The 118,283-nt window shown below is 39.3% G+C and overlaps 4 protein-coding genes across 6 annotated transcripts; all 4 read right to left on the minus strand.

Moving 5' to 3' along the window:
* Positions 1–9,545: 9,545 nt before the first annotated feature.
* LOC125145742 (butyrophilin subfamily 3 member A2-like) lies at positions 9,546–16,740 on the minus strand. The gene is made up of 4 exons (XM_047819873.1): positions 16,406–16,740; positions 16,140–16,224; positions 10,080–10,430; positions 9,546–9,865 (listed from the first exon to the last, which is right to left on the minus strand). Exons 2-4 carry the CDS (start codon positions 16,189–16,191, stop codon positions 9,573–9,575), a joined length of 696 nt encoding a protein of 231 aa, XP_047675829.1. The 5' UTR covers positions 16,192–16,224; positions 16,406–16,740; the 3' UTR covers positions 9,546–9,572.
* A 4,740-nt stretch (positions 16,741–21,480) lies between these two features.
* Positions 21,481–47,763, minus strand: LOC125138453 (butyrophilin subfamily 2 member A2-like). Its single transcript, XM_047819769.1, has 13 exons — positions 47,482–47,763; positions 46,888–47,238; positions 46,376–46,654; positions 46,077–46,178; positions 35,756–35,788; positions 35,400–35,426; positions 26,139–26,489; positions 25,415–25,693; positions 25,117–25,218; positions 24,492–24,524; positions 24,064–24,096; positions 23,714–23,740; positions 21,481–23,222 (listed from the first exon to the last, which is right to left on the minus strand). The coding sequence occupies exons 1-13, from the start codon at positions 47,555–47,557 to the stop codon at positions 22,681–22,683; spliced, it is 2,235 nt and encodes a 744-aa protein (XP_047675725.1). The 5' UTR covers positions 47,558–47,763; the 3' UTR covers positions 21,481–22,680.
* Positions 47,764–68,848: 21,085 nt separating this feature from the next.
* Positions 68,849–69,787, minus strand: LOC125141066 (GMP reductase 2-like). The gene is made up of 4 exons (XM_047812673.1): positions 69,545–69,787; positions 69,352–69,433; positions 69,072–69,178; positions 68,849–68,976 (listed from the first exon to the last, which is right to left on the minus strand). Exons 1-4 carry the CDS (start codon positions 69,785–69,787, stop codon positions 68,890–68,892), a joined length of 519 nt encoding a protein of 172 aa, XP_047668629.1. The 3' UTR covers positions 68,849–68,889.
* Positions 69,788–78,376: 8,589 nt separating this feature from the next.
* On the minus strand, positions 78,377–115,185 carry LOC113663126 (butyrophilin subfamily 1 member A1-like). Of its 3 annotated transcripts, XM_047819829.1 has the most exons (10): positions 92,724–92,986; positions 92,459–92,543; positions 86,368–86,718; positions 85,880–86,158; positions 85,567–85,668; positions 83,844–83,870; positions 83,397–83,423; positions 81,528–81,554; positions 80,172–80,198; positions 78,377–79,710 (listed from the first exon to the last, which is right to left on the minus strand). In XM_047819829.1, exons 2-10 carry the CDS (start codon positions 92,508–92,510, stop codon positions 79,121–79,123), a joined length of 1,482 nt encoding a protein of 493 aa, XP_047675785.1. In that variant the 5' UTR covers positions 92,511–92,543; positions 92,724–92,986; the 3' UTR covers positions 78,377–79,120. The 3 variants fall into 3 exon arrangements, with proteins under 3 accessions (XP_047675785.1, XP_047675792.1, XP_027034095.2); XM_047819836.1 differs by lacking the exons at positions 85,880–86,158; positions 86,368–86,718; positions 92,459–92,543; positions 92,724–92,986 and adding exons at positions 111,521–111,799; positions 112,315–112,665; positions 114,985–115,185; XM_027178294.2 differs by lacking the exons at positions 78,377–79,710; positions 80,172–80,198; positions 81,528–81,554; ... (5 more) ...; positions 92,459–92,543; positions 92,724–92,986 and adding exons at positions 93,891–94,940; positions 100,825–100,851; positions 101,192–101,224; ... (2 more) ...; positions 112,315–112,665; positions 114,985–115,185.
* Between the last annotated feature and the right edge of the window lie 3,098 nt (positions 115,186–118,283).

The raw sequence follows: 118,283 nt of genomic DNA on the forward strand, positions 1-118,283 counted from the left end.
CATACAAATTCAAAACACATTAACAAACACATTGTAATACATGTAAAAGCCTATGTTCTCTACAGCATTTATGGTTTTTAGACCTGTACAAAAAGTGTATGAGACAAACCTAAAAATTCAGCTTATTTCCACCTTCTCAACTAAAGTTGCTCTCAGAACGAAAATTAAACCAGTAATTCACTGAAAGGAATTCATTAGAATATATATTATATATATATATCTCAAATGCAAGTGAATGTTAATTTGAACTTTTTGGTAAGAATGTACTGTGAATTATTGTTGTGAATCACTGCAACGTGCTCTGTAATACAACCTGTCTAAAAGGCAGAAAAGTATAAACAGGAAGAACTGACAACATCATTAGTGACAATTAGATGGTTAAGCATCATAAATTATCAGTAACTGGCTATTATTGTAGGAGTTCAGGTGTTTTTAGTGTACGGTTGACTACACACACAAACACACACATGCTATTTATATTATTATATACTGTAAGTATATAAAGTATAATAAGAACCATACAAATGCTCCAAAACCAAGCTGCTTTTCTCCAATTTTCTCTGTGGAATCAGAAGGCTGCAGAATCGTGTTTCTCCTTCTGTAGAGGCAGAAGGGCTGAAGAGCTGAAGCTGCTCCAGGAGATAACAGAATGTGACCTGCACAGACTGCGGCATGAAAACATCAGTATTTATTAAATCTTTATTTTATATTTTTATGACATATTTATTGTTTTTTATTTATTTTTTTTGTTTTATGTCTTTTGCTGCCTTCTTGTACAGTTTACCTTTAATAAATAGATTTATTCTCTCTGAGAATCTGATTGCAGCATGAAAATATCCAAGTTTATCAAAACAACAAATCTGGAATACTTTTATAGCCTTCAATTTGGCCTCAGACCTAAATTGAAGAATGGGTTCCCTTTTGATCCTGGTTCCTCTCAAGGTTTCTTTTTCACATAAAGGGACTTGCAACAGTCACCCAATGGCTTGCTCAAAAGGGATCTAAATTTAGGGCCACACTGACAAAAAAAAATAGACACATAGCTATATATATAGTTAAGTAGTTAAAAAATCTGTACCAACTGAGATAAGGCAAGCAAAATCTCTCTGCATTTTTAAATCTCAGCTCAAAACTTATTTTTTAGGGTAGCGTTTAATTTGACTAAATGTAATTTTACATTGTGCTTTTTTATAGTCTATTTTTGTTGCTTTAATTTTAATCTTTATATTATGTGTGTATTTTTGTTGTTCTATTTGCTTTTTAAAACACTTTGAGATGTACAGTACTTTTAAAGGTGCTATAGAAATTAAAGGTTTTATACAGTATATATAAAGTAGATAGCTAGATTTAAAGATCAATCAGAAATCAATCTCTGGAGTCTGGCATCTTATTTCATTCCGTTTGGCCATTGAGGCCAAACCCCCTACAGGTACTTGCATTCTTCCATAACATGCACAGTAACACTTTATTTTAGGGTCATTTAGTTGCTTATTAGCATGAATATTAATAGAATATTATCTATTTATTAGTACTTATTAAGCACATATTAATTCCTTATTCTGCATTCTTAATTGTACCCAATACCTAAACTTAGTACCTACCTTATTAACTCTTAATAAGCAGTAAATTAGGAGTGTTATGACCAAACAAAATGTTTATTTATGTTTGTATATGATATAGTTAATATGAATTTTCCTATATTTCCAAATAATTCCTATAAATTCTTGTAAATTCCAAAATTCTTCAGATTAAGTTCCTGTGAAAAGTCCCTTTGCAACCCTAGTTTCAATACTTCCTAGAATTCACCTTTGACCATACACTCACCATTGGCTTTTGTTTCAGAATCTCGATTTCCAGATCTTCCTTTCGGGATAGATAAGAATGACCATTTATAGATATAAACTTAGATTCTATAGGCTACTCCACATAAAAATGTGAAGAAATGTGAATGTGTAGATTGTTTGCTGTGTAGACATCATTGATTGATACATCATAGATTGTTTGATATTAACATTACCTCTGTAGGCCTCTCTGTGGCAGCAGAAATGGTTTCTTCATCCCCATCATCCTGTGAAGATAAGCATTTCATAGAGTTTTATAATACAACACTTTATAATACAATTTGTCATAATTTATGGTGTATTGAGTAGGCTACTTACAACTGCCTGGGGTTCTGTTGGGACAGGAGGCTCCAAGAGACAGATATTACCATGCAAATCTGTTGGGACCAATGAAAAACCCGTCCCACAGTAATATAAACTGAAATATCACAAAAAGTCTATATAAAAAATAACAGGTAGACTTCTTACATTTTACGAAGGCACTTAAATCTTCTGGAGTGATTGACTCTGATGACGTTCCTCCAGAAATTCCCTCAGCAATTGGCCTTCCAGCATTCAGGCTCAGGGCCATCTCCTCTGCATTTGTCAGAGGTAGTGGTGCAGGTACTTCCCCCATTTTGCGAGCCTCTGCCTTCTATCTGTTGGCTGAGTAGTCAAATGAGAATGAACATTTAGACTTGTGATAAAAATGCTGCTGTGCTGCTAGACTGCTGAATGCTATTTAGTTATTTAATATGTCAAATGTTTGTAAAGCCAGGTACAATACACCTATGATATGCTGAAGGCTTACCTGATTGAATTATGTTTTCATATTTCATTTTAAGTTGCTGCCACATTATTTTAATGCCTGCAGGATTTCACCTATAAATGAAAATTAAATTAATAGGTTTATTTAAATACTGTTCTTCCAGTTTCACCTCTGATATTATAACAGTTGGGAATTTACTCTAAAATAATTATTAGTTACTAACTACAAATTACATCTTCAACAAGTCTAATTAGATGAATGTAATAATTACTAGAAATTATTGGTCTACTTACTAATTTGGTCTACATACTTATTAATTACTTCCTAAATCCCAAATCAACCTCAACCAGAAAAGAAACTGCACTTCTAATGCTTTTAAATAAACAATATACAATTGCATGAATTATCCTTGAATTGAACAAAGTGTGTAACTAGAGAGAGAAGGTTACATTAAAAATTATACCTTTTAAAATTTAATGTTAAATCCACTATTGTTTTATAAGAATTGTTTTATAGTCTTTAATTAAATAACAGTATTTAGATTACTTACACCATTAATTAATTAATTACACCAAACACTGTATAAAAGTAATTAAAATGTAAACTTACGCATTTCCATAAACAGTTCTGCTTGTGGGAAATATGCAGGCCTCTTTTTGTCTGATGCTGTTGCCATGGTGACTCGTTATATCTGCGCTCCATTGATAATGGCTTTTTATAGTTGTGGTGCAGGCACTTAACTCAGTCAGTCAATTTAGAGTTGATAAAACTAACTCATTTCAGCTGTTCTGTAACCGAAAAGTCAGTGTTTCTCAACTTTGTCAACTCGGTTATTGAAACAGGCCCCAGAAGCTCTGTTTTCATATTGCCTCGAAAAAAGAAAGAAAGAAAGCCAACAAAGCTAACAGTGAATGTGTCTAACATCTAAACACCCCAGTTCACCAAAACCCTCTATACCCATTAACACCTTAGATCTGTTCCTTTACCTAGAAAAAAAAATTCACAAATGTGTTTTCAGCCTAAACTTAAATAAAGAGACTGTGTCTGAATCCTGAACAATAATTGGAAGGAATTCCGGAACTGCAGGGTTTTGGAAGAGAAGCTCTGTTCCCTCATGTAGCCTTCAGTATTGTGGCGGATCATAAAATAACAACAACAACAAACATAACAGAGGTCTGACACAAGGTCATTTAGTACTTTACAGGTCAATAGTAGTGCGTTATAATGAATTAAAAGTGCGTCTGGGAGCTGTTGATAAGATTCTGAAGATAAGATTCTGGACTAACTGTAGCTTTCTTCTGCACCTACTGGGACATCCAGACAGTTCAATGATAATTATCTTTATATTATTTAAAAAATATATATTTCCACATTATATTTATTAATCCAGTGCAATAAGAGTAGACAAATGACTTCTTCATGACCTGATGCATGTGGTGGAGAGTCTGCCCCAGGTGGAGGAGGTTGATTATTGGCTGGGTTCAGCATCTGCAGTGATTTGGACACTGTACCAGACTGTGGAAGTGGTAAAAGGTCATAAGCCATAAGACAAAGATACTAATTGATCAGTCAGTCTATGTTCCCACCCTGACCTAGTGTCATGAAATTTGGGTAATCAACAAAATGTGGGAAAGAACTAGATTGAAAACACAAGACACATGGTGACAAGTGCAATAATAGAAAATAGCACACAAAACTCAGTTAAACAATAAAATAATCAAACACACACACACACACACACACACACACACACACACACACACACACACACACACACACACACACACACACACAAACACACACACACACACACAAATTTAACGTTTGCATCAATTTGACAGTACTTTTTGCTGATTTTTAGGCCATGAATGATCTTCATGCTATTTTTATTTCTTGCTACATCTTTACACAACAGCGCCACCTGGTGGACAAACACAAACTGAATAATCGGCTGTATTTAGTTATATTGCGTTAAATGCTACTTTATTTGTGTCTGTGAGATTATAATTTTCTTTATTTTGTTTATTATTCCTGGAGCACAGAATAATAAACAAAATCAAAATCAAACCTACAGACTGTTTCATTTGTCTGTCCTTGACTGCTGATATTTGCATACTGCATTATAAAATAGTGCAGACTAAGAATATATCTATAATGACTCAGAACACATCAAAACAAAAAGGACACAACATGGAAAGGACACAACATGGAACAAAACTGAGGGCTAGAATAACAGTGGTCAGGTGTATAGCTAGGTAATTAGCACAGAACTGCTCTGGTCATAGAGTTTATTTTTCTATTAGGACAAAGTGAAAAATACTATACACTTGAAGATTGCAACATAGCAGTGCACCCAGTAAAGCAGGTTAGTATGAATCATGCATCTTTCACATTATTAAGTTGTACCACAAAGTGAGATAATGAATCACAGAACTCTCTAGAAAAACTTAACAGTGCTCAGGAAAGCTGTGAGGTTTGTCACTGTGTGAAAAATTTGTCAGGTTATTACTATATAAAATGTTCAATAGCGATTAGTCATTGTTCCCAAACACAGTGTTAAGTTGTTAAGTCACTCTAATGAAGGTTGTACAGTGACCCATTACCTTCAGCTTAGCAGCTCCGACACAGATGCAAGTGGAGTGAACTACAGCCAGTATGTCAGTCACAGTGACCTCCACTGGCCTGTTATAGGGCATCTCCATTATCTTCTAGGGCACCTCTTAGACAGCCTGCATTCACATGAGAGAGACCAGGGCGACTTTAAAATCACAGAGTTTTGTGAACTGTTGAAGCACTGAAGAATTTCAGAGGTTTTATTGCATATATATACATGCATACAAATATAATAATATATTTTTAATCTTTATTGTACAATATGAGTATACAATATGAATACATTAAATTACACTTTATATTCTTTCATTGTAGTGATTTTACATTTTTTCTTTATTTCTCCATTACAATCTTTCTTGCTTTTATGATTCATTTCTAAGTGACAGTTCTCCCAAACAATGCATAATGTACAGAATGAGCTTTGTGCTAGTCAGTGGCAGTGGGACAGTACTGATCCCCAGTACTAATTTGTAAAGAGAACTTTAGGGAAGTGAGTCATTTCATTCCTTTATTCAGCTTCAGTAAGTATATTTTTCCTGTCAGGGTCATGACAGATCCAGAGACAATAAATTACTCTCTGCTGAAGACCTCCAAATTGTCTATATTCATATTTACAAATGCAATAAAAAGAAAGGGAATAAACGTTAAATTTACAAAACAAACAAACAATAAAAAAAAAAATCCTGTATCTTCTTCATACAAAAATCTTTAAATGACACATTAGTCACAGTTACTGACTAATGATGTTATTGATGTTAGTGAATCCTCCAAAACCTCCAGGTTAAAACTGCAGGTCTGTGGAGAGATGCAGCTCTAATTCAAATACATCCACACATCCAATCACAAAAAACTTTACTAAACATTTATCAAATATTAAGAACATTCACTAAAAACTGACATCATGTTCAGGAGAAAATAATACTGAACAGTATCTTAACCTGAAAACTAACCTGAATCTTAACCTGAACACACCACTTGTTAATGGTTAATATGTTTAATCAACTCAAGTAAAAGAGCTAGAAAGTAAACAAAGGAAATTTTCCGAGATGGCAGCTTCACTGATGAGTCTGATACAGCTTCAAGATGTATCTAAATCCTTTCATTATTTCTGAGTTTCTAAAAGGAATCAGACTGACAGCATATAAACTCTAAATAAACCACTAACATCCTTGTGTCTTCATAGAATATCTATAATTCTAATAAAGGCATTAATCTTTGATTCTAATAAATACTTTGATTCTAAACACAATTACTAATTTAAAATAAATAAATGGATGATTATATCAAGATGAAAAAAGTTTAAAATGTTATAGAATTTAAAGATGATAGCTAGCTAGCTAGCTAGCTAGCTAGCTAGCTAGCTAGATAGAACTTTATTGTCATTGCATTGTACAGTTTCACGGCAACGAAATGCAGTTTGCTATCTACCAGAAGTGCAAAATGTAACAGTCGTGCAAAAGTGCAGATAAATATCTAGCATATTTAAAGCAAGTGGTTTATATGAAAGCATATACAGTGAATAAATATAAAGGCTATAACAGTGCAGAGATGTGTGGACATACAGGAGTACAGTGAATGATTATAAAGGTGTACAGTGAATAAATATAAAGGCTATAACAATGCAGAGATGTGTGGACATCATTACAGAATTACAGAAATGTTTCTAAGGCTATGGCATTGAAGAGGAATGTGCATAGTGAAAGGTTACAAGATTACAAGATTAGGGCAAGATACTCAGTGGTGCTGAATTTTTACCTCCTTCATTTAAACCTGGATAGAAGTATGGATAGAGTTTCTCACTGAAAGACTGACCAGTGAAAGAGTAGATACGAAATATGGACTTCACATCATAAAAGGAGACCAGACCCTCATCATAATACACAAACACGCCCATAACCTCCACCTTCTCTCTCAGTGTGATGGGGACAGGGGGAATCAAACTTCTGTGGTGTATCAGAGAGATTCTGTTCTTCATCTCCATGTGTCATTTGTTTTCCATCAGCAGACAGGATGAGATCAGTATGAGCTGTATCAGGATCCAGAGTCACATCCATTGAGAGAAACTGTGTGATATGAGTAAACAGGTAAAAATATTAAATCATCATCTGAACTCAATCCAATCATAAAGCTGTACAATGAAGAGGAAAGAACAGTGATTTACTCCATGTCTGTTATTTTGGACTAAAACCTTTGTGTGTTTATTTCAGGACACAAAACTGTACAACAAGCTACAGGCTCGATTGTCTTTACCTAACACTGAGTAACACAGACGATAAACTTGACTTTTCTATGTTGAAACACTGAAATATTGAATGTGAATTAGTGAACACTGAAAAAATAGATGTGAATATTGACTTGATGTCAGCGGATTCCTCCGGAGTTCCAGTTTGCGACGGTCATTGGTGACGTCAATGTGGTGGGTTTTTTTGTTGTTGTTGTTGTTGTTGTTGTTGTTTTTTTTTGGGGGGGGGGGGGGTTGTTTGGTATTTCTGCTCTCCCATTTTCCCCGTGGAATTTTTCCCGTGTGTGGATTATTTCCTGTTTATGGATAGTGACCATGGTGGATTAAAGGTGACTTTGACCTGCTTATGTCTCTGTCTCTATGTTTGTTTTGCATCCTGTGTGGATTCACACCTGAAAGCAGAGGAGCATGTGGAAGCAATGTGGGGCAACAAGCCCTAAAAGGGGGTAGTTCTGTGCTGTATTATTACAGTTAGGATGGTTTTAATCTGTGGCCTTTAACTGTAAAGAATTATTCTAACCTGCATACTTCTTCTTCTCTGTGAAAACATGTAGTTTAATGACAATATAGTCCAAATAAAGTAACATTAAACACAACATCATAATATATACACCAATGTACATAAATTACTGAAATTTTCATTTTTTATTCATTTGTTGCATTTTTCTTTTGTGATGCTTTCAATACTTGTATTGCAGCTTCTTTCAGTTATTGTTATGTCATTGTCTTGCTGAACGTTTAAGTTCCTCCCAATGGGCGAATTTCTCTGTAAATTGGCAGACAGAATGTAAACATCTGAATTCATTCTGCTGTTACCTTCCTGAGTTACATCATTAATAAAGATTAGTGAGACTGTTGCAGAAGCAGCCATGAAAGCCCAAGCCATGACACCACCTCCATTATTTTTCACAGATGAAATATGTTTTGGATCATGAGCAGATCCTTTCTTCCATTCCATCACTTTTGTAGCTCATCTCTGTGCTTCATTGTGAATCACTCTAACAGGGCACTTTTGGGCAACAAAGAACATGCATCAGGCACATTTCAATCATTTCTATCAGTTGCAAAAACACAGTTTCAGACAAAAGGTGCCATTTTCTAAGTTGTTTAACACATCTATCTGTAACTGTCAGTAAATGGAGGCTGAAAATCTGATCTATTGTTGCATGTTTACATGTTGCTCTCAAACTAGTTTTCAGTGTAGAGCAAAATACAATTGACTTTACAACCCACTCAGAAAATCTAAAATTTTCACAAAATCAGGCATAATTAAAATATTTCACATTCATTCCCTGCATTTCTATATAAGAGAAAAATATTAATATTAGAGATCTACTTAGATACTTGATTGATACTGCACACACCCTATCTGTAAAATTTCAGTAAACAGTTAACATTGTCTTAAACACTTTTTGTGTGAAACCAACATCACTACAGCAGCATAAAAAACCTCACAAACTTCCCAGATACCTTTGTGATTATTTCAGTGTGAACTGAAGACACCTCTCACTATTTAACAAATTTTAATTGTCTGTGTGTCTGTTGGAGTCTGCTTCAAAGATGTTCTATCTAGAAATTGTTAAATCAATATCTTCTTAAAAGCACAAAAAAACTCTCACCTGTGTACTCCTCAGATTTGAATAAACATTTAAAACAAACATTTAAACAAATATTTTTGAAATATTTTAAACCACAAACAAATGTATAAAATGCTAGCTCACATAGTTCATCATTTTAATCAAAGTCAAAATAGCAAATAAAATAAGGTATCAACTAAAATTATACTAGTAAACTGCAGTCAAAACTTTTAAGTTAATTAAATTTTACCTTTCTTGTGACAAACAACTGCAGTTATGATCAATCCAACAGCAATAACACATGCTGAAACTGAAATCCCAACATTCCACTTCCAAGCATCAAAGATTTTACCTAAAACAAAACCACATTTAACACATCACATATTTTAAACCATTCAATTAATTTATAGGTACAAGGTGTATTATTACACACAACAGTGTTGCTGTTATTGTTAATAGCTAAAATAAAAATAACATGTAAGTTCAGATGAGTAAATGGTGTTCATCAAGCTCATGTGTCATTATTAATTACCTTAATCTGTAATGATTATTCACAGACACTTACTATTGATGATAATCTCTGTCTCCAGCATGTGACGATGTTGCTGAAGTCTGCAGTAAAACCTGTTAGAGTCACTATAATCATAAACAGTGATGCGACTTTTCACATTGAAGCCGTTGGTGTCTCTGTGTATCTGTGTATCTTCAGCAGTCAGATTGTCTCCGTTTCTGTCCAGCCACAGAACATGAGGTTCAGTGTTCCAGCCTCTGGACTCACACACTAGATTAATCCCTCCTGAGTTATCATAACTCTCCATCATTATCACTGGTTGGCTTCCCTGAACTACAGTCAATAAAGTAAAATTATAATATTAGCATTTAATGATACAAACAGACAGTAATAAACATCAATTAGAAAAGAAAACATCAGTAACAATAAAACATCAGTAATGAAATCTTCCCAACTGAGGTTCAACACTAAATACTAAATCCAAGACAAAGCCAAATTCAGTTTTTCTGAAATTTTGTGAAACCTTCATCACAGAGATTGATCTTACCCTCTACAATGACCTTCACAATGATGTCATCGTACCAGGATTTGTCCTCAACAAGACACTTATATTCTCCTTCATCAGAGACTCTGAGATCTGAGAGTTTGAGTGAAGCGTTGCCTTTCTGTAGCTCCTCTTTATACAGTGATGTTCTTCCTGTATAGGACTGAGCCTGACCTTCATTTCTGTCTTTATGATCCCTATAGAGATGCACTAATGAGTCCTTTACATCGAGTTTGAACCACTCCACTGTCATGCCCACTGCACTGGTGTTGGGTTTGATAAAACAGGGCAGAACCAGATCTTCACCAGGTACAGCAACGAGAGGAGCTTTTGGACCAACCACCTGTAAACTCTCTGTATTGTGGTGAAATAAAAGAGCAAATAAAATATATCACTATATTCTCTCCATGTAACATGACTGAATTTTTACATATTTTTTTTTTACAGAAAAACACTTGTTTTTGTCACAAAAATAATCTATAGTATTTTTTTCATTACAAAAAAACAATTTAAGGTCACATTAAAGGAATACAGGCCATTCATGGCAAAAATTAAAGTTAAATACATGTTAGTAGTTTCCAACAGTCACACTGTTCTGGTGGATGAATGATGTTCTGATGTAAAATAGATATAAATAAACAAATGAATTAAACAGGTTTTAATGACTAAAACAAAACACAGAACAGGAAAACAGACTCAAGACAAGACGACAGCAAAAGACAACACAGGATTGGCCAAAGTCCGGGCTGAGTCCTGACAGTTAGAACTGAAGTAAAATAAATAAAATGCTCTGCCAAGTTTTTGCTGTCTTCAAGAGCTAAAGGAATTATTGTAAATAAAAATTTCTACACTAGGAAGTGTATTGTATTGTCTGTTTGCAGTGTCTCATATCTTGCTCTATTGTTGTCTTGCACCGTTTGAACAAGGCTGGACACATGCACTTTAAAATCAAAGCATTTACAAATGATGCTTGCATTATCACTTCAGAAATGGGATGTAGAATAATTATAAACTACTTGAAGGCAACTTGATAGCACGTGTTTTTTTAAAACATTTCCATTTCCTTATCAACAATGTATTCTGTGTTTTCAGCTTATTGCAGGGGTTCTGATGTTTTCTCAGATTGCAGCGTGTCTCTACATGCAGTCGTTGTGGCTTCAAGTTTGTTAATGTGTGCAGTATGTGGAAGAATTTGCAGATGCTGTTTCTGAGCCTCTCTGAGCGTACTGCCAGTTTAATGCATTCGTTTTATACATTTCTATGTGCTTTGTGCATCTGAAGCATGTTGGCATGTGGTGTCCTATGCAATTTTTTTCCCAAAGAAGAATTTCTATTTAAAGATTTTTAAGTGCCATGTGTCACTCCAGAAATCAGTTTTCTCAAAAACAAATGTTCTAACTACTGTAAATGTATGTATGACTCAGAGTTTGGTAGTTGAGCCTGGAGTCATATCAATATATCAATTGGACTTCTTTCTAACTTACCTCAGGCTAAAGAAGTTACTCAGATGAGCAGTGAAATGTTGTGATCTTTTTAAAAAAGAAGTCCACTTAACATGATTCAACTTCCAAATTGAATGACTGGGAATCTTCACATACGACTCAATACAAATATACAGTAAGCACAAAATATCAGATTTGATAAAAAGAGCTTAAAATTCTAATTAAAACAGCCACACACACATAAGCAGTGATTTTGCGAACAATATTAAAAAGGAATGGCAAATAACATTTGCAATCATGTTTCCTACTTGTCGTTGTAAAAACAGGCACATAATTCCAACCTGTTACGGTTCAGCCTGGACTTGTGGCCATGTACGTTTGTGTATGTTCCGTGTCACATGTCTGCCCTGCTCTTGTTTACTCCTCCCCATCTTTACACACCTGTTCCCCATGTGTTAATTGTTATGTTTGTTTAACTGTGCCACGTTGCCGACGGCAGCACGGAATAATCATCAGAGTATCGTCAGAGTACCCTCGTCCTTTGTCCTGTATAGTTTCATCTATGGTCCTGTTCTATGTACTTACATTATTAAACACTATATATTTGAAGCTATCCTGTATCTGGGTCTGTCTTCCTCCTCCCCGTGTGACAAAACCTTTACGTGAAGTTATAGTGTATATCAAATTTCAAATGGAAAAGCAAAGTCCATCTGTAATTGAATTTTCTGTATTTTGAAATACAAGCCTGCTATATTTTAATCCCAATAGCAATTCCCCATTTGCTATTTCACTTCCGCCTGCCAAAACTTAAATGTGATCACAATTCCCTTTATATTATGGGTTTGTATCCGCAGTGACGTCATTCACAGTCGACCTTTGGCCGAACAGAATATGTGCAGTTTTTATTTACTCTTTAAATCGGTGTGTTCTATTAATTTCATAAAGAAATATGTTAATGACGGTGCAGGTCATGGCCTAATTTATTAGAGAGTCTGACACGTAATCCTAAGGTTGTGAGTTCGAGTCTCGGGCCGGCCACCACTGAGGTGCCCTTGAGCAAGGCACTGAACCCCACAACTGCTCCCCGGGCGCTGCAGCATAAATGGCTGCCCACTGCTCCGGGTGTGTGTTCACTGCTGTGTGTGCGCACTTTGGATGGGTCAAATGCAGAGAATAAATTCTGAGTATGGCTTACCATACTTAGCCGTATGTCACGTCACTATTGCATCTCTATAGGGATCATGAAGACAGAAATATTGGTCAGGCTCAGTCCTATACAGGATGAACATCACTGTTTAAAGAGGAGCTACAGAAAGGCAACACTTCACTCAAACTCTCAGAAAAGTTATATAATGATATCAATAGCTCTGTAGCTCTGGGTCATTGAACCTCTCTAAGATTTCTAATTAAAAGTGGAATTTGTAAAGATTGCGGTAGCTCATCACTATTATTTATAGAATAATAGAATGTGGAATGCAGAATGTGTTATATAGTCAAATAATTATGCAGTTTTTTTTCTAAAAAATGAACATCAAATACCATTAGCTCTGCATTCTGTTAAACAATTTTCTAAAGATTCAGGTTTAATGTTGAATCTAGTCATATGTGAGATGTGAAACTCTACATAACTGCCCACTAAAGTCTTTATACAACATTTAAATTCAGAAGGAAGTAAAGTATTTGGGAATCATTATTTATAAAGATAGAGAAATAACAGATACAAATTTAGATAAATATAAATTAATTTTAAACAGATGGATGCAGAAACATCTTACAATTTTTGGCAGGATCCTTCTGTCTAAGATGCATAGTTTATCCAGGATCATTTACCCAGCCTTCTCCTTACCAATCAACATGTATGATAAAATGAATGTGTCAATACATTACAAAAGAGGATCTGATTAAAAAATATAGAGATGGGGAATAAATGCAATTGATTTCAACATTATAAATGGTGTTTAAAATTAAAATGGTTAAAGTCCTTCATCCAAAATTGTCATTCTTTTTAGTATTGTGATGGAAACTTTTACTAAGAAGCTGTTTGTGAAGTTCTGGCCTTCTGTGTGCAGGACCAGAAGTTGGTTGTGACTAGAAATTGTTATTACCAGAGATTGTTTGTATAAAATATTAGAGGGTCAAAATGACCTGGAGACGAGTTGGCTCATAAACAACTTTATGCAGACCTCGGTAAGGGTAAGATTCTCCTGATCAGGAGATGCTCAGATGTTGTACATCTAGCCAACGATTGAGGATGTTTTCCTTCCTTCAGTCTCTGTGTGTGAAAGATGTCTATAAAATCACAGTATTATGAATTATGACTTCCTCTCTCATGCTACATGAGGAGCGTTGGGTCATGTTGTGCAACACTATTTTTTAAAAACAGTATATTGTTTGTCAGTAACTAATGGTTAAAGATAGCGTTCTACAAGGCCTTCTCAGTACTTAGAAAACTCTCCATAGAAGGTATTGATTTTTGAGATAGAAAATGTACAAATAGATTTGTAAGAAATCTTTCACAAGCATTTTACCCAAATCCTATTAAAAGAGGATATGTGTTGAAATATTTTGATACGTTAGACATAAAATAAAGGAAAATGTATCTATTTACTCCTCTTCCTCCAAAGGCTAAGAAAATTAACTTAAAAAAAATTAAGATTAAAATTCACTGGAAGTGAATAATTGTGTATTTTGTGAAACTAATATTGAAAGTTTAGACCTTTCTTTCTGTGTGTATTGGTACAACCCTTTTGGAGAGATGTACAGAACTGGTTACAATCCAGAAAGAAATTAAGCTTTTCATTCATGTATGTAGGTGATTTAAATCAAATCCCAACTTCAGTCAGTGGAAACAGAATAAAACAGATGTATAAAACATTAAAATAGGTTAATAATACAAAAGCCTTTACTCTGAATTCACTTTTTGATGAAGTTAATTTAAATAAGTCTCTCTTTGTTACTTTTTCCTCTTGATTTGTCTTTCTGATGGTTAATTATCGGTATGTCCATCAAAGATGTTAATTTGTTTATATTTAGAAATAAGATTGTGTGTTTATTTTGTTTGCACATCTGATACAGAAAAATTGAACAGTATAATGACAAAGTCAATCTCCCAGCTGGTGCAGCTCTGGAACAGACACAAACTCACTTAACCTGTCTAAAATTATGTCTTTACAATAAGAGGCATGGCCGCAAATTTCATTTAACAGTAGGGGGGACAATAAATATAAAATTTCTCATGCACAATTTTTGAAGGGGGGGACACAAATAATACAGTCAAATTGTACTTATAAAGACATGTCCCCACAGTGAAAAACTTTGCTTTTATCATTATAATTTTTGCATGGCGACTGTGTCATTAAGGTTATTTTCAAAGTTTTTCTCAGGTTCAAATTTTCCTTTTCTCCGTTATTTTATCTAGTCTATGACACTGCATGGCAAGGCAAGTTTATTTATACTGTAGGACATTTCATACACAATGGCAATTCAAATGCTTTACATAAAGTAAAACTATCATAAAAAACCACAACAATAAAAACAAGGAATTAAAAAAGGTTTAAAAATTTTATTTAAAATTAATTAAGACACTTGAGAACAGAATAGAAATTGATTATACAAAAAAAAATACAGTGAGGTCAGTTCAAACGTAGCACAGTGATCATTTAGTAAACGCATAGCTAAACAATATGCTAATTGTAGCCGTTAAATGTTAAGTTAACATTATGCCAAGTCGTCCCAAATATAACAATGCATGGGAAACAGCTTTGGCGTGTTAGTTACAGTGCACTATGTAACAAGCGAGTAAACAAGTCAACAAGCTAACGTTAACTAGATAAGTAATATTTTAATCGCTAATGTAGCAGATTCATGGAAAATTACATCGGTAATCAACATTTTTGCTACAACTAATTTATGAATGAGTCTGCATCAACTACATTAAAGAGAATCGCTTTATTTAAAGTGAATAAAATCCCCTACTTAATGGAGTTTAATATTAATTGAGCCGCAGCCACACACCTGACTCGTGTGTGCAGAGTAGGTGAGATGTACTGGGGAAGGAGGCAGTGGGTCAAACCACTGTGAGGAAGGGGAGGGGGGAACTCAACTGTTTCTAAATGCATTTTTTGCGGGGTTTTTTTTTTTCTACTTACACAATTATTTAGGTATACATACATATATTTTTCACAACAGAGAGTGCGATATTTTTTTAAATAATTTTTTGGGGGGGACAATCCTCGGTTGGGGGGACATGCCCCCCCCCATCCCCCCGGGATTTACGCCCATGTCTTAATAAGAGGTAATCAGTGTTCTGTCCTGTTCACTGACCACAAGGCACGTGACTGAGATCGACGTCACTTCCAGATATAAAAACGCCCCATAATATAATCCCGGCCCCAAAACAATGATTGACAATTCATTGTCAATTATGTCACAGTTTTTACAACAAATAATTTGCCATTCCTTTTTAATATTGTCCGCAAAATCACTTCATACATACACACATACACACACACACACACACACACACACACACACACACACACACACACACACACACACACACACACACACACACATTCACACACACACACACACACACAGACAGACGCAGTGGGTGTGTTACCTGATTGAGATGCCATGAAGTAAACAGTCAGGAGCATTAAATGAATAAACATCTCTGAATGACAGATTATTATTACTCCTTCAGTCTGTTTAATAAGATAAATAATATTATACTAATTACACATTTATCTCATCTGAACACTTAAAATAATAAAATAATATTATAGTAAATAAAGATTTATAAAATAATTATTTGTTTTTTTTCTCAGTAAAACGTTTAAATACGCTAAAAGAGCGCCTCTGTATAGCAGGTCAGCTCGTACAAACCGGGAAGTTTATATCCAGGAGATTTTCAGGAGATTTTCAGCAGAATGAAAGTGCAAATTCACTCCCTGATATTAGACGGTGCAATGAATAACAGAAATACTCTGAGACACAAGGTGGCGCTTGTGTACATTTATGCTTCTGACACACAGAAGAAGAAGAAATATATGATCGACATTTTTGTAGTCGCTGTCGCGTTTGTAATAAAGCTCTTTGTCTTTTATAAACCAATGACACCTGGGGCCTGTTTCAGAAAGGAGGTTAAGTGAAAACTCTGAGTATGTTAACCCTGAAATGAGGGTTTGTTAAACCCGAGAAAGCAGGTTAAGTTAAGCCCGTTACTGAAAGAGAGATAACTTATACTCAGAGTCAGTTACCATAGTAACAGTGTTTCGTTCGGTCTCCTCCCCTTTTTTAAAGAGGAAGCGATGTTTAAACACCTCATTCATTGCACACATTTCAGTTACACAGAGAGCAGCAAAGGGAATGAAATGTCCTTTTACAGACGATCCTGTAGATGAAGAGGCTGTATTAATTTCTAGGGAGTTACATTTATATCGGGAGAGGATTTTGAGGCCCAGAGTGGATTTTGTCACATCCCCATGCATTTTTATTTTAGCGGTACCGTTTTTCTTTACAGTCAATAAGATACATCCATAAACTCATCCAGCCTTACATCAGGTACTTCAGTAATCTTCAGTGATCGCGGCCGTGCCCTTACATCCGAGCAGATGCTTTGCGTTGCCTTACGTTACATCGGGTATGCAGAACATATTTGTAAGGCTAATTAATGATGATATCCACCACTACAAAACAAAAAAGAAAAAAAAAAGAAAGAAAATGAATAAACACAAAATCACAGCAATTTATATGGTGTTCTTTATTTAAAAAAAAAAAAGTTAGATTTTAATATAGTTTCAATTAGGGTTGCAAAATTACGGGAATTTTCAAGGCTGGAAACTTTCCATGGGAATTAACGGGAATATATGGAAATAAACTGGAAATTAAAAAAAAAATGCAGAGTTGCCTATAACAAGGAACTTAAATGTAGTTAAAAAAAATCTTGCAGCGTAATTTTGTTTAAAATAACAAGATTTAATGCAATTTAAGTTGAATCTGTACCCTGCGTTCCTCACTTGCACACAGCACACTGCTTACTGGAGGGCCATTGAGGCCAAACCCCCTACAGGTACTTGCATTCTTCCATAACATGCACAGTAACACTTTATTTTAGGGTCATTTAACTAGTTGCTTATTAGCATGAATATTAATAGAATATTGGCTATTTATTAGTACTTATTAAGCACATATTAATGCCTTATTCTGCATTACCTTATTCTACATTCTTAATTGTACCCAATACCTAAACTTAGTACCTTACTACCTTATTAACTCTTAATAAGCAGTAAATTAGGAGTGTTATGGCCAAACAAAATGTTTATTTATATTTGTATATGATATAGTTCATATAAATTTCACTATATTTTCAAGTAATTTCCATAAATTCCTGTTAATTCCCATAAATTCCTGTAAATTCCCATAAATTCCCGTAAATTTCCATAAATTTCCGTAAAGTTTCCAATTTGAAATATTTCCAAAATTCCCCAGATTAAGTTCCTGTGGAAAGTTTCAGAAACTTTCCGTCCTTTTGCTACCCTAGTTTCAATACTTTCTAGAATTCACCTTTGACCATACAATCACCATTAGCTTTTGTTTCGGAATCTCGATTTTCAGATCTTCCTTTTGGGATAGATAAGAATGACCATTTATAGATATAAACTTAGATTCTATAGGCTACTCCATATAAAAATGTGAAGAAATGCGAATGTGTAGATTGTTTGATTTGCAGACATCATAGATTGTTTGATTTGCAGACATCATAGATTGTTTGATACATCATAGATTGTTTGATATTAACATTACCTCTGTAGGCCTCTCTGTGGCAGCAGAAACGGTTTCTTCATCTCCATCATCCTGTGAAGATAAGCATTTCATAGAGTTTTATAATACAACACTTTATAATACAATTTGTCATAATTTATGGTGTATTGAGTAGTCTACTTACAACTGCCTGGGGTTGTCTTTTGGGACCGACAAAAACACAACCCAAAGTAATATAAATGGAAAATCACAAAAAGTCTATATAAAATATAACACATACAGTAGGTAGACCTCTTACATTTTATGAAGGCACTTAAATCTTCTGGAGTGACTGGCTCTGATGAAGTCCCTCCAGGAATTCCCTCAGCAATTGGCCTTCTAGCATTCAGGCTCAGGGCCATCTCCTCTGCATTTGTCAGAGGTAGTGGTGCAGGTACTTCCCCCATTTTGTGAGCCTCTGCCTTCTTTCTGTTGGCTGAGTAGTCAAATGAGAATGAACATTTAGACTTGTGATAAAAATGCTGCAGCGCTGCTAGACTGCTGAATGCTATTTAGTTATTTAATATGTCAAATATCTGTAAAGCCAGGTACCCTACATCTATGATGTGCTGAAGGCTTACCTGATTGAATTATGTTTTTCGTATTTCATTTTAAGCTGCTGCCATGTTCTTTTAATGCCTGCAGGATTGCACCTATAAATGAAAATTAAATTAATAGGTTTATTTAAATACTGTTCTTCCACTCTGATATTATAACAGTTGGGAATTTACTCTAAAATAGTTCTTAATTACTAACTACAAATTACATCTTCAACAAGTCTAATTAGATTAATATAATAATAATCACTATCTCTAGAAAGTATTGGTCTACCTATTAATTTAGTCTAGTTACTTATTAATTACTTTCTGAATCCCAAATCAACCTCAACCACTTGAACCATAAGGAGAGACATGAAACTGCACTTCTAATGCTTTCAAATAAACAATATACAATTGAATGAATTATCCTTGAATTGACCAAAGTGTGTAACTAGAGAGAGAGAAGGTTACATTAAAAATATACCTTTTAAAATTTAATGTTAAATCCACTATTGTTTTTTACAGAATTGTTTTATAGTCTTTAATTAAATAACAGTATTTAGATTACTTAGTAATTAATTACACCAAACACTGTATAAAAGTAATTAAAATGTAAACACACATTTCCATAAACAGTTCTGCTTGTGAGAAATATGCAGGCCTCTTTTTGTCTGACACTGTTTCCATGGTGACTTGTTATATCCGTGCTCCATTGATAATGGCTTTTTATAGTTGTGGTGCAGGCGCTTAACTCAGAGTCAGTCAATTTAGAGTTGATAAAACGAACTCATTTCAGCTGTTCTGTATCCGAAAAGTCAGTGTTTCCCATCTCAGGGTTTGTCAACTCAGAGTTCAAGTTTAAACTCAAAGTTGGTTGAACCTCATTATTGAAACAGGCCCCAGAAGCTCTGCTTTCATCTTGCCTCAAAAAAGAAAGAAAGAAAGAAAGCCAACAAAGCTAACAGTGAATGTGTCTAACATCTAAACACCCCAGTTCACCAAAACACTCTATACCCATTTACACCTCAGATCTGTTCCTTTACCTAAAAAAAAAATTCTGAAAAACTTCACTAAACAAATGTGTTTTCAGCCTAAATTTAAAAGAGACTGAAGCTCTGTTCCCTCATGTAGCCTTCAGTATTGTGGCGGATCATAAAACAACAACAACAACAAAAATAACAGAGGTCTGACACAAGGTCATTTAGTACTTTACAGGTCAATAGTAGTGTGTTATAATGAATTAAAAGTGTGTCTGGGAGCTGTTGATAAGATTCTGAAGATAAGATTCTGGACTAACTGTAGCTTTCTTCTGCACCTACTGGGACATCCAGACAGTTCAGTATTACAATTACCTTTATATTAAAAAATATATATTTCCACATTATATTTATTAATCCAGTGTAATAAGAGTAGACAGATGACTTCTTCATGACCTGATGCATGTGGTGGAGAGTCTGCCCCAGGTGAAGGAGATTAAGTATCTCTGGGTGAGACTGACCATTGCTGGGTTCAGCATCTGCAGTGATTTGGACACTGTACCAGACTGTGGTAGTGGTAAAAGGTCATAAGCCATAAGACAAAGATACCAATTGATCAGTCAATCAGAATCTATGTTCCCACCCTGACCTAGGGTCATGAAATTTGGGTAATCAACAAAATTTGGGAAAGAACAAGATTGAAAACACAAGGCACATGGTGTCAAGTGCAATAATAGAAACAGTTAAACAATAAAATAATCAAACACACACACACACACACACACACACACACACACACACACACACACACACACACACACACACACACACACACACACACACACACCCTTATTTTACGTTTGCGTCAATGTGACAATACTATTTGCTGACTTTTAGGCCATGGATGATCTTCATGCTATTTCTTCAGTACTCAGCATCAGTTCTGAGATACATAGTGTCCAGGGTGTATCCTGCCTTGATGCCCGATGACGCCTGAGACCCGAGGTAGTTCAGATAAAAGAATAAAATAATGAATGAATGAATGAATGAATGAATGAATGAAAGAAAGAAAGAAAGAAAGAAAGAAAGAAAGAAAGAAAGAAAGAAAGAAAGAAAGAAAGAAAGAAAGAAAGAAAGAAAGAAAGAAAGAAAGAAATTGCACATTATGTTATGTTACTAAATCAGTGCCGGAAAAGTACATGAATGAATTCCTCATGACCAGATGCATACGGGACACAATGCTTTTGATGTAAAATGGGGTTTACACTCATGATACTATTATATGAGCAGCTATAAATGAACCTAAAAAAAGAGCACAACTGTTGCATTTCCTGTAATTTTAAGACCATAAACAAGGCCCTTAAATGAAATATTTGATGAATTGATCAGTACTGATAGTATAAAACACACACACACACACACACACACACACACACACACACACACACACACACACACACACCCTTATTTTACGTTTGCGTCAATGTGACAATACTATTTGCTGACTTTTAGGCCATGGATGATCTTCATGCTATTTCTTCAGTACTCAGCATCAGTTCTGAGATACATAGTGATTTGGGACTATAGAAATTTTTATACAACATCGCCACCTGGTGGACAAACACAAACTGAATTATCGGCTTTTATTTATTTATACTGTGTTAAATGGACACAACATTGAAAGGACACAACATGGAACAAAATCAAGGGCTAGAATTACAGTGTTCAGGTGTGTAGCTAGGTAATTAGCACAGAACAGCTCTGGTCATAGGAAAACTTAGATAAGTACTCAGTGCTGCAGGAAAGCTGTGAGGTTTGTCATTATGTAATTTTTGTCAGTTTATTACTTATAAAATGATCAATAGCGATTTCTTAGTCATTTTCCCAAACACAGTGTTTAGTTGTTAAGCCACTCTAATGAAGGTTGTACAGTGACTCAGATGCAAGTGGAGTGAACTACAGCCAGTATGTCAGTCACAGTGACCTCCACTGGCCTGTTATAAGGTCATAATGGATCTAGAGACAATCCTCCATATTATTGTTTATGTTCACTGGTGCAACGAAAAAGAAAGAGAATAAAACTTTAATTAAAAAAAAAAACAATAAAAAAAAACCTGTATCTTCTCCATAAAAAAACATTCAGCAATATAACAAATCTTTAAATGACAAATGTAGTCACAGTTACTGACTACAGGTATGTTAGTGAATCCCCCAAATCCTCCAGGTTAAAACTGCAGGTCTGTGGAGAGATTCAGCTCTAATTCAAAGACATCCACACATCCAATCACAAAACAAACTTTACTAAACATTTATCAAATATTAAGTACATTCACTAAAAACTGACATCATGTTGAGGAGAAAATAATCACTGAACAGTATCTTAACCTGAAAACTAACCCGAATCTTAACCTGAAAACACCACTTGTTTGTGGTGGAAATAATATTATTTAACATCAACTCAAGTGAAAGAGCTAGAAAGTGAACAAATAAAGTAGCATTTTCCGAGATGGAAGCTTCACTGGTGTGTCTAATTTAGCTTCAAGATGTATCTAAATCCTTTCATTATTTCTGAGTTTCTAAAAGGAATCAGATTAACAGCACATAAACTCTAAATAAGCCACTAACATCCTTGTGTATTCACAGGATTTCAAGAAATCTAATAAAGGCTTTAATCTGATTTTATTTGCTGATTTCACACAAGTATATTATTAGTGTTCACTTAAACACAATTCTTAAAAAACTCTATGTTTAATTTTACATTTATCTAAAATTAAAATAAATAAACAGATAATTATATCAAGATGAAAAAGGTTTAAAATGTTATAGAATTTAAAGCAGATATTTATTCAGTAACATCAGAGATGATCAGTGGTGCTGAATTTCTATCATCTTCTTTGTATCGAGGACTGAAGTATGGATAGAGTTTCTCTAAGCAGAAAGACTGAGCAGTGAAAGAGTAGATTTGAGATCTAGGCTTCACATCATAAAAGGAGACCAGACCCTCCTCATAATCCACAAACACCCCCACAATCTCCACCTTCTCTCTCAGTGTGAAGGGAACAGGGGGAATATCATAAGCACTGCACTGATACTCATTCCTTAGTCCTATAGTCCAGAATCCATTCTGAGGATTTCGTGCAATCCACTCGTTCCTGTTAATGTTCTCTTTCACGACTCCTAATGTCCACTCAGTTTTCCCACTGACCTGCACCTCATAATAAAATCTCCCTGTAGAGAAACTCTGCTGTCCCACAACAGAGGGATATTTAAACCTTTGTGGTGAATCAGGGAGATTCTGCCGTGTGTCTCCATGTGTCACTTGTTTTCGATCAGCAGACACGGTAAGTTGAGGATGAGCTGTATCAGGATCCAGAGTCACATCCACTGAGAGAAACACAGACAATTTTCACAAAACAAAAATAATTATTAATTCACAGAAACAGTGACTGTTAGAGACAAAGATTTTTTTAGTTGCTTAGTCTCTCTCTCTCTCTCTCTCTCTCTCTCTCTCTCTCTCTCTCTCTCTCTCTCTCTCTCTCTCTCTCTCTCTCTCTATATATATATATATATATATATATATATATATATATATATATATATATATATATCGCTATCTCATAGTTAGTCTAATCTGTAATAAAATGTAACTTTTTCAAAAGGTGTGTGTATTTGTGTAGGTTGTTGGGGGTAAATGATGATTATTCAACACATTTCTGACAGATTTTCCTCACACACACACACACACACACACACACACACACACACACACACACACACACACACACACACACACACACACACACACACACACACACACACACACACACACACACACACGAAAGGTTTGACCACATTGAAGTTAAACTATTTCTTACCTCTACACGTCTTCTTCTTTAAAAGTTCTTATGAACACAATAATAAAATAATTAACATATAAATCTACTGCAGACCAAAAATATAACCAATAAAATAGAACTATATTTAAATGACAAAATACACATTCCTTAATTAGTTTTCAGTAGATTTTTTTTTTGCTTCAACTAAAATATACATGAGAATGTTTCTGCCTTCTGCCCCAAACTGCATCTTCCTGTGAACCTTCACCATGTTAAACTGCGTCTCTGTCAAAAAGGCCCATACAGTGTAACAGCCTCCCAGTTACCTTTATGATTTAATTCAATTAAATAATCATTACATAATTTAAAAGCACAGAGTCCATTCTTACCTACATATTGCTTCTCCTGTTGAAGGTCTGAGGCTAAAACAGAATGTTTTGAGTATTTTGTGTAAATTTTACACAAATAAAACTATAAAATAAATTCAGCAGTGCAATGTAGTGATAAGGTAAATTGACAACACAATCAGATTGCAGTTATAAAATGTAACTGTCCTCTGTTATGTTATATATATTTATGTATGTTATATATATTTATTAAATAATTACGTTCACCTAACAAAGATGAATATGATGTCACAGGTCTCTTATAAGTAATATATAAAACAAGTCATGTAATGTACAGTGACTGTGTTTGTATCTCTACTCTTCTAACAGAACTCTCTATGGAGTGAACTCAGAGTCAGCAGAACCTGAACCTGAAACTGATTCAATTATATAATCATTACATAATATAAAAGCACAGAGTCCATTCTTACCTAGATGGTGATTCTCCTGCTGAAGGTCTGATGCTAAAATAGATAAAAGCGATGAGTATTTTGTCTAAATTTTACACAAATAAAACTAAAAAATAGATTCAGCAGTATAATGTAGTGATAAGGTAAATAGACAACTCAATCAGTCTGCAGTTATAAAATGTAACTGTCCTCTGATGTTATATATATTTATTAAATAATTATGTTCACCTCACAAAGATAAATATGATGTCACAGGTCTGTTTTAAGTCATATAGAAAACAAGTTATATAATGTACAGTAACTGTGTTTGTATCTCTACTTTTCTTACAGAACTCTCTATGGAGTGAACTCAGAGTCAGCAGAACCTGAACCTGAATGTGCAAAAAGTAAAGTGTAAATGTGTGTAATGAAAATAATAATGTTAAATCATGTTATAAAAGTGTTGGGAATTCTGCTTAAAAAAAAGGTAGCTTTGTTTACTTGTTTTATTATTTATTTGAATTATATAGTATACTATTAGGTTTTGGACCTTAGTGTTTAGGACAAATCTGGACACATGACCTGAGCTGCTTAGACATTGACAATGAATGCACTCTTTTCTGTTCTAATAGAATCTGTGGACTTATGAAAAAGATAGAAATATTACATTTCTTGTAGCCAAAAAGCAGAGTTAGTATCAATCCAACAAGAAAAACACATGCTACAGCTGTAATGCTGACAGCCCACTTCCAAACACCAAAGACTCCACCTGAAATTAAAAAAATGTCTCTAGGTTATTTTTAAGAAACTGTACAATAGTTATTTAATAACTAAAAACACACTCTTACAGAAAGAAGTGCAGCCAAATCACCAACAGATGTCATAAAATGCAAAAAAAAAAAACAACTGCAGTAATAATTATAGTAGAAGGTTACAATCTAAATGTTTTATTTGATGTCACTTACTATTGATGATAATTTCTGTCTCAATCATGTGATGTTGTTGCTGAAGTCTGCAGTAAAACCTGTTAGAGTCACTATAATCATAAATAGTGATGCGGCTTATCACACTGAAGCCCTCAGTGTCTCTGTGTATCTGTGTATCTTCAGCAGTCAGAGTGACTCCTTCTCTGTCCAGCCACAGAACATCAGGTTCAGGTTTCCAGCCTCTGGACTCACACACTAGATTAATCCCTCCTGAGTTATCAAAACTCTCCATCATTATCACTGGGTGGCTTCCCTGAGCTACAGTCAATAAAGAAAAATAATTGTGTGTAAACATGTTAAACTGTTAATTAGAAGATTCAATAATGTAATGAATATTTTGTTAATTTGGAGAATATTTTCTTCACATGTTTTCTGTCCAAAGTGAAATAAATAAATGCTGATCTTAATACCATTGTCAGATAATAAAATGGAAAGAATAGAGAAATTGACAAAGATAACTGCAGAAGATTTCTATCCTGATCTTTCCTGCATCTTTCCTCTTTTCCCAATACATCTAATCAGCTAATTAACAGCCCTTCCTGTAGGGCAGGGGGTCTCTAGGATCATGGATGGAAACCTTGGATTAGACAGTCAGTGAGTGAACACCTACAGATTTTAAAACTGGTAGATGAATGCACTAAAAATTAATTATGTTAAGTATAACATTCAGTATTTAAAGCTTCATTGCAGAAGTGGATCTTACCCTCAACAATAACATGAAGAGTGATGTCATCATACCAGGATTTTTCCTCAATGAGGCACTTATATTCTCCTTCATCAGCAAGTCGGAGAGCTGAGAGTTTGAGTGAAGCATTGCCTTTCTGTAGCTCCTCTTTAAACAGTGATGTTCTATCTCTGTAGGACTGCACCTGATCTTCATTTCTGTCTTCATGATCCCTATAGAGATGCACTAATGAAGCCACTTCCTCTATTCTCATCCACTCCACTGTCATGTCCACAGCACTGGTGTTAGGTTTGATAAAACAGGGTAGAACCAAATCTTCACCAGCTACAGCAACAAGATGCTCTTCTGGACCAACCACCTGTAATTGTTCTGTATTTTCAGAACAATAACAAATACTTAATATTAATATCTATCTATCTAACAGGACAGAGCTTACTGACCCATGTGAGCTAAATTTAATTGTTTTAATTCCATTTAATTTGTTGCAAAAGTGTTTGATGAAAGCAAGGTTTATTCGCACGCACACACACACGCCCGCGCGCACGCACGCAATCACGCTCACGCACGCACAAGCGCACACACACATCTATGTTACCTGATTGAGGTTCCATAAAGTAGAGCGTCAAGAGAGTCACACAAATAAACATCTCTGAATGATTCACTATTCCTTCAGTTTCACAAGCTTAAAAACATCAATCTCAAAAACGCAAACAATTGTTAATAATTGTAAATAATTGTTATTTACAATTGTGTTATTTTCTTAATAAATAAAAGTAAATTACGCTAAAAGGCTTTCTTTGTCTGACAGGTGTGTAATTTTTTGTCGCTTTCGTTTTGTTGAGCCACACCTTTGTGTTGGACCTTTTTTCCTGCATTTTGAGGAAACTCATTTACATTTACATTTACATTTACATTTGGCAGACGCCCTTATCCAGAGCGACGTACATAAGTGCTTAAGTCTCTATCATTGGATATATTAATGCTGGTTCACTAGGTTACATAGTTAAGATACAATGAGTCTAAAACATTGTTCAAAGTTACAATGAAAAAGTTTCAAATTTTTTTATATATTTTTATTTTTTTAAAATAAATGCAAAAAATAGGGAAAGAAGTGCTACTGTTTCCTGAATAAGTATTAAATCGCCATTTGAAAATAGCCAGTGACTCAGCTGTGGGGACCTCTTGGGGAAGTTTATTCCACCACCTTGGTGCCAGAATAGAAAAGAGTCCTGTAGTGTACTTGCCTCTTACCCTGAGAGATTGTGGAACCAGTCGAGCAGTGCTGGGAGACAGAGTGAAGGTTGCAGCGGGTAAGATCAAGGGGGTGAGAGGTAGTTTTAGGTAGTAAAGTGACGTGACATATGGCTAAGTAAGGTGACCCATACTCAGAATTTGTTCTCTGCATTTAACCCATCCAAAGTGCACACACACAGCAGTGAACACACACCGTGAACACACACCTGGTGCAGTGGGCAGCCCTTTATGCTGCGGCGCCCGGGGAGCAGTTGGGGGGTTAGGTGCCTTGCTCAAGGGCACCTCAGTCGTCGCCGGCCCGAGACTCAAACCCACAACCTTCGGGTTACAAGTCAGACTCTCTAACAATTAGGCCACGACTTCCCCGGAAAGGATAGGGAGAGTGATGGTGAAGGATACCAGGTGATGATCGGAGACGTGTAGTGGGGTAACAGTCATGTCTAGCTGGAGAAGGACAGGTGAAAACCAGGTCCAGGACATTGGCTCGTTTGTGTGTGGGGATGTAGCTGTTGAGTGCCAGGGCGAATGAGTTGTGAAGAGTCAGGAGGGAAGAAGACTGAAGCACTGTCAGAGAGGAGCTATCGGAAGGGAAAGCACCAAGCAGTGTGTCCATTTCTTCTAGGAAGCCTCATGGGGGACCAAGAGGGCGGTAGACAACAATGATAACAAGGTTGACTGGAGAAATGGCATGGGATTCAAAAGAGGAAATGGTTAAATGAGACAAGATGAGATGTGTAAAGCACCATCTGACAACAATAAACCTGTACCACCACCCCTACCTGTTTCTCGTGTTGAGTGAGAGAAAGCATAGGCAGAGGATAAAGCAGCTGGTGTAGCAGTGTTCTGTGGGGATATCCAGGTTTCTGTTAGTGCAAGAAAATCAATGGAGTAATGGGAAGTTAAAGCAGAGATAAAATCAGCTTTCTTTACAGCAGACTGACAATTCCAGAGCCCACCTACCACCACTGTTTGAGACTTACACAACAGAAGAGGGTAGCTGAGGTTACTGGAATTGTGACCTCTGCTCTGTAGACGAGAGTGTCTGTGACAGTAGGAATTGAGTACAGAGATGGGTTTGAGGCACATATCTGGAGTCAACCAAGAATGAGATTTAAGGTGTAGTATTTTCGTTTGAAATTATATATATGACGTGCATCGAGGTGAAGGGAGGAAACAGGTATGTAGACTGTTTACTCTTTATTTAACAACAGCCGTGCTGGCCACAGCCTTCATCAGTCAAACACACAGAAGAAGAACCCACCACCCCAGGAAAATCCCTCCTCCTCTAAGCAGGCACTATTAAACATTTGTATAAGCGCACTGCACGATATAATACATAAGGTATGGTTGAATATATCAAACAGTACTAGACACTTAGAGAGATACTTACAAACCACTTTCTGAGAAAGCCCTGCCCACCTTAAGGGAGACTGAAACTACTCCTGATTAATAAGCTGAGAGAACAGCTAAGCAAAGACCAACACTATAAGATCAAAAATGGTATAGAATATAACAAAATTCGAATCACACTACTCTAGAACAAAGTGAGTTAAGCAGATAGTACACAACTTTCCCGGAAAACAATATATTCTTTTCTCATATGTAGGCAGGGCTAGCCCATCAAACAAGCAATACAGGCGATTGCCTGGAGAGCAACGAAAAGACGAGGGCCCATAAATCATAAAAATAATCTAGAAATTTCACAATCCTCAAAAACGCGATCAACAAGTAATACGCGCTGCGTGCGCAAGGACCCTATTGATTAACATAAGGATCACAAAAAAGGTAGATTAAAAACCCCACAGGGATTTAACAACAGACTTAACAAACTCTATAAACTCCCAACACAACAATCGACAGTAAAATGACAATAAATACGAAACAACAGTATAAATCTCCCCTTCAGATCTCCCCTTCAGCCACAGCTCGCAAACTTGGGGTAACCATGGACAATCAACTGTCCTTTTCCGCTCATGTTGCTAATGTGACTCGCTCATGTCGGTTTCTTCTCTACAACATTAGAAAGATTCAGCCATTTTTGTCCAAACAGGCTGCTCAGGTACTTGTTCAATCATTTCTAGACTGGATCACTGCAATGCACTGCTGGCAGGTCTACCTATGAACGAAAATTCATCCTCTGCAAATGATCCAAAATGCAGCTGCACGGCTTGTTTTCAACCTGCCAAAGTTCTCGCATACCACCCCGCTGCTGCGATTCCTCCACTGGCTTCCGGTAGCTGCACACCTCCGATTCAAAACACTGATGCTGGCCTACAAAGCCAAAAATGAACCAGCTCCCTCTTACCTCAAAGCCCTCATCACTCCTCACACTGCACCCCGCAACCTCCGATCTACCAGCACTGCTTGACTGGTTCCACCATCTCTCAGGGTAAGAGGCAAGTATACTACAAGACTCTTCTCTGTTCTGGCACCAAGGTGGTGGAATGAACTTCCCCTAGAGGTCCGGACAGCTGAGTCACTGGCTATTTTCAAGCGGCGGTTGAAGACCTACTTATTCAGGAAACACTTCAACTAGCACTTCTTTCCTTATCTTTTGCATTTAAAATAAATAAATAAATAAATAAATACAACCTTTGACACTTTTTCATTGTAACTTTGAACAAATGTTTTAAACTCATGGTATCTTAAGTATGTAACCTAGTGAACCAGCATTAATGTATTCAATGTTAGAGATTTACGCAATTATGTATGTCGTTCTGGATAAGGGCGTCTGCCAAATGCTGCTGTAAATGTAAATGTTAATGTATAAATAAATACAGAAAACATTACAAAATAGGAGCAGAGTGGGCTAATTTGCATAATGTTAATGACGCAATTGCAGAGGTATCAAAATACGTCTCATTGCCCATGCTTGGAAATAAAACATTTAGGATTATCGGTAAGGTAGTATCAGGTAACAAAGTAATGATCATGTTACATCTTTCAGATAAAAAATAAGACTTATTTTAGTGAGGTTGCCATGGTAGGCAATCTATGGCATCAAAACGGTATCTTTCAGGTGCTGAAAAGAGAAAAGGTGAAAAGTAGAGGAAGAAAAGCAAGCTAAAAGTAAAGGTATGTGCTACTTTACATTGTTTAAATGTGTATGCTAATTTAATGTAGAACCCTGACGAAATCTTTGGATTTCTGAATCTTTAACTGTTTTATTTTGTGTGTGTGTTTTGGGTCTGACATAAGGCACACATACGCTGACAAATGTTTTTATTTATTTTATTTATTTATTTATTTTTCTAAGTCATATTTCTAAAGGAATTTTCAAATGTGTGTGTATGTAAGATATTGAAAAAAAACTGGATTATTGCGTTTTCTGAAAACATCATTTCTTTTCTGTCCTATGAGAGATGTGGATTTTGACCTCTCAAGTTCAAGGGGGGGGGTTAGAGAAAAAAACGGACACGGGGGTGTGCAGTTTTTGGTTAACACGGGAAGTGAGGATATTGCGCGGGAAAAAAAGTTGAGTTTGACATGGAAAATTGGTCGGTTTGGAGAAAAACTGATATTAGTCAAGGCTCACGGACATTCTGAGTGACAGTTTATCTGTGAAGAGTTGTGGGTGTAACTTTTGGAGTTTGAGAGATTTCAGCGACAGTCTGCGTGCATTTCAACTCGTGAGTCAGAGCTACGGAAGAAAGCTAGCACGAGGATCTGCACGTGAGATACTCTCATATATTTATTTGTTTTGTTAGATTCAGATCTACAAATTGTCCGGAAGAATATTCCCGCGTTTGTTTTTTTTCAGTTCAGTGTTACAGTTTCTAGCTATATTTCGTTCGTAAACCGGAAGATTATACCCGTGTTTAATTTAATAATTCAGTTCAAAGGTACTACAGTGGTGTGTGGAGTTTGTCAAATGCGTGCTTAGTGTGCTTAAGAAATTGAATTCGACGAGTCAAAATCGGGAGTTCTGTGTTGAATCTCGCGGATGCATCAAACCCGTTCAAGGAGGGAGGAGTTCATCGCGGTTCCTTTCATCGTTGTCATGGAAAATGTCCCGGATGCTGTTTATCATCTCGTCTGAATGTGAGAATTGGAGGTGGTCATCCTGAAATTGGAATTTCAATTTTCCTCTGTTTCGTGAGTACATCGGCCTTGCATAAAAAGAGCTCCAACTAGCGCGGCATCTGTGTATTGAAAATCCCAGCTGGGTAAAATTTGAGAGTACAGTGACAATTGTTTTTTTCTTTCTTCATTTCTTTTGGGGTTACGTTTTTGAGATCTACTGTTGTGGTGAGTGACTGTGCAAATTTAATTATTTGATTATTTAAAGGAACACACAAAAAGGAAAAAAATACACAGAGACAAAATAGTTCTGAGGAAAACAAATAAATACATTTGTTGAGTTAATTTTTCTTTCTTTGAATATTTGTCAATTTGGAGGTAAACACAAACATCAAGTGAATATCTGAGATCTGGGTGTCGTGATTAATAGGAATAGTATAATTTAGAAATGTGTCTCTCTCCAGGTTATTGTTGATTTGTAAATTTCCCTAGACTTAATTCTCACATTTGAGCCACATTTATTGGAGAGAGGGCTACATTAAAAACATAAAAACTGTCCATCACACTAAAAATGAACCCACATGAAAAAAAAAAAAACAACAGTATTATACAATATCATTTCTATAGTATACTGTGGTAAAATTCTTAGATACTAAAAAAATGTACTATAGTCATTTGTAAATGTACTGAAGTCATGCAAGCTTCACTACTTGATCCAGCTGACTGGCCCTCTGTCTTATCAGATGCAGTTAGAATGGATTATGTAAACATCTGTTGGACTACAGTTGTTGCACTAATATGTTGCACTTAACAAAAAATTCTACACATGAATATATAAATTGTCATTTTTGTGTTTTAATTTCACTTGTCAAATTGCAGTGTTATGACTATTTTTACACCAATGGGACCCATTTACATGGTCTTGCCTGGGGATCAATAACCCCTTGGGCCGGTCCTGCATGTAGGAAACTCATTTTCCTACATGGTGCAATATTTGTAGTATTAAAGTAAACCGTTCACTCCACCCTGAAGGATTTATATAGTACTTCAAATTCCACATAGTTCATAGCATTTTCTAAATTCATTTTGTAGTGACATTTTTTTAATTGAAACATTTTAATGTAATGTTGATAATTTACTTGGTTTACCTACAAAGCCATTCAACACGAGTGAGATTTTACTATTGACAGACAGCTCTCCTTTTTAATCAAACTTTGTGTCATCATATTCAGTTGTATTGTATGTTTCATTCGGATTCAATTACATTTTAATTCTATACCACTTTTAACAATGGACCTTTACAGGATTTTTATTTATTTATTACAATTTATATTTATCCTTGATGAACAAGTAAAAGGAAAGGAAAAGGAAAGGAAAAACGATCTGATACGATCTGAAGAAGAAGAATTGAGAGGAAACAGATTCAAAAGGAAAGCCATCCTCTGGAGCACTGTGAAGTGTATATGATTTTCTTTACTGTACATTATATTGTCTTGTGTCTTTATATATAATATAATTCTGGACCCTTCAATCCTACTACTTCATTTCTTACTCCTCTTCCCTCCACCGCAGTTTAACTAAATTTCCAGGTATTCCATTAAAACTGTTTGTGTTTAAAATGGTGATAAAGTTTGAATAGACAGAATTAAGCCAAATAAAACTTAAAAGTGTTTTTAAAGAATGTAAATGTTTCCTATCAGAAAGGGAGTCTCTAACAACCAAATATTAGTATTTTACTTCATCTTACTATTGAAAAAATATTAATAATATTGACATTTCAAATGTGAACACCAATCACATCAGATCACAATGACCTGCACTAATCAATTAATTTTACTATAGAATTTTTACTTAATTGCTCTCTGTAATCACTGGATCTGGCCAAATAATTGAACCTTGAAGCATTTTTAAGTCATTACAAATGCACAATTAAAATGGGTAGATGATCTGTATGCTTTATTTGAAAGCCATTATTTTGTTAATTGATTGATCGATTTATTGATTTGATTGGTATCGACTGAACTTTTATTATAGGACACTCGATCCTGTCCTATTGCCTCTAACAGAAAAAACCTTCATGGTCTCGGTACGCGTTTGGTCCGGACCAAATGAACCGAACTATAGATGTGAAAGCACCTTTAATTCTTCACTCCCTAAAGTCTATGTGCATCAATGTTAACCTGCTTTCTGAAAGATCTGGTTTAACTGCGAACTCACATACACACACACAAACACACACACACACACACACACACACACACACACACACACACACACACACACACACACACACACACACTCCATAAAGTTGCAGAGAGTCAGGAGAGTCACACACAAAAACATTCCTGAAGTATCATTATCAAAAACAACATTATTCAGTTTACACTAGGTGCATCTCATCAATTGATCTCGTCTCAAAAACTCATTTGGTGTTATTTTCTCAGTAAATGTTAAAATATGTTAAAAACAAAACAAAATAACAGGTCTGTATCATATTTTTGCTCTCATTTGTGCACCACACATTTTCCCTGCTGGCAATCAGGTCTTTGAGTCCCGAACACTAATTGGAAGACTGTATGCTATGTAAAAGAAAGCTCTGCTATAGCATTTATCTTTACTTTTACAGATACCCATATCCAGGGCAACATACAAAAGTCTCTATTGATGAATACAGACTTAATAAATATTATAACTTTATAATATTTAAATTATATTTGGAATTGCACATTTACATTTAAAGCAGCATTTGGCAGACGCCTTTATCCAGAGCGACGTACAAAAGTGCTTAAATCTCTAACATTGAATACATTAATGCTGGTTCACTAGGTTAACACTTATCACTTAAGATACCATTTGTTCAAAGTTACATGAAAAAGGTTTTTTTTTTTTTTTAAATGCAAAAGATTTGGAAAGAAGTGCTAGTTGAAGTGTTTCCTGAATAAGCAGGTCTTCAACCGCCGCTTGAAAATAGTCAGTGACTCAGCTGTCCGGACCTCTAGGGGAAGTTCATTCCACCACCTTGGTGCCAGAACAGAGAAGAGTCTTGTGGTATACTTGCCTCTTACTCTGCGAGATGGTGGAACCAGTCACCAGACAGACTAGATAATTTATTGTAGTTATGTAGTCTATAATCATGCTGTACATTTGAATGTACCATTTTAGCCATTTGTGGAAAAAAGCTAAAAACATTACAAAAAAATGACTGAATACAAAACAAAAAAGATATTTATTCATTGACAGCAGTGATGATCAGTGGTGCTGAATTTCGAGCTCCTCTATGATTACAAGGACTGAAGTATGGATAGAGTTTCTCAGTGAAAGACTGACCAGTAAAAGAGTAGATATGAGATCTGGACTTCACATCATAAAAGGAGACCAGACCCTCCTCATAATCCACAAACACCCCCACAATCTCCACCTTCTCTCTCAGTGTGAGGGAGACAGGGGGATCAGCACGAGCCTGATACTGATTCTCATTCCACAGCCACACAGTCCAGAATCCATTCTGAGGACACCGTGTAATCCACTCCTTCCTTTCAATGTTCTCTCTCACGATTCCTAATATCCAGTCAGTTTTCCCACTGACCTGCACCTCATAATAAAATCTCCCTGAGGAGAAACTCTGATTTCCCAGAACAGAGGGATAATTAAACCTCTGTGGTGAATCAGGGAGATCCTGTGGTGTGTCTGCGCGTGTCACTTGTTTTCCATCATCAGACAGGATGAGTTGAGGATGAGCTGAATTAGGATCCAGAGTCACATCCACTGAGAGAAACACACACCATGTTCACACAACAAAACTAATTATTCATTCAGAGAAACAACGTGCCTGGTATTCTGAATGTGAAAAGCTGTTAAAGAGAAAGATTATATTATGTGTGTGGGTGTGTGTTTGTATGGGAGAGTTGGGGGTAAGTAAATAATGCTTTTTGATCACATTTCTGATAAATCACACACACGGGAAAGACTCTGATTTTACAACATTGAAGTTAAAATAGTTCTTACCTCTAAACATCTTCTTCTTTAGAAGTACTTATGACACAACAATAACATAATTAAGATTTAAATATGTCTACTGCAGACCAAAAATACAAACTGATAAAATAGAACTATATTTAAATTACCACAATATTTAACACATTCCTTCAGTAGATATTTTCAGAAAGTGTTTGCTTTAACTTAAATATACATGAGAATGTTTCTGCTTTCCGCCCCAAACTGCATCTTCCTATGAACCTTCACCATGTTAAACTGTCTCTGTCAAAAAGGCCCATACAGTGTAAGAGCCTCCCAGTTACCTTTATGATTTAATTCAATTATATAATCATTACATAATATAAAAGCACAGAGTTCATTCTTACCTGCATGTTGCTTCTCCTGTTGACGTTCTGAGGCTGAAACAGATAAAACAGTGGAGTATTTTGTGTAAGTTTTACACAAATAAAACTATAAAATAGATTCAGGAGTGTAATGTAGTAAAAAGGTGAATAGACAACACAATCAGATTGCAGTTATAAAATGTAACTGTCCTCTGATGTTATATATTTATTAAATAATTATCTTCACCTTATCATGAAGATTAAATCCAACAGTGTTATTTGTGCCGATTGTTTTAGGCTATATACATCTATTAAAATGTAATTCAAAATGTATTAAAAATAAAATAATACTAATAATAATCAGCTCTACTCCGTCCAGGGTGTATCCTGCCTTGATGCCCAATGACGCCTGAGATAGGCACAGGCTCCCCGTGACCCGAGTAGTTCGGATAAGCGGTAGAAGATGAATGAATGAATGAATAAATATTCAGCGCTGCCTTACAGTCACATTGTCCACAACGGGAACGCAGGAGGAGATGGCACGACTACATGTGATACAGAATAGCATGAAATACCCTTTTATTAGAGAACTGCAGAGCACAGTGCAAAAACGAAACATTTTCCTTCATGTACATCATAAAATGTCAAAGTCTGCAAATACAGTCATGAGGCACAATCGCTACTCATCATCGGTCCTAAATATTACGGTGTTCATTACAAAACCATGATGAAGAAGCATGTGCTCACTATAACAATTTCATCTTAAATTTTCACCCACAAATTAATTTTGTGATTTTGTCAGGGTGTTAACGATCAGTCTAATTGCTAGAAACATAAATCCTCCGGTGACCCGGGTATGTGATGCTTCATGATGACACTGCTGGCACTGTTGGAGGACTACGCCAATGGCAGAATAAGGAGAGAACGAGTTTTCAAGGACCATGGTGATTTCCTGGCCCATTATGATGACTGGCTGTTGAAATGTATTTCTGTGTTATATGTCATCTTAACCTCTTCTGATTTAATGTTCTTGGTTTGAGTCTGTCCTGTTCTTTTAGTGCTCTATCTTGACAGTATGAAGAAGACAAGATAGGCTGATCTGCTGCCCTTACTCGCAGGACATTCAGTTCCTCTTTGCTCATGTACAGGCTTCCTGACCTTCAATGCCTGGATAAGAGTTGTGAGGAAGCAGCATTCTTGCATACCCCTATCTATGTTGGAACCCCACCCCCCCACCTTATCTCATACACCACAGCTTGTTCCATTGCATATATATTCTGTTCTGAAGCTCAGTTCGCTGAGCAGCTGTTTGGACTAAACTAGATTTGATTTCACTCGTGTCGTTTGTTCTCTCAGTGCTCCGGAGCGCTCCTAAAATCCTCAACAGACAGACACAGATGAGCTTCTGGAGAAACTTTCTTACACTGGCTAATAAGCCGATTTAGATTCCCTAGAGCTGAGCTCTTAGATCTATGTGTTGAATTGGGTCCAGTATTAGAGAGAGCAACACATCGGAACCATGCAATCCCAGTCCAAATACAAGTCCTCACCACTCTGGGGTTCTTGGCAACCGGCTGATTCCAGCAGGAATTGGCAGACAGGTAAATTATTTATATAAAAAAACTAAAACTAAATAACATTGTTATAATTATATTAAAAACCAAATTGTTACATTTTCTACTTTTTACTATTGTTAAACTCACCAAGAAGGCAGTACATGATGGCTGGCTTCTTGGTGAGTTTAACAATATTAAAAAGTAGAAAATGTAACAATTTTGTTTTTAATATAATTATAACAATGTTGCTTTTATATATATAATTATATAATAAATAAAATATAATTATAACCTGCAGGTGACAGTGCCTACCCCTGAGACTCTGGCTCCTCACCCCATTTTTAAACACGCAGACCACAGAGGAAACTCATTATAACGAAGTCCACTCTCGTGCCCGCGCAGTGATTTGCATTGACTATTCATGGTTAAAAATGGGCGTGTACAGGGCGGGATTTGAGGCTGGTTCACGTACGCACATCTGCGGGTGATATGTGATTTATAAAGGGAACATTGCGTACAGGTGTGCGTACGCACGGTTTTATAAAGCGGATTTTTTTTTACATACACCATTTTTGGCTTTTGGGCGTACGCAGTGGTGTAGTCTAGTTTTTTTGTAGTGAGTATACTGTGATTTTTCCCCCCTCCCAGCCTCATACGCACCCATCCTAGAATGACCCCCCATAGGCACCACCACACTCACTAATGCATAAAATATGCATCTACATGTAATTTAGAGTATTATTAAAGACTGCTTATGTGTTATCAACATTCCAATTTATTATAAGCAACAAAAGACAGTCAGCTGATAAAACCTGTGCTCCAGGTCCCATATTCATATAACATTTAAAGCTAAATATAGCTCTTAAAGGTATAGTTCACCCAAAAATGAAAATTGTGTTATTTCCTCACCCTCAATTTGTTCCAAAACTGTATGAGTTTCTTTCTTCTGTTTAACACCAAAGATGATATTTTGAAAAATGACAATTTTCATTTTTGGGTGAACTATACCTTTAAGAGCTACATTTATGAATATGGGACCTGGAGCACAGGTTTTATCAGCTGTCAATTTTCAATGTACATTTAAGAGTGAACAATAAACTGTCAGGGTGCAGGGGGGTATGGACCCAAAAATGCAGAACACATACGACTTCCACAAAAAATAGATTTAATAAGGGAATGTTAATAATGTCAGGGAATAATCCAACACAGAAACAAATAGTCACAGAAAAAACAGGCCAAGCAAAATGTTCCAACAAGAGACTAAGAGAAGTATCCACAAACAAAATCAAGAAGAGCGAGTCCAGGAAAAAATCTTGAAGAAAACAAATGAATAATCCAACAAGGCCCTTAAGTCCACAGAAGGAAAAACCAAAAAATAAATCCCACCAAAATGTCAGAAAAATAGGACTGATCCACAAATGAAATAAGCAAAAATACAAAAAAGGGTCTCTGGCTGACAAAGGCAAAAATGAGTAATCCAAAAAATAACAAAAGGGAAAATCCACGGTTTGACACACACCCGGCTGAAATCCAACACGGAAAAATGAAAGTGAAACTTACAGGCCGGAAAGGCATACACGATCGGTAACGCGATGAGACAATCTGGCAAGGAGTGTTTGCAGACCGCGTGCTTATATAGTGAGGTGGATTATAAATTAGTGTAACCCGGAAGTGCCACAGCCAAGATGGCTGCCGCCCGGAAGTGGGCGTATAACATCTGACAGGGTAGGAAAAATATGACAGTACCCTCCCTCCTATGGGCGTCTCACGACGACCGACCAGGCTGGTCGGGATGCAATCTGTGGAACTCGGTGATGAGGTCAGGATCAAGGATGTGACGAGCTGGTACCCAAGAATGCTCCTCAGGGCCATAGCCTTCCCAATCGACCAGGTACTGTATACCCCTCCCACGATGCCTGGAGCGTAGGAGGCGCCGGACAGTGAATGCAGGGCCCCCATCAATGAACCGGGCGGGTGGAGGGGGTCTGGAGGAGGGAACCAAAAAGCAGGCCTGAACGGGCTTGAGGCGAGACACATGGAAAGTGGGATGTATACGTAAGCTGCTAGGAAGCTTGAGACGTACGGCTACTGGGTTGAGTATCTTGGCGATGGGGAATGGTCCGACAAAGCGAGGAGTGAGCTTGTGACAAGACCCCTTGATAGGAAGGTCCTTGGTGCATAGCCATACCCTTTGGCCGACACGGTACTTAGGTGCCGGACGCCGGTTGCTGTTAGCCCACCGGGCATAGTTCTGTGAGGACTTAAGAAGCACCTCACGAGCTCTTCTCCAGGTGTGACGGCAACGTTTGGCTAGGGCGAGAGCAGAGGGGACAGAAGCCTCGAATTCTTGGGATGAAAAAAGAGGTGGTTGGTATCCATAAGCAGCTTGGAACGGAGACATGCCTGTGGCTGAGGAGGGCAAAGAGTTGTGGGCGTACTCCACCCATACCAACTTGGTGGACCAGGACTCAGGTTGCTCAGCACATAAGATGCGAAGACCTGCCTCCAAATCTTGATTACAAGCTCAACCTGACCATTGGTCTGGGGGTGGAATCCAGATGACAGGCTGACTGAGGCCCCCAGTAGTCGACAGAACTCTCGCCAGAATCCTGATGTGAACTGAGGTCCTCGATCAGAAACAATGTCCCTAGGCAAGCCATGCAGTCGAAAGACGTGCTGGAGGAGGAGCAGAGCAGTCTCCTTGGCAGAAGGGAGCTTGGGTAATGATACAAAGTGCACCATCTTCGAGAACCGATCCATGACAGAGAGGATGGTGGTCTGGCCAGCCGAGGGAGGTAATCCAGTAATAAAATCCACGGCAATGTGAGACCACGGTCGACGAGGGACAGGAAGAGGACGAAGGAACCCAGCAGGTGGAGTATGAGAGCTCTTATGTTGAGCACAGGTGGTACATGCCCCCACAAACTGGCGAACGTCCCGGCGGAGGGTGGGCCACCAGAACGGTTGCCAAGGTGCGGGACACACCGGGGTGACAGAACAAAGGCGAGCAATGACATCCCTGGAGAACCTGGGAGCGTAGACTATTGGGGACAAAAAGTCTGTTTGCAGGACAATTGCTGGGAGTGCCTTGCCCAGAGGTGGCCTGACGGACCTTTCTCTCGATATCCAGTTGAAGAATCCGGACGGTCACTGAAGTGGGAAGGACACTTTCGGTGCTACAATCCTCCTCTTCTGGGGAGTATAAGCGTGACAGGGCATCAGGTTTACCATTCTTGGATCCTGGACGATAAGACAGGGTGAAGTTAAACCGGCCAAAGAAGAGACCCCAGCGAGCTTGCCGTGCGTTCAGACGTTTGGCCGTTCTGAGATATTCCAAGTTGCGGTGGTCGGTCCAAACAATAAAAGGTTGATTCACCCCCTCCAACCAGTGACGCCACTCCTCAAGGGCGAGTTTAACAGCCAGAAGCTCCCGGTCCCCAATGGCATAGTTCCGTTCTGCTGGGGTGAGACGGCGAGAGAAGAAGGCACAGGGGTGGACCCGATTGTCCTTGGATGACCTCTGAGAGAGAACGGCTCCTACCCCCTGATTAGATGCATCGACTTCAACGATAAACTGGAGGGCTGGATCAGGTAGAGTCAATATGGGGGCAGAGGTGAAGAGCTCCTTAAGCCTATTAAAGGCCAGCTCAGCCTCCGAGTTCCAGGTGAAGGTCTGAAGAGTGGAGGTGAGCCGATGGAGAGGGGCGGCAAACGCACTGAAGCCCCGTATAAATCGCCGATAAAAGTTGGCAAATCCTAAGAACCTTTGAAGCTCCTTGCGTGACCTAGGGCGTGGCCAATCCTTGACTGCCGTAATACGAACTGGATCCATCTGGATGCTTCCTACTGAGAGAACAAACCCCAGGAAGGTGGTCTGTTTAACATTAAACTCGCATTTCTCAGCCTTTACAAACAAATGATTCTCCTGCAAGCGTTGCAACACGGTCCAGACATGCACTTGATGTTCCTCCAGGGAACGGGAAAAGATGAGTATATCGTCGAGATAGACAAAGACGTACTGGTTAAGCATCTCCCGTAGCACGTCGTTTACCAGCGCCTGAAACACCGCCGGGGCATTGGTGAGGCCGAACGGCATGACAAGATATTCATAATGACCAGTGGGAGTGTTAAAAGCAGTCTTCCACTCATCACCCTCCCTGATGCGCACCAGATGATAGGCGTTCCGGAGATCGAGTTTGGAAAAGATAGTGGCCCCCTGGAGCAGTTCAAAAGCAGAAGACATAAGAGGCAGTGGGTATCGGTTCTTAATTGTTATGGCATTAAGTGCCCGATAGTCAATGCAGGGTCGCAGTGAACCATCCTTCTTACCGACAAAGAAGAACCCGGCTCCAGCCGGGGAGGAGGACGGACGAATAAGACCAGCAGCCAGTGATTCCTGAATGTATGTAGTCATGGCCTCCCTTTCTGGCCCTGTGAGGCTGAATAGACGACCACGAGGAGGAGAAGTCCCAGAAAGGAGATCAATGGCGCAATCGAATGGTCGGTGGGGGGGTAAGGAGGAGGCCTGTGCTTTACTGAAAACCCTCTTGAAGTCATGGTAAAACAGGCGGCACTGAACTGAGGTCCGGAGAATCATTGGGGTCAGAGGAGGGACTGGGTGCAGGGGGCTGGAGACAGTGAGATTGACAATGGGTACCTCACTTAAGGACACACCCACTGCTCCAGTCCAGATGAGGATTGTGTTGGCAAAGCCATGGGAAGCCCAACATGACAGGTGTCTGAGGGGAAGCAATGACCAGAAATGACAGCCTCTCATGATGATGTTCTGCTATGGTGACTTGGAGCAGCTTGGTGCGATGAGTGGCCTGATGGAGGATATGACCATCCAGGGCACGAACGATGAGTGAACAAGGCAAACGTTCAGTCTCAATACCCAGTTGATGTACCAGTTCACGGTCCATGAATTGTGAATCAGCTCCTGAATCTAAAAAGGCCGCCAAGTCGTGAGTCTGGCTGTCAAGCGTGATCCGAAGCTTTAGAAGAGGCTTAGAAGGGACTGAGTGCTGTTGGCTCACCACTGCCCCCTTGCTCAATGGCAAGCCTGACCTTTTGCCGGGCAAGAGAAGGCCATATGCCCAGCCTGTCCACAGTATAGGCATAGTCCGTTGACCATGCGCCTCTCCTTCTCACTGGCTGGAATGTGCCACCGACCAATTTCCATGGGTGTGGCAGAGGATGAGGGTTGTGGGGAATTTGGCAGAGGAGAAAAGCTGGGGCGAGGGGTAGTTCTCCAGACATGCTGAGGAGTTCTCTCAGCCCTTCGCTCCCGGATCCTTCGGTCGACTCGAGTGGCTAGAGAAATGAGATCATCCAATCCACGGGGTAGCTCCCGGCCAGCAAGTTCGTCCTTAAGCTCAGGAGAGAGTCCTCGATAGAAGGCGTCATAGAGAGCCGTGGGATTCCATCCACTATCAGCCGCGGCTGTGCGGAACCCGACTGCATACTCTGCCACCGAACAGCTTCCCTGTGCAGTCTCGAACAGTGTCCGGGCCGCATCTTGCTGCGGGAGCGTGGTGTCAAAAACCCTCCGTAATTCAGAGGAGAAAGCTTCGACTGAGGAGCAGATGGGTGACTGCCGTTCCCATTCTGCAGTGGCCCACAACTTTGCCTTGCCAGACAGGAGGGAGATAATGTAGGCCACTCTGGAGCGCTCTGAGGGAAAAGAGGAGGGTTGGAGCTCAAAGACGACCGCACATTGCATGAGGAAGGCTCGGCACAATCCTGGTTCACCATTGAAGCGTTCAGGAGGTAGCAGATGTGGCTCTCGGACCGGGGGCATGACTGGAGGAGTTTCGGGTAGTGTGGGGGCTGAGGCAGCAGGACTGGAAAGAGAGCCAACACGTCGTATGAGTTCATGAGTGACTTTGGTGAGATCCTGTAACTGCTTCTCATGGGCTGCAGAAGATTGTGATAGGTTCGAGAGAATAGTGGGCAAGTCTGGTGCTTCTGCTGAGTCCATGGTTGGCCAGATTGTACTGTCAGGGTGCAGGGGGGTATGGACCCAAAAATGCAGAACACATACGACTTCCACAAAAAATAGATTTAATAAGGGAATGTTAATAATGTCAGGGAATAATCCAACACAGAAACAAATAGTCACAGAAAAAACAGGCCAAGCAAAATGTTCCAACAAGAGACTAAGAGAAGTATCCACAAACAAAATCAAGAAGAGCGAGTCCAGGAAAAAATCTTGAAGAAAACAAATGAATAATCCAACAAGGCCCTTAAGTCCACAGAAGGAAAAACCAAAAAATAAATCCCACCAAAATGTCAGAAAAATAGGACTGATCCACAAATGAAATAAGCAAAAATACAAAAAAGGGTCTCTGGCTGACAAAGGCAAAAATGAGTAATCCATTATAATAATAATAAAAATAAAATGTACAAATGTCCTATCTACAATTTATTTCATTATTTATTAATTAAATAAAAATAGTGACGATGTTTATTTAAACCATAGACTGTATTTATATAGAGGCTCCAGCCAGTTAAGTCCGAGGAGATGTCAGCGGCGGTCAGACGTCAGAGCGGGGCAACAAATATAGCAGGCAGGTGTGTTTTGAGTAGTAGGCTGACTTTGAAGATGCTTTCGGGTGCGGCAAAACGTAAAAAGAAAAAAAAAATGGAGAAGAACAAAAGAAGAGACAGCGGGGGGCTTTGCAAAAGTTTCTGTCAGGCAGCTGTCTGACAGCTGTAAACGCGGTGGAAGATGTGGCGGGAAATGTGGCGGAAGACGCGGAGGCAGATGCGGCAGAAGACACTGTGGCGCCCGTGTAATGACGTATAAATAATGAATATCAAAAAATAGTCTGATAGATCAGGGGAGTCAAACTCAAATTCACAGTGGGCCAAAATATAAAACTGAGATAAAGTCACGGGCCAAACTGAATATTTATTGAAAAAATTAACTGCAACTGATATGTAATGTTCAACCTTTTTCATATGATAACAACTTTAGTTTTGCTTAAACACAGGATTTGGAACAACCAGAACTTGATATTACAATCACATAAGAAATTAAATTCTAAATAAAAGACACATCACTGGTGTTCATTTCGCAAACTTTGACTATACACTTTTTGACAAACTCTCCCTCATTTAAGGGCCGGGCAGATTTTGCAATCTCTGCTGCCACAATAAAGCTTTACAGCCTTTACAGCAGCTTCACTTTTTGATTTTGCTTTCATGAACATAGACTGCCGGGAAACCAGACTTTTTTTCATCTTCTCCGCCTTCTGGAGCTTCTGCTTTACGTCCAGGTCCTTATACTTCTCATAATGTTTCGTGTCATAGTGTCTTCTTATGTTATATTCTTTCCTTACAGACACGTTAGCTCCGTTAGCACACAAGACAAACTGGTCTGTCCTTTATATTGGTGAACAGATAATCTGCCTCCCTCCTGTCTTGAAAGCTCCTATTGTCCATCTTTCGTTTGGCCATTTTTGCGGAGGGTGGAATTAACTTGCCCGAAGTGACTGTAACATGGTTGTTAACGACTGTCAACAGAGAATGAGGGGCGCTTGCTGTTCGTGATTACGCGTCAATACAGTGGCAAGGCATTCTGGGATTTGTAGTATTAGCGGAGCATGCGGCTAGCCAGCTGTAATGCACATTTGATATGATCTTGCAGGCCAAATATAATTACACCAGGCCAGGGTTTGACACCAATGTGATAGATTGTTTAATATACAACATAACCAATTTGTAACTAAAGACTGGGCTATGTAAAATGTGAATTAACTTTTATTAGTAACTTTGGTAAGTTTCAGATTTCAATTCATAAATAACATCGATGGAGGGGGGCCCAAAAAATGCAGCCTGCCTAGTGTAGTCCATTTATTTAATCCGGCTCTGTATGTATCCTCACACTTTTTAAGTGGGTATACGGAAATCCTTGGTCTTTCCTAATGGGTATACGGCGTATACCTGCGTATCACGTAGACTACACCACTTGGCGTACGTAAACATTTAGTAGGGATCCTACGCACAGTTTTATAAATGAGACCCCAGGTCTAAATGCCCTCCAAAACGGTTTCTATGTCAGATGAACCTGGACAGGTGTAAATGCATGTGGTTGTTCAAGCCACATACGTCAGCGCTATACTCCTCCCAAACGGAAGTACGTCACTCGCAGGTGACTCGCGAATCGTACATTGTGCCATAAACAAATATTTCCCACCAGTGCTGGCTCCGATCTTTCACCCAGGTGTCTCGTTTGGTCTTAAAATGCACTGCTGCTGCCAGCGAAAATGCAGCAAACAGTAAATGCTGTTTTTTGTAGCAAACGCATATACCAAAGCGTGTTCCATTTCAATTACCCCGGAAATGAGGTAAAATGCAATTTGCAGCAATGTCTGGTATCCCAAATGTAATCGGCGCAATTGACTGCTCTCATGTTGCTATAAGGGCACCATCTGAAAATGAATTTGCTTATGTTAATAGAAAGTTATGTGCATTCTATTAATGCGCATACACCAAAGCGTGTTCCATTTCAATTACCCCGGAAATGAGGTAAAATATATTTGCATCCAGGCGGAAGTAAAAAGAACAGATTGATATCCGATTCACCAAGACACATTTATGTGGCATAATGTAAATGGAAAATAAGGTAGTTTTGTTTATTTATTTTATTATTTATTTGAATTACATAGTATACTATTAAGTTTTGGTGACTCTTATTTTCACCACATCCTTATTGTTTAGGACAAATCTGGACACATGACCTGAGCTGCCCAGAAATTGTTCTAATAGAATCTGAGGATTTTGGAAAATGATAGAAATATTACCTTTCTTGTAGCCAAAAAGCAGAGTTAGTATCAATCCAACAAGAAAAAGACATGTTACAACTGAAATGCTGACAGCCCACTTCCAAACACCAAAGACTTCACCTGAAATTACAATAATGTCTCTAAGTTATTTTTACAATCGTTATTTAATAACTAAAAATACACTCTTACAGAAAGAACTGCAGTCAAATCACCAACAGATGTCATTAAAAGCAAAAAAAAAAAAAAAAAAAAAATACAGTAATGATTACAGTAGAATGTTACAATCTAAATCTAAATGTTTTATTTGAGTCACTTACTATTGATGATAATCTCTGTCTCCATCATGTGATGTTGTTGCTGAAGTCTGCAGTAAAACCTGTTAGAGTTGCTATAATCATAAATAGCGATGCGGCTTTTCACACTGAAGCCCTCAGTGTCTCTGTGTATCTGTGTATCTTCAGCAGTCAGAGTGACTCCTTCTCTGTCCAGCCACAGAACATCAGGTTCAGGGTTCCAGCCTCTGGACTCACACACTAGATTAATCCCTCCTGAGTTATCAAAACTCTCCATCATTATCACCGGGTGGCTTCCCTGAGCTACAGACAATAATGAAAAAATAATAATATTAGCATTTAATGATACAAACAGACAGTAATAAACATCAATTAGAAAAGAAAACATCAATAATAATAATAATAATAATAATAATAGAACAACAGTAATTAAATCTTCCCAACAGAGGTTCAACACTAAATACTAAAACCAAGACAAGGCAAAATTTAATTTTTCTGTAATTTTGTTAAACTTTCATCATACAACATGTTCTTACCCTCTACAATGACCTTCACAGTGATGTCATCGTACCAGGATTTGTCCTCAACAAAACACTTATATTCTCCTTCATCAGAGACTCTGAGATCTGAGAGTTTGAGTGAAGCGTTGCCTTTCTGTAGCTCCTCTTTAAACAGTGATGTTCTTCCTCTATAGGACTGAGCCTGAGCTTCATTTTTGTCTTCATGATCCCTAAAGAGATGCACTAATGAGTCTTCTACATAGAGTTTGAACCACTCCACTGTCATGTCCACAGCACTGGTGATGGGTTTGATAAAACAGGGCAGAACCAGATCTTCACCAGCTACAGCTACGAGAGGCTCTTTTGGACCAACCACCTGTAATTGTTCTGTTTTTTCAGAAAAGAAACAGAAACTTAATATCAATATCAATCTCTCTCTCTCTCTCTCTCTCTCTCTCTCTCTCTCTCTCTCTCTCTATACTGTGTATGTGTGTGTGTGCATGTATATATATATATATATATATATATATATATATATATATATATATATATATATATATATATATATATATACACACGCACACACACACACACACAGACACACAGACAAACACACACAAAATGTGTTACCGGATTGAGATTCCATAAAGTTGTAGACAGTCAGGAGAGTCACACAAATACACGTCGCTGAATGAATGTTGATCATTATTCCTCAGGTCTGTTTCACAAGCTACCAATTACATCTCAAAACCTGAAAATAATGAATAATTATTTGTTATTTACTTAATAAAATGCTAAATTACACCGACAGGTCTGTACAGTATGTTGCTGTTGCTTTCGTTTTCTTGCACCAAACCTTTGTACCCTAAACGTGTTTTCCTGTTTTGAGTGTGGACATTAAGGTAACTACTTTTCCTACAGTACACGTTGCAACAACCAGACGCTGTAATATTTAAAGTAAACTGCTCACTCATTTATTATCGCTATAATCCACCCAGAAGGATTTATAGAACACTTAATATTACATAAAGTGTACAGAATTATTTCTACATTTATTTTGTAATTGCATTGCAAGTTGTCTGTTTTTATTTAAACCTTTTTAATGGACATGTCGATTATTTATTTGGTGTACCTACAATGGTGTTCAATATGAGTGAGATTTAGGCCACTTTCTCTATTCTCATCCACTCCACTGTCATGTCCACAGCACTAGTGTTGGGTTTGATAAAACAGGGCAGAACCAGATCTTCACCAGCTACAGCAACAAGAGGCTCTTCTGGACCGACCACCTGTAATGGTTCTGTGTTTTCAGAAAAGAAACAGAAACTATCTATCTATCTATCTATCTATCTATCTATCTATCTATCTATCTATCTATCTATCTATCTATCTATCTATCTGTCTATCTATCTAGACAAAATTACTTATATTCATAAGTGATAACATAAGTAATTTTATTTATTATTTTAAGGTCCCATGTACTGCTAAAACTAAACTAAAAACACGTTTCCTAAATCATCAAGAAAGAGGAAAAGTAAAAAAAAAAAAGTAAAAAAAAAAATGACTGTTCTAAAGCAAATCTAACAACAACATTTATAATGAACTTAAAAACATTACAATTTATACACTTTTAAATATTATGATTTCTTGTAATATTGTAGCATACAGTTTTATTTTATATTACTCTTATGATATCTGAAGTTCTGAAGTGATGTTAATTTTTGATTAAATCAACACCTCCAGTGTGAACATTTGCAGATCGCCCCTCTGAAAAAATAGTCTTTTTACTCAGTTTTCAATTTTACACCACTGACAGTTGTGCAGAGAAGATGTTTTTCTTTAAAAAAGGTATTCACTTGCCTGCACTACAGGGAAATGTTAATATCCCATGATAAACATGTGTATTAGAATCACTATTATTGACAAGTATAGGGATTTTTATATTTAGAAGAAATTTGTTTTGGTGACCTGATGCATAGCAATATCAAGTTATATATAAATATGAAGAGCCTATAAAAAACAATAAGAAAAATAAGAAAACCCCCCTGTAATAGTACAGGATGTTCAAACGGGAAGGGTGCAAAGGCTAAACTGTAAATGCTGAGATAAGATAAGATATACCTTCAACAGTGTTGCATGTGTTTGTAAAATACTTTGTTATTGTTACTGTACATGCAGCTCTGACGAAACATTAACTGTACTTTAGTGTAGGATGTGAAGAAGGTGTTCAATTCAAGTTTATTTGTATAGTGCTTTTTACAATTGACATTGTCTCAAAGCAGCTTTACAGAACATAAACACAGAACAAAAGGTTACTATAAAGAATAATATAAAGATTAATATAATACAAAATATTAACCAAGATTAATATTAGATATATTTAAATGTGTATGTATTTATCCCCAATTAGCAAGTCTGAGGTGACTTAGGTGACTGTGGTGAGGAAAAACTCCCTTGAATAGAAGGAAAAAACCTTGTGACATAAGGTCTTTGGTTGTTTTGTGCATACAGACATACTGCAGTATTAAATAATGCACTTCCTTAAATCATATCTAAATCTGAATCTACAGTTCCCTATGCTACATTTTAACTACAGCTTTTTCACCACCAAAATGTATTAAGGTCGGGACACAAAACATTCAGAGTTTTCACACAAAAAGTTTCTTTTAAACCGAGTCTCACTCATTTGTTTTCAACAGGATTTTTTAATCTTTATCCACACACACACACACACACACACACACACACACACACACACACACACACACACACACACACACACACACACACACCCTACGAGGCATTAGATGCGTTAGATTTGCCTTCAGTCAGGAAACACCCAGTGATAATATCCCTGACGTAAGAGTGAGTAAACATGAAGACATCTTAAGATTACAAAATTAAAAACACACACTCACACACACTCACTCACACTCACACACATGCACACATACACACACACACGCACTCACATGCACACACGCGCGCGCACACACACACACACACACACACACACACACACACACACACACACACACACACACACACACACACACGTATTTTACGTTTCCATCAATTTGAAAATCCTTTTTGCGTGTTGGACATTATTCCTCAGCTCTGTTTCACAAGCTACGTAATATTATACCAATTACACATTTATCTCATCTTAAAACCTAAAAATAATGAATGGGTATTTGTTATTTACTTGATAAAACACTAAATTACGACGAGAAAGCCAACAGGTGACAGGTCTGTATGTTGCTGTCGCTTTTGTTTTCTCGCGCCACACATTTGTGCCCTAAACTTGTTTTCCTGTTTTCAGTGTGGGGATTAAAGCAATTTGGTTTAATTTTATTTGGATTACCCACAATGCTATTGAATGTGAGTAAGATTTAGGTCTTTTATTTTTTCCTAAAGAGAGAGAGACAGAGAGCACAGTTTTAGTCCATCAGTCTGTCCAGCTCTCTGACCTCCTCATCAGACAGAGAGGGTGCATCAGGAGAACAAATGCAGGCTTACACTTGGAAAGTGTTTCTTGGTTTGTTTTATCTTTGCATTTTACTTATTTCTACTTACGCTAGAATTGTTTGACTATTTGAAGGAGATTTTTGTTTGTAATTTTCTTTTCTTTTACCTTACATATATTACACACATCTATTTGTATTACACTGCTTTTAATAAAAACAAGGCCTCCCATTGTGAGGATCCTAAAAAGACAAAAAGGTCTAAGTCTGACTCCTTCATCTAAAGATTCACTCAATAGAATAGGTAGAAGAACTTGGAGCAGAACCTTTGTTAGAAGACCGAGGGACTTCGAAGGACATTCGAAGGTAGGGGAAGCATGCGTCCTGGTAAGAGCAACTCTAATAGTTGATCTTGTGTTTTCAATACTAACCCGAGGCAAACTAGGACACACCCTTTAGTGGGATTGTGGAAGGGTTTCCTACACAATCCGAAAACAAGTGTCACTAAAGGACACGTATGTCAGTATAAATTACTTCACCTGACAATCCTTCAGCCAATCAGGGACTAGCAGTGGATTTAGCATTCAGTAGATTTTATATGCATTGTTGCTAGGCTATGCTACGTCATGCTAGGCTATGCTATGTCATGCTAGGCTATGCTATGCCTTGTGATATTAAGCTACGTTATGCTATGTTATGCTATGCCATGTTATGCTATGCTATTCTATGCATGTAAAAAAAAAACACCAAAATGTTTGGTGAATTCAATACACATAATAATAATTTTGATGCCTCCTATGACCTCAAGCCAATCCTGTGGCCTCTCATCAGAGCTACATGTCTCACTCATTTCGTATCGGAGCAGCTACATTAACAGCCTCGGTTACAACGATTCCCACATCGAAAAGTCTGGGACGATGGCATACGAACGTTGCGTTCGTCCAGGGATCAATGACATTTTAGATGCGCAAAAGTCATGGATTTAGCGTATATACTACATGCTCATTGTATTGCGGCTGCAGGGGTGTATGAAGCTTCCCCCTTTATGATTCACATTTAGCTTTAACCGACTTCAGCAACATGCTTGTTGCAAACATGCCGCCATTTGCTCAGCCCAGGGTGACGCTTCCCCTGATCACCAATTAGCCCGTATGTACTAGCTTTCATACTGCAACATCGTTTTCTTTCCCCTGTATGTCGAATATTAAGTTTCATGAGCAACCAGAGTCTCCACAGGACGCATGCTTCCCCTACCTGTTCTCACTATAATTTAGTGGATATACAACATGATTGTTGTTATATTGCTTCTGCAGGGGTGTATTATGCTTCTCCCTTTACGCTTCACGCTTAGCTTTAACTGACTTCAGTAACATGCTCATTGCAAATATGCCGACATTTGCTCAGCCCAGGGTGACGCTTCCCCTGATTGTTGATTAGCCGCGATGTACTAGCTTTCATACTGCAACATCATTTTTCTTTCCTCTGTATGTCAAATATCAAGCTTTATGAGCAACCAGAGTTTCTAGAGGGCGCATGCTTCCCCTATCTGCTTTCACTATAATTTAGTGGATATCCAACATGCTTACGTGGTGGCATGTGGCAGATTTCAGGAGACAGAGCAGACAACACAAACCCATCACCATCGACAAGACACCTGTGGAGCGGGTGAGCAGCTTTAAGTTTCTCGGTGTTAACATCAGTGAGGACCTCACCTGGACCTAAGAAGGCACATCAAGGCCTCTTCTTCCGGATAATTCTGAAGAAGTTTGGAATGAGCCCCAGCATCCTCAGAACATTCTACACCTGCACTACAGAGAGCATCCTGACGGGCTGCACCACTGCCCGGTTTGGAAGCAGCACCGCTGGCAACTGTAAAGCTCTGAAAAGGGTTGTTTGAACTGCCAGCCACATCGTTGGAGGTGAGCTTCCCTCCCTCCAGGACATCTGTTCCAGGCGGTGTATAAGGAAAGCCCGGACTATCATCAATGACTCCAGCCACCTATTCCACAGACTGCTTTCTGCTTCCATCAGGAAGATGTCTCCGCATCATCCGATCCCACATTAGCCGACCGAGAGATAGCTTTTTCCTTCATGCTATAAGACTAATTAACAGTCAAAACTAATACTCCCTACAGCAGGGGTGGCCACAAAGTCAGAGACCAAGAGCCACATTTTTTACTGTGTTACTGCAAAGAGCCACTTCATACACATGGGCATGCTTAAACATCACCTTTTTTCCCTGCCATTTTGAGAGCGAACTTAACACAAATTGTTTACTCAAATGATCTTGCTCCTACTGGGAAACTTTGAGATATTTTCATCCCACTCACATGTGCGTTTGATGAAAATACCGTATTGAACTCAAGCGAAGTAAACACGCACATTAAAAAGACACAAATACAAACTTTGATATGAACGTACGAATGAAAGTGGGCAAAGAGCCACAAAAATACCACAATATGGTATGCCACACACTTCAACAATTCTATCTTATCATGATCTGTCATTCCTCGATGTGTGGAAGATCAAGCTTCACAAGCAACCAGAGTCTTCTACAGGGCGCATGCTTCCACTACAGTACCTGTCATCACTATAGTTTAGTGTATATACAACATGCTTGTTGCTATATAGCTGCTGAAGGGGTGTATTAAGCTTCCACCCTTTACGATTCACACTTGGGTTTAACTGACTACAGCATAGGTCACTAACAGGCGGACCGCGGCCCGGGTCCGGACCCAGAAGCTGCCCAATACGGACCCGGACCTACAGCCAAAACAAAAGGTTATGATTTAAAACTTGACGCTTCTATTTTAACTTTTGCAATCATTACGGTAGTGGTAGTGGAAACGCACAGACCAATTGCATGCGAGTTAAGCCATCCCACGTGATATCACTCAGTCAATCAAGTCTGTGAATTCCTGAAGTAAACACTACGACTCAAAAGTGATAGTGATATATGTAGAAAACAAAGGGAGAGAAACAGACGAGTGAGACGGAAAAAATGGAGAGAAACAGATGAGTGAGACAGAGACTGAAATCTGTTCACACTTCCCACTTCCCACTAAACCAGTGTGTCTCATATGTACAGAAACCAGGGCACTTATTAAAAGAGAAATGTGAAACGTCATTATGAGACAAAACATAAAGGTTTTGAACAAACATATCCACTCAAATCTGAAGACAGTAGACAGCTTTCCCAGGTCTGAGGAAAGTAGCCCTATACATCCTGACCATGTTTGGCTCTACATACTGTACATAGCTTTCTCTACAATGAACATAATCGAAACTAAATATGGTTCCAGGGTCACTAATGAGCACCTCCGCATGTGTATGAGAGCGGCGCTGACTCCATTCAAGCCCAGGTTTAACATCCTGCCAAGCCAAGCTAGAGCCCAGTTCTCTCACAGATATAAAAGGGAAAGTTAAGCACTTTATTTAAACATACCCATTTTTCACATTTTATTTATTTTGTCTTATTTTGAAATGTAGCCCTACTTTTATTTATTTAATGAGAGAACATTATACATATCTACAATCATACATATGTTCATTTCTATGTTATGTGACAATAAATATTGTAAAAAAGTTTTTGAATTGAATTCTGAACTGATGCACCTGGACAGGACATTCCCTTTACAGGATGGATGGAAGTAACTTTTGTTTTGGCATCAAATGAATTGAAAACAAAAGAACTTGTCACACCTGTGTTGCTAATGGGGGCAGACAGCTTGGTCATCCTATTATCGGATACAGCGTGATTGAGCAAATGATGAACAACAAGGAATTAACTCAGCCAATCACCACTGAATCTCTAAAATCTGTTCTTCCTAGTATGGAAAAAAAAAAGTCCAATCTTTTATTGAGCGAGTTCATGCAGAAACGCCATGTGAATATTTTGTCAAAACAACAAAAGAAAATGTTCATGTGACTAAACACACATCTGTTCAAATTGAATGCAGAGTGCAGTCGCACCGACCAAAGGAAGAGGAGACATTGCTTATGTTTGAGACTGATGTTAATACACCGTGGGCAGAGGGGTTGGAGTTCTGTGAGACGATCGTGACCCTGCGGCAACATACTTCTCCACACATAATTCTCAGTGTTCAGAACCCCACTGATCATGACTTACTGTTAGCAGGCAAGATGGTCATAGGCACAGTGCAACCAGTACAGGCCGTTTATCCAACTGCTGCTTTTGAGGGACCTTGCTTAACTTCTGCGAGTGTCAAACAAGTAAAAAATGAAACCAGCCATACCTCCATCACGTGGGTTCTGCCAGTTGACTTGAGAAATCTCAGCAAGCCTGAAAAACAAATTGTTCAACAAATGTTAAAAGAGGAAGCAGCCTCATTCTCCAAATCTAAGAGTGAAATAAGTTGCATCGAAAAGCTGCAACTAGCCATTTCACTAGATACTTTCCCTGTTGCACGCACTTACCAGTCAGTGCCTAAACCCCTCTACCAAGTAATGAAAAACTACCTGCATCATCTCATTGCACAAGGATGGGTACAGAAATCAAACTCGCCATATGCCTCACCTGTTGTATGCATCAGAAAAAAAGATGGCAGCTTACGTTTGTGTATTGATTACAGGCAGTTAAATTGTAAAACTCATCCTGATGGACAACCCATCCCTCGTGTACAAGACATTATGGACAGTTTGGGAGGGAACTCCTGGTTTTCACTTCTTGACCAAGAAAAAGTGCATCATCAGGGCTTCATGGCCAAGGAAAGTCGACCATTAACAGCCTTTGTGACACCATGGGGCTTGTTTGTGTGGATCCGGACACCTTTCGGCCTGATGAATGCTCCTTCGGCTTTTCAGCGCTGCATGGAGGAGTGCCTGGATGAGCTAAGAGATAATATCTGCGTTCCCTATCTGGATGATACTGGATTTAGTTTTCAGCAACACCTTTGAAAATCATCTAGAGGATGTGAGAAAAGTCTTGCAAAGATTGAGACAGTATGTAATAAAGTTAAAGCCTAGTAAATGTGAACTATTTAAGTGTGAAGTACGGTACCTTTGGAGGATTGTGTTTGCAGAAGGGAGTATGATGGATCCAGCTGATACAGCTGCTGTGACAAATCTGAAACAGAAGAGACCTTGTACAGTCGGGCAACTGCGAGCAGTCATGGGCCCGGTGAGCTACTATCGACAGTATATAAAAGATTTCTCCAGAATTGCAGGACCCTTGTATGACCTGCTGAAACACACAGACAAACAAAGAGGAGTGCAAAGAGGCAAATAATCGACAGTGGAAAGGAAAGAAAAGGGGAGTGCCCTTTCAAATGCCAATAGTTTGGACGGACAGGCACCAAGAGATACTGGATGGACTGATAAACTGTCTGGTTGAGCCTCCTGTTCTCGCATTTCCTGACTTCTCACAGCCGTTCGTACTCCAGACTGAGGCAACAAATCAGTTACTTGGAGCGGTTTTGTATCAAAAACAAGATGGAAAGCTTAGAGTCATCGCATACGTGTCCCGAACATTGACAACTGTGGAAAAGAAATACCACCACTCAGGCAAACTGGAGTCTTTGGCCCTAAAGTGGGCTGTCACCAAAAAATTTAAAGATTATTTGTACAATCCACCCACATTCACTGTGTTTAGTGATAATAATCCGCTCACCTATGTTTTGACCAGTGCAAAGTTAAATGCAAATGCAGGATGTAGATGGATGGCAGATTTTCATTTTAACATCAAATAAAGGCCAGGCAAAGAAAATGTGGACACAGACAGCCTATCCAGAATGCCCTTGAACATTGAGACAATAATGAAAATGTCTACAGAGGAATTACCATCTGACTGTGTTGAAGCAACCATCCAAGCAGTAGAGGCGCCGCATTCCAACTTCTCCTGGACTGCCATGATTTCATTTGATGACACCCAGACATCGGAGCACATATGTGAGCCATTGCCTGTGGATGAGATCAGACAAGCACAGCGAAATGATGAGCACATTGGACCCGTTTTACAGTTTAAGTTGTTTGACAAAAAGCCAATGGGACATCTATTTAAGACCTTGAGTGCAAAGTAAATGTTCAATGCGCGGCTGGGAAAAACCTTTCTTGGGAGATGATGGCATCTTCCGTAGAAAGACAAACACCCAAACACAGCTGATTTTACCTGCGAAGTATAAGCAACATGGACTGAGGGAATTACATGACAACATGGGTCATCAAGGCCTAGACCGGACAATGTCATTAATCAGAGAAAGGTTCTATTGGTCACGAATTAACTATAATGTTGATCATTATGTGACCAAAAGTTGTGCTTGCCTGAAACAAAAGAAACCATGCAAAGAGACCAGAGCACCTCTCCAAAATATTGTCACTACTCACCCATTCAAGCTTGTTTCCATTGATTTTTTTTTACATCTGGATCGATGCCATGTTTACATCTGATGTAAAGGAGGGTATGAGTACATCTTGATCGTAGTTGACCACTTCACAGGATTCGTACAAGCTTTTGCAACTACCTCAAAAGGAGCAGAGTTTGTAAACCAACTGGTTTCTCAGTTGAAGAAGAGTTGTGGAGTTGCTGGATCGAGGACCACACCATATCACCCCCAAGGAAATGGGCAGGTTGAAAGTTTCAACCGAACGTTACTCCAGATGTTGAAAATGTTGACTGAAAATCATAAAACCAACTGGAAAGAGTCCCAAAACAAACTCACCTTTGCATACAACAGCACACGATGTGAAGTAACAGGATTTTCACCATTTTACTTACTGTTCGGAAGGTCCCCAAGGTTGCCTGTGGAAAAGCACTATTCGGACGGGACTAGTTTTACGTGGGGATGTGGAGTGATGCGATTTTACCTCAGGACGTCTGTAAAATTAATTGGCCAATTCGCACGGGACAAGACATGTCAGGAAAACTAGCAGAAGTGGGAGGGGTAACTCGCTTTACGCACCACAGTAACCTCCTTGTCGTCATGTGCGTATGACGTTGCTTCCTGTTATCACGTGCGCAAACAGACAACATGGCGCCTCCATGCTTGCAAAATGCGCCAAAAACTACTTTTAAACAGGAAATGACGGAATTTTACCGTACATATTTACAGCGGGTCTTTTCAGACGGGATTAGTATTACCTGAGGTAATTTTTCCGGACCTTTTTACAGAAGGTAAAAGTCGCCGTAATCTTTACTGACATTGTCCGTAATGATTACCGAGATGGCACATTCGGACGGGACTAAAATCACAAAGAAGTTCTGGTAATAATTACTTTACCCCCACGTCCCCGTGTAAAACCAGTCCCGTCCGAATAGTGCTAAAGACAAAGAAAATAGTGAACAAACAAACGTTAGCCAACGAAAATGAGTCTAGTCCAGAAGAATGGGAGGATGAAGACTATTACTACTAATTACCTGCTGTGCAACATCAGCAACCTGTGGAAGAAAACAGAGAATTAGATAACACATACTTATCTGTTGTCCAGCACAGTGAACCTGAAGAGGAAACAAGAGAAATTAACCCAGAGATAACGAATGCTGATGAAACAGCTCAAACAATGAACGAATGCTCACCTCAACAGGAAGGTGATGCAATGGATGAGGAACAACCTGTAGGACAACCTGATGATGTAGCAGATGCTCATGCAGCCTCAGACAAAAGTAACGGTGAAGGAGAACAGGGGTACAGATGGCCAAGGAGAGAGAGGAGACCACCGAAAACATTCACTTACGATTACCTGGGAACCCCTGCATGCTATAGTAAAGGTAAGGTAAGGTAAGGTAAACGTTTATTGTCCCCAGTAGGGAAATTTGTCTTGGGCCATCACCCATTCTGCAGTCATACAGTACACACATTAGACAAACACAATTCACAAAATACACAAAATATTGAATACATAAAATAAAATTCTCTATTTAACAAGTTCACAGACATTGGGATAAAATCTAAATTTAAATCTATTTAACCTGCAGCGAGGAACTCTGAACCTCCTGCCAGAAGGCAACAACTCATACTCCATATTCAAAACATGGGAAAAATCACAAACAATCCTTTCAGCGTGTCTTATAGTGGCATCTTCATACATAGTTTGCAATGGTGTCAATTATTTCACTCCTATAATTTTCCAAGCAGAATGTATTATTCGTATCAGCTTTGATCTCGATTGCACAGATAGATTCTCAAACCGTACTGTGATACAGTATCTGATCAAACTCTCAATTACTGCCTAGTAAAAGATTACCATCAATTTTTTATCAACCTCATGAACTCTTAGATGACGTAAAAAATTCAATCTTTGTTGTATCTTACTACAGAGATTATCCACATGTATTTGCAGAGGTACAAATACTTAGTTACCTTACTTAAGTAGAAATTTTGAGTATCTATACTTTAATGGAGTAATTCTTTTTTAGCAGACTTTTTACTTCTACTCCTTACTTTCACGCAATTATCTCTACTTTCTACTCCTTACATTTTAAAAATAGCCTATAGTTACTCCTATTTCATTCCGGCTTGTCCTCATTAAAAAAAAAAACCTATCAAGATAAATCACGCCATCCGGATAGAGTGAATTTATTGTGGTTGGATGAGGAGTATAACATATACTATTCCGACACCCTGTTGGTTTGCACGTGACCCATCGCACTTGCACATGACACAAATCACCTCACACTTCAGTTACCGCAACGCTGGACATAGCAGACGGAGCCAAGTCCATGGCAGAGGCTCAAAACTCAGAGGCTCAAAAACCAAGCACCAGCACCAGCAAGGAAGTTGGTAGCCAGGAAGACTAGCCCACCCCAACCCTTTTGAATGTCTTAAATGGTTGGATGGAAAAATAAGTCATTGTGCATGCGCTGTAAGCTATGTGCACCCAAATACCACAAGCTAATGGCTTTCAAAAACTCGTTGTCTAATTTGAAAAAGCATACTGAGGTAAGTTGAAAATTTTTTATTATCAGTCAATTATTACCAAATTTGAAATTTGACTTTAGCCAAATTTTATCTGAGCTTTGCTATATTTGGAAGTTAATTGTGCAAAGCTATAGTTTTTGTTATTATCAGTCGATTATTGACAATATTGTAGTGACCTAGTAATGTACTAATAACTAGATTTGAAAAGTTTGTCGCGACAAACTTTGATGTTGGCATTGACGAAGCAAGTATTCGCAAAAGGCCGGTGCTTTTTGGAGGCGAGTGGGCATAAAGGTCTGTGTTAGTTTTGGAAGTAGACAGAAAGCTAGGGTGACAAAACATTTGTAGGTAAGTGGAAATGAGCATGTGATGTCATCCGAATACTCTTGAGGAAGTTCTCCTCATTGCGTTGAGTGTTTTGATATGTCACAAGTCCATGTTTGCTAATTTTTTATTTTTACGTGACATCACATGACGTCATCAGAATACCCGTGAGGAAGTTCCCCTCATTGTTCTGAGTGTTTTGATATGTCACATGTCCATGTTGTAAAAACTTTTTTGATTTTGAATATATTGGGGGCGGGGCTGTAGTACAACCAAAAGGCCAGTCGGTACACATAAAACTTTGTTCAGAGTATCACCCTAAAGCAGCTGGCCGAGTTTGGTGTAGGTAGTTCGAAACTTGCCAAGTTATAAACCTCCAAAGTTTATAATGGGGGTCTATGGGAAAAAATGCCATTTTGTGACCCAGTACCGGAACTTGGATCGCTTAGAAAATTAATAGCAACAAACCAGACCAGGGTCTACGACAGATCTGAATTTGGTGCATGTGGCTCAAAAGCTCTAGGAGGAGTTACTCTTTATAAATGTTTGTCTAATCTTAAATAGGAAAACAGAATGTTGGCTTCTACAAAGCCAACTTCTACAAAGCCAACATGATACATTTGCAATGTTTGCTGTGGCAAACTTGGGTACATGACAATGGTTTGCTTGCTACCAGTAGGCTATGATTCAATGTTGCAAGCTAGTTTGGTGGCTCGGTGTGAGATTTGAAATTCAACTTTATCCAAATGTTATCCGAGCTTATATTGTTACTCTATGCAATATTTGTAAGTTAATTGTGCAAAGCTATAATCTACAGCTGGTTGATAAGGTATGTACTAAGGATAGTCATGATCCTGCCTGTGCCTCATTGTAGAGAGGTTTTACTGCTAATTTTCATTCATGCCAGCAGCTGCTTGTGGTCCTAAAACAGCTTTAAAGAGATAGTTTACCTAAAAAGAAAAATTCTGTCATCATTTTATCATCCTCATGTTGTTTTATATCTGCATGAATTTCTTTATTCTGATGAACTTATTTTCCTCCTTGAAGAAGACCAGCCCTCTTGAAATGACCCAGCAGTTGGATGCGTACCTGGGGTGCCCAGGAGACACAGTAAAGGTACTGAAGTCCTTCCCAGCTTTGTGCCAGCTATCACTAAAGCTTAATATGGCATTCCCTGCCTCAACAGCCTGTGAAAGACTGTTTAGTGTTGCAGGGCTGATCTTCAGACCAAGAAGAGAATGCATTGGCTTTGAGAACCAGCTGCCTTCGTGGATGAACAAAGCCTATTGGTAAATCTTTGTCGCATGTTAATTACCCTGTTGTTGTTTAAGTTTAATGTGTTTGTTTCAATAAAGGTTATTGTTGACATGCCTCTGAAGTTTGACTTTTTGCACCATTACAATACTTATAGCATTGTACTAAAATGTGTGGCCGGGGGGCCGGTGGCCGGGTCTTGCCCCACGGGGCCCGGCCGGGCTCACCCCGAAAGAGCGACCTGGGGCCGATCTCCTGTGGGCCCACCACCTGCAGGAGAAACCATAAGGGGCCGGTGCAATGTGAATTGGGTGGCAGACGAAGGCAGGGGCCTCAGCGACCCAATCCCCAGACACGGAATCTGGCAGTAGGGACATGGAATGTCACCTCGCTAGGGGGAAGGAGCCTGAGCTGGTGCGGGAGGTTGAGAGATATAGTTGGGCTCACTAGATATAGTTGGGCTCACCTCCACACACAGCTTTGGAATCCAACTCCTTGAGAGAGGCCGGACTCTCTACTACTCTGGAGTTGCCCATGGTGAGAGGTGGCGGGCTGGTGTGGGCTTGTTTACAGACCCCCAGCTCAGCAACCATGTGTTGGAGTTCACCCCGGTGAACGAGAGGGTCGTTTCCCTGCGCCTTCGGGTCGGGGATAGGTCTCTCACGGTTATTTGTGCTTATGGGCCAAATGGAAGTGTAGAGTACCTGACCTTCTTGGCATTTCTGGAAGGGGTGCTGGAAAGTGCTTCGACCGGGGACTCCATCGTTCTACTGGGGGACTTCAACGCTCACGTGGGCAGTGACAGTGACACCTGGAGGGCCGTGATTGGGAGGAACGGCCCCCCCGACCTGAACCCGAGTGGTGTTCTGTTACTGGACTTCTGTGCTAGTCACAGTTTGTCCATAACGAACACCATGTTCAAGCATAAGGGTGTCCATCAGTACACATGGCACCAGGACACCCTAGGTCGGAAGTCGATGATCGACTTTGTGGTTGTTGGTCTTGGACACTCGGGTAAAGAGAGGGGCGAGCTGTCAACTGATCTCCACCTGCTGGTGAGTTGGATCCGATGGCGGGGGAGGAAGTTGGACAGACTTGGCAGACCCAAACGTACTGTGAGGCACTATGTTTTCCACCTCCATTGTCGAAGCGGCCGCTCGAGCTGTGGCCGTAAGGTCTCCGGTGCCTGTCGTGGTGGCAATCCCCGAACCCGGTGGTGGACCCCAGAAATAAGGGATGCTGTCAAGCTGAAGAAGGAGTCCTATCGAGCCTGGTTGGCTCGGGGGACTCCGGAGGCAGCTGATAGGTACCGAAGGGCCAAGCGAGCTTCAGCCCGGGTGGTTACGGAGGCAAAAACTCGGGTCTGGGAGGAGTTCGGTGAGGCCATGGAGAAGGACTATCGGTTGGCCTCGAAGAAATTCTGGCAAACCGTCCGGTGCCTCAGGAGGTGGAAGCAGTGCCCTGCCCACACTGTTTACAGTGGGAGTGGGAATCTGCTAACTTCGACTGGGGACATCCTAGGACGGTGGAAGGAATACTTCGAGGTTCTCCTCAACCTCACCGACATGTCTTCCACTGAGGAAGCAGTGGGTTGGGGCTCAGTTGTGGACTCGTCGATTCCCCAAGCTGAGGTCACTGAGGTAGTTGAGAAGCTCCTCAGTGGTAAGGCACCGGGGGTGGATGAGATCCGCCCTGAGTACCTCAAGTCTCTGGATGTTGTGGGGCTGTCTTGGTTGACACGCCTCTGCAACATCGCGTGGAGGTTGGGGACAGTGCCCCTGGACTGGCAGACTGGGGTGGTGGTCCCTCTATTTAAGAAGGGGGACCGGAGGGTGTGTTCCAACTACAGGGCGATCACACTCCTCAGCCTCCCCGGAAAAGTCTATGCCAGGGTACTGGAGAGGAGAATTCGGCCGATAGTCGAACCTCGGATTCAGGAGGAACAATGCGGGTTTCATCCCGGTCGTGGAACACTGGACCATCTCTATACCCTCGCCAGGTTGCTGAGGGTTCATGGGAGTTTGCCCAACCAGTTCACATGTGCTTTGTGGATCTGGAGAAGGCATTCGACTGTGTCCCTCGTGGTGACCTGTGGGGGGTGCTCTGGGAGTATGGGGTCCGGGGCCCTCTGTTAAGGGCTGTCCGGTCCCTATATGACCGGAGCAGGAGTTTGGTTTGCATTGCAGGCAGTAAGTCAGACTTGTTCTCTGTGCATGTTGGACCCCGGCAGGGCTGCCCTTTGTCACCATTTCCTGTTCATTACTTATATGGACAGGATTTCTAGGCGCAGTATGGGGCCGGAGGGAGTCCGGTTTGGGGACCACAGGATTTCGCTTTTTGCAGATGATGTTGTCCTGCTGGCTTCCTCAAATCAGGACCTTCAGCGTGCACTGGGACCGTTTGCAGCCGAGTGTGAAGCGGCGGGGATGAGAATCAGCACATCCAAGTCCGTGGCCATGGTTCTCAGTCGGAAAAAGGTGGCTTGCCCCCTTCAGGTTGGTGGAGAGCTCCTGCCTCAAGTGGAGGAGTTTAAGTATCTTAGGGTCTCGTTCACGAGTGAGGGAAGGATGGAGCGGTTGAGCAACAGGCGGATTGGTGTATCTTCTGCAGTGATGCGGTCGATATACCGATCTGTTGTGGTGAAGAAAGAGCTGAGCCACAAGGTGAAGCTCTCTATTTACCGGTCGATCTACGTTCCTAACCTCACCTATGGTCATGAGCTTTGGGTCATGACCGAAAGGACGAGATACCGGATACAGGCGGCCGAAATGAGTTTCCTCCGCAGGGTGGCTGGGCACTCCATTAGAGATAGGTTGAGGAGCTCGGTCACTCGGGAGGAGCTCAGAGTAGAGCCGCTGCTCCTCCACATCGAGAGGAGTCAGCTGAGGTGGCTCGGGCATCTGTTTTGGATGCCTCCTGGACGCCTCCCTGGGGAGGTGTTCCGGGCATGTACAGCCGGGAGGAGGCCCCGGGGAAGATGTAGGACACGCTGGAGGGACTATGTCTCTCAGCTGGCCTGGGAACGCCTCGGTATTCCCCGGGAAGAGCTGGAGGAACTGTCTGGGGAGAGGGAAGTCTGGGCATCCCTGCTTAGACTGCTGCCCCCGCGATCTGGCCCCGGATAAGCGGTAGAAGATGGATGGATGGAGATGGATAAAATGTGTTCTTTTTCAAGGGGCATATACAGTATGCGGCTGAAACAGGTAGCCTAGTGTATCCCAAAATTTTCAACATTATCATATTAAAATAACGTTATTGTCATTATGGCCTTTAGAAATATGTTTTTTGAAGAGGTGGGGTAGCGAACAATAGGCCCCTGTGGCACACCCTAAGCTTTTGTCCTAAATGGCAATTATACTTTTAAAGTAGTTTTGAAACCAGTACTTTTACACTTTTACTTGAGTAAAAAGCTTGAGTTGATACTTCAACTTCTACAGAAGTCTTTTTAAACCCTAGTATCTATACTTCTACCTGAGTAATGAATGTGAATACTTTTGACACCACTGTGTATATGCCATGTTAGTGAATCATCAAAAAAGACACCAAGATATTTATATGAGACCTGTGCTACATTTTAATTGTGGATGGTCAGTGGCCTGTGATCACCCACTCCTCTAGGATCAAACACCATTTCCTTTGTCTTACCTACATTTAGAGCTAGGTGGTTGTTATCACACCAGTTCTCAAATCCTCTAATCTCTGAAAAATATTTGGACAGGTCTCCATTCTTTTTTAATAACCCGAAGATTGCAGTATCATCTGAGAACTTGATAATATAATTATTGGGGTAACAGCTTCTATACTCATCCATATATAGAGTGAACAACACCGGTGAATTAACAAAACCCTGAGGGCTCCAGTACTTAGAGTTCTAACTTCAGAGAGTGTTCCATTGACACTAACCTGCTGCCTATGGTTGGTTAAAAAAGAGTGATACCATTTAATGATAAGAGGGTGAACTTTAAGATCCATTAACCTCTTAGTTAAAAGATGCAGCTGCAGCATGTTGAAAGCTGAACTAAAATCCAAGAACGCAAGACGTGCATATGAGCTAGTATCCTCTAGATGTCTATTTATTAAATGTGTGATGGTTATAGCAGCATCATCAGTACTTCTGTTACTCCTATATGCAAATTGAAATGGATCCAAAATGCTACTAACTTCAGTTTTTACATGGTTAATCATAATTTTCTCCAAACACTTCATCAATATCGAGGTCAATGCCACTGGACGATAATCATTATTCTCCTTACAACTAGCCTTTTTAATGACAGGAATAATAACAGAACTCTTCTAGATAGAGGGGACTGTGTGTGTCTACAGACTTCTGGTACAGTAGATGGGACACCAAGCTTCTGCTAGTTCTTTACTTCAGGATTGCAGTAGCCGCCTAGATATACCATAATTCCCAGCAGCCTTGCCGGAACAAACATGTGAAAATAGTCTCTCCACCATATGCTGCTCAATAATTATTATAGAAGTAGTATACAGCATCCAAACACAATATCATTTCACCCCACACCATATGAATTGCAGAACATTACACCATGGACCTACCCAGTGTCACAGTATCAGCCCATATATTCATAGGCATACTGAAAAGACCTGAAATAGAGTGGGAAAAAATGGTCATAGTTAAAGAAGACAACAGACCATGATGTCCAGTCTAGTCTTCATTGAAGAATTGTACATACAGTTAACCTGCAGTGCATACATAAATTAGAATTTGAATGTCGGGACATTGTGCTGGTTAAAAAATAATAGTAAATAATAATAGTAAATGTTAAATATTAGTAAATATTATAATAGTGAATAAATAATTGTATTATGTTGTCTGACAAGCGATCATGCGATTGCTTTTGTCTTGACTGAAGCATTCACCTGAGTGGGGAGCGGGCGCGCTGCTCACACAATACACACTGAAAGTGAAGCAGCAGCAGCTCCGTGTCACTTATTTTATTAATATTTATCTCCCCTCATGAGGTGGTGAGGGTACTACATCTTCACAGAGTTTGTAGAAATCTGATAATGGCTTAAATCTGATTTTATCTTCTGAAATCACACCAGTATATTATAATAAAATATTATTATATGTGTTTATATAAACACAATTCCTAATCAACTCTATACATTTAAACTGTTTAAAGAATTTACATTTCTATACAATTAAAATAAATAAACAGATGATTATATCATTGTATCGTGGACTGAAGAATGGATAGAGTTTCTTATTGAAAGTCTTACCAGTGAAAGAGTAGATATGAGATCTGGACTTCACATCATAAAAGGAGACCAGAAACTCCTCATTATCCAAAAACACCCCCCACAACCTACATCTTCTCTCTCACTGTGAGCAAGACAGAGGGTATATCATAAGCACTGTACTGATTCTCATTCCTAAATCCTATAGTCCAGAATCCATTCTGAGGATTCCGTATAATCTACTCCTTCCTGTTAATGTTCTCTCTCACGACTCCCAATGTCCACTCAGTTTTCCCACTGACCTGCACATCATAATAAAATCTCCCTGAGGAGAAACTCTGCTTTCCCAGAACAGAGGGATAATTAAACCTTTGTGGTGTATCAGGGAGATCCTGTGGTGTGTCTACATGCATCACTTGTTTTTCATCAGCAGCCACAGTAAATTGAGGATAAGCTGAATCAGGATCCAGAGTCACATCCACTGAGAGAAACACACCATTTTCACACAACAAAACACTTATTGATCACATTTCTGATAAATCACACACACAGGAAAGACTCTGATTTTACCACACTGAAGTTAAATTAGTTCTTACCTCCAAACATCTTCTTCTTTAAAAGTTCTTATGAATGCAACAATAAAATAATTAATATTTAAATATGTCTACTGCAGACCAAAAATACAAACCAATAAAATAGAACTATATTTAAATGACCACAAACATGTTCCTTCAGTAGATATTTTCTACAGAATTTTTCTCAGAATTTGTCTTTATTTGTCTTTATTGAATTTGTCTTTACCTTTGTCTTTACACACTAGATTAATCCTTCCTGAGTTATCAAAACTCTCCATCATTATCACTGGGTGGCTTCCCTGAACTGGCTTCCCTGAACTAAAGAAAAATAATTGTTTTTAGTAGAGTGTAAACATGTTAAACTGTTAATTAGAAGATACAATAAATAAAATTTGAATTAATATAAATGTATACAAATGTATTATATAACCATACCCCTTTGAAATATTATAAACCCCTCTCAAATACATAAAAGATTTTACTACAGATTTTAAAAATGATTTATGAATGCATAAACAATTAATTATGTTAATTATAACATTCACCAATTAAAGCTTCATTGCAAAAGTGGATCTTACCCTCAACAATAACATGAAGAATGATGTCATTATACCAGGATTCTTCCTCAACAAGACACTTATATTCTTCTTCAGCGAGTTGCAGAGCTGATGTTTTGAGTGAAGCGTTGCCTTTCTGTAGCTCCTCTTTAAACAGTGATGTTCTTTCTCTGTAGGACTGCAGCTGACCTTCATTTTTGTCTTCGTGATTCTTATCACAAACTCACACTTATTTTACGTTTGCATCGATGTGACAATACTATTTGCTGACTTTTAGGAGCAAGACATTTGGGAGTATATTTTTATACAACACTGCCACCTAGTGGATATATACAAATAAACACTGAATAAATGGCTGTATTTAGTTATAGTGTGTTTTATGTTCCTGTATGTAGAGTGCAGATTCAAAATCAAACCTACAGACTTTTTAATTTCTTTATCCACTGCTGCTATCGTCGATGAGAAATTATTTTCATACTGTATTATAAAATGCACTTCTGGACCTCTCAATCCTACTACTAAATTTCCAGGTATTCCATTAAAACTATTTGTGTTAAAAATTTTGATAAAGTTTGTAGAGACAGAATTAAGCCAAATAAAACTTAAAAGCGTTTTTAAAAAGTGTAAATTCTTCATATCACAAAGGGAGTCTCTAACACCCAAATGTGAACACCAATCACATCAGATCACAATGACCAGCGCTAATCAATTAATTTTACTGTAGAATTTTAACTTAATTGCTCTCTGAAATCACTGGATCCGGCCTAACAATTGAACCTTGAAGCATTTTTAAGTCATAATGAATGCACAATTAAAATGGTACATGATCTGTATGCTTTATTTGAAAGTAATTATTTGTTAATTAAACAATCGATCGATCGATCGATCGATCGATTGATTAGTTAGTTGGTTGGTTGATTGAACTTTTATTCTAGGACACATGATCCTGTCCTATTGCTTCTAACAGTAAAAGCCATAAAAAGTTTTAATCTACACCCATTAAAATCTACAGTGTGTGCATCTATTTTAACCCGCTTTCTGAAAGATCTGGTTTAACTGCAAACTCACACACACACACACACACACACACACACACACACACACACACACACACACACACACACACACACACACACATTCCATAAAGATGCAGAGTGAGGAGAGTCACACACGAAAACTTCTCAGTTTACACTATTGCAAAAGTGTCCGTAGTGTGTGACTGCGTGAGTGAATGAGAGTGTGTGTCCAGGGTGTATCCTGCCTTGATGCCCGATGACGCCTGAGACCCGAGGTAGTTCAGATAAAAGAATAAAATAATGAATGAATGAATGAATGAAAGAAAGAAAGAAAGAAAGAAAGAAAGAAAGAAAGAAAGAAAGAAAGAAAGAAAGAAAGAAAGAAAGAAATTGCACATTATGTTATGTTACTAAATCAGTGCCGGAAAAGTACATGAATGAATTCCTCATGACCAGATGCATACGGGACACAATGCTTTTGATGTAAAATGGGGTTTACACTCATGATACTATTATATGAGCAGCTATAAATGAACCTAAAAAAAGAGCACAACTGTTGCATTTCCTGTAATTTTAAGACCATAAACAAGGCCCTTAAATGAAATATTTGATGAATTGATCAGTACTGATAGTATAAAACACACACACACACACACACACACACACACACACACACACACACACACACACACACACACACACACACACACACACTTGAATATATCAGTTGCTGCCACAGTCACACATGTTCTGAAATGTCAGTACAGTGCAGGTCAGTATGTGCTGGAGGAAATGGAGCGACTTTTTGGAAACATACCAAAAGCCTTAGAGACATCACCAGGACAGGTACATCCTCCATCCTGGGTGAGAAAGCATAAAGAAACTGATTAAAATCTAGAAGAAGATTTGCTCCCCTAAATAAAAGCCTTGGACTAGTTAGATAAGTGTATCTCACAGAGATGATGTGTCCACCCAGGCCATGTGCAGCATCAGCACACTCGATTACAGCACTCATCTGAGGGTAGTCCACTCCTGTCTTCTTCCGGGTTGTACACACTGAGCCTGAGGAACAGAAGAACCAGCATATGTGATATATAATAAATAATTAAGACACATATGTAATGATTGACAACACTCAGATACCAGTGGATGATATCTACTAGCTGTTTAACCCCAAAACCACCTGTTTTAGCATCATGAGAATTGAATGACACGATATACAGTAGTGTTATCACCTGGACCGATGCCCACTTTAATGATGTCGGCACCAGCGAGAATCAGCTCCTCCACCATCTCTCCCGTGACCACATTACCAGCCTTGATTGACAGAAGTTTACAACAATGTTTACAACAAATTCCATTGCTCTAGCTCACTATCAGTCTGTATAAACAGTGTGCTGTGTTTGCTATACAGGGTGAATCACTGACCATGATGGTGTGTGAAGGGAACTTCTGCCTCACGTCCTTGACAAAATGCACAAAGTGTTCTGAATAACCATTCGCTACGTCGACACAAACGTACTGGATCTGAGGCACAGCTGCCAAGATAGCAGCGAGCCTCTCGAAATCGTTCTCGCCTGTTCCCGTACTGACAGCCACACTCTGAAGACAGACAGAGAGACACAGAGGGAATGTGACCTTCGGAGCAGAATCACTACTAAGTGTATTCATTAGTAAGGAATTAAAACATGACGAGGTTGTGTGATGTGAAGCCTGTTATCATCCTACAAGTTAATCACATCACAAAGTGTATTCCTTTTATACCCTGTGGATGCTTTGCCGCAAACTCCTTCCAGTCATCTGTAGAGTAATGTTTGTGGACGGCAGTGAAAAGTGAGAACTGGAGGAAAAAACAGTGGATTAGTAAACCTACTTATTGAAGTTTGTGAGATTACATGCGCTTTAACCCAGAACAAATAAATTACTTTCTGTACTAACAATGCTCTTATTATTAATTTGTGTGTGTGTGTGTGTGTGTGTGTGTGTGTGTGTGTGTGTGTGTGTGTGTGTGTGTGTGTGTGTGTGTGTGAGAGAGAGAGAGAGAGAGAGAGAGAGAGAGAGAGAGAGAGAGAGAGAGAGAGAGAGAGAGTGAGAGATAGAGAGAGATTATGACTTGAGAGTGCATCCCTACTTGCCTCCCTTAAAAGAAAATTTATGACATAAAACATTCCAAAACTTAATATTTGAATTAAACAAAAAATATAAAATTATACAATGTAGTGTTTTTGGTTAGTAGCCTTATTTTTCTGAGATTTGTTCTGAGCAGGTGTTGTCAGTGAACAGGCTGTAAAACTGTTGACTGAGTTACAGACACTGCTGCTGATTATCTGGGAAACTTTAACAGCAGTCAAAATGTCATTGTTTGTGTCAAACAAGATGTGAATTTGTTGTAACATTAAAACAGATCATGATCATGATTTACTCTGTGCTCAAAGTGATGCTCGCAGCTCCAGTAGTTTTCTGTGTGGGTGAACGAGGATGATGCTGAACAATTCAGGATATGATTTTTTTTCATTGGTTGTTGCGTTAAATCTGACCCAGATACAATAGTGCTATTTTCTGATTGGCTATTGTGTAGCCTCTCTTTTTTTGATTGGCTGATAATTGACAGGCTCGACGAAGAACTCCAGGGGAGATGCGCTTGATTCCTGACCGGTCCCATAGAGACAGCGGTGCGAACTGATATATTTTGGGCGCTGTGGCATATTAAATATATAATAAATAGTACGTTTTTCTGCGTGAGAGATACAATGTGTGGCGGGAGAGCATGACAAAAGACTCAAATGAGTGACTGTCACTCTCAATGCATCACACTTGAGAGCTCTTGCTCTAGTTTGTCCTCCTAATGATGATTTTTTTTTTTTTTACAGCAATCATAAAACGGTCACGTGCATCAACATGAGACGTCAAAACATTTCACTGACCAATCAGGTAGCACTTACACTATGAATATTAATGAAGCTCCCAGTCTATACTTTTAGAAATTTGATTATTAATAGTGATAAAGAGATTTTAATATGACATTTTTATTTCTAAATGAAATATGAATCTGATTGTGTTTGTGTTTGATGAAGTTTTAAGCAGAAACAGAGTTTTGTTTGTTTTCATCTACACAGACATCAGCAGCTGAACTTTATACATTTTATTGATCAAACTAAATTCTGCACTAAGAGTAAACCGTAAATGATCTTTATTTATATGTGATTTGTAATGACAAAGTTCCACAATCATAATGTCATATAATCATAAAAAACAGACTGCAGGATTAAAATTAAAACCAGGTATTAAAATAATCTGTACAGCATTTTAAAAGGGAAATAAGTGTTTCTAAAATTTAACTAAAAAAACTAAAATGTATCTTTTTATTCTCAACATTTAATAGATGATTACTGTAAATTTGTGAGGTGAAAATTCATTCAGTCTTAAACAGTACCCAGAGGAAAAACTATTTGCTCATTGGTTGCTTTTTCTAAGCTCAGGAGACATAGTTGTGATTCTCCTATGTTTCTTGATTAAGTGTCAGCTGTTTATCAGATGTTTCTCCTAAAGTTCCTTAGGAGAAACAAATAGAGATGCAAATGAGAGATGTCTAAGAGAGTCAAAACTGAGATTTTGGTGAGAGAAGCTTGAATTATCTCTTTATTGTCTAAATTAGGTGTCAGCTTTGTCTTCCCATGTTTCTCCTAAAATCCATTAGGAGAAATAAGAGTAGACACAACTGAGACATGAGAAGTATCTGAGACTTGATTGAGATTCTTATTTAGCTCTTGTTGTAGTGTCAGCAGTGTCTCAGATGTTTCTCCTAAAATCCATAAGGAGAAATAAGAGTAGACACAATTGAGACATGAGAAATATCTGAGACTTAATTGAAATTCTTATTTAGCTCTTGTTGTAGTATCAGCAGTGTCTCAGATGTTTCTCTTTATTGTCTTGCTGTAATCTCTTTCAAGACTAATTAGAGAAAGTGTTTTCACTCAGAGATTGCTCTTACTAAGCTCAGAATTTATGATTGTGATTCTCATCTTTAGGTTTCAGATTTGAATTCACATTTTCCTCATAAAATTGCCCAGGGAACATACAAATAAATGAGACTAAAGTAAATTTGGAGAAGACAAGACATCCATGAGACTGTATTAAAATGAAGATGGGAGAGCTCTTTAGTGTCTTGCAGAAAGTTTTATTGCTCAGATGCTGCTTTTACTGTGCTCAGTATGAAGTTAACATTTTCATTACTCATGTAGGTTTCAAGATTCATTTTACATGCTTAATACAATGGCAAGAAAATACAATATGGAAATCTTTTACAAGGCACTTCAATTAAAAAAAAAAAGAAATTAAATAAAGTGTTAGATACTGCACATGAGTTATGTTTATACTTTGCAATCTCTGTATAGACACAGATTTTAATCATAGAGAAACACGTTTTCTACAATATCAAACTAAAATATATATATAATTTCTTTTTACACTTTATAAGCAGCATTTCCAAAAAAAAAAAAAACTCTAGACTAGAGTGCAGCACAGCTACATATAGATACTTAAATACAGAAACAGCAAAATAAAAGACCAGTAAATGACACAACATCATTGATGTAACACTACAATTATATAAAACATTTGAATTGTAACTTCAGCTGAGGGGTGAGGTATAGACCCAAATTATATAGTTATATAGAAGCCCCAAAAATGTTTCTTTTGGGGTTGAATTATGTGTAATGGTTTGTCTTTGATGTTCATCTAAATCTAATAAACCTGGCTGGTCTTGATTACAATATTCAGATGGTGTCATGGTCTGTGGATTAAAAGGCTTAACAGGGCATGGTAATTGCACAGATTGATGTTGGGTTAGTGGCAATCCTGGAGACGGAGGCTGGGTTAGTGCAAAGAAAGGACCATGTTCAGCTGGTGTAGAAGCGACCCGATTCTGGTTATAAAATGATTCAGCAGATGCATAATTTCTTTTTATGTCCTTCTTTGCACCCTTTCTCCGGTCCTGCTTTTGGTCACAGAACCCAATGTGATCTACAGTGGCATTATAAAATTTGTTGTCTGACCATCTTGAAAGAACTCAAGCTCCTGGAATGAGTCCCTCAAAGCTAGTAATTGGCAACTCCTTTTCTGTAAGTACGTCACAGGTCTTACTAATTCTTACAGTATCCATCTTCAAATGTTAGAAAAACATAAAGTCCTGTAATTGTAAGAATAAATCCAAAGTCAATAAAGAGTCACTAGGAATACAACATTGAAGCTTTTTGATTCATAATAAACCCCAATACATATTTGCACATTACATTTAACATCCAAAGACTGTAGCCTAAGGGACACACAAAGGCTTATTGATGTACAGACTTAATTTAAATGAAGCCTTTAATCCAATTGACTGTCAAAACTATTAAACTTATTTACCTTCTTGTTCTTCATTTTGTTGGGCAGTGGCTGGCCCACTGACCTTTGTTTTTTTGATTGGGTTACGGATTCTTTTAGGTATCTCCATCACACTGATCTCTGTTCTGTGGACAAGACCAAATTATAATAAACAAATTCTCAGTACCATAAACTATGCCTAATAAAAAGATCTTTGTGGGCTACTTACCTTCTCTTTCTGCTTCCCTTTAGTGCCATTACACTTGGTGGTAAAATGCCAGTTTTTACAATGGGCAATATAAATGTTGTGTTTATGGTTATTTGTATCTATGGTTTGAACGTCTCCTACTTGTTTAAGTGCACCATGACATTCATGGCAATCATCGCTCACAGGTAAACTGCACACCTGATGTTATCAGTGCAACACCTATACTGCCAAGTGAGGCAAAATACTTTAGCTAACAATGTCAGATGTGTTTGGCTAATTTATAAAAGAAGCAGTGCAAATAAACTTGCCACAGTATTATTTGTTTTAATTTTTTAAGCAAGCTATTTGGTTGAGTAGTACAGTATATACTCTTGCGTTACAAGAGAAAGGATGGCACAAATAACCATTAATCAGTCTCGTTGGAGAAGGAAAATTAAGGACCAATCAAAAATCAAAAGATATCGAAGAAAAATCATCAAAGTGAGAATTTACCCTGCTGAAAAATCCAGCATAAACCAGCATGAATTCCAGGCTCTTTTTTACTGGTTCAAGCTGGTATAGTGCTGGCATAATGCTGGTATACTGTAGATGGGTGGCCAGCATAGTCGTGGTGTTATCAAGCAAAACAGGGCTGGTGTAGCCGGTTAACCAGTATGATCTTGCTGGAATGAGCTTTATGGGAGCGACCTTTATTTTTGATTGTGTATGTTTCTATGTAACACATTAATATAATATTAAAACACAATATATTGGAATATATTTAATTATAAGTGTGTTATTTCTTTTGCTCTCTCTTTTGAATCAAGAACTGAAATAACAAAACTCAAAAAGATTTGAATAACAAATAAAAAACATTTAAAAATCATTCGAATGAGAGTGTGTGTGCCCTGCGATGGGTTAGCACTCCGTCCAGGGTGTATCCTGCCTAGATGCCCGATGAAGCCTGAGATAGGCACAGGCTCCCCGTGACCCGAGGTAGTTCGGATAAAGCGGTAGAAAATGAGTGAGTGAGAGTGAGTAAAAATCATTCGTTAGGGAGTAAAGTGTCTCCACAAATTAAATATAGTAATACCAACAAATGTTGACTTACCGGGCTCCATGAGGGAAGCAGCATATAAATCATACAGAATGATAGTTTTTGAAATATATATATATATATATATATATATATATATATATATATATATATATATATATATATATATATATATATATATAATGTATTTGTCTCAATTAAGAGGTAGTTAATTTGTTTTTTTTTTTAGTAAAGCAGTAATGTGAAGAGATATTACCCAGCATCAGCGTTGCTATGCAACCTTTAAAGCAACTAAGTAACTACATTTTCAAGAAGGTAAATGTAGTTCCTGCACTTTCCAAAAATAAATCTCGCAATAAATCTCGCTGATCACTGGGAATCAGAATGTTTGCATACGTGAGGTACCTGGATGACGGCTGCACGGCAGTTGTTTTAAATAGCGAAATTAAGAACTTTAACTACATGTTTGACCAAACTCAGGTTTATTGGGTACGATGGAAGCAAGACTTCTTCAGGGCACAAATACTAATGCTTAAAGGTATGTAACTTAAGCAGTAGCTGTTTTATCGAAACTCGTTCACTGCACAATATAAAAAAATAGGGATATATAGTTTTGTTTCTCATTTTGTTTCTATAATTTTCCAGAGAATAAAGAAGACATAGAGCAGGAGTTGTCTAAAGGCAAACGACTCCGGGTAGCATCTCTTAAAAAACATGGTCACCGCCACCACATACTACTTGTTACTCGCTAAAAGTGAGAGCGGAAGACCAAAAATGTGTGTTGTAAAGGTTATATTGTGTAACGTTATTTGTGCACGTGTGTATATTACAGTGTGATTTCTTATATATCTAGAAAATGGTCTTGGTCTTTATCTAACAACGAATATGCACTAAGAAATGTGATATGAAACAAATGGGTTTTGTTGTGGTCTTGCTGGGATTATACTAGCATCCAAAAGACAATATGTTGACCAGCACACCAGCATCCCAGGCTGGTCGGCCAGCACACCAGCAACCAGCACCTAATGCTTTACCAGCATACCACCATCCCAAGCTGGTCCCAGCATGCAAAACATACCTTATGCTGGACCAGCAATGCTGGGGTTTTTTTAGCAGGGTGGGAAATTCAGAAAAGAATCAAACAAATCTTTGATAATGCAGGTCCCTCATTTATTGTGCACAAATATTGCAGCGGTTGTTATATGTCAGTAGAGAGCGATAACGCCCTGTGAGGCAGAAGTATCAACTTCATATTTCATTGAAGTTCCAAATGAATCTCAAATTAAGGCATTGTTCGCAAAAAAAATAAGAAATAAAAAAATTGTTCTCAGTGTGGCCTTTTTTGTATCATAAATGAACTAAATTTTGTTGAGCGTACAAACAGAGAAAACATGATTCTTGCAGGTCTTTGGTTTGGTGAGTCAAAACCATCTATGCTGACTTTCCTTAAACCGCTGTGTGACACTCTTAATAATATACAAAGAGATGGAGTCCTTGTTCAATTTTATGAATCAGATAGTCCCTTTATATGCAGAGTATTAACCATTGCAGGTACTTGTGATTTACCCGCAAAAGCTTTAGTGTTAAATACTATTCAGTACAATGGACATTGTGGATGTTTAAAATGTGAACAGCCTGGCAAGACAATTAAAACAGGAGAAAGGGGACATGTGCATACTTTCCCCTTTCAAACTGAAGATCCACAGGGTCCTGCACGTACTCATACAAGATTTGTGGAAGATGCCAAGTTGTCCTTTGATTCAGAAACCATAGTGCGTGGAGTTAAGGGTCCCACATACCTCAGCACAGTAAATAGTTTTGATTTGATCTTAGGCACAGGTGTTGATTACATGCATTCTGTGCTTCATGGTGTAATGCGATTTTGATGCATTTGTGGTTTTCCACAGAATTCTCACTCTGTTCTTAAAGCTATAGAGCTTCAGAGTACCGGTGTATGTTGTTCTTTGGGTAGTTTTTCGAGGTATTCTTGCAAACCTGTACTACAATCACTTTCTGCTGCTAAGTGAAGCAATGTTCATTCTTCTTTTGGATTCCATAACCTTTGCACAAATAGATCACGCTGAGAAACTTCTGTGGAAGTTTTGTTCTCAGATGAATGAGCTTTATGGTGACAGATACTTGACAGCCGATGTTCACTTATTAGTTCATTTAGCAGACAGTGTTGGAGCTCTTGGACCTTTGTGGACCCATTCTTACTTTCACTTTGAGGACAAAAATGGACATTTGCTTCATCTCATTCATGGAACTCAAAATATTCCTCTACAAATGGTAAAAACTGCAGTGAAACTTATACAGTGTCTCCAAAATATTGCTCAAACCACCAAAATTGGTAATACCACTGCCAAGATGACAAATGACACAAGTCATTTTTGTTTTTCAAACACAGGTGCCTTTAGAGTGAAAGAAATGGGTGTTCCCTTCAATCTTTTGCTGTATTGTGCAGACATGTCTACATTAGAAATGTTTTTAGGACATAGCTTACATAGTAATGTTGTGAAGGCATTTAGCAGAGTTCAGATAGGCAGAACTGTCTATTCCTCAAAGCAGTATGTCAGAGTCAAAAGAAGAAACATTTGCACTGTGACATTTCATGATGGGAATGAAGTATGTTATGGTCAAATTGACTTCTTTTTCTTTTATAAAGATGGAGACAATTTTTCAAATGAGAGACATCTTGCTTTTGTGAATGAATTTTCATGCACAGGACTGCTCCGGGTGTGTGTTCACGGTGTGTGTGTGTGTTCACTGCTGTGTGTGTGCACTTTGGATGGGTCAAATGCAGAGAACGAATTCTGAGTATGGGTCACCGTACTTAGCCATATGTCACGTCACTTTAGATCTCCAGCTGGACGTTGTTACAGGTGCTACTTGTTTTCACATTGTAAGCTTACTTGAGAATCCTATAAAAAGAAAAGTTCTAGTTCTTGAAAATATTGTAAGCAAACTAATGTTTTAAAATTTGTCTTCAATGCCAGGCATTGCATATGCATCACATTTCCCAAACACATTGGAAAGGGATTGATTGATTGAATGAATTTTTTTGTCCTGCACTGTCTTTTGTCCTGCACTGTCTTGTTTGTCTTGTCCTGCACTGTTTGCACCAGGTTGCACAGATGCACTTTATGTGACTAAGACTACTTACATGTCCTTAGCACTGTCTTTGTTTTATGTAGCACCTTGATCCTGGAGAAACGTTGTCTCATTTCACTGTGTACTGCAACAGCTATATATGGTTGAAATGACAATAAAAGCTTCTTGACTTGACTTGAATGCATAACCACAACAAGAATTTGTTGTAATTGTAGATGAATAATGGTATGGTATACAATTGTATACAATTTCTTTATGGTTGCTACATAACATTTTTCTTTGTTTAATATATTTGTAGTATAATCAATGGATTTTATTATTTGTTATCATGTATGTAGGTTATTTGATTGTGAGTTTAAAATAAAATTGAAAAATTAACTCTCTAGCTAAGAATAATAGCCACCTTTACGAAAAGAAAATATATTGTCTAATATTTAAAGGATAAATATATTTAAATTAAATAATTGTATATTAAAAATATACACAATTATATATTGTGTAAATATATTAAAATAAATTGAGTAATAAGAAATTGCTGCTTTTCATATATTGAAAAATGTGACAATATATTTACTTATATGTGACAATATATGTCATTTTATATCCAGTAATATACTTCATATTATATAGATGTAAATGTGATAAGATTTGGTATTGGATGTGTAAAAATGTATTGAACATATATTTACTCTACGACATATATCCACACACGTATGGAAATTTTAATTTCTTAAGTTTAACAACCATTTACATCATACATTTTCATGAGGTAGACGAGCGAGAGACGTAGGAGGAGCGTCACCTGCGAGTCACACCGGTCTCGAGTCCTCTCATGAGGGAGTTTGGAGGCATATAAGGACTAGCGACACCAGTCAAGGACGAGAAAGGACCAGGCCTAAATAGATAAATGTGAGAGTGTGAGTGTCTCTGGTTAAGGAGAATAATCTGAGCAAAGTGAGTGATGTAGCTGAGATCTCTTATGAAGCTTTAGAGGAGATAAATGTAAGAGTGTGAGAGTCTCTATCTAAGGAGAATAATCTGAGCACAGTGAGTGATGTAGCTGAGATCTATTATGAAGCTTTAGAGGAGATAAATGTGAGAATGTGAGTGTATCTGGTTAAGGAGAATAATCTGAGCACAGTGAGTGATGTAGCTGAGATCTCTTATGAAGCTTTAGAGGAGACAAACATGAAAGAATGTCATTATATGTCTCAGGAGAAACATGTGAGAAGCATGAGACTTAGCCTTATGTCTCAGTTTGATGTTCACTTGATCTCATTTCTGTCTAGGAGAAAGATGTGAGTTGAGAAGGAGATCTCATGTTTGATTTTCCATTCCTCTGGGTAGAGATGACCAGTGGTGCTGAATTTTTACCTCCTTTATTTAAACCTGGATAGAAGTATGGATAAAGTTTCTTCTCAGTGAAAGACTGACCAGTGAAAGAGTAGATATGAGATCTGGACTTCACATCATAAAAGGAGACCAGACCCTCCTCATAATCTACAAATACCCCCACAACCTCCACCTTCTCTCTCAGTGTGAGGGGGACAGGGGGACCAACACAAGCCCTATACTGATTCTCATTCCTCTGTGCCACAGTCCAGATTCCATTCGTAGGAGTCAGTGTAATATACCCCTTCCTGTTAGTGTCCTCTGTGGCCACACCAACATCCCATTTAGTTTTCCCTGTGACCTGCACCTCATAATAAAATCTCCCTGAGGAGAAACCCTGCTTTCCCAGAACACTGGGCCTTCTATCAAACCTCTGTGGTGTATCAGGGAGATCCTGTCGTATGTCTCCATGTGTCACTTGTTTTCCATCAGCAGAAAGGATGAGTTCAGGATGAGCTGTATCAGGATCCAGAGTCACATCCACTAAGAGAAACACACAGTGTGTGATATGAGTTGTATGGGTCACCATACTTAGCCATATGACACGTCACTTTTCACTTATTATTACAGTTAGGATTTAGTTAGGATACAGTTTTAATCTGAGGCCTTGAACTCATTCATTCATTCATTCATTTTCTAGCACTTATCCGAACTTCTCGGGTCACGGGGAGCCTGTGCTCAGGCGTCATCGGCATCAAGGCAGGATACACACTGGACGTAATGCCAACCCATCCAAGGGCACGCACACACACACACACTCTCATTCACTCACGCAATCACACACTATGGACCATTTTCCAGAGATCGGGGGAGGAAACCGGAGTACCCGGAGGAACACAAGACGAAGGCAGGAATCGAGCCCCCAACCCTGGAGGTGTGAGGCGAAAGTGCTAACCACTAAGCCACCATGACCCCGACCTTGAGCTGTAAAGAATTATTCTTACCTGCATATTTCTTCTTCTTTAATAACTCTGTGAAAACATGTAGTTGTTTAATGACAATATAGTCCAAATAAAGTATTATTAAACACCACATCATAATATATACACTAATGTACAAAATTCCCTGCCCTCAGAGATTAGAAATGCTGAATCCCTGGGTGGTTTTTAAATCCCACCTTAAAACTTACTTTTTTAGGGTAGCTTTTATGTGATTACTTTGTTTGTTATTTATTGGCTTTTTATTTTTTGTATGGTTAGTGTTAGTGCCTGTAATGTTATGTGTATCTTTTAATTTTTTCTTTTTATGTAAAGAGCTTTGAGATGCTACTTTTAAAGGTGCTATACAAAATAAAGTTGTTTATTATTATTATTATTATTATTATTATTATTATTATTCATTTGTTGCATTTTTTCATTTTTGATGCTTTCAATACTTGTATTGCAGCTTCTTTCAGTTATTGTTTGTTTTGGGTGTAAATTGGAGCTGAAGTGTTGCTCAGTTTCGTTAAGGTTTTCTTTTTGACTTGGCCAATATAAAACCACTTGGCCACTTTTCCCCCTGATTAAGTCCAGTATTTTGCTGGCAGTGTGTTTTAGGTCATTGTCTTGTTGTATGTTGAAGTTCCTCCCAATATGACTGGGTGAATTTCTCTGTAAATTGGCAGACAGAATGTAAACATCTGAATTCATTCTGCTGTTACCTTCCTGTGTTACATCATTAATAAAGATTAGTGCACCTGTTTGCAGAAGCAGCCATGAAAGCCCAAGCCAAGACAACACCTCCAGTATTTTTCAAAGATAAGCTCATATGTTTTGGATCAAGAGCAGAACCTTTCTTCCTTTCCATCACTTCGGTGTCTCATCTCTGTACTTCATTGTGAATATATTTCTGCTCTTTGGAGGTTGTTTGTGATGTTACTGAATGCTGTTTTGGGGTTTTTCTTCACAGCTCTCACAAATGTTTGCCATCAACTACCATCGTCACATTTCTTACTTTTTTTCAGATGCTCCCAAATTGTTGCACTGACTAAACCCAATGCTTCAGAGGAGAAACACGGAGCTCAGATCAAGAGAAAACATTCAGTACTGTGTGATTAACAGGGCACTTTTGGGCAACAAGGAACATGTATCAGTCACAATTTCAATCATTTCTATCACTTGAAAAGACACAGATTCAGACAAAAGGTGCCATTTTTCTGAGTTGTTTAACACATCTAGCTGTAAATGTCTGTTGATCTCAAACCAGTGTTCAGTGTAGAGCAAAATACAATTGACTTTAGAACCCAACATGTTTGGAGGGAACTGTAAATATTACATTCACAGAAAATCCTAAATTTTCACAAAATCAGGTGTAATTACCATATTCCACACTCAGTCTCTGCAGTTCTGAAAAGAGAAAAATATTAATATTAGATCTACTTAGATACTTATTGGATACTGTTTAATACATTCATCCATTCATTCATTTATTTTCTACCGCTTATCCGAACTTCTCGGGTCATGGGGAGCCTGTGCCTATCTCAGGTGTCATCGGGCATCAAGGCAGGATACACCCTGGACGGAGTGTCAACCCATCACAGGGCACACACACACACACTCATTCACTCACACACACACACACTACGGACAATTTTCCAGAGATGCCAATCAACCTACCATGCATGTCTTTGGACCGGGGGAGGAAACCAGAGTACCCGGAGGAAACCCCTGAGGCACGGGCAGAACATGCAAACTTCACACACACACACAAGGCGTAGGCGGGAATCGAACCCCCAACACTGGAGGTGTGAGGCAAACGTGCTAACCACTAAGCCACCGTGTCCCCATGTTTTATACATTATTATTATTTTCTATTCAATAAGTGTGTGTGTAGAAACCAGATTTAAGTTGATCTGATTTGTTTCCTTTGTTCAGTTCTGAATTATTTGTAAATTCTATTATTATTATAATATTATTCTACAAAATAATATAATAGTTTATACAAAGCACATATAATAGTTTCTTATCTTCTAACAAAATTTTAATTGACAAAATAAATTAACATTTTAAAAGATAATTTAATTCACTGTCAGAAAAAGTTACTGGTCCTATAGGTACAACCTAATAAAAGTGAATATATGTATTATTATTACATAGTGACATTAATTTAAAAATATTAAAAAATCTGGCATGTGCACTTCATAGATAAAAATCTGTATTAGACTAGAGCTCCATTAAAATGTGTACAAATGTACTGACCATTCAGTTCCATGATCTTGTAAGAATTAGATATCATTAATAAACCTCACAGAAAGCAAGTGAACACCGTTTTGCCCTACACTGTGGTAAATATCTATTATAGAGTATTCTAATTGATTTTATGAAGCCCATATAACTGCCAGTCATGTTAGTGATCTAAAACTAAAGTGTTCATCAAATTTCTATTCATTAATAAATTGAATTACATTTGTATTGTTTCTCTGTTCAGTTTAGTAGTGATTTAATTGTATCAGCAATTATCTGTACATAAACTACCATCACACAGATATATGTGTATCTTGTGTCCTCTAGTGCAGGGCTCTTCAGTCTTACCCACAAAGTGTTGATGTGGCTGCAGGCTTTCAGACACAACTGACTCCACATTAATCAGCTAATCTTGTCTTACCAAGGTCTACTAGAAGCTGTTTATGAGCCTAAGTCCAACCAACTCATCTCCAGTCCCCTCTGCCCTTGTAATAATCTAAGAAAACAACCACTGGCAATGACAATTTCTAGTCACTATAACTACCAGTCATGAGAATAGAAGGACAAGGCCTTACAAACATCTCTAAAGTAAAAATTTCCACCACATGATCATTTAGTGATCAGTAAGGATAGTAGACTATCTCAGTCATTTATTTACTTCTGACCACACACACACACACACACACACACACACACACACACACACACACACACACACACACCCTATCTGTAAAATTTCAGTAAACAGTTAACATTGTCTTAAACCCATTTTAAACACTTTTTGTGTGAAACCTACATCACCACAGCAGCATAAACAAACTAACAAACTTCCCAGATACCTTCATTTATAAAGTGATAAAAACATAACTGAAGACACCTCTCACTATTTAACAGATTTTAATTCCCTGTCTTTTGGAGGTATGAATCTGTTGATCTTTTCATTGATGTTCTATCTATAATTTGTTTAATCAATATGTTCTTAAAAGCACAAAAAATATTTCTCACCTGCATTCTCCTTCTCAGTCTTCATCACTGAAGATAAAACAGATTTGATTAACACATTTATTTAAACAAATTTGTTTGAAATATTTTAAACCACAAACAAATGTATATAATGCTAGCTCACATAGTTCATCATTTTAATCAAAGTAAGTCAAAATAGCAAATGTAAGGTATCTAAAATTATACTGACAAAGCGTAGTCAGTGTTTACACTCAACTAAACCTATTTTTAAGGAGGAAAAATATTGCTGCTGCCTATGATGTACATGTAGCTCAGCAGTAAAGGTGTAGCTCATTCACCATCAGATTTCTTATAACCAAAGTCACTCCTGGTGAAATCTCAGCATTAAAAGCAGCAGTATAACATGCAGTGCTGATGACAGAAACTCATGATCTCAACTCACAGTGCTTCAGACACTATAAAATAGTTAAGAAGTTCAGGTATAATTACCAGCTTCCAGCCTCTGTATCTGCCTTTCTGAAAACAGACAATATTAAAATATTAATATTACACTTATTAGTCAGATATAGTTGCAAAGCGGACAGCAGAAATGTGATGCCTAAGACGTGCTCATCTACATGCAATAATGTCTGGTGAAAATTAACTATTTAATTCTCTGTTGTAGGTTTTAGTCTGTTGATTGTTTCATAGATGTTCTATCTATCATTTGCTCAGTTACATCATAGTTATGATACTAAAAGCACAAAAAAAAGTATTTCCCAAATTTGGACTGCTTCTGCATCTCTGTAGTAAAAAAATTTTTTAAAAATTGATAAATCGAAAATGATTATGCACTGCAACACCGACAACACAAAAGATTACAGTTTACATAAGTGACTGACAGATTGGTGGCTGTGTTGTGGTTAAGCTATAAAATGTATAGAGAGTGACAGTAGATTAGCAAATGTTAGAAAAATTGTCAAAATATTAATAAAAGTTTTATCATTAAAGTTGTTAAACAATAATTAATTTAATGTTCATTTCCTGGAAATTTGTTCTGATATTTCAGATGTGTAATAAGTTTTAATTAAATTAAATAAATCATTCCATGTGTTATTTATTTATTTTTTACAAGTAGATCTGTTCCTCTGCTCTGTTTAGAAGTGATTTATTTTTTAGCAGCATTTACTTGTGCATACTGTACACTATCATTATTTTATGTCCTCTTATGTCCTCTACTGGACATCTGGCATTACAATGTCTGTAGATTGTGGATTGTAATTTTCTAATATGATGGGGACAGAAAGTCTATACACCCCCAGTTAAAATGACAGATTTGTGATGTGATGTAAAAAGATAAACTAAAATAAACCATTAAGAGAGTAATCAGTACTTGTCATATTGTCACGGATTGACACAGGCGAATGCGGATCCATATGCAGTAAATCCTTTTAATACACAAAACAGGAAACAACTAAGCAGGCAAAACAGGTCAGAACACTGAACAGGACAGGGACCAGGAACAGACAACAGAATACACCAAACAACGACTCACAACAGGGAAATGAACAAACAGAGTAGATATAGGGAACAAGGACCAATCACAAGACGGAGGCAAACACAGACTAAGACAAAACACCTGGGGAAGAGAATGAGTGCAGTTAATGTCCATGGTAGCAGATAGGTGGGTGGGGTCAACAATTAACAGCAGGGAAATGACAGCAGACAGAAACAGGGGAAAACACAGACAGACTCGTCACACATATATTCCTCCAGCTCCTTTAATGTTGCTGCATGTCTCTTAGCAGCTTCCTTGGTAAAGTTTTGTCTTGACAATTTACACATTTTTGGAGGGAAATCCTGTTCTTAGTGATGTGAAAAAAATCCAGCTGATCTTTATTTAGAGTTAATCAGAATAATGTAATTGATGACAGCTTTATGATAATTACTTTTTTAAATGAGATTGGTTTATTTCAAAGACAGCCACATCCCCAATTATAAAACATATGCAAATTGGTTCTTGTAACTTACATTTTTATTATGTATTTAAGTTTTTCTATTTGTTTTTACTTAATTTGTAAACTTTTACAATTTCACAATGAGGATGAAAGTCTTTTTATATACATTGTATATTTATGTACAGTGTAAAAGGTTCTCTCTCAATTATGTTAAGTCTAAAATGCAGTATAACTTAATGTTGTGGTTTTATTAAATAAAGTTAATTACATTTTACCTTTCTTGTGACAAACAACTGCAGTTACGATCAATCCAATAGCAATAAGACATGCTGAAACTGAAATCCCAACAATCCACTTCCAAGCACCAAAGACTTTACCTAAAATAAACCACATTTAACACATATTTTAAACCATTCAATTAATTTATAGGTACAAGGTGTATTATTACACACAACAGTGTTGCAGTATTGTTAATAGCTAAAATAATAATAAGTTCAAGTGTCATTATTAATTACCTTTATCTGTAATGATTACAGTAGAATGTAACAATCTAACTTAAGTATAAAAGTTTTATATTCACACACTTACTTCTGATGATAATCTCTGTCTCCATCATGTGATGTTGTTGCTGAAGTCTGCAGTAAAACCTGTTAGAGTCGCTATAATCATAAACAGTGATGCGGCTTTTCACACTGAAGCCCTTGGTGTCTCTGTGTATCTGTGTATCTTCAGCAGTCAGAGTGACTCCTTCTCTGTCCAGCCACAGAACATCAGGTTCAGAGTTCCAGCCTCTGGATTCACACACTAGATTAATCCCTCCTGAGTTACCAAAACTCTCCATCATTATCACTGGGTGGCTTCCCTGAGCTACAGTCAATAAAGAAAAATAATATTAGATTTAAATCATACAAACAGACAGTAATGAACATCTTTTAGAAAAGAAAACATCAATAATAATAATAAAACAACAGTAATTAAATCTTCCCCAACAGAGGTTCAACACTAAAAACTAAAACCAAGAAAAATTTAGTTTTTCTGAAATTTTGTGAATCCTTCATCACAAAAATTTATCTTACCCTCTACAATGACCTTCACAGTGATGTCATCGTACCAGGATTTGTCCTCAACAAGACACTTATATTCTCCTTCATCAGAGACTCTGAGATCTGAGAGTTTGAGTGAAGTGTTGCCTTTCTGTAGCTCCGCTTTAAACAGTGATGTTCTTCCTGTATAGGACTGAGCCTGATCTTCATTTTTGTCTTCATGATCCCTATAGAGATGCACTAATGAGTCCTTTACATATAGTTTGAACCACTGCACTGTCATGTCCACAGCACTGGTGTTTGGTTTGATAAAACAGGGCAGAACCAGATCTTCACCAGCTACAGCAACAAGAGTAGCTTTTGGACCAATAACCTCTAAACTCTCTGTATTATAGTGAAAGAAAGAGCAAATACAATATATCACTATATTTTAATATACAATACTGACTTTATTTAATTGTGTACCTTATTTCTGAATGTAGAATCAAATTTTTACTTATTTTTATAGAAAAACACGTGTTTTTGTCAGAAAAAAAGTCATATTTACGAGTTACAAAAAAACATTTAAGGTCATGTTAAAGAAATACAGGTCATTTATGGCAAACATTAAAGTTAAATACATGTTAGTAGTTTCCATCAGGCACTTATCAGAGTCACACTGTTCTGGTGGATGAATGATGTTGTATTAGCTATATAGCCTATTAAATATTGAAAATAACATCAATCAATAAACATATGAAGTAAATAGTTAACTGGGAATTTTTTCATAGTAATGATATAAAATAGATATAAATGAATTTAGTAAAATACATATTTTGTTTACAAAAAATTATAATTAAACATGTGAATGGGGAAAATGTGACTCTGTAACTTGAACTGTTACATGTTTGATGGTGCCACATGGGATAAAAAAAGACAGGAAGAGGAAATAGAGGTTGTAGGGAAACCTGTATTTATATTACTTTAACATTATGAATTCACATTAAGAACAACTTACATAAACACTATTAAGGTTAAAACTGATAATATTAAAACCGACGGTTAGAACTGAAAATAAATAAAATACTCTGCCAAGTAGTTATGCTGTCTTCATTTGCTATAGGAATTATTGCAAGTAAGAATTTCCCCACTAGGAAGTGTATTGTATTGTCTGTTTGCACTGTCTCATGTCTTGCACTGTTTTTGTCTTGCACTGTGTTGTCTTGCACTGTTTGAACAAGGTTGCACACATGAACTTTATGTGAACAGGTTAATCTTACTTAAACTATTTTATTGTTATAGCTTGTCATGTTGTTCATATTCAATTATGTATATAAGCAAGAAAATTCCTTTATCATTATCAAACTATCTGAATAATTTGTGCTTTGTTGTTAATGTAAAAATTAAAAAAGAGAAGAAAATATGTATGAATAAACCTGGCGTTTCTGTGCAGGTTTTATGTTCTTTACGACAACAAAGCATTTACACATGATGCTTGTATTATCACTTCAGAAATGGGATGTAGAATAATTATATACTACTTGAAGGCAACTTGATAGCACATGTTCTTTTAAAACATTTCCATTTCCTTATAAACAATGTGTACTGTGTTTTCAGTTTATTGCAGTGGTTCTGATGTTTTCTCAGATTGCAGTGTGTCTCTACATGCAGTCGGTGTGGCTTCAAGTTTGTTAATGTGTGCAGTATGCGGAGGAATTTGCAGATGCTGTTTCCGAGCCTCTCTGAGCATACTGCCAGTTTAATGCATTCGTTTTATACATTTCTATGTGCTTTGTGCAAATGCAGCATCACAAAGAATTTCTATTTAAGGATTTTTAAGTGCCATGTGTCACTCCAGAAATCAGTTTTCTCAAAAACAAATGTTCTAACTAAATGTACGTATGACTCAGAGTTCGGTAGTTGAGCCTGGAGTCATATCAATATACAGTATCAACTGGACTTCTTTCTAACTTCCTGCCAAATTCCCTCAGGCTAAAGAAGTTACTCAGAAGAGCAGTGAAATGGTAAAAACAGCCACATAATTCAAACCATCAATAGCAATCATTTGTTATTTCACTTCCGCCTGCCAAAACTTAAACGTAATCACAATTCCCTTTATATTTGCGTTTCCAAAATCAACTCTTAACCCTGTCAATCATTGTTGGGGCTGTGGGATTATATTATGGGTTTGTATCTGCAGTGATGTCATTCACAGTCGACCTTTGGCCTGAACAGAATATGTGCAGTTTTTATTTACTCTTTAACTCTGTGTGTTTTATTAATTTCATTAAGAAATATGTAGAAAACTCATTAGTGCATCTCTATAGAGATCATGAAGACAGAAATGAAGGTCAGGCTGAGTCCTATAGAGGAAGAGCATCACTGTTTAAAGAAGAATTTGTAAAGATTGCTGTAACTCATCACTATTATTTATAATGGTTGCAGAACTGCTACCCATACTGATAAAAAATAATGATATTGAAGGGCTAAATGTGTTAGATAGACAAATAATAATGCATCTTTATATCTAAAAAATGAACATCAAATATCATTAGCTCTGCATACTGTTACACAATTTTCTAAAGATTCAGGTTTAATTTTGAATCTAGTCATATGTGAAATGTAAACTCTACATAACTGTCAGTGACACGGGGTAAAAACAGACCAAACTGCAGGATAGCTAAAATAAACAGGGATTTATTACCAAAAAAAAAAAAAAACACGAAACAGAACAAAGGCAAACCCAGACATGAAGACAGTGGGATTCCGTGCTGCACAAGGCAATGCGGCTCAGTTAAATATTCAACACAATCAGAAACATCAGGAACAGGTGTGCAGAAGTGAGGAGGAAGTGACAAGGGCGGGGCAGACACGTGAACACAGAATGTGTCCTGACAGTACCCCCACCACCACCACCCTCAATGCGTGGCTACCGACGTGCCAATCCGTCCTGACAGTCCCGCCGGCACACGGCGAGGCAGGTGGGGGGTGCAAGGCACACGGCGAGGCAGGTGGGGGGTGCAAGGCACACGGCGAGGCAGGTGGGGAGAGCAAGACACACGGCGAGGCAGGTGGGGGGAGCAAGGCACAAGGCGAGGCAGGTGGGGGGAGCAAGGCACATGGCGAGGCAGGTGGGGGGAGCAAGGCACATGGCGAGGCAGGTGGGGGGAGCAAGGCACATGGCAAGGCAGGTGGGGGGAGCAAGGCACACGGCGAGGCAGGTGGACGTCCACAGCCGAGCAAGGGGGCCAAGTGACGTCCCCAGCCGAGCAAGGGGGAATCCAATAACAGAAAAAAAAGGCTCCCAAACGGCCGGTCCAAGCGCAGCTATCCTGCTGGGTCCTGGTCTGGCAGAATCCTTCTGTCAGTGACGCAGGGTAAAAACGGACCCAACTGCAGGATAGCTAAAATAAACAGGGATTTATTAACAAAAAAACACGAAACAGGACAAAGACAAAACCAGACATGAAGACAATAGGATTCCGCGCTACACAAGGCAACGCGGCTCAGTTAAACATTCAACACAATCAGAAACATCAGGAACAGGTGTGCAGAAGCGGGGAGGAAGAGACAAGGGCGGGGCAGACACGTGAACACAGAACGTAAACAAAAGCACATGGCCACAGTCCAGTGTCCTGACAATAACTGCCCACTAAAGTCTTTATAAAACATTCAAATTAAGAAGGAAATAAAGTAATTGGGAATCATTATTTATAAAGATAAAGAAATAATGGACAAAAATATATGGATAATTTAGATAAATGTAAACTAATTTTAAACAGATGGCTGCAGAGACATCTTACAATTTTTGGCAGGATCCTTCTGTCTAAGATGGATAGTTTATCCAGGATAGATTACCCTGCCTTCTCCTTACCATCAACACGTATGATAATATTAATAAATAGGGTAAATTTTAAATTAATATGGAAGAATAAGTCAAAACATTACAAAAGAGGATTGATTTCAACATTATAAATGGTGTTTAAAATTAAAATGGTTAATTTTACCCAAAATTTCACCCAAAATTGTCATTCTTTTTGGTATTGTGATGGACATTTTTACTTAAGAAGCCGTTTGTGAAGTTCTGACCTTCTGTGTGCAGGACCAGAAGTTGGTTGTGACTAGAAATTGTTATTACCAGAGATTGTTTGTGTATAATTTTAGCGGGTCAGAATGAGCTGGAGACGAGTTGGCTCATAAACAACTCTATGCAGACCTCGGTAAGGGGAAGATTCTCCTAATCAGGAGACAATCAGTCGTTGTGAATCTAGCCAATGATTGAGGATGTTTTCCTTCCTTCAGTCTCTGTGTTTGAATCATGTCTATAAAATCACAATATTATGTATGATAAGGGCCCTTCCTCGCTCATGCTACACATATAAATAAATGCTATTTTTCCAAAACAGTATATTGTCTATTAGTAACTAATGGTTAAAGATAGCGTTCTACAAGGCCTCCTCAGTATTTAGAAAGCTCTCCATAGAAGGTATTGATTTTTGTGATAGAAAATATCCAAATAGAGTTGTAAGAAATCTTATACAAGCATTTTCCAAAACCCTATTAAAAGAGGATATGTGTTGAAATATTCTGATACGTTAGAAATTTAAAAAAAAAAGGAAAATGTATGTATTTACTCCTCTTCCTCCAAAAGAAAGTTAACTTAAAATTTCTTAAAATTCACTCTTGAGGTGAATAATTGTGTATTTTGTGAAACTAATATTGAAAGTTGCCCCCCCCCCCCCCACACACACACACACACATTTAAGTGATATCTGGATTTTTTTTTTTTTTCATTTCAGGTGGAGTGAGTGAGTTTTTTATCTGTGTATGTGGTACCACTCCTAATTTACTACTTATTAAGAGATAGTAAGGTAGTTATTAAGTTTGTATTGTAACTATTGGGTACAATTAAGAATGTAGAATAAGGTAATGCAGAATAAGGCATTAATATGTGCTTAATAAGTACTAATAAATAGACAATATTCTATTAATATTCATGCTAATAAGCAACTAGCTAAATGACCCTAAAATAAAGTGTTACTGTGCATGTTATGGAAGAATGCCATCTAAAATTATATGTCTTTTACAGTAAGAGGTAATCAGTTGAGAAATAATTCACATGTTCTGTCCTGTTCACTGACTACGAGGCGCATGACCGTGAATGACGTCACTTCCAGATATAAACACGCCCCATGACATAATCCCGGCCCCCAACAATGATTGACGGGTTTATGTGGAGACATTGGAAACCATCTGCAAAGTAAATTACGATTACATTTGAGTTGTCAGGCTCTGTATGTGACATCAATTATGTCACGGTTTTTACAACGACAAATATAATTTGCCATTCCTTTTTAATATTGTCCGCAGAATCACTTCATACACACACGCACACACACACACACACACACACACACACACACACACACACACACACACACACACACACACACAGACACAAACATACACACAGACACACACATATACACACACATGCAGACACACACACAGACCAACACACACATACACACACACAGACACATACACACACAGAGAGACACACACGCGCGCACACACACACACACACACACACACACACACACACACACACACACACACACACACACAGACACAAACATACACACAGACACACACATATGCAGACACACACACAGACCAACACACACATACACACACACAGACACATACACACACAGAGAGACACACACGCGCGCACACACACACACACACACACACACACACACACACACAAACACACACATACACACACACAGACACAAACATACACACAGACACACACATATGCAGACGCACACAGACCAACACACACATACACACACACAGACACATACACACACAGAGAGACACACACGCGCACACACACACACACACACACACACACACAATCACACCCAGACACAAACACAAACACACACATACACACACAGACACAGATGCACCCACACACACACACATACACACACACACACGCACACATACACACCTACACACACACACACACACACACACACACACACACACACACACACACACACACACACACACACACACACACAAACACACACACACACACACACACACACAGACGCAGTGGGTGTGTTACCTGACTGAGATGCCATAAAGTAAACAGTGAGCAGCATCAAACGAATAAACATCTCTGAATGACAGATGATTATTATTCCTTCAGTCTGTTTTGACAAAATAAATAATATTATATTAATTACACATTTATCTCATCTGAACACTTAAAATAATCAAATAATTTTATAGTAAATAAAAATTTAGAAAATAATATTTTTTTTTCTCAGTAAAACGCTTAAATGCGCTAAAAGAGCGCCTCTCTGTCTGACAGGTCAGCTCGTACAAACCGGGACGTTTCTCGAAGTTTATATCCAGGAGATTTTCAGGAGATTTTCAGCAGAATGAAAGTGCAAATTCACTCCCTGATATTAGACGGTGCAATGAATAACAGAAATACTCTGAGACACAAGGTGGCGCTTGTGTACATTTATGCTTCTGACACACAGAAGAAGAAGAAATATATGATCGACATTTTTGTAGTCGCTGTCGCGTTTGTAATAAAGCTCTTTGTCTTTTATAAACCAATGACACCTGGGGCCTGTTTCAGAAAGGAGGTTAAGTGAAAACTCTGAGTATGTTAACCCTGAAATGAGGGTTTGTTAAACCCGAGAAAGCAGGTTAAGTTAAGCCCGTTACTGAAAGAGAGGTAACTTATACTCAGAGTCAGTTACCATAGTAACAGAGTTTCGTTCGGTCTCCTCCCCTTTTTTAAAGAGGAAGCGATGTTTAAACGCCTCATTTATTGCACACATTTCAGTTACACAGAGAGCAGCAAAGGGAATAAAATGTCCTTTTACAGACGATCCTGTAGATGAAGAGGCTGTATTAATTTCTAGGAGTTACATTTACATCGGGAGAGGATTTTGAGCCCCAGAGTGGATTTTGGTCAAATCCCTATGCATTTTTATTTGAACGGTACCGTTTTTCTTTACAGTCAATAAGATACATCCATAATCTGGGGCAGAGATGGTTAGAGAGTCTGATTCGTAACCCAAAGGTTGTGGGTTCGAGTCTCGGGCCGGCCACGACTGAGGTGCCCTTGAGCAAGGCACCGAACCCCCCCAACTGCTCCCCGGGCGCCGCAGCATAAAAATGGCTGCCCACCGCTCCGGGTGTGTGTTCACGTTGTGTGTGTGCACTTCGGATGGGTTAAATGCAGAGAACAAATTCTGAGTATGGGTCACCGTACTTAGCCGTATGTCACGTCACGTTCACTTTCACTTAATCTCATCCATCCTTACATCAGAAACATCCGAGCAGATGCTTTACGTTTCTTTGCAAATGGTAGTTTTGTGTATAAGGAATAACATCGGGGATGCAGAACATATTAGTAAGGCTAATTAATTATCATATCCACCACCACAAAACAAAAAAAAAAAAGAAAAAAAGAAAATGAAAAAACACAATCACAGCAATTTATATGGTGTTCTTTATTTCAAAAAAGAAGGTAGATTTTAATAGACTTTAGAAGGTAGATTTTTAGGCTTTCCATGGGAATTAGCGGTAATATATGGAAATACACTAGGAATTTAAAAAAATGCAGAGTTTCCTATGAAGGAAATTAAATGTAGTTAAATGTAGTAAAAAAAAACCTTGCAGCATAATTTTGTTTAAAACAACTAGATTTAATGCACTTTAAGTTGAATTTGTACCCTGCATTCCTCGGTACACTTGCACACAGCACACTGCTTACTGGAGGGCCATCAGATTAACAGCACATAAACTCTAAAAAAGCCACTAACATCCTTGTAGGATTTCTAGAAATCTAATAATGGCTTTAATCTGATTTTATTTGCTGAAATCACACAAGTATATTATTATGAACTATTATTGTTTGTGTTTCCTAATAACTCTATATGTTTAAACTGCTTAAAGAGTTTACATTTACATAAAATTTAAATAAATAAACGGCTTATATCAAGATGAAAAAGTTTAAAATGTTATAGAATTTAAAGCAGATATTTATTCAGTAACATCAGAGATGATCAATGGTGCTGAATTACTACCATCTGCTTTGCATCGAGGACTGAAGTATGGATAGAGTTTCTCTGAACAGAAAGACTGACCAGTGAAAGAGTAGATATGAGATCTGGGCTTCACATCATAAAAGGAGACCAGACCCTCCTCATAATTAACAAATACCCCCACAACCTCCACCTTCTCTCTCAGTGTGAGGGGGACAGAGGGAATAGCAAGAGCCTTATACTGATTTTCATTCCTCAGTCCCACAGTCCAGAATCCATTTTGAGGATTCCGTGCAATATACCCTTTCCTGTTAATGTTCTCTTTCACGACTCCTAATGTCCATTCAGTTTTCCCTTTTACCTGTACCTCATAATAAAATCTCCCTGAGGAGAAACTCTGATTTCCCAGAACACAGGGAAATTTAAACCTTTGTGGTGAATCAGGGAGATCCTTTGCTGTGTCTACACGTGTTACTTGTTTTCCATCAGCAGACAGTATGAGTTGATGATGAGCTGTATCAGGATCCAGAGTCACATCCACTGAGTGAAACACAAACAATTTTCACAAAACAAACCTAATTATTAATTCACAGAAACATTAGGTTACTGTCGTAACCCCGGTTCTCTGAAACATCGAATGGAGAGATCCACTTATGGGAAGGGCATCCGTTCCTGACCTCTACAGAAGTATCCAATTGCACCAAGTCTGGCTTGACAGACAGTAGCGCGTGCCAAAGGCGGTAAGGTAACGCCCCTTACCCGAGTGCATAATGCACCTGCACGCGCTGCCTTTCCTCAGTGTACATATTTGCTTCTCATGCAGCAAGCGGGGCAAACTTGGTGGATCTCTCCACTCGATGTTTCAGAGAACCGGGGTTTTGACAGTAACCTGATGTTCTCTTTCATCATCTCATGTTCGAGATCCACCTATGGGAGATATAGACAACTCCCCGGTTGCCCAATACACTCACAGCAAGGCCCTGTAAGCCAGAGGATGGCCAAAAAGGTGGTGCTCGGCACGTCACAAAGCAGCAGACATAACATACTGCGCGGGGCAAAAAGCTCAGCCAAAGGGAAACACAGCATGCGGCAACATGCATGTTAAAACCTCGCTGACATCCAACAAGCGGGCAGCCTGCAGGAAAAGAACATGTAAATAAACATGTAAATGGACCAACCCGAGCGTATGGCGGGGAGAAGACCATATGCCTGAAAACATGCACAGCCAGGCCGGGTGGACAGGGCTGACAAGAGTGCACGTGGCTACGAAGAGCCCACACTCAAGGCCGCATGAGCCACGGTGGTACGAGTAACATCAAGCCGGTAGTGCCTGACAAAGGTGTGCGGAGAGGACCAGCTCACCACGGCACAAATGTTCTGCAAGGGAACTCCCCCAAACAGAGCCCACAAAGCAGCCAAGCCTCTAGTGGAGTGAGCCCTGAGGCCATCTGGAGGCTGCACGCCCCTAGACTCATACGCTAAGGAGATAGCTTCTACAATCCAGCGAGAGAGGCGTTGCTTAGAGATGGGTTTTCCCGTGTTTGGCGGGGCCCAAGAGATGAAGAGCTGATCACTCCCCCGAAAAGAGTTTGTCCTGTCCATGTACGCCCGTAGGGCGTGCACAGGGCACAAAGCATTCAACCTCTGGTCCTCCGCAGAGGAAAAAGGAGGAGGGTGAAAAGCGGAGAGCTCAATCACACCACCAGTGAAGGCTGGAAAGCACTTAGGCACGAAGGCCGGGTTAGGCTTAGGCCAAACCCTATCCCCGCTGAGCGAGAATTTGGTGCATGAGGAATGAACCGAGAGCGCATGAAAATCACTGACACGTTTGCCAGGAGCAGCGCCGTCTTGAAGGACAGCAACCTGAGGGAGATATCCCCCAGGGGCTCAAAAGCTGTTGGGCCAACACCTTCAGCACCATGGAGAGATCCCAATCCGGGACCACACTACTGGTGACCGGCAGGGAGCGGCGCGCGCCCCTCATAAATCTACGGATAAGGGGGTGCTGCCCCACCATAGCGTCGCCGAAACCGGCGTGACATGCAGTGATAGCCGCCAAATAGACCTTAATTGTCGAAAAAGACCTGCCACGATCGATAAGGCCCTGTAAAAAACCCAGAATATCAGTGACTGAGCACAGATACGAGACGAGCTGATGCTCCTCGCACCACGCCTCAAACACACGCCATTTGCAATCATAGAGAGAGCGTGTGGAAGGGGCCCTGGCACTCTGAATCATGGCGATAACACGGGGGGGAGCCCCAGCATGCTCAAATTCGCCGTCTCACAGGCCAGGCCCAGACAGCCACCCTGCCCGGGTGAGGATGAAAAATCTCCCCGTTCGCCTGGGTCAGGAGGTCCGTACGCAACGGGAGGGGCCACGGCTCCGCACACAGAAGAGGAATTATCTCCGCTAGCCAAGGTGCCTTGGGCCACCTGGGGGCTATGAGGATCAGAGATAAACCCTGCACCGTGACCCTGGCCAGGGTCGGGGATATCAGGCAGAGAGGAGGGAAAGCATAGAGCAGCGTGCTGGGCCATGGATGAGCCAGAGCGTCCATGCCGAGGGCGTCCTCGTCCCGAAGCGAGAAGAACATAGGACAGTGGGCCTTTTTGCGCGAGGCGAAGAGATTGACGGCAGCCTGGCCAAACCTCTCCCAGAGCAGTCCCACTATCTGGGGGTGGAGCCTCCACTCTCCGTACAGAGGGTTCCCCCTCGACAGAAGGTCTGCACCCCTGTTCAAAAGGCCCGGGATGTGAGTCACCCGTAACGACAGAAAATGCCGCGTGCTCCATACCAACAGCTTATGAGCCAGAGCGTGAAGCCTGGAGGAGTGCATGCCGCCTTGACGGTTGATATATGCTACAGCTGTCGTATTGTCGCAGCTTACCAGCACATGATGCCCCTGCAGGCGGGGTGAGAAATGCATCAGAGCTTTCCACACAGTGAGGAGCTCCAAGTAATTTATATGGGCTGAGCGAAGTGAGATCGGCCACACACCGTTCACTGATCTGCCCTCTTGAGTGGCTCCCCACCCTGTTAAGGAGGCATCTGTCGTGACCACTTTCTGCATCATGACCGCCCCGAGAGGGGTCCCATGTGCGTAAAACTCTCCAGTGGCGCAGCGCGGCCATGCACACGTGCGTCACCGAGACAAAGCGGAAAAAATCGCGCAACGGGCAGAGATGAAGGGACAAAATCCACTTCATGAAAGCCCTCATTCTCAGAAGACCTAGAGGCAAGACAAGGACAGCCGAAGCCATAAGACCCTGTAATCTGAGACATGTGCGATACTGTATCCGCGCCCCTTCCCTGAACCGCGATAGACAGTTCATGAATGAAGAGACGCACCCCCGCGCTAGGCGCACGCGCATCACGACGGAATTCAGCTCCAGACCGAGGAATATGACTTCCTGAGCGGGAGTGAAATTGCTCTTTAACACATTGACTCTGAACCCGAGCGCAGCGATGTGTGAGAGCACACGGGCAGTGTTCTGAATCACATTCTCTCTTGAATCGGCTATAATAAGCCAATCATCTATGTAAGTCAGGATCCTGAGACCCGCTATTCTCAGCAGCGCAAGCCCCACCTCCACACACAGACAGAATGTCCGCGCACTCAGCGCGAGTCAGAACGGAAGGACTGTGAATTCGTAACATACGCCTTGGTAGGCGAAACGAAGGAATTTTGTGTGTGGAGGATAGATGCTTATGTGGAAAAAAGCATCGCTCAGATCGATCGAGCAAAACCAATCGTTACACTTTATCAAACGTATGAGAGAGCCATGTGTTAACATTCTGAAGTTGTATTTCCGTAAATGTTTGTTCAACACTCTGAGATCCAGAATAGGACGGAGAGATCCGTCCTTCTACGGGACCAGGAAATAACGAGAATAAAACCCCTGATCGCTTAGATGCGCGGGCACAACTCGAATCTCTCCCTTCTTGAGAAGAGATGAGATCTCGTCTTTCAGAATGTGGGCGGAGCCCTGGTCCGTGTGGGACCAGACCACTCCGTTGAAAAGCGGGGGTGATTGGACAAACTGTGAATCACCCAATCGGGGGCCGAGACAGACAGCCAGGCTGTCACGTGACTCCCGAGCGTCCCTACATGGGAGGGCGGGACGCTGGGGGCCGGTCCGGCCGGACCGTTCATTGATGGTGCGACGGCGCCCTCCAGTGGCCAAACCAGAGAAGTTTTCATCATTTTTTTGTGAAAAACTGGGGCCGTAGCCTTTATTGAACATGTGAGAGGTGTGCGAAGGGGGGTGTTTGGTGACACTGCTTCTGCACTCGATCCCACGACCATCCCTACTGGGACCGGGGAATGCACTCTGGGCGACACGGGGAACGGTGAAGCCTGTGCGGAACAAAGGATGACCCTCGCCAGGTCATTGGAGGGATGGGGGGATGGGGGAGGGGCCCGCCCTGCTGAGCCTGTGGCTTCCCACGGGGTTTGTTGGACCCACCAGCGTAGTGGGACTGGCGTCTGGCGCGGCGCCGGCTTTCTTGGAAGACACAATTTGAAGGCCTCATCCTCCTTCTTCTTATCAACGCAGCGCTGCTGCATCAGCGCAACAGCTGGGCCGAAAATACCTTGACCCGGCTCAACTGGTGCCCCAGCGATGCGGCGCTCCTCACTATCGGGGAGACCAGATAGGTTGAGCCACAGCGCACGTTCTCCGACCACCGAGAAAGCCATAGAGCGCCCGCTAGCCTGGACAGCCTGACGGACATTGCGGAGCACGAGGTCATTGACCGTGACGATCTCCTTCCAGAGATCGGGGGATGGCGACCCACTCTCCAGCTGCTGGCCCAAATCAAGCAGGAGTTCAGCCTGATACGCGGACAACAGCGAGGAGACATTGAGAGCTCGAATGGAAAGAGCTGAGGCTTTATAAGACACCTGATGGATTGATGCGGAGAAGGGATGGGTTAAGGTGTCTGGCGATGGAAGGCTCGATCACGGGGGGGTCGCCCATGCCCAGACCCACCATATCCTTCACCTGAAGCCCCGCGAGACCGCGTTTTAGATCAAGCGTATCTCCCCAGCAATACCTCATGTGTTTTGCACATGCAGGGAGGACGGGCAGGAGCTGCTTCCTCGGGCCGGCAGGAGGCCCTAGAAGCTTACCGTCATACACATCCCTCTCCTGATTTGAAGCGTTCAGGAGAGGCGGCCATTCGATGTTGAGGCACGCTGCGGCGCGTTCGCAAAGCTCCAACAGCACCGATTGAGGTGGAGCGGGGGGAGCCTGAGGGGCCGCGGAAGACGGGATGGCTACCTCGTCATCCGAGCCCTCGAGAAGGCCCGCCTCGGCCTCATCCCCGGAACCTGATGGTCCTTCGGGGAAGCGGTCGTCGGCCGGTAGTAAATCCTCAAACGGGAAAGGACACATGTCGGCCCAGTCAGAGCAAGCCGCGCCGTGGGAGGCCCCCGGGAGCGCGGCGGCGTCGCCTTTTTCCCCCTCCGAGTCGGGCAGCTCGCAGTCGACACTCTGGGAAGTGGCCGTCTTGAGCCTGCGACGCAGGAGCTTTTTTAGGAGCGCCAGGCAATGGCTACAGTTCTCCGGCAGATCAATAGCCTCTTGCGCATGCTTGAGACCCGTTCAGACAGCGCAGAAGGGATGGGAATCCCTCGCGGCGATAAGCGCACCGCACGCGGCCATTCAGGCTCGCGATAGATCGTCCTCCGGAGTAGCCAGAGCCGCCTTGGAGAGCGCCATAAGGAGGAAAAAAAAGACAAAAAAGCAGGCGGGCAGCCTACGGAAAAAAGGGGGGTGCAAGCGTGGGCGGCTCGCGAAGCTAACCTGGCAGAGGACAAACACGTCCGGCGGAGGCTGATCAAGCGATATGTCCTCCTGAAGACAGAACGTACAGTCCAAAAAACTAGGGAGCTGTGAGGTAGGATCAGAAGTCGCGAGAAGCGAAAGTAAACTGAGGAAAGGCAGCGCGTGCAGGTGCATTATGCACTCGGGTAAGGGGCGTTACCTTACCGGCCTTTGGCACGCGCTCCTGTCTGTCAAGCCAGACTTGGTGCAATTGGATGCTTCTGTAGAGGTCAGGAACGGATGCCCTTCCCATAGGTGGATCTCAAACACGAGATGATGAAAGAGAACAGTGTGTCTCTAAATCCCGATGTAAACAACTGATTTTTTTAGTTGCTTAGTCTCTCTCTCTCTCTCTCTCTCTCTTGCATAGTTTTTGCTCCACAACAATTTTTATCACACAAGATCTCCATTATCCTACACCACTTAGGACAATCTTTCTTTCAAAGGGTGTGTGTATTTGTGTAGTTTTTTTTTTTTTTTGGGGGGGGGGGGGGTGTTCAACACATTTCTGATAGATTCACACACACACACACAAACACCACACACACAAACAGGAAAGAATTTGCCACATTGAAGTTAAAAAAGTTCTTACCTCTAAACATCTTCTTCTTTAAAAGTTCTTATGAACACAACAATAAAATAATTAATATTTAAATGTCTACTGCAGACCAAAAATACAAACCAATAAAGTAGAACTATATTTAAATTGCCACAAACACATTCCTTCAGTAGATATTTTCTACCTAATTTATTTTCAGAATTTGTCTGCTTTAACTAAAATATACATGAGAATGTTTCTGCCTTCTGCCCCAAACTGCATCTTCCTGTGAAGCTTCACCATGTTAAACTGCGTCTCTGTCAAAGGGGCCCATACAGTGTAACAGCCTCCCAGTTACCTTTATGATTTAATTCAATGATATAATCATTACATAATTTAAAAGCACAAAGTTCATTCTTACCTACATGTTGCTTCTCTTGTTGAAGTGCTGAGGCTAAAATAGATAAAAGAGATGAGTATTTTGTGTAAATTCTACACAAATAAAACTAAAAATAGATTCAGCAGTGTAATGTAGTAAAAAGGTGAATAGACAACACAATCAGATTGCAGTTATAAAATGTAACTGTCCTCTGATGTTATATAATTATTAAATAATTACATTCACTTCACAAAGATGAATATGATGTCACATGTCAGTTATAAGTCATATAGAAAACAAGTTATATAATGTACAGTAACTGTGTTTGTATCTCTACTTTTCTTACAGAACTCTTTATGGAGTGAACTCAGAGTCAGCAGAACCTGAACCTGAACCTGAACTTGTCATGTGTTAAAAAGTAATGTGTAAATGTACTTATTGAAAGTAATCATGTTAAATCATGTTATAAAAGTGTTGGGAATTCTGGTTTAAGGTTTTGTTTACTTATTTTATTATTTATTTGAATTATTTAGTATACTATTAAATCTAGCCATGGGTGTCACAGTCCAGTGACAGAGGCCGATCCCAAGCCCAGATAAATAGAGAGGGTTGTGTCAGGAAGGGCATCCGGCGTAAAACATTGCCAAATTTAACCAAATCGTAATCACAAATCGTCAGTACGAATTTCATACCGGATCAGTCGAGGCCCGGGTTAACAACGACCGCCATCGTCGCCGTTGACCTACAGGGCACCGGTTGAAATTGGGTTACTGTTGGTCGAAGAAGAGGAGGGTTATTTATCAGTTTGTTTGAATGTTGTTTGTGGCTATGCCCTGCAGGTAGGTTGTGAGTTAGAGGAGAAAGAGAGATTCTGGAGTGAATTAGATGAGGTGATGGAGAGTATTCCCACGGGTGAGAGAGTGGTCATAGGAGCAGATTTTAACGGACATGTTGGTGAGGGGAACACAGGTGATGAGGAGGTGATGGTCAAGTTTGGAGTTACGGAAAGGAACCTTGAAGGACAGATGGTAGTGGACTTTGCTAAGATGGACATGACGGTTGTTAACACTTATTTTCAGAAGAGGGAGGAACATAGAGTGACTTACAAGAGTGGAGGTAGGAGAACACAGGTACATTTACAGCATTTGCCAGACGCCCTTATCCAGAGTGACATAAGTGCTTAAATCTCTAGCACTGAATACATTAATGCTGGCTCACTAGGTTACATATTTAAGATACCATGAGTTTAAAACATTTGTTCAAAGTTACAATGAAAAATTGTCAAAGGTTTTTGTTTTGTTTTGCAAAAAATAGGGAAGGAAGTGCCAGTTGAACTCTTTCCTGAATAAGTAGGTCTTCAACCGCCACTTGAAAATAGCCAGTGACTCAGCTGGACCTCTAGGGGAACCACCTTGGTGCCAGAACAGAGAAGAGTCTTGTAGTATACTTGCCTCTTACCCTGAGAGATGGTGGAACCAGTTGAGCAGTGCTGGTAGATCGGAGGTTGCGGGGTGCAGTGTGAGGAGTGATGAGGGCTTTTAGGTAAGAGGGAGCTGGTCCATTGATTTGAATCTGATGCGTGCAGCTACCGGAAGCCAGTGGAGGGATCGCAGCAGCGGGGTGGTACGCGAGAACTTAGGCAGGTTGAAAACAAGCCGGGCAGCTGCATTTTGGATCGTTTGCAGAGGACGGACTGCGTTCATAGGTAGACCTGCCAGCAGTGTGTTGCAGTAATCCAGTCTAGAAATGACAAGAGACTGAACAAGTACCTGAGCAGCCTGTGTGGACAAAAATGGCCGAATCCTTCTAATGTTGTAGAGAAGAAACCGACATGAGCAAGTCACATTAGCAACATGAAAGGAAAAGGACAGTTGATTGTCCATGGTTACCCCAAGGTTGCGAGCTGTGGCTGAAGGGGAGATCAGATCGTTGTGCAAGGATATAGCAAGATCATGACCTGGGGATGAATCACCTAGGATGAACAGCAGTTCAGTTTTGCTAGGATTGAGCTTTAACTGAGGAGAAGTCATCCACGATGAAACTTCTTCCAGACATGCTGAGATCCGATCGGAAGCTATGGTATCTGAGGGTGGGAAAGAGAAGATAAGTTGTGTGTCATCAGCATAGCAATGGTAAGAGAACCCATGTAAGGAAATAACTTCACCAAGAGAGTGAGTATACAGGGAGAAAAGAAGAGGACCAAGTACTGAGCCCTGTGGGATGCCAGTGGAGAGTCTGCATGAAGCAGATGTAGGAAGCGAACCATTCCCAAGCTGATCCACAAATCCCAAGTCTCCTGAGGGTGGATAAGAGAGTCTTGTGGTTGACCGTATCAAACGCTGCTGAAAGGTCAAGGAGGATAAGGACGGATGACAGTTTGGCTGATCTAGCAGCATGTAGTTTCTCAGAGACATTCAAAAGGGCTGTCTCTGTGGAATGAGCTGCTTTATAGCCAGACTGGTTGGGATCTTGGAGGTTGTTCTGTGAGAGATAGACAGACAGTTGATTATAGACGATGCATTCAAGAATTTTTTTAAAGAAACGAGAGAAGTGATACCGGTCTGTAGTTACTTATGTCTGATGATGCACTTCTGGCAAGATGGCTCTGCGGATAGCAGCCTCAGTGCTTAGCTCCTCAGTGTTTTCTCTGTTTTTCCTGCTCTTTGTCAAGAATATACGGTCAGTTTCACCAGAGATGAACTGCTAAACATTCGGCAGTACACACCGCAAGACCTTTTACTGATTTTTGAGTATTCTGACATTTTGCTGAATATTGTAGTTGGCGGAGCGCTGTGCTGTTTAAGCGCTTCAAGATGCGCAGACGGGGAAATTGTGCTGGTGCACTAGTGAAACTTAGACAGTGCGGTTTAAAAACACCGCTGCCAAACATCCACCTGGCAAATCTCCGCTCTCTACATGTAATGAAGCGTCGTGAGATGGAGGATCCATTTGCACGCATTAATAAGAGACTCGTGGTACAACAGGTGTGGGTCAGAGCCGGAAAACACAACAACGTAGGAGACAAAATCAGAATCGGTAATACAGGGAAAAAAGGTCAGGGCAGGTGGCAGACAAACGGGAATTATGGGAGATGCAGTCCGGAAGCACTAGTGCGCCGGCGAAGGTTCTCTCTGGTGGTCTCTGGTCGGAGGATGAGGCAGGTGTCTCGGCCATGACACTACAGTACCCAACAAAATGACGAACTCCTTTTGCACACCCGGAAAAACAAGGATTTTTCGAACTCTGCTGCTCTCTGCTTCACGGAAACCTGGCTGAACAACACCATTCCGGACAGTGCGTTAAGTCTGCCGGGCTTTCAGCTCTTTAGAGTGGACCGTGACGCAGAATCAACGGGGAAATCATGTGGCGGTGGGACGTGTGTTTACATCAATGAAAGGTGGTGTTCTGATGTAACTGTGTTAAAGAAGATGTGCTGTCTAGATCTTGAAACACTCTTCATTAACTGCAAACCGTTCTATTCGCCGCGGGACTTTTGCTCGTTCATTCTGGTGAGTGAGCTCGGCCCTACAGACACTGGCTGATCTGATCACAGAGAGTGAGCAAAAACATCTGGACTCTGTATCAATAATTTTTGGGGACTTAAAGAAAGCGATTCTTTCATGTGAATTGCCTAAATACAGAGAGCATGTTACATGTCTCACCAGAGACAGTAACACACTGGATCACTGTTACACTGTAATAAAGGATGCATATCACTCTGTTCCACGGGCAGCTCTGGGAATCCGATCACTGCTTAGTTCATCTGATACCGACCTACAGGCAGAAACTAAAAACAGCTAAACCTGTATTAAGTACTGTAAAAAGATGGACTAAGGAAGCGGAGCAGGATTACCAAGCCTGTTTCTCTCTCATTGGTTGGTCTGTTTTTGAAGATGCTGCCACCGACCTGGATGAGCTCACGGAGACTGTAACATCATATATTAGTTTCTGTGAGGATTTCTGTATTCCTACCAGGACTCAATTAACTTATAACAACGATAAGCCATGGTTCACTGCAAAACTCAGCCAGCTCCATCAGGCCAAAGTGGATGGTCACAGGAATGGGGATAGAGTCTTGTACAAACAGGGAAATACACACTGGAAAAGGAGATCAGAGTGGCAAAGAAAAATAATTCTGAAAAGCTACGGGCTCAGTTTTCCTCTAACGAATCAGTTTCAGTGTGGAAAGGTCTAAAAGCCATCACCAACTACACGACACCATCCCCCTACACCAGAGGTGGCAAAAGTACACACATCCTTTACTCAAGTAGAAGTACAGATTTTTTAAAAGACTCCAGTACAAGTTGAAGTAGTGACTAGACTCTTTTACTCAAGTTAAAGTAAAGAATATGGGCTCTAACATGTACTTAAGTAAAAAGTCGCCGTTACTACTACCTGTTTAGTGTCATGCTGGTAACTGGACATCATGTTTATATATATATATATAAATATATAATGTGTGTATGTATTTGTATATGTATGTATCATTTTGGAGTGTGCTGATGGATATTTGTGTTCATCAGCCACAAGAGTGTTACGAAAGGCAGGCACTGATGTAGGTGAGGTAGGGTGGAGTCAGCGTTCACATTCATCCCAAAGGTGTTCAGTAGGGATGAGATCAGAAAACAACCACATATAGCAAGAAAGGTCAGGTGACCCAATACTTTTGGAAATATAATGTATACCAAGTGTATCACCAAGGCCATATCCCAAACTGTAGGGAGATTCCAGCTCTGTCCTTGAAAACAACTCAAAATTATTGTGATGTTTTACAAATGACAAAATTAATGTTAATTAAATTAAGCACTTCGTGTTTTTTTGGGTTGACACCAGGGGTGGTTCTAGGATTTCATCTTTAGGGGGTTTTAGCCCTCAGTGAGAATTTAAAACAAGAAGAGTTCTATATTATATATTATATGACAACTCTGGTAATAAGAATAGTGAAATTTCACTGCTTTTGGTTGCCGTCTTTGTGTCTTTCCGCCGATTAACATTATAGATAAACGCCTCCAGCTCTGTCTGCGCGTGCACGCTGCGCGTACTTGTGCTTTTCCGTTCAAATAAAGCAGACAGCCGAAGTCGCACTTTTGAAAGACTACAACACACTCGTGTAAAAGCAAAGTAAAAAAAAATCGCTTTTGGATCAAACTGATAAATAATTTTCTTTCCCATCGACGACATGTCCTGCATTTTAACGTAATTTTTATTGATATTTATGAAAGTAAAAAATTATACTTATAGTTTTAGGGTGGCTGAGATTACAGACAATGGGCTGAAGCCACCCTAAAAAGGGTCTAGAACCGCCCCTGGTTGATACAATTCGCAACGCATTTGCCAGGAATCCTTTTTGACGACGATTATTTCAAACATCTCCCTCATATATGGCCACGTGTGTTCAGGAATGTCCTCGTTGTTAGTTATTTTAACATCGGTGACTCCCTCTGAATTAAAATTAGCCATTCCTTTTGTAGGCGTGCTGCTCATTGTTAGCTCCGCTATCCTTAGTCTATGTCTGATAGCCAGTAAATAATACAGTACACCAGTCACATGGTGAAAAAGCTACACAATGATAGAATGATAGGCTGGAAACAGCGCTCAATGAGAAGAAATAATACTAAAAGTAACGAGTCCGTTTTGAAAATGTAAGAAGTAAAAAGTACAGATATTTGTGTAAAAATGTAATAAGTAAAAGTAAAAAGCTGTCCGAAAAATAAAGTACTGACACCAGAAAAAGTACTGACACCAGAAAAATTTACTTAAGTACAGTAACGAAGTATTTTTACCTCTGCCCAGCACTGTGGTGAATCAACAACTGGCAGACGACCTGAACGAGTTCTACTGCAGGTTTCAAAAGCCCAATTCTCACCTCCTGTAAACCCCGACTCCAACACATTTAAAATTCAGTTCAGTGAAGATGAGGTGTGTCAGGTCCTCAAGAAGAACAAAAGAAGAAAGGCACCAGGCCCAGACAGCATTTCACCAGCCTGTCTGAAAACCTGTATTGATCAACTGGCCCCCATCTTTACAAGGATATTCAAGACCTCACTGGAGCTGTGTGAAGTACCCTCATGCTTCAAAGGCTCTACCATCATCCCCGTCCCAAAGAAACCCAAAATTACCGGACTTAATGACTACAGACCTGTGGCTCTAACATCTGTAGTCATGAAATCATTTGAAAGACTGGTTCTGGCTTATCTGAAGGACATTACTGGACCCTCTGCATTTTGCCTACAGAGTAAACAGGTCTGTGAATGATGCGGTCAATATGGGACTGCATTATGTTCTGCAGCATCTGGACAGACCAAGGAATTATGTGAGGATCCTGTTGCACCAGACGGCTGGCTGTCTGGTGCAACCTTAACAACCTGGAGCTAAACACGCTCAGGACAGTGGAGATGATCGTGGACTTCAGGAGAAACCCCCTGCTCCCCCCTCACTCACCATCATGGACAACATTGTTACAGCAGTGGAGTCATTCAGATTCCTGGGAACCACAATCTCCCAAGACCTGAAGTGGGACATTCACATTGACTCCATTGTGAAAAAGGCTCAGCAAAGGTTGTACTTCCTTCGTCATCTGAAGAAGTTCAACCTGCCACAGGATCTGTTGAAGCATTTCTACACTGCCATCATCAAATCCATCCTCTGCACCTCAGTGACTATTTGGTTCAGCTCAGCCACCCAATCCAAACTCAGAAGACTACAGAGGGTAGTCCGAACTGCTGAGCGAATCATTGGCACAACTCTCTCCACTCTTCAAGACCTGTACTTCTCCAGAGTGAACAAAAGGGCAAAGAAAATCACTCTGGACCCCTCACATCCAGCACACTAACCCTTTGAACTGTTGCCATCTGGTCGACACTACAGGGCCCTGAGCACCAAAATGACCAGATATAGAAACAGTTTCTTCCCTCAGTCAATCCATCTGATGAACACTTAACATACATCTGATGAACACCTAACATACACAGAACAAACCCTACTCTTGCATTGTTTACAAGTACTCATTTATATTTGAATTTGCACATTTATATTTCAATCTGCACATCTATAATTTATTTTGCACATTTATATTTCAATTTGCACATTCTTTTTTTCCACTGTACATACAACTGTCTATTATATATGTCTTCATTTCTTATCATTGCCATTCTGTTTACACCGTGGAGCGGTGTAAACAGAGCGGTGTAAAAATTCCTCGAATGTGAAAACAAACTTGGCAATAAAGACCATTCTGATTCTGGATCCAGAGCAGGTTTCTTTACGATGGGAATAACCCTTGCTCTCTTGAAAGTAGTTGGTACCTGACCAGATGCTATGGATCTATTGATTATAGTGGTAATGAAGGGCAGAAGGTCTTGCAAGATGGTCTGGAGCATAGTGGAAGGGAGTGGATCCAATGGGCAGATGGTAGAATTGCAGGACAAGAAAATCAAAGGAGTAATGGGAAGTTAAAGCAGAGATAAAATTAGCTTTCTTTACAGCAGACTGACAATTCCTGAGCCCACCTACCACCACTTTTTGAGACTTACACAACAGAGGAGGGTAGATGAGGTTACTTGGATTGTGACCTCTGCTCTGTAGACGAAAGTGTCTGCAAGAGTAGGAATTGAGTACAAAGATGGGTTTTTGAGGCACATATTTGCAGTCAACCAAAAGTGAGAATAAAGGTATGGTATATTATAACAAAACAATACTAGACACTTATTTTACAATGTGAGATAGAGAGATACTTACAAACCGAACCTTCAATTTAAATGAGTAAGCCCTGCCCACAATTCACACCTTAAGGAAGACTGAAACTACTCCTGATTAATAAGCTGAGAGAACAACAAAAAAAAACCCACTATAAAATCAACAATGGTATAGGATATAACAAAATTGAAATCACACTACTCTAGAACAAAATGAGTTAAGCAGATAGTAAACTACATCCTATGTAGAAGATGCAATCTGAAAGAGATAAGTGACTGTAAAGTGGTAGTGGGAGAGAGTGTAGCCAGACAGCATAGGATGGTGGTGTGTAGGATGACTCTGATGGTCTGTAAGACGAAGAAGTCAAAGATAGAGAAGAAAACCAAGTGGTGGAGCTGAAAAAGGAGGAATGTTGTGAGGAATTTAGACAGAAGTTGAGGCAGACTACAGCAGAAGTGATCAGGGAGACGGGGAGAAAGGTGCTGGGTGTGCCATCTGGAAGGAGGAAAGAAGATAAGGAGACTTGGTGGTGAAATGAGGAAGTTCAGGATAGTATCCAGAGGAAGATATTAGCCAAGAAGAAGTGGGACATGGACAGGACTGAAGAGAATAGACAGGAATACAAGGAGTTACAGCGCAGAGTGAAGAGGGAGGTGTCTAAGGCCAAGCAGAAGGCATATGACGAGTTGTACACTAGGTTAGACACTAGAGAAGGAGAGAAGGACTTGTACAGGTTTGCTAGGCAGAGGGATCGAGATGGGAAGGATGTGCAGCAACTTAGAATTATTAAGGATAGAGATGGAAGGGTGCTCACAAATGAGGAGAGTTTACAGAGGAGATGGAAGGAATACTTTGAGGAGCTGATGAATGAGGAAAATGAGAAGGAAAAAAGAGCAGAAGGGGTGAACTCTGTGGAACAGAAAGTAGATAAGATTAGAGGAAGAGATTAGCCAAGAAGAAGTGGGACATGGACAGGACTGAAGAGAATAGACAGGAACACAAGGAGTTACAAGGAAGGCTTTGAAGAGGATGAAAAGTGGAAAGGTAGTTGGTACTGACGACATCCCGGTAGAGGTCTGAAAGTGTCTAGGAGAGGCAGCAGTGGAATTTTTAACTAGTTTGTTCAACAGGGTTTTAGAGAGTGAGAGGATGCCTGAGGAATGGAGAAGTGTCTTAGTGCCAATCTGAATAAGGGTGACGTGCAGAGTTGAGCCATATAATGAAGATGTGGGAAAGAGTAGTGGAAGTAAGGTTAAGGAAGGTAGTGGAAATTTGTGAGCAGCAGTATGGATTCATGCCCAGAAAGAGCACAAGTCAGGAAGTCAGGAGTAGCAGAGAAGTATGTCAGAGTGGTGCAGAACATGTATGAGCAGAGAAGGACAGTGGTGAGTTGTGCTGTAGGTCAGACAGAGGAATTCAAAGTGGAGGTGGGACTGCATCAGGGATCGGCTCTGAGCCCCTTCCTGTTTGCTATAGTGATGGATCAGTTGCCAGAGGAGGTCAGACAGGAGTCTCCTTGGACGATGATGTTTGCAGATGATATTGTGATCTGTAGTGAGAGCAGGGAGCAGGTGAACACCTGGAGAGGTGGAGGTTTGTGCTGGAGAGAAGAGGAATGAAAGTCAGTCGTAGTAAGACTGAGTACATGTGTGTGAATGAAAGGGAAGGAAGTGGAACAGTAAGGTTACTGGGTGAAAAGGGTGAAGAAGGTACGGGAGTTTAAGTCCTATGGGTCAATAGTCCAGAGTAATGGAGAGTGTGGGAAAGAGGTAAAAAAGCGAGTGCAGGCAGGTTGGAATGGGTGGAGAAAGGTGTCAGGAGTTCTGTGTGATAGGAAAATATCAGCGAAAATCAAGGGGAAGGTCTACAAGACAGTGGTGAGCCCGACCATGCTGTATGGTTTAGAGACAGTGTCACTGAAGAAGAGACAGGAGTCAGAGCTAGAGATAGTCGAGCTGAAGATGTTGAGGTTCTCTTTGGACAGGATTATCAACGAGTACATCAGAGGTACAGCTCATGTTGGACGTTTGGGGGACAAAGTTTGGGAGGCCAGATTAAGATGGTTTGGACCTGTTAAGAGTTGGTGGAGTGAGTATATTTGTAGGAGAATGTTGGACATGGAGCTGCCAGTCAGGAGGCAAAGTGGAAGGCCATAGAGGAGGTACAGTATATGGATGTAATTAATGAGGAATATGAAGCTAGTGGGTGCAAGTGTTGAGGATGCAGAAGATAGGGATAGCTGGAGAGAGATAATTCATTGTGGTGACCCCTGAAGGGAAAAACAAAAAGAAGAAGAAGATTTAGTATACTATTAGGTTTTGGTGACTATGATTTCACTCCATAAGTCTCCTTAATGTTTACTTCCTGAAGGACAAATCAATCTGTAATCGTGTAAGATGCAATGACAATGAATGCATTAGTTTCTGTTCTAATATAATCTGTGGACTTAGGTAAATGATATAAATATTACCTTTCTTGTTTCCAAAAAACACAGTTAGTATCAATCCAATAAGAAAAAGACATGCTACAACCGAAATGCTGACAGCCCACTTCAAAACACCGAAGACTCCGCCTGAAATGACAATAATATCTTTGTTATTTTTAAGAAACTGTACAATAGTTACAACAGTAGAATGTTACAATCTAAATCTAAATGTCTTATTTGTAGTCACTTACTATTGATGATAATTTCTGTCTCCATCATGTGATGTTGTTGCTGAAGTCTGCAGTAAAACCTGTTAGATTCACTATAATCATAAACAGTGATGCGGCTTTTCACATTGAAGCCCTCAGTGTCTCTGTGTATCTGTGTATCTTCAGCAGTCAGATTGTCTCCTTCTCTGTCCAGCCACAGAACATCAGGTTCAGGGTTCCAGCCTCTGGACTCACACACTAGATTAATCCCTCCTGAGTTACCAAAACTCTCCATCATTATCACTGGGTGGCTTCCGTGAGCTAGTCAATAAAGAAAAATAATTGTGTGTAAACATGTTAAACTGTTAATTAGAAGATACAATAAAAAAGTAATAAACATTTTGTTAATTTGGAGAATAGTTTATTCTCCAAAGATGAATAAAATATTTTTAATGACAATACTGCTATGTGAAAAAAACACTGAAATTGGAAAAAACTGAAATTGGAAAATTCACGTTTTCTGTCCAAAGTGAAATAAATAAATGCTGATCCTACAAAAAATGGAAAGAATCGAGAAATTGACAAAGATAACTGCAGAAGATTTCTATCCTGATCTTTCCTGCATCTTTCCTCTTTTCCCAATACAACTAATCAGCTAATTAACAGCCATTCCTGTAGGGCAGGGGGTCTCTAGGATCATGGATGGAAACCTTGGATTAGACAGTCAGTGAGTGAACTCCTACACATTTTAAAACTGGTTCATGAATGCACAAACCATTAATTATGTTAAGTATAACATTCAGTATTTAACGCTTCATTGCATTAGTGGATCTTACCCTCAACAATAACATGAAGAGTGATGTCATCATACCAGGATTTTTCCTCAATGAGGCACTTATATTCTCCTTCATCAGCAAGTCGGATAGCTGAGAGTTTGAGTGAAGCGTTGCCTTTCTGTAGCTCCTCATTAAACAGTGATGTTCTTCCAATGTAGGACTGCACCTGATCTTCATTTCTGTCTTCATGATCTCTATAGAGATGCACTAATGAAGCCACTTCCTCTATTCTCATCCACTCCACTGTCATGTCCACAGCACTGGTTTTGGGTTTGATAAAACAGGGTAGAACCAGATCTTCACCAGCTACAGCAACAAGAGGCTCTTCTGGACCAACCACCTGTAATTGTTCTGTATTTTCAGAAAAAAACAAATACTTAATATTAATATATCTATATATCTAACAGGACAGAGCTTACTTTGACCTATGTGAGGTAGTTTTTCCTGTTTTAATTTCATTTAATTTGTTGCATTAAGTAGCTACAATTTGAAAGAAAGTGTCAACAAATTTATATTTATTATTAATTATATATTATTTTTAAACCTATAAGGTCCCATGTACTTCTTATTCATTTAATTTATGTCCATCAAAACATGTTTCCTAAATCATTTGGCTAAAATAGATTTTTATGTTAATAAACTTATGAACATTAAAATTTGATGTATATCACAAATCAATATATGCGAGTCATTCTACAAAAATATAATTCTGAAAATAATATCTTTTTTTAAAAATACATAGGTTATTTGGTGATATTTTAGATGCAAATGTCATGTTGGTCAAGATGGACATGTGAAAATGTACTAATGCAAAATTATTAAAAATAGTATGAATAGTGTTTTTATTATATATCATGTTAACAAGGACACTTCAATAAACAACTTTAAGCTTTTCAAGCACATTTTGGGACATTTTTGTGCCTTATGCATCTCATCAAATGTTGTGGACCCAAATGGCACCCGTTTCGTAGAATGACTCATGCAGGATGAACATCCTCAGATCCACTCTATTTGACGTCTATTGCCCCCTTCACTTCCAGTCTTTTTACTTAGTTTCCACCTTATTTTTCACCATTTACAGTTAAGCAGAGATGAAATGAATTTATGTTACACTAGTAAGATATTCACTTGCATATGGAAGGCCATCAATTAGAATATTTACGACTTAATTTTATTGTGATCTCTGCCGTATTGTTAATATGTAATGGGTTATTAAAACATTATGCATTTATTCACATAAATAATGTCAATTGTTTTGTATTCCTTATGTCATGCATTCTGTGAATTGTTCTGTGATGTAAGAACTTGCAGACACTCGTTTTCCTCTTTCAGCCCTATTAAAGCTTCGTATCTAAAAGCCGCTCCTACAATATACAGTACGTGCTGTTAGTTTAACTGTGCTTTCAGAAACATCGGCTGTATTAACCGCAGTAGGGTCATTACTGTATATTGTCTGCGACGATAAAGATGCAGACAACACAGCCTCCTTCTTAAGTGTCGTACACTTATGTGGAAGTTGTCAATCACATGATGCTGTGTTACTGCACTTTTGGAGCCTCTAGAGCATGTCCTTATGCGGAGATTATAAGAAAATGAAATCATTATCACAACAAAACAAGAAAGAAAAACTATAGTAATGCATGGCCTCTTATCACTTCCGCACTAGCCTGCACTACAGCTGTGGCCAAAAGTTTTGAGAATGCCACAAATATTAATCTTATGTCTGCTGCTTCAGTGTTTTAGATCGTTTTGTCAGAAGCCTCAAAAAATTTTACTGTCTCATGGCAGCCCATTTTTGCATGACCAATACTGGGAATTTGTCATGGTATAGTTCACCCAAAAATGAAAATTGTGTTATTTATACACTCAATTTGTTCCAAAACTGTATGAGTTTCTTTCTTCTGTTTAACACAAAAAATGATATTTTGAAAAATGACACAGTTTTAATTTTTGGGTGAACTATACCTTTAAGAGCTACATTTAGCCTTAAATGTTATATGAATATGGGACCTGGAGCACAGACGGGGTGGATTTATGAATGAAAGTTCTGTCTCAAAACGATATTGTTACGTATCCACGCTTTTTAAGTGGGTATACGGAAATCATTGGCCTTTCCTAGTGGGTATACGGCGTATACCTGCATATTACGTAGAAACACCAGTGGTTCTTAGACAACATTGTGAGAATCAACCCCACACATGAAAGGTCTCAGCATGCGTACTCTGGCATGACACAGGACTGATGGTAGTGCTCATATTTTCTTCTCTGGACAAGCTGTTTCCAGATGCCCCAAACAGTACAGTATGCAGATAAAAACTGAGGCAGAAGATTATACTTATATTATAATTAAGACATTCTCAAAGCGTTTGTTCACAGCTATACAGTACAACAATCTTTCACCCCACTTCCTTCTAGCGCAGTTCAAATAAAGTTTATGGTTCTACATGTAAACTACAGCTTTTTCAGCTACAGAAAGTATAAAAGTCTGGACACAAAACATTCGGAGTTTGCGGTGGTTACAGGAGCTTCTAATGAAAGCAAGGTTTATTCGCACGCACACACACGCACGCAACACACGCACACGCGCATAAGCACACACACACACACACACACACACACACACACACACACACACACACACACACACACACACACACGTACGTATGTTACCTGTTTGAGATTCCATAAAGTAAAGCGTCAAGAGAGTCACACAAATAAACATCTCTGAATGATTCACTATTCCTCCAGTTTAAATAAAACTTATCTCAAAACCGCAAACTACTTTACAATTGTGTTATTTTCTTAACAAGTAAAAGTAAAATACGCTAAAAGGCTTTCTGTCTGACAGGTGTGTAACTTATTATCGCTTTCGTTTTGTTGAGCCACACCTTTGTGTTGAACCTTTTTTCCCTCAATGAATTGTGCATTTTGAGGAAACTCGTTTAACTCGTCAGCATTTGGCAGACGCCCTTATCCAGAGCGACGTACATAAGTGTTTAAATCTCTAGCGTTGAATACATGAATAATGCTGGCTCACTAGGTTACATACTTAAGATACCATGAGTTTAAAATATTTTTTCAAAGTTACAATGAATAAGTGTAAAAAAAAATTAAAAAAAATTTAAATAAATGCAAAAGATAGGGAAAGAAGTGCTAGTTGAAGTGTTTCCTGAATAAGTAGGTCTTCAACCTTCTCTTGAAAATAGCCAGTGACTCAGCTGGACCTCTAGGGGAAGTTCATTCCACCACCTTGGTGCCAGAACAGAGAAGACTATACTTGTCTCTTACCCTGAGAGATGGTGGGACCAGTTGAGCAGTGCTGGTAGATCAGAGGGTGTGGGGTGCAGTGAGAGGAGTGATGAGGGCTTTGAGGTAAGAGGGAGCTGGTCCATTTTTGGCTTTGAAGGCCAGCATCAGTGTTTTGAATCTGATGCGTGCAGCTACGGAAGTATGGTATGCGAGAACTTTGGCAGGTTGAAAACAAGCCGTGCAGCTGCATTTTGGACCATTTGCAGAGTCTGAATTTTCGTTCATAGGTAGACCTGCCAGCTGTGAGTTGCAGTAATCCAGTCTAGAAATGACAAGAGACTGAACAAGTACCTGAGCAGCCTGTGTGGAAAAAATGGTCGAATCCTTCTAATGTTGTAGAGAAGAAAGTGACATGAGCGAGTCACATTAGCAACATGAGAGGAAAAGGACAGGATTGTCCATGGTTACCCCAAGGTTGTGAGCTAAATATGTACGCATTATATTTATTAATCCAGTGCAATAAGAGTAGACAAATGACTGCTTCATGACCTGATGCATGTGGTGGAGAGTCTGCCCCAGGTGGAGGAGGTTAAGTATCTCTGGGTGAGATTGACCATTTGCTGGGTTCAGCATCTGCAGTGATTTGGACACTGTACCAGACTGTGGTAGTGGTAAAAGGTCATAAGCCATAAGACAAAGATTCAAATTGTTCAGTCAGTCTATGTTCCCACCCTGACCTAGGGTCATGAAATTTGGGTAATCAACAAAATTTGGGAAAGAACAAGATTGAAAACACAAGGCACATGGTGTCAATAATAGAAATAGTACACAAAACCCAGTTAAACAGTAAAATAATCTCACACAGACACACACACACACACACACACACACACACACACACACACACACACACACACACACACACACACACACACACACACACACACACAGAGAGAGAGAGAGAGAGACACTTATTTTACGTTTGCATTGATGTGACTACTATTTGCTGACTTTTAGGAGTAAGAGATTTGGGAGTATATTTTTATACAACACTGCCACCTAGTGGACAGACACAAATAAACACTGCATACTGCATAAATGGCTGTATTTAGTTATATTGTGTTACATGCTCCTGTATTTGTGTCTGTATGTCATTATAATTTTCTTTTAATTATTATTCAGACAAGTGCAGATTCTTTATCCACTGCTGCTATTGTCGATGAGAAATTATTTGCATACTGTATTATAAAATGCACTTCTAGACCTCTCAATCCTACTACTAAATTTCCAGGTATTCCATTAAAACTATTTGTGTTAAAAATGTTGATAAAGTTTGAAGAGACTGAATTAAGCCAAATAAAACTTAAAAGCGTTTTTAAAAAGTGTAAATGCTTCCTATCACAAAGGGAGTCTCTAACAACCAAATATTAGTATTTTACTTCATCTTACTATTGAAATAATATTAATAATATGGACATTTCAAATGTGAACACCAATCACATCAGATCACAATGACCTGCACTAATCAATTAATTTTACTATAGAATTTTTTACTTAATTGCTCTCTGTAATCACTGGATCTGGCCAAACAATTGAACGTTGAACCATGTTTAAGTCATTATAAATGCACAATTACAATGTGTACATGATCTGCATGCTTTATTTTAAAGTCATTGTTTTGCTAATTGATTGATTGATTTATTGATTTGATTGGTATCGACTGAACTTTTATTCTAGGACACTCGATCCTGTCCCATTGCTTCTAACAGAAAAAAAAAACTTTAAAAATGTTAACCTGCTTTCTGAAAGATCTGGTTTAACTGCAAACACACACACACACACACACACACACACACACACACACACACACACACACACACACACACACACACACACACACACACACAAACGCATGTTACTCATACACGTACTCCATAAAGTTGCAGAGAGTCAGGAGAGTCCCTGAAGTAGAGTATCATTATCGAAAACAACATTATTCAGTTTACACTAGGTGCATCTCATCAATTGATCTCGTCTCAAAAACTCAAAATACTTAATTCATTTGGTGTTATTTTCTCAGTAAATGTTAAAATATGTTAAAAACAAAACAAAATAACAGGTCTGTATCATATTTTTGCTCTCATTTGTGCACCACACCTTTTCCCTGCTGGCAATCAGGTCTTTGATTCCTGTAAGAAATAAAAAATGCGTAGTGCAAAAATAAGACGATGATGTTGAAGATCTTCATAAAGAACAAGAAGTTTATTCCAGCATAGCAGTGACAAAATACGTGGGTTCGTCAGAGTCAGTAAGAACCCTGAGCAAATCCTGCTCAAGCCTTATATACAGTTTGGTATTGTTATCAACCAAGTGGTCACTTTAAATGGTAACCGCAGTCACGTAGAACCTTTGCTCATGGTGATCCTTAATGTCCTGCTGCCGTCCCCATATTTATAATGGAATAAAGTTTATACGTTTAGAGTCCTAAATGTATTACCTCATGATACTTGAACCTTTTTAGGAATGAGCTCTTTTAGATGTGTACCTTGGAGTGGAATTTGGGTGCAATTTCTGTAATTTCTTACAGTCCCAAACACTAATTGGAAGACTGTAGGCTATGTAAGAGAAAGCTCTGCTATAGCATTTATCTTTACTTTTACAGATACCCATATCCAGGGCAACATACAAAAGTCTCTATCGATGAATAAAAACTTAATAAA

Source organism: Tachysurus fulvidraco, chromosome 1, assembly GCF_022655615.1.
Source record: "Tachysurus fulvidraco isolate hzauxx_2018 chromosome 1, HZAU_PFXX_2.0, whole genome shotgun sequence".
Classification (NCBI taxonomy): domain Eukaryota; kingdom Metazoa; phylum Chordata; class Actinopteri; order Siluriformes; family Bagridae; genus Tachysurus; species Tachysurus fulvidraco.

Bases quoted from the DNA above. Each gene is read 5' to 3' on its own strand.
- LOC125145742 (XM_047819873.1), bottom strand. From the start codon at position 16,191: ATGTTTATTCATTTAATGCTCCTGACTGTTTACTTCATGGCATCTCAA. The intron at 10,431-16,139 runs GTAACACACCCA...ACCACAATACAG, and splicing joins CTTCATGGCATCTCAATCAG to AGAGTTTACAGGTGGTTGGT. The intron at 9,866-10,079 runs GTAAGATCAATC...TATTGACTGTAG, and splicing joins TGTGAAGGTCATTGTAGAGG to TTCAGGGAAGCCAACCAGTG.
- LOC125138453 (XM_047819769.1), bottom strand. From the start codon at position 47,557: ATGATCAACATTCATTCAGCGACGTGTATTTGTGTGACTCTCCTGACT. The intron at 35,789-46,076 runs GTAATATTTCTA...TATCTGTTTCAG, and splicing joins GCTTTTTGGCTACAAGAAAG to CCTCAGAACGTCAACAGGAG. The intron at 26,490-35,399 runs GTAAGAACTATT...CTGAAAATACAG, and splicing joins AAAGAAGAAGATGTTTAGAG to AACAATTACAGGTGGTTGGT.
- LOC113663126 (XM_047819836.1), bottom strand. From the start codon at position 115,036: ATGTTTATTTGTGTGACTCTCTTGACGCTTTACTTTATGGAATCTCAA. The intron at 111,800-112,314 runs GTAAGATCCACT...TTTATTGACTAG, and splicing joins TCTTCATGTTATTGTTGAGG to CTCACGGAAGCCACCCAGTG. The intron at 85,669-111,520 runs GTAAGTGACTAC...GGTTTATTTTAG, and splicing joins GACAGAAATTATCATCAATA to GTAAAGTCTTTGGTGCTTGG.
- LOC125141066 (XM_047812673.1), bottom strand. From the start codon at position 69,787: ATGAATACACTTAGTAGTGATTCTGCTCCGAAGGTCACATTCCCTCTG. The intron at 69,434-69,544 runs GTCAGTGATTCA...CTGTCAATCAAG, and splicing joins TCCCTTCACACACCATCATG to GCTGGTAATGTGGTCACGGG. The intron at 69,179-69,351 runs GTGATAACACTA...TCTGTTCCTCAG, and splicing joins TAAAGTGGGCATCGGTCCAG to GCTCAGTGTGTACAACCCGG.